Genomic DNA, 144,179 nt, shown 5'->3' with positions numbered 1-144,179 from the left:
GTTCTTTTAGGAAGGAGTCGAGGAGGAATTTCTTTAGTCAGAGGGTGGTGAATCGGTGGAATTCTTTGCCACAGAAGGCTGTGGATATATTTGTGGCTTAGCCATTAGTCAGTGGATATATCTAAGGCAGAGATAGATATTCTTGATTAGTACGGGTGTCGGAGGTTATGGGGAGAAGGCAGGAGAATGGAGTTAGGAGAGAGAGATAGATCAGCCATGATTGAATGGCGGAGTAGACTTGATAGGCCGAATGACCTAATTCTTCTCCTATCACTTATGATCTTATGAACAGAGGCTGATATATGATGGATGGAACCAGGCGAAGTGGGAGATGGTGTGCAGTTGGAGTCAGGTGAGAGACTGGGGCCACGAATGGCCTGCTCCAGTTTATTTCTCAGATTCCTTTGCTTCACAATTACTACCAGGTAGCACCAACTTGACAGCATCAATTTGTGGCTGAATTGTTGATAAGGAGTCATTTCAAGAGCATAGCCTGATTAAAACAACTCTAAGTCTGAAGAAGGATCCAAAACGTCATCCGTCATGTTCTCCAGGGATGCTGCCTGACCCACTGAGTTACTCCAGCACAGGCTGTGCGGTGGCACAGAAGTAGAGTTGCTGCCTTACAGTGTCAAAGACCTGGGTTTGAGGTTCCATCCATTCTCTCACTGGGCCATCATTAACACAGCAGACAGGAAACACAAAGATTTATTCAGGTATTTTTCACTTTATTCCTGTTCATCAACAGTTGTACATATTTACATATTTACATTTCTAGTGTTTAGTATTCTTTAGCAGGACATTGCTGCCAGTATAGTTTTGCATTCGCCAGTAGTATTATTATTAAAAGCTGTATCACAGATACCATAAGCTGAGCAACCATGAGAATATCAGAGCAACAGAAATATTCCAATGTCCGTTCAACCTCTAACCTCATGATTATTATTATCTGACGAGTATTGCTTGCAAAGATTCACATTTATACTGCTTTTTTACACATCAACAGAATATTTTCTGACAATATAGAACAGGAATGACAAGACATAGATTCCATGGACACTGTACATGAGGTATAAACAAAATATAAACAGTTAATGAAAAATGCAGTATCCAACTCCAGCATGATCTTCCCACTGTTATCTTTGATTTCACCCCTGCAGTTGGTAACCTCATTTTATGAGCTAATTAATGAGCACTTTAACGGATGCACATTTAACAAAAAACTTTCTTCATAATTACTCTACAAACACGATGGGGTCAAGGCAGAAACTAATGATGGTCATCTTTGAACTGCGGATCACTGCGGATCCGTGTAACATTTTAAAGTTCAACGCAAGCATCTTTGGTGATGTTTCACAATGATAAAAACTAAAGCTGAGATATGTTTACAGTTTGTCTAAGGTCTCAAGAGGTTATTAAGTAATGAGTGCAGGAATAACATCAGTGCTTTTTAATGCAAATTTTCTAATATATGTGGCTTTGTAACTGTATTAACACATGTATCCTTCCACAAACTTGCTTTCAAGTTCTGTTGGGAAAAGGTACGGGGAGAAAAAAATAATTCAGGAAAATAGTTTGCACAAGTACTCCGTAATCCCCCGACATCTGTGCCACATTTTGAAATGGTCACTATCAAAGGGTCCAATGACAATGCCGTATTTTGGCTGTTTTCAAAAATATTTGCTTCATTCACTGTACATTTAAAGCTTACATTTTATGAGTGATACAGACCTCTTCCACTCGAACTTTGTTTTAAACTCAAGCTGTATCTTAAAATAATGGCACCATTATACAACTCAAAGTCTGAAAGCAGATCTTGTAGATCAGAAAAGGATTTTCTCATCTACCTCCAGCAGGCTTTCAATCCTGGTACAGGATTCTGGTACAATCTGGTACCATTCTAATTTTAACAAGAAAGTAACTGAAAAGATGGAGTGTGTTACACATTATGCCTCATTTGTTCAAAAACTCCAAGCCTTTTGGGAAATTAGGTACTCAAGTACACCACCTAAAAAGTTTTAACTCATTTTAACAAGCTGCAGTCGTTTATTCCCGCTGGTAAATATTAGAGACATTCTGAGATATTCCAAAATCATCTTGAGCAGCAAGATCATTTCTGACACACAATGGAAAGGATTATAGGATTGTGCCATTATTCTGAGTTGATTAGGAAGAATGCTCTCCTAATAATATAATTCACTCTTTGACTGGCTTACAACAATCTTAGATGTAACGTGATGGTTGATCACGTCGGCTGTGGAATGATGGGAGCCAAACAACTACACAAGTATAGGAAGGAAAGTGCAAGTGCTGGGTTGAAACAAGAATGTTGACAGCTGGAGGTTCTGCCAGCAGTTCTTGGCTTAGCTCACCTCAGACCACCACACAAGTCCTGCCACGGGCAGATGCCTACAACGAGCAGGTCAGCTGTTCGAGTCACAGTTAACCCAAACATGCCCTAGATAGATTCCACTTGTGTTTTGCAGTAAAGTATTAATGTTCATAATTATTTGTTAGTATTCTAAGATGTTTTTAAGTAAATATGGTTAGAAATTTTTATTTTTGTGAATCTATTTCAATTGTTTTTAAATGCCTGTCAGACCTCAGCGATTACTCGCTCTCAAATCTCCATCCAATTCACAGGAGACTTCCCAGGAAGGTCAACACATGCAGTCTTCGGTCTCTGGAATAGTTAAGTACAGATGATCCCACAGGCTGTGCTCTAAAATCCTTACATCGCGGGAGGCCCTTGGAGACTACGCCAGTTCTCCCATGTATTACTTATTACCTAGTAATCTTTTCTCTCTTGCAAGCTGTTTATCGATTTTCCTACCACTCATCCCTACCAGACATCATGTACAGTCAACAATTAATGTACGAACCAGTGCGAGCAGCATTCTCAGTTCAGCACGATCTCCCCAAACTACTTCATCTGATCCCTGGTTTTTAACAGTGAAGTAACTTCTACATATTAGAAGGCGCACAAAAATATAAAAATTGGGCACTGTATAGTGAGTGCACGGCTAAAATTCAGGCCACAGTTACCACTTTACATTACTAAGTTTTAATGCCCGCAGTGGCTTGGCACGAGAGGTGTTTCCAGATGGTCAAGGGTGGGACATTAAGATGCACGCTACATGCTGGTTGGGTGCTGCACCAATTTCAGCACTATCGCCGGCAACGTCTGGTCAGTGGAACCAAACGGCTCATGCAGATTAGAAAATGGCACCGCTCTGAACTGCTATTAAACCCCCTCAATAGTCTTACACATGGGAAGGCTCTTAGGAAACAGCCGTGAATAAGTCTGCCCACCTTCTCAAACAGAAGGCCTGTCCGCAATGAGGAAAGGACATTTAAAAAAGACAATTACACAGAATTAACAAAATTCACAGCCTTCTCAATGTTACACAGGTAATAAGTTAAAATGGCTGCACTGGTTGTCTTTTAAATATATCTCTAAATGAATAAATAGTTTAGGCATTGATGTGAGTTTATGGTGAACATCAGCTGCACCATAGGCCAAGGCTTTCAACAGGATTCTATCAAAAGTCATCAACTTGAAAGGGTAACTTAGTTGTTTCTCCACAGTTTCCGCCTGGTCTGCTGAGATTTTCTGATTTGACGTTAATCTAAACTGGTTTTAAATTGGGATTCACTGAACAATTGAAATTGCAAATATTCTATTATTATGATTGTCTACTGAGAGAGTTAAATGCCCATTTCAGGTCATGTGTAGCTTTATGCGCTCCGTGTACACAAGGATATTTAATAATAAAGGATTGGGATGGGCAACTTTGCTTCCTGTCTCTTTTCCTGTCAATAGTCTGTAAAAAAAGTTCCTTGCTTCAGTGTCAACGGGTGAGGGAACTGTCTTCCTGCTGGTCGTACTCAGGCTCAGGGACCGTCTGGTCGGAGCTGGGACTGTCTTGTTCAGTGTGGACTTGCTGAGAGGCAGCCTGAAACCACGGATGTAGAAGGATCTCACCAGCTGTCAGTCGCTCTGGAGGGTCACGTCTCAGCAGGCTATGGATCAGACACTTGGCTTTAGGCGAGACGCTGTCCGGGATGCAGAAGTGTCCGCGCCGGATTTTACTGAAGAGGGCACTGGGATCGGAATCGTGGAATGGGTAGCGTCCTACCAGGAGGGTGTAAAGCATGACGCCCAGACTCCAGATGTCTGCTGCTTTCCCGGAATAACATCCACTCGTGTTCAGTATCTCTGGGCTCACGTAAGCCGGACATCCATGCTTATCAGAGAGGGAGTCATCCTTTCCATTCAGGATATGAGCATCCTCCAAGCTCTCTAGCCTTAGCCGGCTCCTGTGGGAATCACAGAAAAATAATCAGGTACTGTGTGTGAAAAACATTACCATGCAAGAACAGAAATGGAATACCGCTACTCCGAGTAAATAAAGAATGCCTCCTTACCCACACACCCTGTCTAAAGACTGCTCCTCACCTTAACGACCAAAGTAATAACCAAAATATTTCATACCCTTGCATTTACCCAGTGAATGATCAGGACAGAATCTCCTGTGGACATTTTTCCAAATTATTGGGATTTATTATTGTCACATGTACCGAGAAGAACTTTGAATATAGTGTTACACCCACAGAGAATATGGAGATTAAAATAATGTGCAAGGGTCACAACTAAATAGATTGGGAGGTCAGAAACACATCCTTATCTTATGAAACACCCATTCAAGAGTCTGATAATAGCGGGAAAGAAGCTGTTCTTGAATCAATTCTGCACGCAATTATTTTTCTTCAAAACTGAAGAGCAGCTGAAATTATTTTTTTTAAAGCTTTTTTTAAAGTTTGGATGCATGAAGCACTTAAATAAAGCACTGTTTAGTGCAATGAAAGTTATATATTTCCAATCGAGTGAAAGCTTACTTTGGAGCTAAAAGCCATATAGTTACAAAAGTACAATTAGTTTGATCCTATGTTTAGCATCTGGAGCTATTCAGCGCTGCGCTTTGAAGAGGCCAGATCAATTCAGTGATTGGAGAGATGTGTCCTACAACTGAACCCTGCATCTTGTAAAAGGCAGAACCGTCAGCTCTCTGTTTTGTAAACGGAAAACATGACTCATGCAGCCTTCTGCGTGTGTGTATTATGGTCCCTTACGACATTGAATCAATCAACACCTGCTTTGACACCGAGAGTACCTTACATTGCAACACCGCCCTGTTGCCAAATCCTGCAGCACATTATGAAGGAAAAAAAACAGCATGCATAATGCCTACTGCAGAAATTGGCACCAGCACGCACCACTCAAATTCACATCTTTCTAACTAATGTACTAATTAAGTACTGTTACAGCCTTGACAACTGTTGCACAATGATTCTCACTGGTGAATTAAATAGAACCTGCAGCACTAAAACAGTCCAACCTGGCATCGCTGGGAGAATCATGAACATGGGAACGTAGTTACAAAATGGGGCCTGTCATTTAAAACTGAGGTGTGTAAAAATCTGAGCAAAAATGAACTGCCGGGGGAACTCGGTGGGCCAGGCAGCATTTTGTGGAAGTAAATGGTGAGATGACGTTCTGGGTCAGGACCCTTCTTAAGAATGAATGTCGAAATTTCTTCTCTCAGATGACGGGGATCTCTGCAATTCTCAGCCACCAAGGGTGGTGGAGGCCAGATCTTAGATATATTTAAAGTGCAGACAGATAAATATTTGAAAGATCAGGGAATTGAGGGCTACAGAAGAGGAGTTTCAGCACATAAGAAATCAGCCATGATCTTCTTGAATGGCAGGCAGGCCTGAAGGGCTGAGTGACCTGTTCTTGCTCCTTTTTTCTTGTTGTGTTCTTATGCTCCATGTGAGCTCTCTCTCATCATACTTCCTCAAAATCTGTCAGTAATTTGGACCCTTGTATGTTATTCAGAATCCCCTAAAATGCACTGTGCAATTCACCCTAACTACTGCGTGTAGCAGCATGTTACACATTATAACCATGACTGTGAAATAAACACACTAAATAGAATTGGAGCTTTCTTATCTCATTTTACAGTAATTATATCTCAGGCCAAATCATTTTGTTTGGCACAGAAGGACGAGTCCTTTTGCTTAAATATTTAGTTAAGCAAGGCCTATTTTTTAGTTCAAGTAACATTGTCCTTATTCATAAATGAAAGGGAAAGGAAAGATCACAAGAACTGAAATGGGGACTAACAATCACCCTTTAATTGCTCGAGCTGATGAAATGGTCCTCTTTCGATGGTTTGCTGCAATCCTATGCTTAAGCAGCTATCAAAACTGCATGCGTCATTAACCCCAATTTTTAAAGTTTATTATTTCTATTAATAATTTACTCATTTAAAAAGACTGTAGATAATAGCATTTCGGTAAACCTGCACTTGCCCAACTCTAGTCTATAAATGTTTGATAACCTTGTGCAATACATTTTATTCATCTGCAATAAACAACAGTTTTGAAATGAGTACAGACTCATTAATTAAATGACATTTACTCTCCATAATTGCAAGTATGCAGAGTGCATTTTTCATTCCCTACAAAGAAGCTTTTTAAAATAAATTAATCTATGGGTAAATCATTGCAAGATGTTTCTAGTTTGTTGTTTGGTGTCACACAGCAACACAAGGAAAATAAAAATCAATCCACATATTCTGCTTTGAATATATCGTCAAGTCCCTCTATTTCACCTAACTAGTACACAAAAGCATCGGCTAAACATCTGGAGATTATTTGAAGCATTTGCACCTTTACTGAATGGGCTAATTACCATTCTGGAATTGTATATTTTTGTTAAACTGGTGATTCAATAAATGTCTTCTAACCATGCTTATTAAATAATTGTAATAATAATAATTTATAAAACTCCAAACAATATTTGAAGCATAAGATCCAATGCTTAAATAGCCAATTAGAGTCATAGAGTCATAGTGTGGAAACAGGCCCTTCAGCCTAACTTGCCCAACATGTCCAATCTACACTAGTTCCACCCGTCTGCATTTGGCTCCTATCCCTCTAAACCTGTCCTATCCATGTACCTGTCTAATTGTTTCTTAAACATTGCAATAGTCCCTGCCTCAACTACCTCCTCTGGCAGCTCGTTCCATACACCCACCCTTTGTGTGAAAAAGAGTTCAGACAACCACGTCAGTAAACTTATAAAAGGGAATTAGACTAACTAACTTCAGGTAAACATGTGGGTTACCGTACGGACGTAGTAGCATAGTCCATCAAAAGAAATCAGATTCTGCTTATTTTAGCATTCAAAATAAATGCAACCTGAGAATCAATTCAAGTTTGTTCACTGTGTGTATAAGACTATATTTGCTTGCAAGAGACTTTAAATTAATTTACATAAAATGTGGCAACCTCTGGGAAGTCCAGCCTTGATGGTCCACCCCTCTGTCCTTGGTTGTTTGCTAGGCTATTTCAGAAGGCAGTTAAGGGTTAACCACATTACTGTGGGCCAGGCAAGGATGAATGATTTGATGCTCTAAAGGACATTGGGTTTTATTGGTAGCAACTTGCACTTTCATGACATCACTGCTAAAAGCCTGTTTTACAAAATCCGTTTTGTATTTAATTAAATGAATTTAAACACGTCATCTGAGTCAATGGGTTATAAACATGTTTGAATGATCAAATATTGTCTGATTACTACTCCAAAGCACCCTGGACAAATGGATTGAGATGAATGCAATCACTCGGTGATTGTTGCATGGGAAATGTACAGTCCCTGTTTTGAACTCACCTCTGTTCATCAGCAAAGACGAATTTCCTGAGTTTGAGGTCCCGCAGGACGATACCCGAATCGTGACAGTGAGCTACTGCCGAGACTATCTGGTGAAAGAGGCGCGCTGCTTCCTCCTCGCCCAGGCGTTTGCGGTTCCGCATGTACAAGTGCATATCACCGTAGCCCTTCTCCAGGAACACATAGCACCTCCGCTCGCCGAGGATAATCTCCTCGATCGCAGTGATGTTCTCGTGGACTGGGATCTGCACATATGGCCCGATCTCATCCCGGTATTGCTTAATGTCAAAAACCTGGGGGTGAGAAAAAAGTTGGGGTTTTTAACACATATTCTACACTTTGCTAGTTATGAGCATTGGGCGTTTTATTAAAACCAATAACTTGCCGACTGCCGAATTTAGGGAAATTAATAGTGAAACACAAAAGCAAAATAATGCTTTTTTTTGAAATTTGAAGCAAGAACTGAAAAATGTTGTTTGCGCAGAACTTGTAACCGATGCGAAAGGTCATATCATCCACACACAGTCAGATATTGCCTGACCTGCACACTATTTCCAGCATATTGCGTACTGACTGACTGGCGGAGAAACTCAAAAGAGAAGAATGCTCCCGTTGAAATAGCAACATTTGCAAATGCTAACTAAGCAAACCAGGCAATGATGCAAACCAAAATGCCGTTTTAAAATCGCGATCGTGCTGGCAATTCTGGAAATCTAATTCCCGCTACTGTTCGCTGCCCTCCAGATGGCAGTACCAGCTTGCTCTTGCTCTGCTCCACCTGACCACGAGCAAACTGCATTAATTCTGCCAGAAATTAAAAGGCTGCAAGTTCGACACAAACTCCCACCTAATTTTATGCAACGCCCGGGGGGAGTCAAGCACACGAGCAAAAGGCAAGCGTGGTAGGGGAGGGGGGGATATTGCATCCAGACTTAAATATAAAATAGTCGTGATTTCCAACAATCTGTTTGTATTAGGGAGGGTGTTATTTTTTTGATACCTTGCACACGAACTCTTTCCCAGTGTGGCTCCCAATTGCTCTGAAGACGTTGTCCCTCTCCAGGTTTTGCAAGAGGAGGTAGTTCCCGATCTGAGTCCACGTCTGGGCGCCGGACGGGCTGGTTTGGGTCGGGTTAGGAGATCCCGGAGCAGAGAAGTAAGCGGTGTCCGTCGGAGAGTCGCTGAGCCGCGGGCACTTTGGAGCCGGCTCGTCGGCCTCCAGCCGCTTCGGTCTCCATCTGCCACTGCGGACGATCGGGATGGGGCTCGCCCTGTGTACGTTTAAACTCATCAAGTCCGGAGCAAAGAAGCTGAAGCCGAGAGGAGCGGACAGAAGTTTTATTTTCCTGGAGCTCAGTGCAACAAGGCTGCACGCCGTGATGTACAACTTGCGGGACTGCCTCTTTCATTCCTCGGTGGCGAACCCTTCCTCCTGGGTGGTTGTTGCAGGAAGGAGTGGAGGGAGGTGCGATCCCCAAGAGTCCGATCTGCAAAAATTAAACGAAAGTGCACGAAATCTTGCTCCCCGGGACCGGGGTGAAATGCTTCGGTTGTCCCTTCGGCTGCTCGGACGCGCCAGGCGACGGTGCTGGTTTCTGGAAACAAGGTCGTGGCTGCAAAAAGGGGGAAAAGCAAACAATCCCAATCTGCGTGCAGGTGGTTCACGGGAGGATGGCTGCAAGGTAACCGAACAGGGCGAAGGAGCGCATTGCAAACGTTAAAAGGTCTCCCGGTTTGCAATCGGCTGCAGGTTGCAACTTGATTAACAGTTGCCCTGTTCAGCAAAAGTTACAGTCAGTGGGAGAGAGAGAGGAAGAGAGAGAGAGAGAGAGAGAGAGAACGAGAGAGAATGTCTCTATGGAATGCAAGCTGGCTCACAGAGTGTCTGAATATAACAGTCTGCGAGATTGCAACATCACCTCCCGGACGAGAGTCACCCAGCAAGAGCGCGGCAAGAACACACAGTAGTTTCGATGCCTTTACCTGTTTTACGCAGTCTGGCACCGCCCTCGGCAGATTCTTTGTGAAAGCAGATTGTTGAGGCTACGTATCGATAGCTTTGCTTCGTGTCTCTTATCACACTAGAAAACTAATTTCGAAATAAAGCATAGATGCAGCATTCTCTTTGGCCCAATTGAAAAATAAACTTTTCTTTTAATTGCACGGTCCAATCTATTTAGTGTCGACTTTCATTGCACAAAAACGTGAAAAATAAAGGATGCATTTTAAAGTCATGAGTCATATTAAACAGAGTGATTTGTAAGTTTGCACTTTCTTGTGGCTGTGTGCAAGCTTAAGCTTACATATATTACGGTAAATGAATTCGATCCTTTCCAAACACAATTCATGACCATCACATGGGCTGTTTTGAATGACGCAAGCTTCCAATCTCGGCAACTCGCTTGACGTTGGGGCACGTAAAATGACACTCCATCAGCACCTACACCAGGTCATTTCAACGGGCAAATGTATTTTCCTCATTTGAGCAAACAGCATGTCAAAATAACCACCTCGGTTTTTTTTTACCCAGGAGAAAGCAAAGCAGGCTAGTGCAAAACTGGTTTGAATTCACATTCGATGACATTTAAACCCTTTAAATTTTGCATTGTTCATCAAACATTGTTCATCAAACAAGATCTGACACCGAACCAGATATCAGGAGAGGTGATCAAAAGCAAAGGTAATCTAGGAAGCATCTAAAGGGAGTGGCAAGGTCTGGCGAGTGCAGGTCAAAACCCATTAAATTCATGCCGTTTATAGTTTAAACAAGATAGACAAAACATACTGGAATAACTCAGCGGGACAGGCAGCATCTCTGGAGAGAAGGAATGGGTGATGTTTCGGGTCGAGACCCTTCTTCAGACCCGAAACGTCACCCATTCCTTCTCTCCAGAGATGCTGCCTGTCCCGCTGAGTTACTCCAGCATTTTGTGTCTATCTTCGGTTTAAACCAGCATCTGCAGTTCCTTCCTACACATAGATTAAAGTGTGGAAAAAATAGTATTTCAAGAAAATTTAAGTACGTACAATTACGATCAAATTATTTAAAAATGCACTGAGAAATTAAAATAAATGCGAAGTTTGAAGTTAATTTGTAAAACAAGTTGTTTGAATAATTATTAAAGTAATCGTACAGGTTGCATCCTTAAATATTGGTCACGTAAATTTAAATATCTGGAAACCACCCTCCATACATAAACACGCTTTAAAAGAGCTTGAAAGAGGGAAAACACCATCCTCAGTTAATTCTTCATAGAGCACGTGAACATTTTGGAGGAAATGTTTACCTTTCTGGTCATTACAGTATTTGGTTTGCAAAATCGGTTGCAGATGCCCCTTCTGTCAGTTGATTGTATGATTTAATGCACTCTAACATTTTCCCAGCAAGTTATTTCATGACGAGTTATTCCTGCTCCTGTAAAACAAATGTACAGGCATAACCATGCTCCTTGTTCTGTCAAATGATTCAAATCTTTACAAGAATTGATGAAGCAGAACCAATGTTCCATTTTGTCTTGCGAAGAGCAACGTAGTAGCAGGATGCGGCGCTTCCAGGCTGCGTGGAACTCATAGTTTCTTTGGTTTGCGTGCAGATTAGGTCATAAACGTGAACAACAGGCTGAATAATAGCTAATGCTAGAGATCTACCAGGAAGATCAAATACCTCACATCCCTAAATATATTTGCTTGCAATTTTCATGGGGATTTTGAATTTCTGCAGAAGTAGTATAAATAACTTTAAAAAATGTAATTCACAAGTTTTGACTCCCACTGGTCCAAAAATGGTCTGATAATGTTGTGATAGATGTATGAGCAGAAATTTAAATTTGGCTGCGTTTGAAAGGATGAGGGGGGATCTTATTGAAACATATAAGATAATTAGGGGATTGGACACATTAGAGGCAGGAAACATGTTCCCAATGTTGGGGGAGTCCAGAACAAGGGGCCACAGTTTAAGAATAAGGGGTAGGCCATTTAGAACGGAGATGAGGAAGAACTTTTTCAGTCAGAGAGTGGTGAAGGTGTGGAATTCTCTGCCTCAGAAGGCAGTGGAGGCCAGTTCGTTGGATGCTTTCAAGAGAGAGCTGGATAGAGCTCTTAAGGATAGCGGAGTGAGGGGGTATGGGGAGAAGGCAGGAACGGGGTACTGATTGAGAGTGATCAGCCATGATCGCATTGAATGGTGGTGCTGGCTCGAAGGGCTGAATGGCCTACTCCTGCACCTATTGTCTATTGAAAGAGAAGTTTAATGGGCGCTTATGATAGTGCAACACACTGCATGCTTAAAGGTGATGGGGTGAGGGGAGGATGAGGCATGTGCTGCTACCCATTCCCTGTACATACTCTAGTACTCTCCACATCATCTGCACCCCAACGGGTTCCCTCTTTAGCTCCCTTTATCCCACATGTTACCCACAATATCTCTGGGCAACAGGTCAGATTCAGAAGATGGTCTGACAATGTTAAGCTTTACTTCTCCATCGAGTTCTGAGTTATAACATCGTTAAGTTTGAGTTTAGTATATTGTCACGTGTACCGAGGTGCAGTGAAAAGCTTTTGTTGCCTGACCATTGATGAACCACAATTATTTTTTACAGTAACATCAATGTGACCAAAACCATACCTTTGGATGTTGTCATCTTCACACTAAACCTACCCACCACCAACCCAATCCCATTCCACCCCCATAACAATTGTTCATTCAGACTGAATATAATGCTACACAATTACAGACATAACAGTGGCGCAGATAGAGTTACTGCCTTACAGTCGATCCTGACTACGGGGGCTGTCTATGGAGTTTGTACGTTCTCCCCGTAACCTGCATGGGTTTTCTCCGGGTGCTCCGGTTTCCTCCCGCACTCCAAAGATGTTCAGGATTGTAGGTTAATTGGCTTATAAATGTTTTATTTTAATTGTCCCTAGTGTATGTAGTGTACTGTTAATGTGCGAGGATCGCTGGTCGGTGCGGACTCGATGGGCCTATTTCCGCACTGTATCTCTAACCTAGGGACAGGTGTTATGTCTCCTATGGTTGCAGGGGAAACTACCTGGGGATGGGGTGGTTTGGGTGGGAAGGGATGAGTGAAGCAAAGAGTTGTGGAGGGAGTGGTCTCCGCTGAAGGCAGAAAGAGTTGGGGATGTGTAGGAAGGAAGTGCAGATGCTGGTTTACACTAAAGAGAGACAAAATGCTGGAGTAACACAGTGGGACAGGCAGCATTTCTAGATAGAAGGAATGAGTGATGTTTTGGGTTGAGACCCTTCTTCAGAAGCCTCCCTCTCCCCCGATGCTCAGTCTGAAAAGGGTCTTGACCCAAAACGTCACCCATTCCTATCCAGAGATGCTGCCTGTCCCGCTGAGTTACTCCAGCATTTAGTGTCTATCTTAAGAGTTGGGGATGGGAAGATGAGACCAATGGTGGGGATCACATTGAAGATGGCAGTAATTTTGGAGAATGATGTGTTGGATGCAGAGGCTGGTGGGTTGAAAGTAAGGACGAGGGGAATATCTTTATTCCGCTGAGGGAGGGGGAAGCGAGAGTAAAACTACGGGGAGGATAGGCAGGTGTGGGATCCCTCTATGACAGCAGGGAAGAAGTAATGTTTACTAAAGAAAGAATTTTGGATGTCCTGGAATGGAAAGCCTCATCCTGGGAATAGATGTGCCATAGACAGAGAGTCGGGGATAGCGTCTTTGCAAGAGGCAGCATGGGAGGAGATGTAGTCCAGATAACTGTGGGAGTTGGTAGATTTGTAGTAGACGTCCTCTTCCTCTGTGATGGAGACAAGGATATGAGGAAAGGGGTGTGAGTTGTCAGAGACAGTCTAAGTGAATTTGCTGATAGGGTGGAAGTTAGTAGTAAAGTTAATCAAATCAACAAGGTCTGCGTGGGTGCAGGAGGCAGCTTGATGCAATCCTTGTGGCGGAGAAAGAGTTGGGGGAATGGTGTACATTGTATGTTTGGAACAAGGACTGTTCGATGTAGCCATCAAAAAGGCAGGCATAGCTGGGGCCTGCAAGTGCCCACAGCTACACCTTTAACTTGGAGAGGATGAAAGAGAAGAAAGTGGAGAAAGGAATTAGAAGAGTAGTTTACAGGTAGTGTGGGTAAAGGGACATAAAGTATCCTCTGACTGATGTACAAAATATACTAAGGCAGCCTTTAAATTTGTATATTATAATTTAGCAGGAAAATACAAATTAATCAAACTATGTATCAATGTAGCCAAACATCAATTGGCAGTGCCAGAACTAATATCAAGTAGAGGTCAAAATTATGTCATTTTGTTATGTTTTACAAGGGAATAAAACAGACTACATTCAAAACTGTGACTGACAATTTACCCAGTGCCTGTGATTTCAAATTAGTATGTTCAGAGAAAACCACAAAATCTCTGGCTCAACATCCTGTCTTGGAAAATCATTAACATTGTACACTAAAGTACGTTGTTCCCTGACCGTGGCGTCATGGGTAGATGGGGTGCTGATGAAGGCTTTTGACATACTGGTTTTCATCAGTCAGGACACTGGGTAGAGCAGTTGGGACGTTCTGTTACAGTTGTACAAGATGGTGGTGGGACCACCATTGGAGCATTTTATTCAGTTTTGATCACCTTGCAATAGGAAAGACGCCATTAGGCTGAAAAGGGTGCAGAAAAGATTGTGGATGATGGTGCCTGGACTTGAGGGCCTGAACTGCAGGGAAAGGTTCGGCAGGCTAGGACTTTATTTCTTGGGAGCGCAGGAGACTGATGAGTGATCTTGTAGAGGTTACTAAATCATTAGGGGAATAGATACAGTGAATGTACAGAGCCTTTTTCACAGGATAGGAATCAAGAACTAATGGGCAAAGATTAATGTGAGAGGGGAAAGATTTTATAGAACCCAGGGGACAACTTTTTCACAGAGATTGGTAGGTATGTGGAACGAGCTGCCAGAGGAAGTAGGTGAGGCAGGTACAATAATAATATTTAAAAGACATTTGGTCACTACATAGATAGGAAAGGTTTAGAGGGATAAGGGTCAAATGCCAGGTGGCACCAGCAATGGCAAATAGTCTGTCTGTCCCTTCCTTCTTTGTGTTTTAACAGTATGTGTTAAATGTATGCTATTAGTGTTCTTTAGCTTGTTTTATGTGGGAGGTGGGGGCCGGGGTTGGGTGAAACTTTTTCTAATCTCATGCTTTGACAGCGATGCGATTTTTTTCCGTATCATATCTCCATCCACACTGCGGCCTAACTTCGAGGTGTTGCCGGCCTTTGCTGGAGACCGACTTTTAAGAGCTCCACCACCGACTGGAACCTGTGGGACTTTAACATTGCAGAGCCCGCGATCCCTTTGCCATGGATCGACCTCGGAACTCCAACCTTGGGTGCTTCCTGACTTAACATCATGGCGCCCGCGGTCTCTAGTCAGAGACCGACTTCGAGAACTCCAAGCCGCAGGAGGTTTGCCCGCCCCAACGCGGGAGTTTCAATCGTCCCGTCACGGGAGCTTCGATCGCCCCAATAAACAATGTAAGAAAATAACTGCAGATGCTGGTACCAATCGACGGTATTTATTTCACCAAATGCTGGAGTAACTCAGCAGGTCAGGCAGCATCTCAGGAGAGAAGGAATGGGTGACGTTTCAGGTCGAGACCTTCTTCAGCCCCAATAGACAATAGGTGCAGGAGTAGGCCATTCAGCCCTTCGAGCCAGCACCGCCATTCAATGTGATCATGGCTGATCATTCACAATCAGTACCCCGTTCCTGCCTTCTCCCCATACCCACCTCTTTAAGAGCTCTATCTTGCTCTCTCTTGAAAGCATCCAGAGAATTGGCCTCCACTGCCTTCTGAGGCAGAGAATTCCACAGATTTACAACTCACTGACTGAAAAAGTTTTCCTCATCTCCGTTCTAAATGGGCTACCCTTTATTCTTAAACTGTGGCCCCTGGTTCTGGACTCCCCCAACATTGGGAACATGTTTCCTGCCTCTAATGTGTCCAATCCCTTAATAATCTTATATGTTTCAATAAGATCCCCTCTCATCCTTCTAAATTCCTGTGTATACAAGCCCAGTCGCTCCAGTCTTTCAACATACGACAGTCCCGCCATTCCAGGAATTAACCTAGTGAACCTACACTGCACTCCCTCAATAGCAAGAATGTCCTTCCTCAAATTTGGAGACCAAAACTGCACACAGTACTCCAGGTGTGGTCTCACTAGGGCCCTGTACAACTGCAGAAGAACCTTTTTGCTCCTATACTCAACTCCTCTTGTCATAAAGGCCAACATGCCATTAGCTTTTTTTCACTGCCTGCTGTAACTGCATGCTAACTTTAAGTGACTGATGAACAAGGACACCCAGATCTCTTTGTACTTCCCCATTTCCTAACTTGACAGCATTCAGATAATAATCTGCCTTCCTGTTCTTACCACCAAAGTGGATAACCTCACATTTATCCACATTAAACTGCATCTGCCATGCATCTGCTCACTCACCCAACCTGGTCAAGTTACCCTGCATCCTCATAGCATCCTCCTCACAATTCACACTGCCACCCAGCTTTGTGTCATCCGCAAATTTGCTAATGTTGCGGGGGCTTTGACCGCTGGCTGCGGGAGCTTCAATCGCCCCAATGGATGGTTCGACTGCCCCAACCGCGGGAGAATAAAGAGGAAGAAGACTGGACTTTTTTGCCTTCCATCACAGTGAGGAATGTGGACCGCTGTGGTGGATGTTTATGTTAAGTTTTATGTAGTTGTGTGTCTTGTTGCTTTTTTTCTAATGGCTGTATGGTAATTCACAAATCACTGTCCCTTAATTGGTACACGTGACAATAAAAGACCTTTGAAACTTTTGAAATGTGGGAAATGGAACTGGCTAAGATGGAGAATCTTGGTCGGCATGGATGATTTGGGCTGAAGGGCTTGTTACCGTGCGGTATGACTCTCTGTCTATGATTCCATGCTTATAACTCTATTAAAGACAGAACATTTTGATGATAAAGTTCAAAATAGGAATGTACATCTAGGAGTGCACTAATTCCTGTGAGAAACTATAATGGTTCATTAAAAAACAGCAATAAAGGCTTATCTGAAAACATAATGCTCACAAAAAGTAGAAAGAATTTACCTTTCAAGCGTAATGGATTGAGCTATGTTAACTCAATACTATGTAGATGGTTTAATCACTTTCACATCTTACATTAAAATTAATACATGAAAGCTGTACGGTATTTCTGGGATTTGAACAAAAATCAAATATTATTAAAACAAATGCGCAATTTGGTGTGGCGGTCTACAAATGACTGCTCTAATAATATGAGATTCAGAGCAGTGCTTACATATTTTAATAAACAGTGTTCAATCAACATGCGGGAAAAGATGTAACCGCTCAAAAATAGTCAGGGTTTACATACAATGTAGGAATGGACCGACATCAAAAGAGTCAAGAAAAATAGTCCCATGTATGTTATTGTTGGGAATGTGTCCCAGTCTCTGCTCACTTCACGGGTATGTGGAAGACTTCAGAATGAAGAATTATGTTCAATGCTAGTTGATCGCCATTCATAACACAGATGTTTATTCTTATTTCAGTTGAGGAAAGGTTTGATGATTAACAGGTTTGTGTCGAATAGTTCCAGCAATGAGTCATTTGAACTGCAGCGTAACCTTTCCAGTTACTAAATAATATGTGAAAGATCTAGACATTTAAAGAGGTACCATTCAATTTGCCCAACATGTCCATGGGCAAATATGCACCAAATGTGGTATTACGTCACCAGAAGATTTCAGGTTCCCTTCCCCATTTATGTTGGATTACTCAATTTCAGGCTCCGGTGTCCCAAATTACTATCCTCAGCTCCCAGGATTTCAAAGATTGAAGTCAAGAATCCGGCTCCTCATTAGTACCCTAGGGACAGAATGCAGCACAGAAACAAGCCCTTCACCCAACTCATCCATACCGACCAAAGTGCCTTCCTGAGCTGGTCCCATTTGCTTGCATTGGGCCGATACCCATCTGAATCTTCCTTATCAATGTTCAAAAGCCTTTTAAATGTTTAATTGTACTGCCTCCACCTGTTGCTCTGGTAGCTTATTCCAAATAGCCACCAGCCTCGGTGAAAAACTTGCTCCTTGGGTCCCTTTTAAATCTCCCATCACTGTAAATCTCTGTCCTCTGGTTTTAAACCCCCAGCCTGAAAAAAAGATTGTCCCTCGTCTATATACTAAAACTCTCGTTTGTTTGTTTGTTTGTTTGTTCCTGAACTACAGCCAAAATGATACACGATGGTGCAACAATTTTAGGCCCACCTTAATCACCGTCGTCCCTTTGGTGCTAATGGAAGAAGTTTCATTGAAATTGGTGTTATATTTTTAAGTTATTCACATTTTAAAGAGTAAATCTATCTCCTAGGGAGGGAGGGAGGGAGGGGGCGAGGGAGGGGGGTTGGAGGGAGGGAGGGGGAAGGGAGGGAGGGAAGGTGGGAGGGAGGGGGGAGTGAAGGAGGGAGGGGAGAAGGGAGGTGGGATAAGGGGAGTTGAGAAGGATGGAGTGGGAGAGTGGAAGGGGAGGGGAGGAGGGGAGGGGAGGGGAGGGAGGGAGGGAGGGGGGGGAGTGGGGGAGGAGAGGGTGCTGCACCAATGCAGGAGAGGTTTGGCCCCAACAGGTCCACTTGGTCTAGTAATTTTATAAATCTCTCAACCTCAACCTCCTATGTTCCAGTAAAAACAATCCCAGTCCATCCAGCCTCTCCTTGTAACTCAAGCTGTCTAGTCCAGCAACATCCTTGTGAATATGTTATGCACTATGTCTAGTATAATCAAAACCTTCCTGTGTTATGGCAAACAGAATTGCACATAATACTCCAGGTACAGTCTCTCTAACGTCCTATACAATTGTAACATGATGTTCTGACCCTTGTACTCAATGTCCCATTCAATGAAAGCACGTGACATGCATTCTTCACCACCTTGTCTACCTATGCTGCCAATTTCAGGGAAATCTGCACTTGTACTCCTAAGCCTCTCTATTCAGCAATACTCCCCAGGGACTGTCATTTACTGTGTAAGTTTCTGGTTTAATTTCCCAAAATGCATCATTTCACACTCGCTTGATGTAAATTTTACCTGCCATTTTTTTTACCTACTTCCCGTTGATCCAGATCCTGTTGTAACCTTAGACAACTTTCTTCACTGTCTACCACACCACCAATTTTGTGTTACCCACAAACTTTCTAATCTTTCCACCTACATTCGCATCCAAATTATTAATATATATGACACACAGCAGTGGACCCAGTACCAATCATAGTGGCACACCACTGGTCATTGGTCTTCCATCTGAAAAATAACTCACTACTACCACCCTCTAACCCTTTCCACCAAGCGGTTTGCATCCAAATTGGCTAACTCACCTTGGATTCCATATAATATAACTTGCAGACTAGTTTATCATGCAAGATCTCATCAAAAACCTTTTACTAAAGTCCACATAGACAGCCTCTTGCACCCTACCTTTAGCAATCCTCTTGAACTTAATTAAGTTAATGACACACAAGTTCCCACGCACAAAATCATGCTGGCGATCCCTGATCCGCCCAAATGCAGATAGATCCCATCTTTCAAAGTCCCCTTTAGTTACTTGGTGTTGGTCTCACCGGCCTGCAGTTTCCTGACTTTAACTTGCAGCCCTTCTTGCAGAATGGGTTTTGCAATGAATGGAAGATAAGCAGAGACCAGAATCACCTTTTATGTTAAAACCTCCAGTATCATATTGCTGGTGCACATTATTAATTCTTAATGTTTTAAAAATTGTAGATTATCAAAATGAGTCCCTTCAAGAGACAGAAAATTAAGATTAAGGGAAAACAAATCATTATGGGCGTGGCTGTGTTCTGCAGCTGCGGCTCACCGGCAGTCTCTCTGTTTTTTTTTGTGTTTTTTTGTCATTGTCGTTGTTAAATGTACGTTTTGTTTTATTTTTAATTCTGTGTATGTAGGGGGGTGGTGGGGGGGTTGGGGGAAACCTTTTTTCAAATCTCCTCCTCAACGGAGATGCGACCTTTACCGTGTCGTATCTCCGTTCGCGCTACGGCCTAACATCGTGGAGTCGGCGGCCTCCAGCTGGGATCGACCTCAAAGACTCCGGTCGCAGGGCCTGGACTTACCATCTCGGAGGCTTCGGCCGTGGGCCCTGCAGATCGCAACATCGGGAGTTCGCAGGTCCCTGGCTGGCGACCTGCTTTTGGGAGCTCCAGCCGTAGCAGCTTCGACCGCCCCGAAGCGCGAGGTACGATCGACCCGCTCGCAGGCCCTTCATCGGCCTGCGTGGCTTGGCCGCAGCACTTTCCATCGCCCGGTGGGGGCTCAGGACTTTCATCGGCCTGCTCGGCTCGGCCCTGGGACTTTCCATCGCCCGGTGGGGGCTTCAAAAAGTTGGGAACCTCGATCACCTCGTGGCACCACGGGAGAAGAATGAGGAGGAGATAAGACTTTGCCTTCCATCACAGTGAGGGTGTGCCTGGAGCAATCACTGTGATGGCTGTTTTGTGTAAAAAATTATATCTGTGTGTCTTGTGCTTTTTAATGTCTACTGCCGGACCCTGACGTGAGAGGACGCTGGCGTTGTGTATTCGCCGCTTTTCCGTCAGGATAGTTTGTCTGTTTGTTTCTATGTTAATTGTTTTTGTAAAGCGCTTTGAGCATGTGATAAGGCGCTATATAAAATAAATGGATTATTATTATTATTATTATTACTTGCTACAAATCCATTATCATTTGTCCTGTGACAGATTGTTGAAGGTCAGATCTTTTGCAGATTTAATGCTACTAATATGCACCTTTTAGCTGAGATATTTGAACAAAGGTGAATGCAGCATGACATTATGTCAAGTGAGGTTAGGGACATTAGTCAAAACATATCAGGGATACAATTTATCACTAAATCAACATAATTGGAAAATCCAGATCACCTCGTTATTATTTGTTGACATAGGAGAGCAGGAGACCATTCTAGAATTGTGTTAAAGATTAGTTATGCCACATAAGAGGGAAGATGTGATAGCACATGAGAGGATTTAGAGATTTACAAGGATGTTGCTGATGACAACTTTTTTTGCAAGGAAAGATTGGTTTGGGTAGGATTGTCTAGAACAAAAGGGAATTGATCGAGTTTCATGGGATTATGGCATGTATAGGGCAAACATAAAGGAAATATTTCATTATCAGAGAGGTCAATCAGCAGGGGTGAAGATTTAAGGTATTTGGAAGAAAGATGAGTTCAAGAACAAGTTATTTACCCAAAGAGGGGCAGCAGCTTGAAAGTCATTGTTCACAGATGGTAGAAGAGTAAATCCTCATCATATTGACAAAAAATGTTTGTATGTGCAGAGGCAGGAAGTGGGATGAAGCTCGATGCCTCTTTTGTCAATTATGGAGCCAATGAGCTGAACAGCTGGCAAATTTGTTGGGAATTTCTGTGATTATATTTTCTACGATCATATTAATATTAGTGGGACTTACTGTGCACAATCTGGTTGTTGTAATTACTACAAAGACAACTGTGAGACAACAAAACAACAGACCTACTTTGTTGGGTTTGAAAGATAAACAAAACAAAGATTTTTTTTTCCATAAGATCAAAATCCATTTTGAAAGTATTTTAATGCTGAACTAAATATGAATTATAATGGCTTTTTGTGGAAGTATTTCTGAAATCAATTTTGATCACTGGATCAGTACATCTATAAACTGTACATTTAATTGGATTCAAGCTTTATTCTCCAGTAGTTGCGATTTATAATTGGTTTTGCCATAATTTGGAAGAAACACAACCCTATAGAAATAGCTATACTAATTTAAGACCGGTTTGTCAACTTTGTCATCTTGATTATTTAAGACAGCTGGCCCAATTAGCAAAAATCAAATACATTTCCACATTTGATTCATCAAGTTATTTTCTTTCTCTTACGATACAGGTGTTAACCCACCCACAAATGTGTTGCTTGGAGACTCAATTAATAGTTGTAAGTGAGACCTAATGAATTAAGGATTTTAACAATAAATGTTTTTTATTGCACATTATTTCCTACCTGACTAAAATGACATATCTGAATTTTATGGGTGGGAGTGGGAGGGTGATATGAAAGTAAGCCTTTAGATTGGGGCATTGAGAAATAAAAATTAGTTTCATGTTAGGAGCAATTTAAATGTTTATTAATTATGAACATTGCTTACCCTTCCGACAGTTTTGGGAGTACATCCCAAACTGAAGACAAATATGTGCATGGCCAGTTAAAAACACAAAGCTTCTGTCGTCATCTCATCGGTGAAATTGCGTTGCAAAATATAGCAGTACGACTGGAAGAGTAGGTTGCCAACTGCTTGGAAATGGTTCACAAAGACTGGAATATGATGAGGGGATTGACCTGTGAAGGGGTGGGCATGCACTTCAAATTGAAGGGCCTGCTACTCTACTGCCAGCTGCAAAAATTCAAGACATACAAGGTCACAGTTAAAGATGATAGAGGACAAGGTAATTTAATGCAAACATTGGAAAAAAGTGCACTTTACGCTTGTCACAAAAAAACCTGACTTACCCTACAGACTGACAACAGTAGGCCAATACCTTATTAAAAGCACAGCTGGAAATCTGCTATGCAATTGAGATAAAAAGCTAACATTGGAGGAAAAGCAAGAGTTGAAAGCAACTAGCTTATAATGAGTCTTATTCTCGATGGAACCTTTGGGGATTGATAATACTTGGTTCAATCCATTTCCAGCCTTTAAAAATATTTGGTAATCATGAATTTTGGGTGCTTTTCATCAAAACAAGGAAAATTCAATGGCTTTTGAGGTAGAAGGCGGGAACTAGTGAAACTGAGCTCACCTGCAACCTAAACTTGGGGATGAAAACATTCTGGCCATCATGGGGAGGGTAGTGTTTTGGCCATGTCTATTCTCTTACTCATCCCACGGACATCTAGGTTGGTAGGTCATAGAAACATAAAATAGGTGCAGGAGGAGGCCATTTGGCCCTTCGAGCCAGCACGACCATTTATTGTGATCATGGTTGATCATCCACAATCAGTAACCCATGCCTGCCTTCTCTCCATATCTCTTGATTCTGCTAGCCTCCAGAGCTCTAACAATTGACTATTGTAAATTTTACCTAGTTTGTAGCTGAGTGGTAGAATCTGGAGGTAGTTAATGAGAATGCGGGGGAATTCTGTTCTGTGGAATTCATAGCCACAGATGGCTGTGGAGGCCATGTCATTAGGTATTTTTGAAGCGGTGATTGATAGGTTCTTGATTGGTAAGGGTGTCAAAGGTTATGTGGCAGGAAAATGGGGTTGAGGGAGGGATAAAATAGATCAGCCATGTTCAAATGGCAGAGCAAACTCAATGGCTCAATGGTGCTTTATTGTCACGGGTGGTGCACTGCACAGTGATTCTTTTTGCATAGACCACACGAGTCGCCATATTTTGGTGCCATTTACAAAAATTCCAAAGTCTGGTCCAGATGCTCAGTCTACAGTAGTTTCTGATCCAAGAAAGTGCCAGACTGCTTCAGGGCCTCTTCCGTCGTCCTCAACGGGCTCAGTCCGCAAACTGACATCCCTCTCCTCGTCAAACGCCTTTGTGTCCCGGGGGCGCCTCCTGCAGCTGATCTCAAAGGCGTTGAAGGCAATACCTTGGTCCCTCTCTTCCCAGCCCACTCATGTCCATCGTTGCCATCCTGATCAGCTCTCCAGTCTTCGGGGCCGAGCACAGCAGCTTCCTTGTTTCCCCTCTGCAGGCCATGGCCCGCCTGGTCTTTCTACACACATGGGTTAATTCTGCTCCTATGTCTTATGAACTTATTAGTGTGAATTGGTGGTGGTCAGTCAGCATGGACTGTTGAAAATATGGGCATACCTTTGCTATTTGTGAAATAGCTTATGTTCCTGAAAATGACCATAGCAAACAGCGGCTTATAAATTTGCACCAAATGTATTTCACGGGGGTGGCTAGAGAATTGGTTTTCAAGTGATGCATCACCAAGTACAAATATGCAGCAGCTAGAGCAGAACTATCGGTTGCCATAGGTGACAGAGGAGAGTTTGCAAATCAGGTTTACCATTGATGAAAATGAAGGCCCAGGTGAACTATCGGGTTGATTGACATACACCTGGAAACATGCAGTGCTTTGGGCAAGCTGCCAATGAGTGAGCAATTGCACAATGTCACAGTGCAGAGAGGTGCAGGATTTCAATTATGCTCAAGGAATCTTGGGGAGCCTGGACACGCAAGGCAGAGACAGAAGAGGCTGCAGATCCAAAGGAAGGCTTCCAACCCAAAACATTATCTGCCCTTTTCCTTCCACAGATGGCCTGCCAAGTTTCTCGAGCTGTTGTTTTTTTTTTGTACAAGTCAGAAACAGCTGACAATTTTTATAAATAGCTGACATTCTTGGTAAGGGGATTGGGGATGGTCGGTTGGTGACAAGGGAATATCATTTGTCACTTTAATCAGCTTTCAAAATGTTAGGGGGATCTGACAGGGCAAACTATTTTCATTAGCTGGTGAATCCGGATTAAGTAACATAGCAAAAACACAAATTAGAGTTTTTGCAAAGTTATAAAACACAGCTGCGTATAAAGGTTACTAGAAATTTCATTTTTCCTCCATAAATGGCAGCTAATCGTGGGTCAAGTTTTCATTTTAAGCCTGACATCAAAAGATTTATGTTAACTTGTAAGGGATAACAGGGATTTCTGTTAACGTAAGATCTTATGGAGCTCGTTCACAGATCACCCACAATGTAACTAGATGTCAGCAGAACAGGCTCAAGGGGCTAGATGGCCTACTTCTTGTTGCTAGGGCTGTTTCTTAGATACATAAAAATATCAGAGCAATTGCTTTCCTGTGGGAAGTGCTTGACCTCCTGTTAACTTTCTAAATTAGTAGAAAGATTGGAATGGGAAATAAACTGTCTGGGATTGGAGACCAGTACTGAATTACAGTATATCCTCCTTGAAGATATATATTTTTTCATCTAATAAAAAAAATTCAATCAGATTTTAAGGTTAAATCAAATTATTCCTCGCTTTCCCTAAAAAATGTCAGAATTAAGAAGCAGAAAAGCAGCAAAAAGTAACACAACCATTTTTGCAACTCTGCTGTGACGGAGGCAGCTGTTTTCCTCCCTGCCACAGAGATAATTTAATCTTTTCTCTAGCCCTATGAGGGATACTGACAGTGCACCTTCAGTGGCCCGCATTATGTAGAGACAGCTGAACAAAATTCTGGGGAGGGATGATACAGCAGCTGATTATTTACATCAGCACCTTGTTATATTAATTTGAAAGGAGCTGTAGTTATTTATTGCTTATCGAACATGTTTGAAATTTGTTCTATTTAGTACTGAATATTAGCTCAATTTTCAGGTAAACTTAAGGACACCTGCAAAGTTTTGACTGCTTATATATTTTGCAATATTATTATTTTCTATATTATCGTATTGACTATGCGTTTGCAACAGATTTGACAATTCCTGTGATCACAATTCAGGAAAATGTAAAACCGGAAAATCAAAATGCCCAGGTCTCACTCAGCCTTGCACTCTGCTTACAGCGGAAGAAAAAATCTGAAATCACTGGTTTTACTTAATATTAGACTAACATAATTTAAAACCAAATAAGGGAGTATTGTTTAATGCTCCTCAGCCAATGAATTGCTTTATAATAAATTGTCTGCAAAAAATCCTACAGGTTAGTTTTTATAATCCAATATAATCTTGGAGCTTCAAATTCAGAATAGATCTACATTAATTTGTCTCGGTGTTGTTTAAGGACATTGCTAAATTTTTTTTAAATGACATGCAGAATATATACATATATGCAACCAAATGACAATGGCATTAATCCAAGAGTCAAAATGACTCTTACAACCCACAAGAGTGATGTAATTTAAACTAAGCTTAGATTACTGTTGTGCACCAGATTTATTCACCACCTAAGAATTTCTCTATTGAATATCCCACCACCCAAATAGTTCTCCAATAGATTATCTCAGGCTTGTATGTGCTTCACTCTGCTCATCTTGGCTTCATCTTTCCGAGCAGTGAGTCATACAGTTAAGTAATGCATGAAGATACACACAAAAAGCTGCAGTAACTCAGCGGGACAGGCAGCATCTCTGGAGAAACGAATGGGTGATGTTTCGGGTCGAGACCCATCTTCAGACTGGTTAGGGATAAGGGAAACGAGAGATATAGACGGTGATGTGGAGAGACAAAGAACAATGAATGAAAGATATGCAAAAAAGTAACAATGATAAAGGAAACAGGCCATTCATTGTAAGCTGTTTGTGGGGTGAAATTGAGAAGCTAGTGTGTCTTGGGTGGGGGAGGGATAAGAGAGAGGGAATGCCGGGGCTACCTGAAGTGAGAGAAATCAATATTACTTGAAGTGAAAGACTTTAATGCTCAATTTCCAACCTAAAGGTGTGCACATTCAAATTCTTTAAACAACTGTTTGCAATGCTTTTGCAGATGTTTGAATTTTGGTGTGTGTATTCCATGTTTGTTAAATCAAATGCACATGTTCCCCCTTCAGCCCTTACCATCTCATGTAAATTGGAAAACAAAACTGGGTTGAAAATTTCAAGAGCATTAGGAGTCAATGAGGAAAACCACAATGTTCATGAGCATGAAAAATACTACTTGCGAGTAGAAAATCTTTTGCTTTCATAGAACCTGTGAGGATAACATTTAATTCCTGAATTGCTGTCAATTCAAGAAATACCTCATAGGATCATTGACTAACGGATCATGTGTGAAGAAACAAAATCCTCTGTTAAAATAGTATCTGTACAGCAATAAAATAAAAACAAATTCACATTTTACTTTCTGGATAAATGCCCTCATGCAGTTTAAATTACTCCTTGCAGGATAATCAGTATGTTTTGTCCCAACAAAGGATGCAGTTCTAGCGAATGATGTTGAACAAGTTACCATGTCAGTAGAAGATGCGGAAGCAATGCTCATCAAATTACTAGTTTTATATTAATATTGGAGATGAGGAGAAATCTAAAGCAGGACATACTTGGCTGCGAGAATATGGAACCAAATATTGAAAAGTAAATCTGAATGGAACAAAAGATGATCTTTTAGGATTAAAGTACATTTTCACAAAATCACATTTCCTTTAAGTGAAAAAAGGGCATGCATGGCATGTTTGAATGAATAACAAGAAATAAGGAGCAATGAGGCTGAATATAGTAAATTGAGAGGGAAGTAAACAGAAAGAGCATAAAGTATATGCTAAAAATAACAGTCAACAGAAAGTGGAATCCATATAAACAGGCCACCTGACTGAGATGGAACACATTCTTAATTAATAAGGAGGTAGGGGTGTCAGCTGCTGGATGGATTGCTATAATTGTCTGATTGTTACTGGATAGAGGGAAAGTGCCATAAGATTGATAAATGGAAAATGTAGCAACTCGGTGCTGATCAGCAGGATTAGCCAAATCCTACTGTAGTGTATATAATGGTAACTGTAACTTTAAGTACTGAGTACTGGAATGGTATGATTTGTGTCATGTGATATATTCAATAACTTACCAGTCTCGTGAATATGTACGAGTATGCGCAGTGTATTATTGTGAAATAAAGACCCAAACTGGCAACAACGTGTACCTGAAAACCTGTGCTTGTTTTTATCTACATGCTGAAGCCGTAACATCTTACAATGGCGACGAAGATGAATTGAATTTCTTTATTTGTCATTCAAAAACAGGTTTGAACAAAATTTAGTTACCATGCAGTCACAAGCAACAAAAACATACAATTACATAATTCAACACAAACGCCCATCACAGTGACTCTCCTCCAGGCACCTCCTCACTGTGATGGAAGGTAAGAAGAAAGTATTATCTCTTTCTTGCTTCTTCACCCACGGCCACGCAGTCAAAACTGCTGCGTCGAAGTTATCAAGGCGCCCGACTCTGAAGCCCCCACCGGGCGATGGAAGATCCCGCGGCCGAATTTAAGCCGCGCCGGATGATAAAAGGTCCTGCAACGGGCCGACCCAAGCCCCACGATTCTGGGTGGACAAAGATGCTGTTGCTGGAGGCCCCGAAAATCGGTCGCCAACCAGGGACCTGCGAGCTCCCGATGTCACAGTCCAAAGGGCCCGCGGCCAAAGCCTCCGCAGTCCAGCCACAGCCGCAAACGCAGCGCCACCACATCCTCCGAAGTCAGCCAGCTCCGCGATGGTAAGTAAGTCCACGTGCTCTGTGACCGGAGCCCTCGAGGTCGATTCCAGTTGGAGGCCGCCAGCTCCCTGATGCTAGGCTGCAACCCGAACGGAGATACGATCCAAAAAAACAAGTCGCATCTCCGTTGAAGAGATAAGAAAAAAGTTTTCCCCACCCCCACATAATACACAACTAAAAGTAAACTATAACATACATTTAACATTAAAAATAAGACGAGGAAGAAAAATACAAATGGACACAAATGATTTGTGTCATGTGATATATTCAATATCTTACCAGTCTCGTGAATATGTGTGAGTACGCGTAGTATGCTTTTGTGAAATAAAGACCCTCATTGGAACAGCGTGTACTGAAAACCTGTGCTTGTTTCTATCTACATGCTGAAGCTGTAATATCTTACACCTACCAACAGCTAGAGAGCAGTCCTGAGCTACATTCTACCTCATTAGAGACCCTCGGACTTTACTGGACTTTATCTTGCATTAAATGTTATTCATATTATTCCCTTTATCATGCATCTGTACACTGTGAATGGCCTGATTGTAATCATTTCTGCTGACTGGTTAGCAGGCACTGAAAACTTTACACTGTACCTCGGTACACGTGACAATGAACTAAACTCATAACCGAGTAAAGGATTACCAACTAATAGAGCATCATTGCACAAGTAGTAGAAACAAAGAACTGCTGGAGACACAAAACACTGGAGTAATTCACCGTGTCAGGCAGCATCTCTGGAGAAAATGGGTAGGTGACATTTCGGATCGGGGCCGTCCTTCAAACTGTCGGTCTGGAACAGGACCTGGAATCCAGGAGAGTTGACAGCCGGGGGCGAAGCGAAGTTCGGCTGAGATATTGGTCGTTGCTCATGAGCAGGTACGGGTAGGAGGTGGCTGTGGCAGGCATGGGCTGGTTGTGGCTGAGAATGTTGTGTGGACCGGCTGTGGCAGCATGCGGTCCAGGGCACTGGGTTTGTGGTGTGGCAGGGTGAGGAAACCCTGTCCCGCTCTAAGTGAGATTCCTTGTCAATTTCTATGCCCTCCATAGTTTAACTAGCAGCCTGCATTTTTAACGAGACAGTGGTGTCTGATTACTGTGGTAAAGGCTATAGCTCCATCCGCTATAGCCTTAATAGTTCAATGTTCAATAGACAATAGGTGCAGGAGTAGGCCATTCGGCCCTTCGAGCCAGCACCACCATTCATTGTGATCATGGCTAATCATTCACAATCAATACCCTGCTCCTGCCTTCTCCACATACCCCCTGACTACACTATCTTTAAGAGCTCTATCTAGCTCCCTCTTGAAAGCATCCAGAGAATTGGCCTCCACTGCCTTCTGAGGCAGAGAATTCCACAGATTTACAACTCTCTGACTGAAAAAGGTTTTCCTCATCTCCGTTCTAAGTGGCCTACCCCTTGTTCTTAAACTGTGCCCCCTTGTTCTGGACTCCCCCAACATTGGGAACATGTTTCCTGCCTCTAACGTGTCCAATCCCTTAATAATCTTTCATGTTTCAATAAGATACCCTCTCATCCTTCTAAATTCCAGTCTTTCAACATACGACAGTCCCGCCATTCCGGGAATTAACCTAGTGAACCAACGCTGCACGCCCTCAATAGCAAGAATATCCTTCCTCAAATTTGGAGACCAAAACTGCACACATTACTCCAGGTGCGGTCTCACTAGGGCCCTGTACAAGTGCAGGACCTCTTTGCTCCTATACTCGACTCCTCTTGTTATGAAGGCCAACATTCCATTGGCTTTATTCACTGCCTGCTGTACCTGCATGCTTCCTTTCAGTGACTGATGCACTAGGACACCCAGATCTCGTTGTACGTCCCCTTTAACTTGACATCATTCAGATAATAATCTGCCTTCCTATTCTTAGGAACCTCACGTTTATCCACATTAAACTGCATCTGCCATGCATCTGCCCACTCACACAACCTGTCCAAGTCACCCTGCAACCTCATGGCATCTTCCTCACAGTTCACACTGCCACCCAGCTTTGTGTCATCTGCAAATTTGCTAATGTCATAGTCATAATCATACTTTATTAACCTGGTATGTTTTGCAACGTACAAAGAATTTATTTGTCACATAGGCAACTGCACAGTGAAATTGTTTTTGCATATTACACATGCAGGTGCCAGCATTTTTAGCACCATTATTCAAAGCCCAAAATCCGGTCAACCTCACGCATTCGGTGCACTGGAGCAGTTCCCGTGAACCCACATCCCACTCCTATCTTCGACCGATCATCTTTGTGTCCCAGGCTCCTCACATGCTACATCTCCAGCTTCTTCCCGGTCCCGCCTTCCAGTGACTTCGGGCACATTACCAGTCCTGCCAACCGACGAGCCTTCAGGCGGGTACCCGGTCCTGCTGCCCGACGAGCCTTCGGGTGGGCCTGTCGACCACCAAGCCTTTGGGTGAGGTCCCGCCGAACGATGAACTTTCCAGGCAGGTATTGCAGGAAGGCCTCCGCCACGAAGCATCTCGGGAAGCCGGAAATCCTTTATGAAGAGGCCCGTAATAATAAGGTTTACTGTATTCCTAGTAGCGGATGGCCATCAGCACACAGATTACAAATTTTAGACAATAGGAAAGAGAAAGCAGCTATCGAGTCGCTGCCTTACAGCGCTTGCAGCACCGGAGACCTGGGTTCGATCCCGACTGCGGGTGCTGTCTGTATGGAGTTTGTAAGTTCTCCCCGTGACCTGCGTGGGTTTTCTCCAAGATCTTCGGTTTCCTCCCACACTCCAAAGACGTACAGGTTTGTAGGTTAATTGGCGTGGTATAAATGAAAATTGTCCTCAGTGTGTGTAGGGTAGTGTTAGTATGGGGGGGGGGGAGGAATCGCTGGGCGGTGCGGAATTGGTGGGCCGAAGGGCCTGTTTCTGCACTGTATCTCTAAACTAAAAAATAGTTAATGCCTGGAAGTCACTGGAAATTTAATGGAAACAGAATCCATCAGTATCTTCAAAAATGAACTGGAAAGATGCCACAGAAAGAATGTTCATTTGCAGGGAAATGAAACTGATAGGATTGCTGTACGACAACTGACATTGATGGTGGGATGAATAGCCTCCATCTGCATTAATGAAGGATACAGTGTGGAAACAGGCCCATTGTATCACTGAATCCATGCTGACCAACACACAGTTCACACTAGATCTATGTCAGTCCACTTTCACATCCACTCTCTACATGCTAGGGACAAATTATAGAGGCCAATTAACCAACAAGCTCACACATCCTTGGGTTGTGGGAGGAAACCAAAGCATTCGGAGGAAACCCCTGCAGTCACAGGAAGATCATGCAATGTTCACACGGACAGCACCCGGGGTGAGGATCGAAGCTGGGTCTCTGGTGCTGGGGTGGTTCTAACCAGGGCCGTCTTAACGCATGGGCCTGATGGGCACTTGCCCGGGGGCCCACGAGCATAGGGGCCCCATGCTGATCTGTGTATGTTAAGTGACTTGCAATAAATAAATATACTACTTTAAAAATGTATGTTCAATAAGTGCTTTTTTCGCAACATTTTCGGTCACTAAGTGCTTCTCACAGCAATCTGTAAGTGCTTTTTGCAACAATGTAGCACCCTAAGTCCATCGCTAAGTGCTTTTCGGTAAGTGCTTTTCGCCGGCACGACGGGGGGGGGGGGGGGCTGGTAGGGAAAGGGGGGTGGGGGAGAGTAACGGTGGGGGCCCCAGTACACTGCTTTGCCCGGGGGCGCATAATGCTGTAAAAACGGCCCTGGTTCTAACAGCAATGCCATTGTACTTTTATATTTCAATAATTCACCAATCATGGATAATATGATATTATATGGAGCTTAAAGTCATTTGTAATATGACTAAATTAATTTGTAAAGTGTAAAAATTACCTTAATACAAAATGAAATCTACAAATAACCATCAACTTTCCGATATCCCCGAGGATTGGCATATGTGGAATAATCTCAAAGATTGCAGATAGTACAAACTTGGACATTTAGTAAACAATACAGATGAAAACAAATGACTTCAAGGAGTATATGAACAAGAGAAATTGGGAGACAAAATCCAATGCAGAAGAATGTGAAATGATGCAAAAATAAATGGTGGAAATATAAAATAAATGCACAGTTTTGAAGAGGGTGCATGAACAGATCCAATGATTCACATACACAGATCTGTATGGGTGATGGTGTAATACCTTTAAAAGAAAAATCAAGGATCCTAAGCTTAAGAAGTAAAACCCTCCATATACAATAATTATGTTAAGCTATTATAAATGTTTGGTATAGCCCCAGCTAATGCATGTGTTTAATTTTGGCCACTGGAAAGAAGGCTTTGAAGAGTGTGTAAAGGAGATATACTGGAATGGTACCAACTATAACGCACTGCGCACTATATGGAAAGATTAAGAAGGCAGGATTATTTAGCAGAAGCACTTGAAATGAAGCTTTCTGATAAGATAGGTAGCTGAAAATTATTTCCAGAGGCAAAAGAGTTTCTAGCAAGAGGATACCAATTTACAATAATGGGATAAATCGGTAGGCGTGATGTGGAGAAATGCTTATGTCGCATGAATACATTACTTCAAATGACAGATGCATTCAGATTCAACAATAATTTAAAAAGAAAATGCGGTATTTGCTGAGCCAGAAATATACTGCTGTTTTATTGGTAAAAGAGCAGGTGAGGAGGCACTAATTGGATAACATTTTGAAATGGCCGGCACAAAAATTATGAGACACAGAGACTCCTTTTGGTTTCTCCCCGTGACCTGCGTGGGTTTTCTCCGAGATCTTCGGTTTCCTCCCACACTCCAAAGACGTACAGGTATGTAGGTTAATTGGCTGGGTAAATGTAAAAATTGTCCCTAGTGGGTGTAGGATAGTGTTAATGTACGGGGATCACTGGGCGGCACGGACTTGGAGGGCCGAAAAGGCCTGTTTCCGGCTGTATATATATGATATGATATGATATTATGATTCCATTCAAAATAAATGACACTGTGCACAGGAAGCCGATTAAGAAATAAATATATTTTGTTTCTTTTTCCTTTAATCACTGGACTTCAGTTTACTAAGCCACCCACTACCACTCTGAAAAACCTCAGGTAGACATAAAATACATCTCATTTTTGGCAGAAGCTCAGCTTTAAATTCTTCTTGAGTATTTACATCACTTACCATGGAGACAAATCTAAATAGAAATGAAATTTAAAACAATTACAGCAATACTGTATCTTGTAAAGTGAATACAAACGGATATAAAGCATTATCCTACAAGTTGAAAGCATGACTGAACAAATGAAACAATTCCGAAAGCTATTTGCTTTATGCAACTAAAACACTCACAAGCATAACTATTGGAAATGCATGAAAAATTCTCCAGCTCCTTTAAAACATATTTGCATCTCTCTCCAACAGTTAGTGCAAAACCAAGACATATAGATCAGGAATGTCCCCAAACTCTGGTAGATTGCCAATCTCAGCCAAAATTGGTAGTGGTCCATAACAGATTACTAACCAGTTCCGCAATTTATTATACGAAGCTTAAACTGTGAAGGACCAAAATGAGCTGTGATGCATTGCATTTGGAATAGCCAACAAACTACAAACCACATGTCCAGACATGTGGTTTAAGAATGGGGCAGGGTTTGAAAAAGCTGGAACTATGATAAGCAATTGTGCTCAAAATATTTTCAGGCTACAGGGAAATTTGCCAGTGAAGGCAAAATGGAATGAATGGCTGTTTTCTGTGTTTGATCGTACAAAGCTTCTAAGTGAAAAGCAAAAAACGAATTTCCAACATTCTATTTCACATTTCCAGCAAATGCTGTGTTCTGCATCGCATACTTCCAACATTGTTTTTGTTTCCAACTCTTCTCATCTTCTATTTACAATTCTCCAGACAGATCCCTCCTTTCGACAGTACCCAAAGCAATTGTGACACCTGAATCCCTTTATCACACGCTTTCTTTAATTTCTCCACTTCTCTGCAAGTTAAAACTCTAATGATGACAAGTCACTGACCTGAAATGACAATTTAGTTTCTGTCTCCACATGCCCCCTAGCCTGTGGGATATTTTCAGCAGTTCATTTTGATTTATGGTTTTCAGTTGCTACTTTGCAAAGAGTGGAGAGCAGTAGATTGACACAAAAGGAAATTTGTAAGGAACTGATTTTCAAATATATTTAATTTTAGAAAATCAACAGATGCCAGTCCTTTAGGGCCACATTGCCAGTTTGGAGTTAGTTATCTTGTGGATACCACTTTCACCTCAAGTTCAGAAAGCTGGCCATTCCAGACCACTCCAGACTCAAGATGCAATTGAGATTGATATTTCACAGCAATTATTCAACATGTCAATTATTTCATTCCTGGTCTAGTGATTCAAAATATTTACACGATTCATCTCAATCAACTCAAATAATCAAAAATTATGTGGAACATGTTTAAAAGAGCAATGCAAATCTTCTCGTACATTGCTCATTTAACGTGCTCTTTTGGCCGCTTTTCACTGTTCAACATTGTGTATTGTGATAGCAACTACTCACACTTTTGCTAATTTGTGTAATATTTTCTGAGGCCATTCTAAAGCTTTTTCCATGTAATTAAATCAGAGGAAAAAAAACCTTATTCCAGATACATCAAACAAGGAAAAAAATAATTGGGAAGTCCCAAAACATCAGTGGCGATAAATGATATTACAATCTACTCAGAGAACATTGTGCTGCATAAAAATGACAGAGACATTTTCCAGACATCATAGGGAACTACAAAGAAATCATCAATTTTAAACTTAAAGAGAAATTACATGTTAAACAGAACTACTCTCAGTTAATGCCTTTACCTTACAAGGAAATACAGTTAATTCAAGAAATACTATCCTCCTTTTCCCTAGCTGGCTTTCAGTTACACATTTAGATTCGCAAAAACAACACCTTATGCTGCTAGCAAAAACAACACCTTATGCTGCTAGCCTGAATTTTTGTCTGTACCTTCGGTGCAATATTCTACTTAAATCAGTATATGTCTGTGCAACGTGCTTTAAATGAAACAAATATAATCCAAATGGAATGCAGCATACATTTTGGGAAAATTGTCTAACTGTCTGCAATTAATTAGAATTTTTTTCATCTTACAGCAAAACCCTTCAAGTAGATCTGATATACTCTCCTTCATTGCCTACTATTTGTGTGTCAAGTAATCGCCGTGTTTGAAATCTTCTATGATTTTCAATTGCTCTCCTCAGGGTAGAGTCCGTTGAAAGATCAGACTGGTTCAAATCTCCATTATCACATCCAACAACTGGGCACCTATTCCAGAAACAAGTGTATTAACAAAAGAAAAAATAAATTCAATGAAGATTTACAGTTCTTGAGAAAGTATCTCTCACTTAATAACTACCAAACTCAAATAATCAGGAACATTTTAACAACACTAAATTTGAGTCTAAGAATTTTTTTGTGCCTGATGCAGATAATTTTACACTTTATTTTTAAATAACGTATTGCAGATGCTGGAAATCTGAAATAAGGAAACCAAAACAATTTCAGCAGTTCTGCAGGAAGAGAAACAGTTCATATTTCAAGTTAATGATCTTTCATTAGAAATTAAGAAAATCTAAATTTAGTTTTAAGTTCAAGATCCCTTCTGGTCTCTAATACAGACATCCCCTTTTGTTCCCTCCACACCTCCCAGCTTTCTCTGCAATTTCATTTCAAACATTTCCCAGTTCTGACAAAAAATATATCAACTTGTGAAGCAGTACAGATTATAAATTTTACATTTTCCATGCTCTTTTGTAATATATGTAACACTTTCTTTCAACAGTTGTGTCAGTATTCGTTATTATTGTACTTTAAGTAAACTTCCTTTCGACATAGTAATATAAATGTTCCATTATAAAACACTCCTTCTTCCACAATTGTATGACTGAAAATTAAATTTACCCTGAATAAGGACATATGTGATCGGAGCAGAATTAGTTCATTCGGCCCATCGTCTACTCCGTCATTCAATCATGGCTGATCTATCTCTCCGTCCTAACCCCATTCTCCTGCCTTCTCCCCATAACCCCTGGCACCCGTACTCATCAAGAATCAAGTAAACAAAAAATATATCAACTTGTGAAGCAGTACAGATTATAAATTTTACATTTTCCATGCTCTTTTGTAATATATGTAACTAGGTTAATTCCCGGAATGGCGGGACTGTCATATGTTGAAAGACTGGAGCGACTAGGCTTGTATACACTGGAATTAAGAAGGATGAGAGGAGATCTTATCGAAACGTATAAGATTATTAAGGGGTTGGACAAGTTAGAGGCAGGAAACATGTTCCCAATGTTGGGGGAGTCCAGAACAAGGGGCCACAGTTTAAGAATAAGGGGTAGGCCATTTAGAACTGAGATGAGGAAAAACTTTTTCAGTCAGAGAGTTGTGAATCTGTGGAATTCTCTGCCTCAGATGGCAGTGGAGGCCAATTCTCTGAATGCATTCAAGAGAGAGCTAGATACAGCTCTTAAGGATAGCGGAGTCAGGGGGTATGGGAAGAAGGCAGGAACGGGGTACTGATTGAGAATGATCAGCCATGATCACATTGAATGGCGGTGCTGGCTCGAAGGGCCGAATGGCCTCCTCCTGCACCTATTGTCTATAATCTATCTATTTCTGCCTTAAAAATATCCAGACTTGGCCTCTACATCCTTCTTGGGCAAATAATTCCACAGATTCAGCACCCTCTGACTAAAGAAATTCCCCCTCATCTCCTTCCTAAACGAACATCCTTTAATTCTGAGGCTGTTACCTCCAGTCCTAGACTCTCCCACTAGTGGAACCATCCTCTCCACATCCACTCTATCCAAGTCTTTCACAATTCGGTAAGTTTCAATGAGGTCCCCCCTCATCCTTCTACACTGAATAAACCCATAACATCCATCACATGGTCATTTTATCCATCTCCAAAGATCTAATTGGTCATTTACTCTTCATTGTTGGTCACAACCGTGATGACGTCATGATCTACTGCCCCTGATCTCCCTACTTTACCAAACCTGATGTTTGAATCTTTTCCACTCCCAACTCTACAGAAATATTTGAGTCAGATGTTCACTCAACAATGACAACCATTTGCACCCCTGATCACATCACAGCCCTAGCTACTGAAATTTGCACAACTAAAATTAACGCAAGTACATCTGTCCCACTGCCATCAGCACATCTAATGGGTATGCTGAATTTCTAGGCAAGAACTGTAATTGATAACATACATATCCCTCGCCTGCTCATTAAAATAGTACGTAACTTCACTGTATTTTCTTTCAGATTTTTGATGATGATGATGATTGCTTAGAAATGGTGAATACATGCAAAGGGATTGATGATGAAAGTCAGTGATGCACTCTTCCATTCATGGTGTAGTCAATCCAATTGTTAGAAATCTTAAACATACTGAAAGTCAGACTGTTTTGGATGAAGTAAATACTCTGATGTACCTCATTAGGATGAACAGCTTAACTTTGCTGTTTCCAATTTAAACATAATATTGCTAAAATGTTCATTAGCTCAGTGTCATTGTGTCAGAGTGATACAGCATGGAAACAGACCCTCCTGCCCAACTTACTCAAGCTGTCCAAGAACTGCCCCATCTTGTGGGCAGTTCTTGCCTACCTGCTCGCGTTTGGTCCATATCCCTCCAAACCTTTCCTATCCATGCACCTGCCCAAATGTCTTTTAAAATTTGTGGGTGAGAAGAAAATAGGTTGCCTGAGTTTATAACGGTCAAACTTAAAAAAACCTTTTCCATGTGCTAAAATCATTTTATGAATGTGGGGATTTTTTAAGCACATTGATCAAATGTGGTTTTATCCCTGGAGACATACGATTCACCTTCACAATATTGTATTAGCACTTTAAGTAAAATTCTGTGAAATGGCAAAACATTTAAATACATTAGCCATGCTAAGATTACACTGATCTACCATCCACTTTCCAGACAGAGTCATAGAGTGATACAGTGTGGAAACAAGCCCTTCAGCCCAAATTGCCCACACCAGCCAACAATGTCCTGGCAACACTAGTCCCAAATCCCTCCAAACCTGTCCTATCCAAGTACCTAACTGTCTCTTAAACGATGGGATAGTCCCAAGTACCTAACTGTCTCTTAAACGATGGGATAGTCCCAGCCTCCTCTGGAGGTAGTTGAAGCTGTTCCATACACCCGCCACCCTTTGTGTGAAAAAGTTACCCCTCGGATTCCTATTAAATCTTTTCCCCTTCACCTTGAACCTGTGTCCTCTGGTCCTCGATTCCCTTACTCTGGGCAAGAGACTCTGTGCGTCCACCCAATCTATTCCTCTCATGATTTTGTACAGCTCTATAAGATCCCCCCTCATACTCCTGCGCTCCATGGAATAGAAACCCAGGCTACTCAACCTCTTCCTATACCTCACACCCTCTAGTCCTGGTAACATCCTCGTAAATCTTTTCTGAACCCTCTCAAGCTTGACAATATCTTTCCTATAACATGGTGCCCAGAATTGAACACAATATTCTAAATGCGGTCTCACCAACGTCTTATACAACTGCAACATGACCTCCCAACTTCTATACTCAATACTCTGACTGATGAATGCCATTGTGCCAAAAGCCTTTTTGACCACCTTATCTACCTGCGACTCGACCTTCAAGGAACCATGCACCTGCACTCCCAGATCCCTCTGCTCTACAATACTACCCAGAGGCCTACCATTTACTATGTAGGTCCTGCCCTTGTTAGACGTCCCAAAATGTAACATCTTGCACTTCCCTGTATTAAATTCCATCAACCATTCTCCGCCCACCTGGCCAATCGATCCAGATCCTGCTGCAATCTTTCACAACCATCTTCACTATCTGCAAAACCCTTTCACTCTGCACAACCATCTTCACTATCTGCAAACTCACTTTTATATCATCACTCAGCAAACTTGCTAATCTTGCCCTGTATGTTCTCATTCAAATCATTGATGTAGAAGACAAATAGTAACGGGCCCAGCACTGAACCCTAAGGAACACCCCTAGTCACAGGCCTCCAGTCTGAGAAGCAATCTTCCACCATCACCCTCTGCTTCCTTCCATGAAGCCAATTTGCTATCCATTCAGCTATCTCTCCTTGCATCCCATGCAATCTAACCTTCCAGAGCAGCCTACCATGCGGCACCTTGTCGAACACCTTACTGAAATCCATGTACACAACATCTACAGCTCTGCCTTCATCGACCGTTCTGGTCACGTCTTCAAAAAAATCAATCTGATTTGTGAGACATGACCTCCCACGTACAAAACCATGCTGACTATCCCGAATCAGACCTTGCCCAAATAAATGCCTGTATAACCTATCCATCAGAATACTCTCCAGTAACTTTCCAACTACAGATGTTAAGCTCGCCAGCCTATAGTTCCCAGCATTTTCCCTGCAGCCCTTCGTGAAAAGAGGCACAACATTTGCCACCCTCCAGTCTTCCGTCACCTCTGCTGTATTTAAGAACGACTAGTAAATTTCAAGTTAGAATCGTACAGCGATACAGGAGATGAAAACAAGTCCTGTGTCCCATCAAGTCCACAATGACCATCGTTTCTACACTTTTCGTATCTGATCCAGTTTTATTCCTATTTCCCCAACAATTCCTTCCTAGGTCCTTTCGCTCTTCTATAAATTAGGGGCAGTTTACAATGGGCAATTAGCCAAATAACCTGTACATTTTGGGGGCATGGGAGGAAACACGCAATTACAGGGAGAATGTGTGATCTCCAACCAGACAGCACCAATGGTCAGGATTGAACATGGGACACTGGAGCTGTGAGGCAACAACTTCATCAGCTGCGCCACTGTACTACTTTCTGGATGAAATAAACCTGAGATTAATTTATGCACAGGTGCTAATTTACTGCAACTAGTATAAAAAGGCAGGGACACAAGGGTTCACTGAAATCTGGAGTCAATGTTTTAGAGAAATTTGTTCGCGCTCCGTGATGTTCTGAATAAAGATGCAGTTGAGACATGTTCCATTGCCAACTCACCGAGCCTTCTTCTTTTGTTTGTGCTTGGTTTGGATTATTTTTATTATGGCTTCTTCTTCATAGCTGTGACCACAAACTTTATTCTTCACAGGACATTCCAATTCTCTCTGCAAAAAAACACAAATTTAAAAGCAAATGATTCATTCCTCCTTTCATTCTTTACATGACATATTGGCAGGCTTTTCAACAATTGTTTAACCAATGCTGATTGCAAAGCCAATGTAGATGGAGTCAGTTTTTTCTGAGAAGAGCATTGAGAATAAAATTACAATTCCTGTTTCTTATCCAGCGCCTGCATTTTTATATTTAAATATGTCAACATACTTCCCCCTGCGGGCATTGTATCTATAACTGTTTGCCAAGATGTGCGGATCTGGATTTTTCCTCATTAGATTGCAGTAGCTCTATCTGATTATTTGCACGCATCCTAGACTGACCAGTTTTCCTGGGCTGTCAATCACTGCAAATCCATGATAAGCTCTTGGTTTCCTGTCATCAAGTGAAAGCCTGCCACTACCAACCAGGAACATGCCCAAGTGAAACAGCATACAAAGATCTAGCAAGATCTTTAATGCTGTACATTGGATTGAAGCTTGCAATAAAGTCTATTTATTGAAAACAATACGTTCAGTGAAAGGAACTCTTGAATCCAGATTAAAATTCTCCCACTACTGTGGAACAAACAACACCTTGTAGTTAGATCAGTTCCTTTAAGAAAGCAAACTGTCCCAAAACACATTCCAAAGATTGATCACACAAAAATAAAAACATTAAATACTGGAACATTAAAAGGAAATGATAATTAATGTTCCAGGTGGAAGGCAATTCCCGAGAATACATGTGTAGGAAGGAACTACAGATGCTGGTTTAAACCAAAGATAGACACAAAATGCTGGAGTAACTCAGCGGGACAGTCAGCATCACTGGAGAAAAGGAATGGGTGATGTTTCGAGTCGAGACCCTATTCCAATCGGAAGAAGGGTCTCGACTTGAAACGTCACTCATTCCTTTTCTCCAGCGATGCTGTGTGTCCTGCTGAGGTTACTCCAGCATTTTGTGTCTATCCCTAGAATAGATGATCCACAACATATTTTGGTATCCATTAAGAAACCAGGTTCTCGTTAAATTTCAGGCCATATCCCAATGAGAGGAATGATGTTTGTGGCCATGGAACAGTCTCTGAAAGAAACCAAGCTTTGGTGTTCACAATATTCATGTAAGAAATCAGAACAGTGGAAAGGTATGACATAAGTATGACATAAAAGTATGACATAAATTCTTATATAAATTAAGTGTAATCTATGTAATAATTTATGTTTTAAATCACTTAGGAAGCTATAATTAGTACGTCGAAAAACTGGAAAGCTGCTAAAAGTACATGCCTTCCCCCCACTTACAAATGTAGGATTGGGAGGAACAAGGTGTGGTGTCGACATGGGAAGAAAGGAATACATTTGCAACCATTACTACAGGTAACGTTACAAAATTTAACATGAATTTCAGGCAAAAACAATGTTTAAAATTGCCTCTTAAAAATACACAAAAAAAAAGAATTGCTTTAACATAAATGAACTTCATCAACACTTCTGTCTTGAAAATGCAAATATCTCCCAATCCCTCTTAATAATACCTGAAAGCAACCCTCTGAATTATTTTCAAAGTGAACCTAAACAGCAGCAATATTCAAAAAAAAGGTTGTCTGACATCTTAATCCTACTCTTACTAGTGTATCGAGAATGTTAATGACAAGTCAGTTTCAGATTACTTTCCTCGTCAGCTGTCTCCTTTTACAGAATCAAGGTTAATTTCTTTGTGAACAAGTAAAATAAAAAAACAGTTTTAAGAATGGGAAAGGAAATACGAGGAAGACATCTGAACTACGATGAGGCATCTCATTTGTTGCTTGGCAGTAGATTTTAATGTGTCCTATCAGAAACCACCTTTCAAACTCCTAAAGCACATTTAAAATGGAACAGAGATGAACTTAAGGCAAAGGCATCATAAGGGGCCAGTCCCAGTTTTAAGGCGACTGCCGGCGACTATTGAGATGCCATGATAAAGTACTTAGAAACACAATACCGAAGATCTCGGAGAAAACACACGCAGGTCATGGAGAGAACGTACAAACTCCGGCGCCCGTAGTCAGGATCGAACCTGAGTCTCCAGCGCTGCATTCGCTGTAAGGCAGCAACTCTACTGCTGTGCCACCGTGCCACCGAACTCATTTATTTTGATCAATGAAGCAAACACATACATAAACATTTCACTACATTTAAAGGCAAACGCTCACACAAAGACAGACACTACTAACACAAAGACAAACAGAGTTACTGCGATGCTGTTAAAGGGGGTATGGACACCTGACCATAAGGACAGCCAGGTCAGCCAGACCATTACCACGTCACTGGCTCCTCCGTGCCTGACACCTATGGTCAAAACCCGTCCACTATAAAGCTGCTGCAACAGCCAGGTGTGGAATGGGGGCGGAGACCGCGATGCTGTCAAAAGTGAGCGGACAACTGAACCGGACTGCAGCAAGTTACAAGGAATCGGATCTCCCAACAGTGGGAGGAAGAGTGGGCGTGGGATTTTCAGCAGGACTGGATAAGTAAAAGAGGTTGACACCGGGGAGGCTGATACAAAGACAGTAGGGACAACAGTATTGGCAGTCGGGTTCTCGCTGTCTTTCGGAAAAGTCCCGGACATCATGTTAAAACCAGATTCCAAGTCTCCCACGGGAACGCATTGGTTCTGCTGGAGGTTCACTGAAAAACCCTTGTGGCAGATGCATTTAGAAGCACGTAATACTAAAATTAAGAAAAGGCATTTGAAGATACCAGATAATAGTTTTGTTTAACCAATTTATTTACCGTCAGGACATTTGACAGGTAGATTGGAGGCGACAGCTTGACGGTCAGGTAAGCGTGGGAATTTTGCGATGTTTTCAAAGACGGTGTAATCTCTTAGCCAGGTGCTAGTTTCACAAAAGAAGTAACTTGTATCGACCTGACTCGGCATTGTCGTGGTCATTGTCGAAGACATTGTCGTAGGTTAAAAAAAAATTTGCGATCTGCTACGACTTTGACAGACGCCGGCAGTCGCCTTAAAAATCGCACAACTGGGACAGGCCCTTAAGGCAAAGCCATAAAACTAAGATCTGTATTCATTATATTTCACACCCAAGGAATGTAATAATAGAATAATATCAAGCCCCAATAAAAATTGCTTGTTGGAACTTGGAATGCAATGTCACTTGGGGGGGTGGGAAAGAGGGCAGGTATACCCACTACATTAAAGATGTATTTGCGCAAGCACTCGAGTTGCCAAAGCATGAAAGCCATGGTCCTAGTGATGGAAGTAGAACTTTAGCACCATGCGCAGAGTTTGTCAGAGGCCTCATTTGACTTTGACTCCAGTCCATAGCTGAAATGTTCTTCAATAGAATAAGGGGGAGGCCATTTGGGACTGAGATAAGGAAAAACTTTTTCACCCAGAGAGTTATGAATCTGTGGAATTCTCTGCCACAGAAGGCAGTGGAGACCAATTCACTGGATGTTTTCAAGATAGAGTTAATAAACATAGCTCTTCGGGCTAACGGAATCAAGGGGTATGGGGAGAAAGAAGGAATGGGGTACTGATTTAGGATGATCAGCCATGATCATATTGAATGGTGGTGCTGGCTTGGGGACAAATGGCCTCCTCCAACACCTATTTTCTATGTTTCTAGAATAGTGGGGGAAAGTACGAAGCCTGGTAAGTCATGAACGATATTGGACTAAATTAAAAACGTCATGCTGTGGTAGTTTTGCTGCAGCAATACCACAATTCCTCACATTCTAATCATCCAAATTATTATAGCGTTATGGTAGACTGAGACACTTCTCTCACCCCCAAGGAGAGCCGGAAAAAATAATTAGATGGTAGTCTTTGCCCACCGTACAGATCCTCTTGTTTATTGGCGAAGAGCAGGACTACAAGATAATCCCTCTTTCGAACCGCAATCTCCTGGCATTTCAAAACCCAGTCCTCATTTTATGGAATCAAATTAAAGTCATAGCTCTCAAGTTAATTTAAATGCACAGAAATAACTCAAAATACATTCAATTACTAACAATGATGGTTAACTGCAAAGAAAAATGTACTAGAACACACAGTTCTCAGAAGATGCTGTTCTGTACCTGTGTAATGGGGCAAATGAAATTCCTTTGGCTCTGGGTCACTGCAATGTCTTCGTCAATCTCATTGGCTGAAGTGCTCTCATTCTGTGATCCTGCACCAACTGGAAATCCAAGAACATTCTGAATAAGCCAGGTTTCCCAATTAGATACATCTTAGTTCAAATATTTGTTTATTGTTCAGAGCTTTACTTTGAACATTAAAACAACACACTGTTGCTACAATCAGCTTCACTGTTATGACTGCAATACATGAATCTATCTATTCATTCGCGTCTGCTTAGTCAAAATTATTTAAGGAAACACATGCAGATATTTAATTCATCTAACCAACATTCATAAAGCAAGTATAAAGTGTAATAGTGCATAAAACAAAATCAAAAGTCATGCAAATCTCTTTATATAAACAATTACGTGGGTTCTAATTCAGCTACAAAGTACAAAACCTTTAATGGGATATTTTACAGTCACACTCAAGCAAATGGCAATAAAATACAGCTATAAAAAGTAACATTCAGATAGTTATTCAACACAGTATGCCTAACTATCATAAAATAAATGTAGTTAATTTATAAAAAGGCAATACCATACCAAAAAAATTGGAATTAAACGAAGATATAATCTAGGATGGTGGGGAAGAAATAATGTATGTTCAGCTGTTAAGACGGAATAGCAAACAAAATAAAATATAAATTTAGAGTGTAAACCAGATTTCATATCCTGGAAAAGGACTGTCATCTCTCAGGCATTGTTCATCTAAGTTCTTAGTTTTCTCCATCCACTGCTGAGTGACACACATTGGTGATGTAGTCACTGAACAAATTACTTTTTTTGACTACAACAGCACCAGATTATGCACTTTGAAAAATGTCTGTTTTACACTCAAGTATTTGTTATTTTGCATGCATTAAAAAAAAAGAAAGCTAATAATCAACAATAAAATGAACACCCCACATGATGTAATCCTAATGTACCAAGTACGCACAGCACCAAAATACAAGGCAGGTAAATGACGATAGCAACACATCCGTGTTCCAGTTGAAACCTTTTGATTCATGTCTCCTTGTTGACAAACCCATTGCTTACTTTGAGTAATAAATTAGTCATAAATTCAATATGAGACAGGAAAAATTATTCTCACAATAAGGTGAATTGCCCCAGGAAGTGCCCTATCCAATTTCCAAATGAGTTAGATTTCCACAAAAAACAGGCACTATTACATTAATACACTAACAAAATGACTTTTATGCATGATTTTCTAAAACAAAACGGGCAAAATTAATCCAATTCCTAGGCTATTATACCACTGTCAGGGTGACAATCAGGTTATTTGAGTCAGAGGGACATGGAGCTGTACAACAGAAAAACAGGCCCTTTGGATCACCTTGCCTATGCCGATCAAGTTGATGTATTGGCTAGTCCTATTTAGCTGCACTTGGCCCATAGCCCTCTAAACCCTTCCTATCCATATAACTGCCCAAATGCCTTTTAAATGTTGTAATTTTATCTGCTTCTTTTGCTTCCTCTGACAGCTCATTCGAGATACAGACAATTTTTTCATACTGCTGGCATAATAGCGTAACTGGACAGGCTGGACAGAAAAAGATAAAAAAACAATTTTCACAAAAAGAAAAGAAAATTAGAAATATGATGGAAATTTGCAAGATTGAAAGTTTTTTCTTTCAGGGGCGAATTGCATTTTGAATCAATGCTATATGGTGAAACCCGGGCTTTAGCATTCAGATGACAAAAGCAATGGATATCAGAAATTGTTTCTCCCAAAAACTGTTGTAGCGAGATCATAAGTAATAGAATTTTATTCGGTTTTCAACATAGGTTTTAATGTTTGGGGAACCAACAAAAGTTTTGTCCACTAGCTATGACCTAGTTGAATGGCCTACTCCTGTGTTACCTCTCTGTGGACCAATTTGCAAATGAGAACAGGGAATTGATGCACACTTCCTGCCTCTTCACTTTTATCAGGGACTCTGAAAATCTTCAACCCCAAAACACATTACCTCTTCCCTGCTTCACCCAGAGCCAGACTTCGGTAAGACTGGAGTATGCATTCAGTTCACTTTCGTTTACATAGGTAGTGTGCGGAATTAATTGCACTTAAAAGCATACATGGTGCAAAGCTTGATTACAGGAATGGCCAATGAAAATATCTAGTGTAAAAACCCCAAAAATGGCAATACAAGTTTTAACTTTGTAGTTATGAACCAATTGTATCAATCAACCCCACACCATGAATGATACGTTGATTTATTTTTTGCCCGTGCAATGTAGGAGACAATACATTTTTTCCCATTCCTAATTGCCCCAAGACATTGAGCTCTCTGCCTGATTATTGAAGATAGCCCTATGATGATATGTTAACCAGGGAAGTCTGGGTGTTTTGTCCATCAGCCATGATAGAAGTCAATTGAAAAACTGTGGCTTTTCATGATATTGTCCATCTATGCAAGTCATAGAACGAGGCAATGGTATCAAAGTACATTGATGGATATCAATATTCTGTATGTATTATTTAATACAGATACAGTACGTTTCTGACCATAATCTCGTCGCAAAAGTCGCAATCAAAGTAGGACTGTGCCATGCCAGCTGTTGTAGCTTCACCCATGCAGGCAAACAATAGCTATTTTAATCAGACCCCGAATTCGATGTCCTGGCATCTTACCTGACATCTATCTAGTAGATAAATGCAAAGTCAAATAGTCTGGGATATTTTTGCTACTTTAAAGGGGCACTGTAAATAGGTTTGTTATGTCTTGCGATGGGTCCACATTTGGCTTTAACACATTAGAATGGAGAAACATTCACAGTTTAATCTCCAAAAGGTAGGTAAATTAGACTATAAGAAAATTGAATTTTGTTTATGGAGGCGCTGCAAAAAAAAAAGCCACCACAAAATTAATATTCTAAAGCAAAGTTATAAAGCAAATTTTACCCCGCTACATACAACAGTTTATTCATCTTTGTTTTACATTCCTTTGTATTCTAGTGATCCGATGCAATAAGACCATTTGAACAATTTATTCCATAACCAGGACAACAGCTGTTAAAGTTGCATGAAATACAAAGAGTTCTCTCTTTGTGAAGGCAAGACAGGTGCCCACTTACACTACCTGCAGCTTGTAAATAAGAAATACAAAGATGCTCATGAATTTTAACGTGCGACATAATGATTGGCAGAAATTGCTGGACCATAGATGGTGGGGAAAGGCAAGTTAACTAGTTTCAATGGTTAGTGGTGCTGTTTGTACGAAATGGCATTTAAAGACCAATAATAACCATGACCACTTATCTGAGATCATTTAATAACTTGTGGAACTGCACTAGATTTCAAGGATTCAACTCCTGATATTAATCACGGGGAGAATCTGTTGCCAATCCCTTCCGAATATGATTGGAAGGGGCCCTGGTCTCTGACTGAGGCAGGTTATGATCCATAATACAAATTGGAATAACACAAGTAATAAATTAGAGAACACTATTCGCAAGATGCAAGCAAATTGATTATGAAGTGTTTTCAATCTGAATCTATTGAACCATTTAAAAGTTACTTTGGAAATTGACAAGCAGAAAAAAAAAGTTGTCTTTGATTTTAAAAAATAGGGGAATAAAAAACCTGCTTCAATATAATCTCCCCACAGTATCCAGGCATCGATGTCTCTTGAGAACAGAACTTCTACTTAAATCATGGGTAATTTCACACCAGGTCATACCAAACCACTGGAGGTGTCAGGCAGGCTGCTGAAGGATTATCTGAGGTTTTCTGAAGGGAGATTTGGGGATATCTGGTCTTGGCCATAAGCAATACAGCCATTGGGATAGTGGCATAGTGGAGAGAGCAGTCAGCTCTGAAAGGGAAAGGAGCTACAGTAGGCAGATGGTTACACAGACAGTGAATACGTGTCTGGCAACTAGACTGCACTGTTTTATAGAGGGGAAAAGAAAGATGAAGGGGAGGAGGCAGCTGAAAAAGAGCTGACAAGAAGGGCAGAGTCTCGATGAGGAAGCTGATCTGAAAGGTAAAATAAATTGAGTGCAAAACACTATGGGAGGATGTTGGAGAGGAGGAACCCTGGAAGATGTTTTGGGGAGGCTGTGCAGATAAAGATAGGATTGGGGAAGAGGAGATTAAAGGACCAAGAGGATGAGTGAAGGGACAGTGAAGGATGTGGGCAACATACATAAGCATATGTACGGGAGTGTGCACATGGTCAGAGTGCATCTGCTAAGAGTGTGTATAACATCTCTGTGAGCACATGTACACGTGTAGATGCAAAGTCCACACAGCAGTGCCTGGTTTCCAATCAACTCAGACTGTGCCATCACCCAATGGGTTACGACATCAAGAACATGCATCAGTTCTTGCGCAACTGCCAGTCCATTTTAAAATAAATCATGCACGCATTCTTCAATACTCAGAAATGAAGTGGAAGCCAGTCAACTCCCAAGGGACTGCCTAAGAAGAGTCACTGAAATAAGATAGCAGCAGTAAATTAGCTTAAAGCCTGTAATTCAACAAACGTAAGTTAATCCTGCATCACAATGTCCATCCCATTTTTAAGGCATATCAAAATTAGCCCATACAAAAATGGAGACACAAAAGGCAGCAGATGCTGCAATCTGGAGCAACAAACTATTTGTGTAGGAAGAACAACAAACGATTTGCTGCATGAAGTCAGCGCGTCAAGCAGCACCTGCAGAGAGGAAAAGAATGCCCACGCTTCAGATCAAAACCTTGCATCAGTGCACGAGTGGAAGGGGGAGATTGCCTGCAAAAGGAGTGGAGGAGTGCTGAGACAGAAACAAGAAGTAATTGGTATGGCAGTAGAGAGATGAAGGATGACTAGCAGATGCAGCCTGAAATAGGAGGGGGAGTGATGGAGTGGGCCCACTCCACGACCCCCCTTTCCCAGCCCCTCCACAACCCAACTCCATCTGTCCTTCACCCTTCATCCATCCACCTCTCACTTTTGCGTCACCACCCACCTCCCCTCTCCTCTTCTACTGGCAATCTCCCCTCTCAAGGTCCCGACGCAAAGTCCCCTCTCAAGGTCCCAACCATTCCTTTCTACCCACAGAAGTACTCGACTTGCCTTCTCCAGCCATTCAATTTGTTTGTAGCATATTTGTAGCTACATAAATCTTTCTAGCTTAGCTGAATACAAGGTTTTTCTTTGAAAAATGCAGGAATCTAGTCTAATCAAAGTAAAATATAATGCTTGTGTGTTTAAGGATGGAAATGGAAGCAAAACTATTCAAATACATCTGTATATATTTATGTTCATTTTTGTAAAGTAAGTTTTGTGACAACAGAGACAAAGTAACAATGTTATTGTAACATTATACATATTCAAAATGTATCCAAACATTTACCAAGTAATATTCCTCAGAGAAATTAGCTCAGAAAGGGTTCTCCACATTATATGTCTCTTAATTGAACTGAAGCCATTCCTGTGATCTATCTGTTCTTATTTTATAATGCTGAAAAATGGTTAGTGGAGGTAATAACTATACTAACTTCTGCATTTTGTTGTGTGAAGCAAACGTTTAGAAAGTCCCCAAGTAACCAAATTCCATACCCAACCTCAAATCTGGTACAGCTCTGTGTTCAACGTAGGTTATTTGATAGAGATTAGAGGCTATTTTCGGTAGTATGAATGTGCCAAGACCTGTTTTTCTGCCCTATGTGGCAATGTTTATGAAATTTCAAAGAGTAAATGAATGTAGATTGTCATTTGAAAGGAATGCTGTGTTGCAAATTCTGTTGACTGATATTTCATGATTTCATGATATTTTGTCTTTTTAATACTGTAAGGGTTTACAAAACAGATTTAATGAAAGGGCGTTTATTTGAAAAGAACATTTACACACCAATATAGACTTATTTGATCCATTGTTGATTATTGGGAATGTCATTCACAACAGAAACTGTATTAAATGGGTAGTTATACCAGATTTACAAAAACTATTATGACAGTATTCATCTTATCCACTTAAAAGCTCTCTGGTCTACTTATAATTCTAGCTAAGCGATAATGCAAGGGAATCAAGTGAAACATGAAAATTGACACAAAATGCTGGAGTAACTCAGGCAGCATTTCTGGAGAAAAGGAATAGGTAACATTTCAGGTCGAGACCCTTTTTCAGACTCAGTGTCAAGTGAAACAAGTGAAACATTATGTTATTTCTTAGCTGTTCTGGCTCGGAAATACCATATTAAACTTTTTTTTGTGAAGGATTTTGAACAAAACTTCAAAAAAAGAAAAAGAATACAAATATGAAGAGGGGAAATCCTCTTGTTAAATTGTGCATTTTGCTTATGGTTGTTGCATACAGGATGAAAGCTCACTGCTGACTTGCAGTTTCCATCTTGTGTTAGAAGTACAGGAAATATGACAAAATGAAGTTATCATTTCAATTAATTTCACCAAGAATCAAAGTTCACAAGGTTAATTCCCGGGATGGCGGGACTGTCATATGTTGAAAGAATGGAGCGACTGGGCTTGTATACACTGGAATTTAGAAAGATGAGAGGGGATCTTATTGAAACATATAAGATTATTAAGGGATTGGATACGCAAGAGGCAGGAAACATGTTCCGAATGTTGGGGGGTCCAGAACCAGAGCCCACAGTTTAAGAATAAGCAGTAGGCCATTTAGAACGGAGATGAGGAAGAACTTTTTCACCCAGAGAGTTGTGAATCTGTGGAATTCTCTGCCTCAGAAGGCAGTGGAGGCCAATTCTCCAGATGCTTTCAAGAGAGAGTTAGATAGAGCTCTTAAAGATAGCGGAGTCAAGGGATAAGGGGAAAAGCCAGGAACAGGGTACAGATTGTGGATGATCAGCCATGATGACAGTGAATGGCGGTGCAAGCGTGAACGGCCGAATGGCGTACTCGTGCACCTATATTCTATTCACACCATAAAGCTCATGAAGGCTTCTCCCCGACATACAATTTCTCAGGTGTATTCAGCAAAATCACTTGCCTCGCTGAAAAGCACATCTTTTTGCAATGAATTTTTTTAAATGTTTATAACCCTCGGATCAAAACACTGGAGATGCTGCAAAACTGATATAAACAAAAAAAATCTGGAAATTCTCAGCGGAATTTTGGAGAACAAAACAGAGTAGCATATCAGGTCAGTTATCTTCCACAAATGTAACATATCCAAGTCTGATGTGTTAATTGTTTCTCTCTCCCAACACTGCTCGACTTGCTGATTATTTATCAATTTTGGAAGGCTTATTATTTAGATATCATCTTGCTTCCATTACCAGAACTTGCTTTTGCATTGTTTGTTGAAGGGCTCAAGCCAGAGTCCATACATGTTAATGCAGACATGAAAGAGTTAGCATCTTTCAGTCAAGACTTTAAACTGAGACATTATTGTCTGCCTGCCTTGTCTTCAATCCCCCAATTTTAGTCTTTTGAATATCTTCCACTACTTTCTTCCTACCAATGGTGACAATTAATTTATCGGCCTTGATATCAAATTCTGGAATGGTCTCTGAATCCTTTCAGCTTCTTCTCTATTAAAATGCCCTTTTCCATCCATCTGTTTGACTAAGCACTCTTTCAGCTCAGCATTGCTTTTTTGCATACTTTTTTGTATACCACTTTGTAATCTTTTTGCCATTATTACAAGTAGAAACATGTTATTCTGGCATTCTGTGTCCAGCAACTCTCAAAATCCAGCTTGTTTTGAATCTGTAAAGTTATCGAATTCTAACTAAGAACTAACATCTGATCTAAGATCTGTACTAATCTGTAGTTAATTAATCTAAAAGTGCAACTTTTACATTCTCCACCAGTGGCATTTCTGACTTAAGGAAACTTCAGGTTACGGATAGTTCTCAGAACACTTATGTAACCTGGTGGGTGTCTAAAAATAACAGCTCTCTTGCTCAAAAGAAAATGATTGAGGTCAATATCTATGGTTTTGCACTAGTCACGTACTAAGGGTACAAAACTCGAGTGTTTCAACCTGTAGCAGGTTACATTAATGTATTAAATACATTAGTGCTGTAACCTCCATACTCAGACAATATCCAGGTCACAATCTGAAGCACAGGACAGTTTCCTTCAACCAATATCACCAAAGCTGAATACATATTTAGTTCTTTCATTTACTGTGATGGAATCCTGCTTTGTATAAATTGGATGTCATATTTGTGTTCAAACAGCAACATATGAGCACATGCACGAGGAACAGGAGACCACTTTGTTCCTCATTTGTGTTGTCATTCAATAAGATCATGGCTAATCTTATTGTAACTTCAACTCCATTCCTGTCTGCCCATAGTAATTTTTCAAAAAGTATCTATATACCTCCACCTTAAAAATAATCAAAGATTCTGCTTCTGCTGCCCTTTGACAAAGCGTTCCAAAGAAACATATTCCTTTGAGAGAAACAATTTCAGCAACGAAATCAGCAACTTAAAGGGGCATCCCCTCATTTTTAAACAGTGACCTTACCAGACTATACTTCAGTAATTAATTGCTTGCAAAAGAATTAAGATCACTTCAGAATTTGCAAATAACCACATAAAATAAATGTGCTGTTTTTAAAGTTAAATCGTATAAAATGTGAGAGCTCTCTTGCTCAAAAGAAAATGATTGAGGTCAATATCTATGGTTTTGCACTAGTCATGCACTAAAGGTACAAAACTCGAGTGTTTCAACCTGTGGCAGGTTACATTAATGTATTAAATACATTAGTGCTGTAACCTCCATACTCAGACAATATCCAGGTCACAATCTGAAGCGCAGGACAGTTTACACAGGACAGGACACATCATTATCTATATCAAATAATTTAGATGGAATAATACACGTAATCATTAAATATATTGTGTGTCAAAATAGACTTCCTTAGAAGGATAACCTTAGAAGGACAAGATTATAGGTAGTTTTCTTTCATATCTTTTGAGAACATATGACTATTCCAAAGTTATTCATGAGACTAAATTAATGAATGATTCATATTCTCAACAGCCGCAGAGCAGACTAATCAATAAGGCACAGAGAAAATGTTATTACATCCTGCTAAAGAAATGAACTAGCGCCTTTGTGATCTGCTATGACAACTACTAAAATGTTTCTACACACGCTCAAATTAGAAAACATTACACAAAATTTAATTTTCCAAGCTTACATCGGTAATCTTTTCAGATTTCATGTTAAGCATGTTATTGTGTCTGACTAAAAGCCTAACTAACACTTCTGCTTCTCAAGAGATAGCAAACCAATCTCACTTCCTCCATGCATCGTAAACTGAGAATATGAATCATTCTATTTTCTCCAAAATTTATTATTTTGACCTTTCTACTTCACCTGCTGCCTCAAGTCATTGATCTTCCATTGCTGCTCTGAGCTGGCTGGTGGAAATGTGTAAACAACTTAGGTAAGACTCAGATTCTTATTTTTCCCCATTCATCTTTTTGTTCTGTCTTATTCTGCCCCAAACAGTAGCCTCGACATAGGGTGCAAGTCGAATCAGGAGCTAAAATTGGCATGTCGCAAATGTGATGCTAAGGTGGTTATGGGAGATTTCAACATGCAGATAGATTGGGAAAATCAGGTTGGTAATGGACCCCAGGAATGAGAGTTTATGGAGTGCCTCCGAGATAGATTCTTAGAACAGCTTGTACTGGAGCCAACCAGGGAGAAGGCAATTCTGGATTTAGTGTTGTGTAATGAACCTGATCTGATAAGGGGACTCGAGGTAAAAGAGCCATTAGGAGGCAGTGACCACAATATGATAAGTTTTACTCCACAAATTGAGAGGGAGAAGGAAAAATCGGAAGTGTTAGTATTACAGTATAGCAAAGGGGATTACAGAGGCATGGGGCAGGAGCTGGCCAGAATTGACTAGAAGGAGGCCCTAGCAGGGAAGACGGTGGAACAGCAATGGCAGGTATTCCTGGGAATAATGCAGAAGTTGCAGGATCAATTTATCCCAAAGAGGAGGAAAGATTCTAAGGGGAGTAAGAGGCACCCGTGGCTGACAAGGGAAGTCAAGGACAGCATAAAAATAAAAGAGAAGTATAACATAACAAGGAAAAGTGGGAAGCCAGAGGATTGGGACTCTTTTAAAGAGCAACAGAAGATAACTAAAAAGGCAATACGGGGAGAAAAGATGAGGTACGAGGGTAAACTAGCCAATAATATAAAGGAGGATAGTAAAAGCTTTTTTAGGTATGTGAAGAGGAAAAAAATAGTCACAGCAAATGTGAGTCCCTTGAAGACAGAAGCAGGGGAATTTATTATGGGGAACAAGGAAATGGCAGACGAGTTGAACCGGTACTTTGGATCTGTCTTCACTAAGGTGGATACAAACAATCTCCCAGATGTTCTAGTGGCCAGAGATCCTAGGGTGACGGAGGAACTGGAGGAAATCCACATTAGGCAGGAAAAAGTTTTGGGTAGACTGATGGGACTGATGGCTGATTAAATCCCCAGGGCCCCCTGATGGTCTGCATCCCAGGGTACTTAAGGAGGTGGCTCTAGAAATTGTGGACACATTGGTGATCATTTTCCAGTGTTCTATAGATTCAGGGTCAGTTCCTGTGGATTGGAGGGTAGCTAATGTTATCCCACTTTTTAAGAAAGGAGGGAGAGAGAAAACGGGAAATTATAGACCAGTTAGTCTGACATCAGTGGTGAGGAAGATGCTGGAGTCAATTACAAAAGACGAAATTGCGGAGCATTTGGATAGCAGTAACAGGATCGTTCCGAGTCAGCATGGATTTACGAAGGGGAAATCATGCTTGACTAATCTACTGGAATTTTTTGAGGATGAAACTAGGAAAATTGACAGGGGAGAGCCGGTGGATGTGGTGTACCTCGACTTTCAGAAAGCCTTCGACAAGGTCCCACATAGGAGATTGGTGGGCAAAATTAGAGCACATGGTATTAGAGGTAAGGTACTGACATGGATAGAAAATTGGTTGACAGACAGAAAGCAAAGAGTGGGGATAAATGGGTCCCTTTCAGAATGGCAGACAGTGACTAGTGGGGTACCGCAAGGTTCGGTGCTGGGACCGCAGCTATTTACAATATACATCAATGGCTTGGATGAAGGGATTAAAAGTACCATTAGCAAATTTGCAGATGATACAAAGCTGGGTGACAGTGTGAACTGTGAGGAAGATGCTATGAGGTTGCAGGGTGACTTGGACAGGTTGTGTGAGTGGGCGGATGCATGGCAGATGCAGTTTCATGTGAATAAGTGTGAGGTTATCCACTTTGGTGGTAAGAATAGGAAGGCAGATTATTATCTGAATGGTGTCAAGTTAGGAAAAGGGGATGTACAACGAGATCTGGGTGTCCGAGTGCATCAGTCACTGAAAGGAAGCATGCAGGTACAGCAGGCAGTGAAGAAAGCCAATGGAATGTTGGCCTTCATAACAAGAGGAGTTGAGTATAGGAGCAAAGAGGTCCTTCTGCAGTTGTACATGGCCCTAGTGAGACCGCACCTGGAGTACTGTGTGCAGTTTTGGTCTCCAAATTTGAGGAAGGATATTCTTGCTATTGAGGGCGTGCAGCATAGGTTTACAAGGTTAATTCCCGGAATGGCGGGACTGTCGTATGTTGAAACACGGGAGCGACTAGGCTTGTATACACTGGAATTTAGAAGGATGAGAGGGGATCTTATCGAAACGTATAAGATTATTAAGGGGTTGGACACGTTAGAGGCAGGAAACATGTTCCCAATGTTGGGGGAGTCTAGAACTAGGGGCCACAGTTTAAGAATAAGGGGTAGGATCACTTAGAACGGAGATGAGGAAAAACTTTTTCAGTCAGAGAGTTGTGAATCTGTGGAATTCTCTGCCTCAGAAGGCAGTGGAGGCCAATTCTCTGAATGCATTCAAGAGAGACATAGATGGAGGTCTTAAGGATAGCGGAGTCAGGGGGTATGGGGAGAAGGCAGGAACGGGGTACTGATTGAGAATGATCAGCCATGATCACATTGAATGGCGGTGCTGGCTCGAAGGGCCGAGTGGCCTCCTCCTGCACCTATTGTCTATTGTCTATTATTCTTTGTGTAAAAGATTGTGTAATATGTACCATGCAGGACATATGTGGCACAACGTGTTGCATTTGCTTTCATGCACAAAAACTTCAAGATAATGGAACTGTGTATATAAAGAAATCGAAAATAGTGATGATGTGCAGAAAGTTGCTCAGAGCTAGTTCAGACAGCAATACAATCATGTGGGACCATATTATATTGACTATGATTAACTGATCATTCTTGCAGATTAGCTTAGGAAGTTCGGCATGTTTCCATCAACTTCTACAGATGCACGGTAGAAAGCATTTAATCGGGATCCATCACAGCATGGTTTGGGAACAGCTCCATCCAAGACCACAAGAAATTGCAGAGAATTGTGGACGCAGCCCATACCATCACACAAACCAATCCATTGAGTCCATTATCCTCACGATGCCTCGGCAAGGCCACCACCATAATCAAAGATAAGTCGCAAACTGGCCACACTCTTCTCCCCTCTCCCATCGGGCAAAAGGTACAGAAAACACACACCTCCAGATTCAGGGACAGTTTCTTCCCAGCTGTTATCAGGAAACTGAACCTCCTACCAAAACTAGAGAGCAGTCTTGAACTACAATCCACCACATTGGAGACCCTCGGATTATCTTTGATCGGACTTTACCGGCTTTATCTAGCACTGAACGTTACACATGTATTCTCTTTATCATGTACACTGTGAATATCTCGATTGTAATCATGTATAGTCATTCCGCTGTCTAGTTAGCGCACAACAAAATCTTTTCACTGTGCCTCAGTACATGTGACAATAAACTAAACTCAAACTCAAATGGTACTACTCCATGCAAGGTCTTTAATTTCCTTCAGTTTCTTTCATAGATAACTGTTTATTGAGCAATTAACTTGATGTTACTGCCAACGCTTAAATTGGTATTTGGAGCAGAATCCCATAAATCCAATTGTGAAATAACCTTATTACATATTTTGCAATATGCAGTATTGTTTTTCACATTAACTTATTCATTTTAATTTCAGCGAGTGAATACCTTTATCTTTCAATCGTTCTTCCCACTGTTTTATAAAAATCAAGTCACAGTCCGGCTTTTCAGAAGTCTACAGTAATACAAGTGAGTTATTATTACAATGTTTATGGTCAGGAGGCATTGCTCTTTAAAGTTGAGATATGGTTCCGATAGTTTTGATGCAATTTGCTATGGAAGTGCAAGGGTCCGTGGGTGCATAGGCTGCAAGTCATAAACAGATAGGTCATTGTTCTTTGAGAACAGAGGCTATTGCTTGCTTATTCCTTTTTGAAAATAATTTAAGGTGGCAACAGAGTGATTTTATTCAAGATTCAAGATAGCTTTATTTGTCATCCAATATTGGACGAAATTCAGTCACCCACAGTCCAACAATAAAAGCATTAAATAGGCATTAAAATTACATAACCCCAAAAACACACAAAAAAAGAAACATCCATCAAAGAAACATCCATCACAGTGAGTCTCCTCCAGTCCTCTCCTCACTGTGATGGAAGGCCACAATGTATTTTCCCTTCTCCTGCTGTCCTCTCCCGCGGTCAGGTTGTTGTGGTTGCAGGCCGCGCCGGACGGTCCGCAGCTGCCCGAGCCTAAGGCGAGTCGCAGCCGCTCCCGCAGCCTCCGAAGACGGCCGGCTCCGCTGATGATAAGTCCGATCCGGGCGGGCGAACACGCTGCCGCTGTTGCTGCACGTCGGGGCGGTCGTGGCTCCCGACATTGAAGCCCCCGCCCAGCAGAGAAACATCCCGCGGCATATTTTAGGCCGCGCCGGACGGTGAAATGTCCGCGATCCAAGCCCCGCGATCCGGGGCGGGCGAACACGCTGCCGCTGCCGGAGCTCCCAATGTCGGCATCCACGCGGCCCGAGCCTAAGGCGAGTCGCAGCCGCTCCCGCAGCCTCCGAGGACGGCCGGCTCCGGTGATGGTAAGTCCGATCCGCGGGCTCTGCGAACCAGAGCCCTGGAGGCCGCCAGCTCCAGGAGTTGGGCCGATGGTAGGCCGCAGCACGAACGGAGACAACACCCAGAAAACAAAGGTCGGGTCTCCGTTCGGAAGGGACACCTATTTACAATTTTACAGTTCCCCCCCTCCCCACCCCACATACACACATAGTACACAAACTCAAAAACACCACATCACAACTACAATTAAGACAAGAAAACAACAAAAACACAAAGACAAATGGACCGCAGGTAAGCCGCAGCTGCTAGGGCAGCGCCGCCATTGTGCTTCTTTCACATTTATTGCCCAAAGAAAGAGAACTTACATGAACAGTTGGAGTATTGATATCTGAGGGGCTGTCATTATTCATTCTTATTTTGGAAAGAGCGCATCACTAATCTATCTACTAATTCCAAGCATTACATTTTAAATGGAGATGGTACAGAGCATACAGATCAGTCAGACAATGGATTTATTGTTCCGAGTCAGGAGAAAGGTCAACTGGACTTTAGGTTTAACAAAAATGCTGGATCCTGGTTAAATCACATACTTATGTTCAGAAAAGGCCATTCAGCCATTCTAGATTCATCTCATCAGAATATCAAAATGCCCCACCTACACTTAAGTAACTCCATGATACATACCTTTGTTGATCTATTCAAAAGTCATGGATCGTCATGTTCAAAACCTGATGAGAAATTTGAATCTGATAGAAGTACTAAGTATGCCTTTTACTAGCTTGAGCCCATGCATCCTGGACATATATCTCAATTTAATATGCAGTTACCTGGAATCATTTTGTTTTTCACAATTGAAATTAAAATATTATAATTCTCTTCATCTGAAGTACAAAGAATGTGTGTTCCTGGAGACTTTAATCATACATTTACAGTGCCCTCCATAATATTTGGGACAAAGACCCATCATTTATTTATTTGCCTCTGTACTCCACAATTTGAGATTTGTAATAGAAAAAAATCACATGTGGTTATAGTGCACATTGTCAGATTTTAATAAAGGCAATTTTAATACATTTTGGTTTCACCATGTAGAAATTACAGCAGTGTTTATACATAGTCCAGGGCACCATAATGTTTGGGGCACAGCAATGTCATGTAAATGAAAGGATTCATGTTTACTATTTTGTTGCATATCCTTTGCATGCAATGACTGCTTGAGATCTGCGATTCAGACATCACCAGTTGCTCGGTGTCTTCTCTGATGATGCTCTGCCAGGCCTGTATTGCAGCCATCTTTAGCTTATGCTTGTTTTAGGGGCTAGTCCCCTTCAGTTTTCTCTTGAGCATATAAAAGGCATGCTCAATTGGGTTCAAATCGGGTGATTGATGTGGCCACTCAAGAATTGAGCATTTTTTAGCTTTGCAAAACTCCTTTGTTGCTTTAGCAGTATGTTTGGGATCATTGACTTGCTGTCAAATGAACCGCCGGCCAATGAGTTTTGAGGCATTTGTTTGAACTTGAGCAGATAGGATGTATCTATACACTTCAGAATTCATTATACTACTACCATCAGCAGTTGTATCATCAATGAAGATACGTGAGCCAGTACCTTCAACAGCCATACATGCCCAGGCCATAACACCCCCATCACTGTGTTTCAACGATGAGGTGGTGTGCTTTGGATTTTGGCAAGTTCCTTCTCTCCTCCATACTTTGCTCTGGTCATCATTCTGACATGTTAATCTTCGTCTCATCTGTCCACAAGACCTTTTTCCAGAACTGTGGTTGCTCTTTTAAGTACTTCTTGGCCAACTGTAACGCGGCCATCCTATTTTTGCGGCTAACCAGTGGTTTGCACCTTGCAGTGTAGCCTCTGTATTTCTGATCATGAAGTCTTCCGCGGACAATGGTCATTGACAATTCCACACCTGACTCCTGAAGAGTGTTTCTGATCTGTTGGGCAGGTGTTTGGGGATTTTTCTTTATTACAGAGAGAATTCTTCCGTCATCAGCTGTGGAGGTCTTCCTTGGCCTGCCAGTCTCTATGCGATTAGTAAGCTCACCAGTGATCTCTTTCTTCTTAATGATGTTCCAAACTGTTCATTTTGGTAAGCCTAAGGCTTGGCTGATGTCTCTAACAGTTTTATTCTTGTTTCTCAGTCTCATAATGGCTTCTTTGACTTCCATAGGCACAACTTTGGTCCTCGTGTTAATAAACAGCAATATAAGTTTCCAAAGGTGATGGAAAGACTGGAGGAAAGACTGGGTGTTGAGAGCTCTCTTATACCTGCATTAAGGAGGCAATTAAACACACCTGAGCAATTACAAACGCCTGTAAAGCCTTGTGTCCCAAACATTATGGTGCCCTGAAATCGGGGGACTATGTATAAACACAGCTGTAATTTCTACATGGTGAAACTAAAATGTATAAAAATGGCGTTTAATAAAATCTGACAATGTGCACTTTAACCACATGTGATTTTTTTCTATTACAAATCTCAAATTGTGGAGTACAGAGGCAAATAAATAAATAAATGATGGGTCTTTTTCCAAACATTATAGAGGGCACTGTAGTTCTGAAATGCTATCCCTGTTTTGAAACCTTGAAAGTCAGTTTCCTGGCATGATAACTCGACACACTATTCAACGTGTGGTTTTATCAAACCACTGAAGGGGGAGAAAATTATTAAATGTTCTATTTCTAGGCAGCTTTTTTTAGCAGTCTCTGCTGGAAATAGTATTTGGCTTGACTGTGATGTCCATGCCTCGGACACTTGATATTTAGTTTAGTTTAGAGATAGAGTGCTGAAACAGGCCCTTTGGCCCACCGTGTCCGCACCGACCAATGATCCCCATACACCATCCTACACACACTCGGGACACTTGGAAGGAGTTTAAATCATACTTTAAGCTCTTGCTTTTTGGAGCATTATAAATGAATTCTGTAAGTGGGAACAGTTACATCATTGTTACCTATATTCAACGAGGTGATTCAGTAATTCAAAAGCAAAATAATGCAGTTAACAGAAGTCCAAAACAATCTTAAAATTACGTACATATTCAACAAGTAAAACAAGATCAGACTTGATATTTGCAGACTCTTGAGACCTGATAGATGCAAGATGGCACCGGAGTGTGGCGACTCTTTGCGTGCTGTCCCAGAAGAGGATCTGTTCGCTAGAAATTGTTCGAGTCTTATGCTTGTTTATGATTGTACTCATTTATGGTATGATTTGACTGGATAGCATGCACAACAGAATTTTTCACTGTTTCTTAGTACATGATAGGATAATAAAGAAACTAAACTAAAAATGAATATAAATAATTTGTAATTAGTTTAGTACTGACACATGTACTGAAATACAGTGAAAATTTATTGAATCAATACATTTTCTGGAGGTTGGGGAAGAGAATAGAAATCAACTTTAGTAGCAGCATAATAGTTATCAGCCTTTCGATATATTCTCTATCTGATTTTTCTTTAGTTTTTTTGAGGTCAATGGAAAGGAAAATAGTGCAAAGTGCAGAATGGACAAACAATTCACTACCCTTGGTAAGGTGCCTCCATTTTAAGGTGAATTACCTTGCGTCTCTACATCTAAAAAAAATACCTTCATTGGAATATGGAGTTATTCACAATCACTATACCGGTGGCATAGACAATTAATAGAACATCAATAGTTTCTTCTGATCCACTTACAGTAGCTCAACCCTGTGAGCTGCAATGGCCACTACCTGGGCAATTAAATGCAAATTTAATTGACATTAGTTTCCTGCTCTGTCACTGCATTTGCTGGTATTCAACCTTTTTCCAATATCCTTGTCATAACTCAATGATTTATCAAGAAATTCAGGTATTTCTGGACCATGTTTATGAGGAATACCTTTGAAAATGTTACGCTTCATTGCAAGTATTTGGAGATTTTAAATGGCATGGAGTCATTATTTCACCCTAGCTTTATTTTTGTGGATATCATTCTGTCATGTAATTATTTCAATATTGTGCATTTTTATGGATATTTATTTTTTGTTCCTTTTAAAAATATATACCTATATTTCATGATCAACATATCTGACATAGATTGCTTTCTTTGATTTACTCCCTTTAAAATGTGCACATGTTCTGCATTTTACATGCAGTCATTCTCTTTGTTAAATAACTGTAAGATAATTGGTTGCTTGGCTTGCTTAATAACATCAGTGTTGGGAGATGCCAGTTTTGCAAAATTCACATTTGACAGCAACCAGCATTGGGAAAATATGAAACCCATGCCACAAACATCACTTGAACTTCTCTTTGTCATTAACCGCAAAATCTACATGACTGCATTGCATGCTTCCATAGAACTGCCATTTAGTCATTTTACGTGAAATACATATTGCAGAGCATGTGGTCTAAAGCCCTGGAGCTTCAACAGAGTTCTATTCCAACCTTGCCTTTAAGTCCAGTTAAACATACATAAAATAGATGACAGACAATATTTATGAACTTATGAGGGATTACAAAAGGTTAACAAACTCTGAGACCCCTCCTTGAATCCCTGATGCAATGGCGGGAGCATTTAGGAGAAAATCAAGAGGTTATTCGCTCTGAAAAGGTAAACAGAAAGGCCCTTCTTCAATCGATAAGGGCAGATGAAGAAGAGGAGTTCCAAGCAACTCAGGGGAGCTCTTGGACCTCAAAATCCCCAAATCATCTTTTGATCCTGAATAAGATGTATTTGCACTTAAGCTTCAAGATTCCGTGATTAGTAGCCTTAGAGAATGATTCTATAAAATAATCACAGCATAGCTGATTGTGATATGAAGGCCATAGAGAGCACAGCCTTCCAGGAGTTCACAGAGGCTTCAGATTAGAGCAAGTGGCCAAGTTCAGACCATCAATTAACTTTGGATGAGTTGAAAAGCTTTTTCCATTCCTTTGAAGTAAAACACCTGGCAGCAATGGTTTGCCAGTTGAGTTGTAACCAAATCAGTGGGATAGAATGGCCAGAACTGTGCAGGGATGCAGTATGATGATTCCAACATGTCAGGGTGCATAACACACATGGCCACCTGTATTTACAAACAAAAATGATCAGAAAATAATGAGCCATATCACTGCTTAATAGGGACTACATAATGCAAATGCAAATAAAAGGCATATATTCTATGCCTTAATGAATTTATGCCTTCAATGAATTAAAAAATATGAATTAACTAATACTTCCTCTTTTTGCATCTAGCTGTTCATTGAAATGAATGGGCTTGCTGTTCCTTCACCAGTTCCAACTTGGCACAGATTCAATCGGCATACTTCCTAGTGTAACTGCTGAGGAACTGCAGCATTCACATCCTGCTACCGAACTCCACAAGAGTTGTGCTGGCTCAATGTAGAGCAGTCTGTGAGTTTGGAAACTTCATAATTTGTGCAGAAATCCTAAAAGGTGTTAACTGGGGAAGGGAAGAGTAAAAAATTGCTATAATTGTTTAAAATCAAGTGATCATTCATTCACCTGGGAGGACTGACGTATTTTGCAATTGTCCATCTCTCAGTGAACCCTCAAGAAGTTGGATTGTGATGGATGTCAGAATTGTCACACAATATTAATTGATGACATTTTTGCAAATCATTGAACATTCTGGGAGTAACCCACCAATCACAAAACTCATATTTTTATCCCCCCCCAGAAATACACTTTGCAAGTGCACATTACCTTCTTTTGTGCAGCCTCAACCAACTGAAAGATAAAGAGATTATGCATTTTCTTGGGCCCGAGTTTGGCCACTGCTTTTAATGTCATCACATTATTTATTCTTAATGACATAGCATACAGTATGTAACTCCCAACTAAGGTTGGGGAAAAAATGATTGAAGTGAAAAATTGCAAGGAAGACATTTTGATATTTAAAAACTCAGTGGAATATATATTATCCGACCAATAAATCAATATATCAACCAATAAATCAATATTTTATACATAAAACATTTATTGGTCATTTTGGTTCTGATTATACTCTTAAATGAAGATTAATGGAGTCAAATCCTGCTCTTTTATTTGTTCTTTGTCTTAGTTTCAATGCTTTATTATTTAGCAATCTGTAAATTTGAACTTGTGCCTGATTTTTCAGGTTTATTTAATTTTAGAGTATCTTAAGTAATTTTTGCTTAGATATTTCAATGTAGCAATGTTTATTATGTAAATGAATGGCAATGCTGGGTAATGTGTGAAAACCTTCATTACTTTTGTCAGTCATTGTTATTTTCAGATATGCTTAAGGTGGTAACAGACCTAGCAGTCATGTAAAATATCTGAGGAGCATACGTGACTGTTCAAAATGCTATTTAAGATTATTTTCTTCTACAGTAAAAACAAAAAGTACTGCCACAGTATTTGGTTGATCACAGAGCATCTTGGTAGGGAGAAAGGTTGATCAAACGGGAAATGTTCGAGGTGCTACAGGCTTGAAGGTAAGAGGGCCAGGGAAAGATGAACTAAATGCACCAAAGAATAAAGGACAAAATTGCTTTGCATGGAGCAGAGGATAATGGTGGTCAGAATACCCCATTTTGCAAACCTGAATTATCATGCCAAATAATCTTCTGTTTTAGAAAATGCTTCAACACAACTACCAGCATGAAATTAGGAAACCAGCTAAGTCAGATAGCCATTGTGATAAAGCAGCTGTTGCTTGGTAATTTGAAGCATTTAATCTTGCAATCAAAACAAATGCACATAACACCATGACAAATATCAACCTACGTCATTTCATTTAAAGGTATCACACCTCTTTGGTCAAACTTCTTATATCCTGAAAACTGTTAAGGAAAAAATACTTGAATTCTTAATATTCAAAAGTTACACACCATAAATGATTAAACTACCCATTAACTAAAAGTAGTGTAACAGCAAAGGACCAACAGTTAAACCGCACAAAGTCACATCTTCCCATCCTCAAGCGAATACATTTACAACTGGTTCTATGGGGATGCCACTTGTGGACATGCACTCATGCAATGTATCCATAGCATTCAATAAGCAGTTAATCATTCTGATATGATTTTAGAACAGATACAGGATGTCCCCAGCTTACAACTGCCCAAATTATATGATCAAGCATTTAAGAGACCAGCAACATAGATTTACTGGCTACTATGGGATTGTCGGCATCCATGCCGTGCTGGAACTCAATTCAGAGCCACATTACCGACTTGCAAGCTGCTCATAACCTGGGAAGATCCTGGAGTCACAATTCATCCACAATCTTAAAGGTACTATGTGAGACCGCGTCAAGATCTGCTGTTTTTGCAGAGGTGTGACTTATCACATCTGAGTAACTATTCGCAATGGACTTATTGATGGTCCCACAGGCAATCAACTTGCTCAGTAGGCAATGATAAAAATTACTCTGACCTTTGTTTCTGTTGTAGCAAGACAAATTCACCATTACTAAAATCAAAGAACTGGTTGGCAGCCAACCTCTTGTTGTAAATATAATGTACCTATACACTCTGCTCCATTTTATTAATGGCTATTGCCTGGCATTTAAGATTGATCACCAAGCAGCTCATCGACAGCTCTTGTTGCTATAACCAATCATTTGCAGAATGCTTCACCATCAGTGCTTTCAAACAAGCATTAAGATCTTGCTCGGCTAGGTGCAAGAAGTATCGTCCTTGTCAGATTCTTCGCGTATAACTGGAATTTCAGTGACGCTGCATGCTGCCTTCAGAGCAGCTATGCCGGAGAGAATCTTCTATCTACTTTTGGAATGTGCATTTGCCAAGGAGCTGTGGACGGGGATACACTGGTCTTTGTTGAGGTACATCCTGAACAGTTGTGCAACACCTGTTACACTGCTTTACAGATGACTTCCAGGAATGCCTAACAACACTAACTGCTGCTGGAAGATTATCAGCTCAGGGAAAGACATCATCTGGTCTGCCTAAAACTAACTGGTCTTGATGCAAGGAGCTATCCACAAAAGAATGTTGCAGACTGGCTCATTCCATGTCTCAGTATGACATGCAGAGGGCACCTTAACCTTGTGCAGCTGGTGGAAGACCTTCTCACAATTGTAGACCAAAGGGATGGAACATGTGTTAAAAATAACTCTTGGTCTGTTGCTGAAGGAATGTAGGTAATAGGAAACTGATGTCATGCAGATTAGATTGAAAATATTAACATGTGAATGCACTATATTAGATACTAGATATATGAATAAAATAATATTTTGAAATAAAGAAGTCTTTTATTGTCTGATCTCTGATATTTGATGACCCCGTGTTTGATACTTAAATTGGGTAGATTACTTACTTGTTCCGATGCAAGTTAAAAAGCAGAATAAACTGCAGACACTAGATCCATTTTCTTCGTCTTCGGCAGTCATAGAGCTATACACAATGCAGCAAGGCTCCTTGCTGACGAAGTTGCAGAACCTCATAGCATCTAGTCTCTCTTGCCTGCACCAGGCCTTCAGGATAGAGAATGATCTGCTTCTGCTCTGGTCTTGGGAATTTTAAGATAGCAGATGAGGCCATAGTGGAATAGGAGACTCTTTCGCAGATGGGACAGGAGGTGGGTTGTTTGCGAGATGCCACTTACGCAAGGCTTCTGTGTATTCTCAATGTGTATACTCAAGGTTCTCAATAGACAATAAGTGCAGGAGTAGGCCATTTGGCCCTTCGAGCCAGCATCACTATTCAATGTGATCATGGCTGATTATTCTCAATCAGTACCCCGATCCTGCCTTCTCCCCATACCCCCTGACTCAGCTATCTTTAAGAGCTCTATCTAGCTCTCTCTTGAAAGCATCCAGGGAATTGGCCTCCACTGCCTTCTGAGGCAGAATTCCACAGATTTACAACTCTCTGACTGAAAAAGTTTGTCCTCATCTCTGTTCTAAACGGCCTACCCCTTATTCTTAAACTGTGGCCCCTGGTTCTGAACTCCCCCAACATTGGGAACATGTCTCCTGCCTCTAATGTGTCCAATCCCTTAATAATCTTTTATGTTTCAATACGATCCTCTCTCATCCTTCTAAATTCCAGTGTATACAAGCCTAGTCGCTCCAGTCTTTCAACATACGACAGTCCCGCCATTCCAGGAATTAACCTAATGATCCTATTGAATGGCGGTGCAGGCTCGAAGGGCCGAATGGCCTACTCCTGCACCTATTTTCTATGTTTCTATGTTTCTATGAACCTACGCTGCACACCCTCAATAGCAAGAATATCCTTTCTCAAATTTGGAGACCAAAACTGCACACAGTACTCTAGGTGCGGTCTCACTAGGGCCCTGTACAACTGCAGAAGGACCTCTTTGCTCCTATACTCAACTCCTCTTGTTATGAAGGCCAACATTCCATTGGCTTTCTTCACTGCCTGCTGTCCCTGCATGCTTCCTTTCAGTTGCTGATGCACTAGGACACCCAGATCTCACTGTACGTCCCCTTTTCCTAATTTGACACCATTCAGATAATAATCTGCCTTCCTATTCTTACCATCAAAGTGGATAATCTCAAATTTATCCACATTAAACTGCATCTGCCATGCATCTGCCCACTTACACAACCTGTCCAAGTCACCCTGCAGGGGAGGGGGAGGGGAAGGGGGGAGGGGAGGGGGGTAGAAGAGGGTGCTGCACCAATGCAGGAGAAGTTTGGGCCCAACGGGTCTACTTGGTCTAGTAAGTATTAACAAAGTATTTAATGTGCAAAGTGTGAATAATCAGTATTCCCTCAAAATCTCTTGCGTACTACACAAAAGCTAACATTCAATAAATTTATATTTGTATATCTAAACAAAGTTAACAGAATAATTTATAGCAACATATTCTTCTGAATAAATCTATGCATTTTAACATATTTCTAAAGGTACCAGTGATTATGACCTCTTTTGCTTCTGTACTGATGTGTTCACTAGCAATCATTGACAATAAATATTTTTTTTAATTTTGAAAAATAACTGGTTTGCTTTTTCAAGTATTCCCAATGACAAACTTCAGTCACATTTTTGGGGGGGAAAAGCTTAGCCTTTTTATTTTCCTACACTAAAATATGACCAACAATCTGATGATGTTACCTATGTTGTTCCTCTGCTGCACATTGCATCAGAATTACAAAGAATTTACAGCACAGAAAAAAACCTGTCATGCTATTTATGTTCAGTGTGAGCTTCCTCTCATCCTATTTATTTCACTTTAGTCTTTCACATTAATTATCCAATCCTTTATCCCTTCTACTATTTAATTTTCTCTTGACACATATACACTTTGATTAAAACTGATCCTTTGGATACATTTCTGACTGTTGAGTAATGAAAATGAGTGAAACTAATGTTGGAATGTTTTTCTAAACCATCGCCTGACAATCTTTAGGAGTCACGTGGAGGCCCGCCTGAAGCAAATGACCCAAAAACATTCAGGAAACTGTCAACATTTAAACGGTCTGAACAAAATTCCACCCATACGTAAGTTTACACATAATTATCCTCACTTCAATTCTTTTTTAGGATGTAAATTCAAAAGCACTATTAAATACACATTTTCAAGGATACAAATTGAGTTTTAAATTAAAAGCTTCTGTGGCATTATCCTTCTGATTTATACAGACTAAACAGCGCATTTTTGCAGAAAATGATGAGTGGCAATATGATATAAAGGAAACTGTACTCTAAGGGGCAGAGAAGCAGAAGGACATGGGAGTGTATACAAATCAGTGAAAGTGCTAGGCAGATTTAGAAAGCAATTGATAAAGCATTCACAGTTTTAGGTCTTATTAGCAGAAGCATAGAGTATAAAGCAGGGAACATTGAAACTTCATAAAGCACTGGTGCACTTTCAGATGTAGTATGGTGTTCATTTCTGGCCACCACATTAGAAGGATGTGAAGGCTTTACAGGATCTGCAAAAGATTTATGAGACCAGTTCCTGGGATGAGGGACTAACAATACAAAGTCAGATTAGAAAGGTGGGACTGGCTTCTTCAAAGAGAGCTGAGGGTAGATTTGATAGTGGTGTATGAAAATGATGAGGGGTTTGTGTAATGAAAAGTGGAAGACTATTCCCTTTGGAGGCATGGTCAAGATCCAGAGACTAAATGTATACAAAAGGGAAGAGAATCAAGTATGATGTGAGGAAAATTTGCTTTTTAAAAGCAGCATGTGATTGGAATCTGGAATGCCCATCCAGATGCACTGGAGGCAGGTTCCATTGCGGTCTTCAAGAGAGAATTGAGTAAATATATAATGGATAAATATTTTCAGGGTATTGCGACAAGGCCAGTGGGTAAAACTATTGAGTGGCTGTGGCAGAGAATTGGTGCACATACAATGGGCCTAAAGGCTTCCTTCTATGTTGCAAACATTCTACGATTCCATGAAATGAGCAACCAAAAAAAGTATCCAGAATTTTCAAACATAGCCAAAAGTCAGAATAAGAATAATAAGCATTAACTTACATTTTGATATTTAAAGGCATTCACGGATGCATCACAGAGGTAAAAATAGAAAGATTGATCTCACTTTTCTATCAATGAAAGAGTGTATATGTATGGCTTGAAGAAGGGGATTTCAGAATCAGCAAGGCAGAGGTTTGTACCAGAAACCCAGGTGAACAGCAACAGGGCAGACAGCAGCTTGAGGCAGGTTATGATCAGATCAGGTTAGTTTATTGTCCTATACATCCATGGAAATCTTAACACACACAATAATGATAAATACAACAATAAAATGACAGGTGCAAAACAACAGAATGGCACAAGATTGTAATGGCAATCCAAGTAATGTAAAAAAAAGTACAGTAACAGAATAGGATGTATGAATGAGGCAACCGGCTCAGATAGGAATGGGACAGAAGCTGTTCTTAAGACTGTACATCTGAGCTTACAAGCTCTTGTATCTTCTTCCTGAAGCTAGAAGACAGTAAAGAGAATGATCGAGTAGCAGGAATCTTTAACTCTACAGTCTTTCTGATGCAACGCACTGTGAAGATGGACTGGATGGAAAGAGGTGAAGAGTCTATGAAGTGGACTGTGTTCATCACTCACTGCAGGTTCAGCCAGTCAAGAACAGAGCAGTTTTCATAACAGGCTAAGATGTATCCCACCAGAATATTTTCTATAGCACATCTGTAGAAGCTTGAGAGAATCCTTGAGACATGTGAATGTTTTCAGGCGCCTAAAAATGTAAATCCTCTGATGCACGTGTACATCATCGCATCACTATGAAGGGACCAGGTTAGGATCTGGGTGATAAGTATGCCTAGGAACCTAAAGCTGTCAACCGCAGCTCTGTTGATGAGGACAGGGTGGTGGTCAGCTCTTTCCTTCTTTGGTAACAAACTCGTGTTGTGCTGATGTAAAGGGAGAGGTTGTTATCCTGACAGCATGACACGAGATTCTCAATCACTTTCCTCTAATTTGTCTCATCATTGGCAGTGTCGTAGAGAGGGCTGGGGTCAAGGTCCGATCCCATCAAAGCAGCATGCATCGGTTAGAATGGAAGGGGAGTTCCCATCTGCAGTGCTGTCCGCAATGCATCCCTCTATAAACATGGCTGTAATTGACCTCTTTTCGCACCGATTCCATTCGTTCTCTTCACAAAATGCTGGAGTAACTCAGCAGGTCAGGCAGCATCCCGGGGAAGAAGGAATGGGCGACTTTTCGGGTCGAGACCATTCTTCAGACTGATGTCAGGGGGGTGGGACAAAGGAAGGATATAGGTGGAGACAGGAAGATAGAGGGAGATCTGGGAAGGGGGAGGGGAAGAGAGGGACAGAGGAACTATCTAAAGTTGGAGAAGTCGATGTTCATACCACTGGGCTGCAAGCTGCCCAGGCGAAATATGAGGTGCTGTTCCTCCAATTTCCGGTGGACCTCACTATGGCACCGGAGGAGGCCCATGACAGAAAGGTCAGACTGGGAATGGGAGAGGGAGTTAAAGGGCTCGGCCACCGGGAGATCAGATTGGTTAACGCGGACTGCTTCGCTCAACACCTGCACTCGGCCCTTTGTCCCGCCCCCCTGACATCAGTCTGAAGAAGGGTCTCGACCCGAAACGTCGCCCATTCCTTCTCTCCCGAGATGCTGCCTGACCTGCTGAGTTACTCCAGCATTTTGTGAATAAATACCTTCGATTTGTACCAGCATCTGCAGTTATTTTCTTATACCATTCGTTCTCTTGTTCCTTGGTTTACATTCTCTGCGCCAAGATACCAGTGTCTACCTGAGATACCAATATTTCTGATATCCCTATGGCATAGTCTATAGATGAGGAAGACACCCTGGGATAGTCAGTAGAGCATTCCTGAGTTGGCTGTGTTACATGGCTAATTATATGTAAATAATGTGATAAATAACAGTGAATTGTACTATTTTCCAGGTCCAAAGCAACAGGAACAACACTGAAAGATATAACCTAATATCAAAAACACCCATAATATCATCATCTCGTATCCAGCTTAAGCTCCAATCCTTCAGCAACTGCAGCATCGAAGGTTGTACTGTTATTTTACCTAATGCAATTCATGTTTTCATTCATTATGTGGCATCAACATGTGGTATAAACCAATAGCCCTTCTTTTAATTAACGTGAATAGCAGTTGCACAAGAGGCAGCAGTTACAATGCAAACTAGTATTTGCTTTAGCTACTGTAAATAGCTTGAACTTATATTATATTAACTCAGTATTTACATTATAAGTTTTGGACCATTATCTAAATTTGTGCCATCATTATTTTCCATTGAAAATAAAAATTTACATCGAACGATCATCCTTTTTAATTTTTTACTCCAAATACACAACTATTTTTTCCACCTCGTCATTTTTTATGTGTCAATATATATAATTTATCAAACCATGGACTTATACAGACAAAAAAGCTGGAGTAACTCAGCAGGTCAGGCAGCACCTCTGCAGAAAGGTAATAGGTGACGTTTTGGGTCGAGACCCTTCTTCAGATCTGAAGGAGGGTCTTGCCCCAAAACGTTACCTATTCTGTTTCTCCAGAGATACTGTCTGACCCACTGAGTTACTCCAGCCTTTTGTATCTGTCTTCGGTGTAAACCAGCATCTGCAGGTCCTCCCTACACATGGACTTATACACCCAGGCCGCTTAACATTTCTTCAAGCATTCAGTATTAAGCATTAGCAGCAAATTGTCAATGAAGCGATTTGTAGGAAGGAACCGCAGATGCTGGTTTAAACCGAAGATTGACACAAAAATCTGGAGTAACTCAGCTGGTCAGACAGCATCTCTGGAGAAAAAGAATAGGTGACATTTCGGGTAGAGACCCTTCTTCAGACTGGGGAAGAATTTATCGCCTGAAGAAGGGTCTCGGCCTGAAACGTCACCTATTCCTTTTCTCCAGAGATGCTGTCTGACACACTGAGTTACTCCAACTTTTTGTGTTTATCTTCAGAGAATGTGATTTTTGTTTAGTACGACAGCGAAAAACACATTTTTGATCACTCTTGGAACCCGATGAGGCTACTTGATAAGGTAACAATTAATAATCTCTTAATTAATTTGATTTTGTTTCAGGAATAAACACTGGCCAGAGGCTAGGGAGAACTCTCCCTCTTTCTATCCCCCTGTATTGTGCCACAAGGTGTTTTACATCTATTCACTAGGCCAGATGAGGCTTTGGTCTCAGTTTCACCCAATAGACAGAACTTCCTCAGTGTTTTTCTGAATTATCAATCTGGGTTAATGCTTAATTATCTGGGGATCAGACTTGGAACTATAGCCTACTGTTCCAAATTAGACAATCACCATCAAGACCAAGCTGATATTAATATTGTGTCAATTAATCCTCAATCTGAAAATTATTATTCTGTGATTTAAGTGTTGGTCTGTCGGCTTCCAGATTGATAACTTGTGTAAATACTGCACATCCTGGACAGAAACAAAACAGAAAAATAAACAGCTCATTATCATGTGCATATTGATCTTCTAAAGATTATTTACAAGCTATCTTTGTAAAGCTCACTATGTCACAGCTAGGTCCAATCCTGTTCTCATCTCAGTAAATACAATGAAGGTAGACACAAAATGCTGAAGTAACTCAGCGGGTCGGGCAGCATCTCTGGAGAGAATCGGGTGACGTTTCGATCGAGACCCTTCTTCACACTGATGTCAGGGGAGGGGGCGGGACAAAGATAGGATGTAGTCGGAGACAGGAAGACGAGTGAGAGAACTGGGAAGGCGATAGAGAGGGAAAGCAGGGACTATCTGAAGTTAGATCAGTCAATGTTCAAACTACCCAAGCAAAATATGAAGCACTGTTCCTCCAATTTGCTCTGGGCCTCAGTAAATACAATAATGCGATTCATATAGAACGGAAACAGGCCCTACGGCCCAATTAGCCCATACCAACCAAGATGCCTCATCTTCGTTAGTTCCACCTGTCCATGTTTGGGCCAGATCACTTTAAAACTTTCCTATCAATGTATCAGTCTTAATGTCTTTTAAAGTTTTTATAGTACGTGTCTCAACTACCTCTTGGACTCAGAGTCATGGAGTGAAACAGCATGGAAACAGGCCCTTCGGCCCAACTTACCCACACTGGCCAACATGTCCCAACCACCCTAGTCCCACCTACCCGTGCTTAGTCCATATCCCTCCAAACCTGTCCCATCAATGTACCTGTCTAACTGTTTCTTAAATATTGGGATAATCCCTGCCTCAACTGCCTCCTCTGACCGTTTGTTCCATACACCCACCACCCTTTGTGTGAAAAAGTTACCCCTCAGATCCCTATTAAATCTTTTCCCCTTCACAAACCTATGTCCTCTGGTCCTTGATTCACCTACTCTAGGCAAGAGATTGTGTATCTACTCCAACCTATTCCCCTCATGACCTTATACACCTGCATAAGATCATGAGGGGAATAGATCGGGTAGATACACCTGTATAAGATCACCCCTCAGCCTCCTGCGCTCCAAGGAATAAAGTGTTAGCCTACCCAACCTCTTCCTCTAGCTCATCATGCCTTCAAGTCCTGGCAGCATCTTCATAAATTTTCGCAGTACACTTCTGAGCTTAACAACATCCTTCCTATTGTAGTACTTCAAATGATACCAACAAATGATGTAGTATTGTAGTACTACATATTGTAGTACTTCAAATGATACCAACAAAAATCAGAATGTTCTAGTCGTGAATCTATATGACAATGGACCAACAACATATGTAATCATCACAGGGATATGTGACATCACAGATATCATGGAGCACATCAACATTCCATAGGTGTGGTTGGAGGTCTTGAAATAGCTAAAAATGGGTAAATCCCAGAGGCCTGGCCAGATGTATGAAGGAATTTTGGGAGGCAAGGGAGGAAATTACTCAAGCAGACATTTTCTGTATCTATTAGCCCCAGCTGAGATAGACTGAAGGATAGCTGATGTCATGTATTTCTTTAAAAGGGCACCAAGGATAAGCCGGGAATTACATGCCAATGAACCTATTGTTAGTTGTGCGAAAGTTCTAGATGCTCCTACCAAGGGAAACACCCTCTCAACATCAACCCTATCAGAACCTCAATGTTTCAATATGATCACCTCTCATTCTTGCAAATTCCACTGAGTATAGTTTTAAATTGTCAAACTTCTCTTCAGATGTCAACCCCTTCACCTCAGGAATCAGTCTAAATGAACCTAATCCACCTCCAATGGAAGTATACCTTTCCTTTGAAATGGAGTTACAGATTTGGTTGCCACCAGCATGCTGTAAAGATGATCAAAATTATCCAATTTTATAATGACAGGAAAGGGAAATGCCGCATTATTCGTAAAACAGAGATTATATATATTACATTACCGAATAATAAGATCACTAAACATAACTGATGAGCAAAATCTGGAATTTTAGTTAACCAAAATGGATCCTACATATTAAATTTGGTACTGTAAACACCCTGTAAAATAACTAACTATTGAATCAGCATTGTATCATAATCAAAGGTTTCTGGGATAGAGTTGTTTCATCATGAATGCTACATTAAACATTTCAATGAACAAACTTGAAATTTTATCAATTTTAGGTTGTCAATCAACTTTTCTAATGTCACTGGTGGTTTAGATATTGATCCTTCTTATTCTTAAAAGCATTTTGACCAAAATAATTAATGATATCAGCATCTTCAACAAACTATTTTCCGAATACATTAACAATGAGCTTGCAAGATATTCTTTCAAACATTCCATTCAATGTAACTGTGTTTCCTGTCAGAAATCATTGTTTTCTCATTTGTATTTTTCTGCTGAAATCCAAGTTTGATTGTCTTTATTTTCATTAACTACTACTCTGCTTTAAGAGTTACCAACTTCTGAGCAAGCTTTTCATAACACAGGCATGTACAAAATCTGCGTATTCATCCTTAACAAGGTGATTTGAAAATTTCATACGGTCAAACAATTCCAGGTTTCCTCTAAAGATATACAAATGTGCTCGTCTATAATGTTATCGATTGAGAGAATTTGCTACAAATGCTGAGAAAAGGGTAAACACAAATGAAGTTTAAAGCGGAATGCAGAATCTTCTGGCTTTGGAGTATTTAAAACAAAGAACAGATGCCAAAGCTATTTAGCCTGTAAATCTTACTGATCTGTAGAGTTAATACTTCTCTGATATTTTGGTTTAAGGTTAAGATTTTTCTAACCATGCTGGAAATTTAAAAGATCCATTAATATTTAAAAAAGACTAAAAATCAAACCTCTAGTTGGAGTGGTCTATTTAAACCTGCCTGCCATATTCCATGTAGAAAAATGAGCCCACCTTCAACCTGATTGGTATTTTTAAGAACTTGCTGGAACTGTACATTAAAGTGGAATTAAGCCCACAACAGAATAATACAGTTGATACTAAACAATGCAATTGCCTACCAACACAATAAAGGATTATGCAATGCAAAACAAACTTTCCATTCCAGAAAGAATTATTAACTGTTCAGACTTGGTCCAGCAAGTAACAAAATTCTTAAAGATTTAAAGTACCAAATCATCTTTACTTTTGCTGACTTTATTTACACTCTGTTAATCTAATATTTCCTTCCCCTCCATTTATTTCAGCATTTGATTTGACACTCATTCACTATTTTTCTCAAGTTCCTGTTTATTTTTATTCTTGAATCTCGTTGGTTAGGGAGATAGCCTGCAGTTTGTTGAGGTTCCTGTGGCATCATTTGCATTCTTTATCAATTCACATTTCTAGAAATTTACAAGGAAGTAATTTTTGCGTTGAAAGAAGCAGAAGCAAAAACTAAAATGTCATATATTATGATACACATTTCCTCAGCAAAAATTCAGGCTATTCTAACAAGGCTCCTTTTGTTAACCTGAGGGACTGGATTAATGATCACTTGGAAAGACATGGACTAATCAGAGAAAACCAGCTTGACTTTGTCACGGGCTGATTCTGCCTGACCAACATGATTGAATGTTTTGAAGAGGTACAGTGCCCTCCATAATGTTTGGGACAAAGACCCATCATTAATTTATTTGCCTCTGTTCTCCACAATTTGAGATTTGTAACAGAAAAAAAATCACATGTGGTTAAAGTGCACATTGTCAGATTTTAATAAATGCCATTTTATACATTTTGGTTTCACCATGTAGAAATTACAGCTGCGTTTACACATAGTCCCCCCATTTCAGGGCACCATAATGCTTGGGACACATGGCTTCACAAGGAGTCTGTAATTGCACAGGTGTGTTTAATTGCCTCCTTAATGCAGGTATAAGAGAACTCTCAGCACCTAGTCTTTCCTCCAGTCTTTCTGTCACCTTTGGAAACTTTTATTGTTGTTTATCAAGATGAGGAGCAAAGTTGTGCCAATGAAAGTTAAAGAAGCCATTATGAGACTGAGAAACAACAATAAAACTGTTAGAGACATCAGCCAAACCTTAGACTTGCAAAATCAAGTTTGGAACATCATTAAGAAGAAAGAGAGCACTGGTGAGCTTCTTAATCACAAAGGGACTGGCAGGCCAAGGAAGACCTCCACAGCTGATGACAGAATAATTCTCTCTATAATAAAGAAAAATCCCCAAACACCTGTCCAACAGATCAGAAACATTCTTCAGAAGTCAGGTGTGGAATTGTCAATGACTACTGTCCACTGAAGAACAGAAATACAGAGGCTACACTGCAAGATGCAAACCACTGGTTGGCCGCAAAAATAGGATGGCCAGGTTACAGTTTGCCAAGAAGTACTTAAAAGAGCAACCACAGTTCTGGAAAAAGGTCTTGTGGACAGATGAGACGAAGATTAACATATCAGAGTGATGGCAAGAGCAAAGTATGGAGGACCGAAGGAACTGCCCTAAATCCAAAGCATACCACCTCATCTGGGAAACACGATGGTGAGGGTGTTATGGCCTGGGCATGTATGGCTGCTGAAGGTACTGGCTCACTTATCTTCATTGATGATACAATTGCTGATGGGAGTAGTTTAATGAATTCTGAAGTGTATAGACACATCCTATCTGCTCAAGTTCAAACAAATGCCTCAAAACTCATTCAACAGCAAGACAATGATCCTAGACATGCTGCTAAAGCAACAAAGGAGTTTATCAAAGCTAAAAAATGGTCATTTCTTGAGTGGCCAAGTCAATCACCCGATCTGAACCCATTGAGCATGCCTTTTATATGCTGAAGAGAAAACTGGAGGGGACTAGCCCCCAAAACAAGCATAAGCTAAAGATGGCTGCAATACAAGCAGAGCGTCACCAGGGAAGACACCCAGCAACTGGTGATGTCCATGAATCGCAGACTTCAAGCAGTCATTGCATGCAAAGGATATGCAACAAAATACTAAACATGACTACTTTCATTTACATGACATTGCTGTGTCCCAAACATTACAGTGCCCTAAAATGGGGGGACTATGTATAAACACAGCTGTAATTTCTACATGGTGAAACCAAAATGTATAAAAATGGTGTTTAATAAAATCTGACAATGTGCACTTTAACCACGTGATTTTTTTCTCTTACAAATCTCAAATTGTGGAGTACAGAGGCAAACAAATAAATGATGGGTCTTTGTCCCAAACATCAGGGAGGGCACTGTAACAAAGTTTGATGGAGCCAGTGCAATATATGTGGTTTGCATGGACTCCAGTAAGACCTCTGACAAGATCTCACAAGAGAGACTGGTCCAAAAGGTTAGGGCCAATGGGATCCAGAGCAATTTGGTAAATTGGACACCAAATCACTGACAGGTGATGGTTGCTTTTTGTGATTGGATGGCTGTGACCAACGGTGATCCACAGGAATCAGTGATGGCTACTGTTTGTAATACACCTGAATGATGTAGATGTGGAAGAAGGAGGCATGGTCAATGAGCTCACAAATGACAAATATTAGTGCAGATGGTGTAGTGGGGCAAGGGCCGAGAGCGATAGCAGATGTTGAAAGTCCTCTGCACGAGTGCTGCATTAAAATTAATTGCTATTAGCAAAATTGCTCACTCATGTTACTCACCGTCAGAATTCTGAACAAAGTTGGTGATCAGAAATGCTCTTACATTCCCAGTATTCACTGCCCTGCAAAGGGGATTAAATATCTCAAGGAATGTTAGCCCAATGAATTTAGGAGGCACAAGGAAAACCAGAATAATGTAGTGCGTAAGAGGGAACTGCAGATGCTGATTTAAACCGAAGATAGACACAAAAAGTAACTCAGCGAGACAGGCAGCATCTCTGGAGAGAAGGAATGGGTGACATTTTGGGTCGAGACCCTTCTTCAGACTGGTTAGGGATAAAGGAAACGAGAGATATAGATGGTGATGTGGAGAGGTAAAGAACAATGAATGAAAGATATGCAAAAAAGTAATGATGATAAAGGAAGCAGGCCATTGTTAGCTGTTTGAAGGGTGAAAACGAGAAGCGAGTGTGACTTGGGTGGGGGGATAGAAAGAAAGGAAATGCCAGGGCTACCTGAAGTGAGAGATATCAATTATCATACCACTGGGCTGTAAGCTGCCCAAGCGAAATATGAGATGATGTTCCTCCAATTTGCGTTTAGCCTCACTCTGACAATGGAGGAGACCTAGGACAGAAAGGTCTGTGTAGGAATGGGAAGGAGAATTAAAGTGTCCAGCAACTGGGAGATCAGGTAGGTTCAGGCTGAAAGGACTGTCAGGGTCCCTGGACAGAGTTGAGCGAGGAGGTATAGGGACAGGTGTTGCATCTTCTGCGGTTGCAGGAGAAGGTAACTGGGAGGGGGTGGTTTGAGTGGGAAGGGACGAGTTAAGCAGGGAGTTGCAGCAGGGGCGGTCTCTGCGGAAGGCGGAAAGGGGTGGAAATGGGAAAATTTGGCCAGTGGTGGGATCCCATTGGAGGTGGCAGAAATTTCAGAGGAATTTGCAGTAACGTTGTAGTAATATTGTAGTGACATTATAGTACCATTGAATAATGTAGTAATAGTTTAAAACTACAAGAAACAATAGCAGAAATATGCCATATGGTCCTTTGAGATGGCTCTACCAATTAGTTGCTCTGCTCTCAAATTTTAGCTCGATTTTTCTGTCTTGTATCTCCAACATCTGATTCCTCAAGAGTCTAAAAATCTTGCTCAGGTTTGAGTGTACTTGATGACATATGTTATCAATTCAATCAGTGTTATTTTCTCAGAAGACAATTCCTTTCTGCCCAGAATGAACCAATTAAGCTAATTACTTTTGCACTTTCCCCAAGGCAACATTATTCACCCTCTAAATAGAGGCCAAAACTGTACATAGTCCTCCAGGTGTGGTCTCAATAAAACCCTGGATATTTGCCAAGTCAGAGTTCTTTAATTCCATTTGCCTTACTAATTATGCTGCATTTACATGCTAACATCCTGTGTCTCTTTTCAAATGGTTCTGAACACAAGTGGGCTTGCACCATTTAATTAATGTTCTATTTATCTATTCTTTCTACTGCAGTGATTTATCTTATATTTCCCTACATTATACTGCAAACTGCAATAATTTTATCCACTCATTTCTCTAGCTGCAGACTTTTTATGTTCTGCTCAGAATTTATTTTCCCATCCATCTTTGCATTGTCAGTAAATTTGGATATAACCAATCTATATCATTAATTGTAAACAGATCAAACCCACCTCCAACCCAGGAGCACCCAATCATCCATGGACTACAATTTTATCCCCTCTGTTTATGACAATCATTGCTAATTCCACAGGCCTTTACTTCTAGAATAATACATTATCTGATGTCAATGAATCTTTTAGAAATTCAAGTACACAATATCCACAGGTTCCAATTCATCCATTGCTGGGTACATCCTCAAACAAAGCTGCAATAAATTTGTCAAATATGATTTCCTTTTCAAAAAACTACACTGACCTAGCCCAATCAATCAATAATCTTCTAACTCTCCAGATACTAGTTAATAAATGGATTCTGTTTCTTTTTGGAAGATAGCTGTTAAGGCACTCTCTGCATTACATCTGCAGTTTTCCAAAGCATTGAGACCTTTGCAGAACTTAAATTAACTGCTGTCATCGAGGTGCAGACCATCTAAAATAATGCTTGTGGTTAAGTCCTAGAGTTATGGTGCTAGAGCGGACAAGTGTTTCCACAAAATAGACCTTTGGTAGGGTGGATACGGTGAATAAGTACACACAAGTCACATACTCCTGTAATTGAACGCAAGGTTTCTAAGCAAGAATACAACTTATCATATCATCTCATATCATATATATACAGCCGGAAACAGGCCTTTTCGGCCCACCAAGTCCGTGCCGCCCAGCGATCCCCGTACATTAACACTATCCTACACCCACTAGGGACAATTTTTACATTTACCCAGCCAATTAACCTACATACCTGTACGTCTTTGGAGTGTGGGAGGAAACCGAAGATCTCGGAGAAAACCCACGCAGGTCACGGGGAGAACGTACAAACTCCTTACAGTGCAGCACCCGTAGTCAGGATCGAACCTGAGTCTCCGGCGCTGCATTCGCTGTAAAGCAGCAACTCTACCGCTGCGCTACCGTCAGCTGACAGATTACAGCATCCCAATAAGGCTGTAAATTTTAGAATAAACTGCAAGTGCAACAAATTAATAAAGGAAGCAAAAATACTGGTCGGATTCAAGGTGGCTGCAGTGCGCATGCAATGGTCATCTATCTCCTTCTGGCTTTTGTGTCTGCCAAGAATGTCTTGAAAGATGTAGCTGTCACTGTCAATGTTCATCACAAAGTGCTGTGAAATACAGGTCTCTGCTCTACAGTCTGTCCCCAGTGATGGAATTTGAGACAAACATCGAGGGTTGCTTGAAGATCACTGACTCCATGAAAAGTTCACTTTAGTCATTCCAAAACCTGTTGGTCTTCCAATGCAAGGAATGTCCATAACTGAATGATTTTGACTGGCATATTGAAAGGTGCAGATATGCACTGAAGCTTGATGCAGCCACTGCCAAGTCTCTGTGGGCAAAGAATAGACTTGTGTCCTACTGCCATTCGACAAAGATGCACATTGTCTACCAGAATGCCAAATGTTCCATGGATGCAGTGCTTAAGGATGAACATTTGTAACATTGACCTATTGTGAGTGTATGTATTGATTTGCTTGTTGCGGTGAATTAATAAAATGACACATCGAGATTGTATTTCTGTACAGGTGCTCCTCAACTTACGATGGGGTTACGTTCCGAGAAACCCATAGGAAACCGAAAATATCGTAAGTCGAAATGCATTTAATACACCTGATCACATGGCCGGAAGAGAGCTGTAGCTCGCTACGGGTTCGCTGCCGTTTGCACCATCGTAAAGTCGAAATATCTTAAGTCGTAAGGCGGGGAGCGTCTGTATATATTATCAATAAAGTATACTTTTGGAAAGATAGATTCCAAGCTGAGTAATGAACATATAGTGCCCTGTCAGAAGTTCTGGTTGAGATCTAATTTGCTCTAAAAAAATGAAGTGGTGCTATTTGAAGGGAGCAGCTGTTATACCCAGCTTCTTGACTAATAGTTATTATTCAACTAATATCTATGAAAGGAAACTTGGTCCATTATTACTTTGATTTTTGGAAGAGCTGCTGTGCACACTTCACGAGCACTTAATTGAAGTACTTGGGGACAACTCTCGGTCAAGGCAGACAATATATTAATGCAAGTATTTGTACATAACTATTATGCACTAAAGATTATTCTTATTTTTATCTGTGTGTATAGGCTGGTAAGAATTTCATTGCTCTACAGTCGGTACCTATGACAAATAAACACTCTTAACTCTTGAGATATCACAAATATGCATTCCAGAAAGATGCAATATGCATTTACTTATGTGAAATACATTTTTAATTAATAACATATTAATGGCAATAAGAGTTTAACTCCTGTAAGAGTTTAAAAGCATGGTCAAAAAGGAGAAATAACCCGCAGTAATAATGTGACTCACAGCAAAATTTGCATAGCACACTTCAGAATGGTTCATGAGTCATGTAGACCTCCCTGATTCTGTCATCAGTCTGATCTATGTTGGCAACGCAGATGTTGGATCATTTAAGTACAGTTTTAATTAACGGTTTGAAGATCACATCCTTGACTTAAAGGAATACATCTGCTCAAACTTGTTACACGTAAAGTAGGCTCGAAGCAATTTATGCAAGAGCTGCAAAATGCATCACCTCTTCTACTCAGCCACTTCGGTCTGATCTAATAATGAAGCCATAAATCCATATTGGGAAATGTGTTTCATCCAACCTAAAACTGAAGAAATTACTTTGCAATAAATATACCTTCCATTACCTCAGGAGCGATAATCAATCTTGTAATCTGAAATCTACAATTAATAATTGTTTTCTTCTGCAATTAATTCATAGATACTACTGACCTGCTGGCCATTTTCAACAATTTGCACATTTATTGCAGATTTACAGTATCAAAGGTGTTTTGCTTTTCAAGATATTTTGCTATTTTATACATGTCACTGGCGCACGATTGCGGCAACCATTTCTAAAGTTTGATATTTTGGGGGGAAAGAACATTCAATTATAAGAATATTTGCACTTCTTAAAACATGGTATATAAATCAGGTAATCTGGATTCTTGAACCTAGTATCACTTGCCTTTCTGAGTCACAACCCTGTGACTTAATCTCTGAGAATACCAGCATATAAATTTATACAAAGGAACTGATAAATTACTGAGGAGTCTCCTGTTACCCTCCCTACATTGCAAACAAAGGTAACATGTGATTTTTTTTCTATTACAAATTTCGGTAACAGTGGCCTCAGAATACCTTACAAGCAAAGAAATACAAGAATGTGGAATAGTTATTTCTCACTACTCAGGATAGAATGTCACAGTGAGTATTTTAAACTCTCAGTTAAGTCCCAAGTCTTGAGATGAGGTAACTGATTCCAATGTTGCTACAATTATCATAGAGACAATAAAACTTGATCTGTGTTCTTTCTGTTAAGAATCATAGTCCAACTGTAAATACACATACAAAAAGAAAAATAATGGATTAAACTAGATTTCATGTCAATTGGAAAGGAAGGAGGAGGAGGGGGGTGGTGTGGTGTGGTGTGTGTGTGTGGTGTGTGTGTGTGTGTGTGTGTGTGTGTGTGTGTGTGTGTGTGTGTGTGTGTGTGTGTGTGTGTGTGTGTGTGTGTGTGTGTGTGTGTGTGTGTGTGTGTGTGTGTGTGTGTGTTGTGTGTGTGTGTGTGTGGTGTTTAATTACTCTACATTATTTTAATGTTTTAACAATGTGTTTCCATTGCCTAATTAAATATTTCATACAAATAGTCATTTTAAAAATCCTGATGTAATATCTCTGCGCATGCCATTCAAGGCAAAGTTTGTGCCAAATATTTTCTGCCAGCTCAAGTGCAGATGGCAGCAAGGTAAGCCTTCACTACTCAACCAAGTGAACGTAGATAAATAGCGCCATTTGGTAGTCACACTAAACAGTGTACAGGTGGAACTTTTGATAGATTAATACCAATGCTATAAAGCATTATCTGAGAATGTATATTCTTGCATTCAACGGCATCGATTGCTTCAGTTAACAATCTAAGCTGTTTATTTTGCACATTGGACTATACTGTCCTAAATCAGACTGCTAGATAAAAGGACTTGGTTGCATAACAATGAAACTGCCTTGAGATTAGGCTGGATCCTTACTCAACCATCCATCTTTTATCTCTCTAAAACCAAAATAATTTCTGCCAAATGCAAAGTTTTGTTTAATTCATAGGTTAGTTGGCAAGGGGTAGAGGGAGACCCAGCTAAATGGATATAAAATTGGCTTCATGATAAGAAGCAGAGTGGGGTGGTGAAAGGTTGTTTTTTGGACTGGAGTCCAGTGGCTAGTGGAGTGCCTCAGGGATCAATGTTAGACTCATTGCTGGCATTCATCAGTCAGGGAATTGAGTATAGAAGTTGGGACGTTATATTACAGTTGGTCAAGTCTTTGGTGAGGCCGCAATTGGAGTATTAAATTCAGTTTTGGACACCCTGCAATAGGAAAGATGCCATTATACTGGAAAGATTGCAGAGAAGATTTACGAGGAAGCTGTCAGGATTTAAGAGCCTGAGCAGAGGGAGAAATTGGGACGGCTAGGATTTTATTCCTTGCAGCACAGGAGGCTGAGGAATGATCTTATAGATTTGGGTTAATTCACATAATCTTTTTCCCAGTGTAGGGAATGAAGAACTAGAAGGCATAGGTTTAAGCTGAGAGGGGAAAGATTTACTTGGAACCTGAGAGGCAACTTTTTCCACACCAAGGGTAGTAGGTATATGAAACCAGCTGCAAGACAAGTAATTGAGGCAGATACGAGAACATCTAAAATACATTTTGACACGTATATATATATAAAAAGTTTTAAAGCATATGCACCAAGCAGGTGCAAATGGGACCAGCTTGGATAGGGCATCTTGGTCGGCATGGACAAGTTGGGCCAAAGGGCCCGTTTCCATACTGCATGACTCATTACTCTTCTTTACTCCAAATGTTTGTTTTAGACACCAAAATTTCAACTGATGATATATGCAGAAAGTTCTGGTGGGTAGAGTTCCTAATTTCTACAACTTGGCAAGTGGCCAAACTGTTTCCTGAACTTATTAATCGTGTCTCCTGTTCATCTGATTTTGCTCACTCATACATTCTTAATTTTTAATTGTTATACCTTGATATTGAATCACTATAATTGTAAAAAATGGCTTGGATCAATTTTGGCACTGTCCTCCAGAATGCTAATAAATATAATTAAATCACCTAAAGTCTGTTCTTGACCAAATCATATCCAAATTTCCATAATCTTTCCTAAGCCATTTAATCTAATTTTCATGTAACTATTCTCCTGAACATAATAATGTAATTATACAAATATTAACATGATTCATTTTTGTAGGAGTATCTGAAATGGGAAATCGCTGTATACTCATGCTTTTGAATCTGAAGATTGAATGTTTGAGAACTGCACTCAGAACTTCAGTTATTTTTGTTACAGTGCCCTCGATAATGTTTGGGGCAAAGACGCATCATTTATTTATTTGCCTCTTTACTCCACACTTTGAGATTTGTAATGGAAAAAAAACATCACATGTGGTTAAAGTGCACATTGCCAAGTTTTAATAAAGGGTAATTTCATACATTTTGGTTTCACCATGTAGAAATTACAGCAATTGCAGAAATTACTATTACGCCAGTGTTTAAACATAGTCCCCCCCATTTCTGGGCACCATAATGTTTGGGACACAGCAAAGTCATGTAAATGAAATTAGTTATGTTTAGTTTTTTGTTGCATATCCTTTGCATGCAATGACTGCTTGAAGTCTGCGATTCATGGACATCACCAGTTGCTGGGTGTCTTCTCTGGTGATGCTCTGCCAGGCCTGTATTGCAGCCATCTTTAGCTTATGCTTATTTTGGGGGCTAGTCCCCTTCAGTTTTCTCTTCAGCATATAAAAGGCATGCTTAATTGGGTCCAGATGGTTGTTTGACTTGGCCAGTCAAGAATTGAGCATTTTTTAGCTTTGAAAAACTCCTTTGTTGCTTTAGCAGTATGTTTGGGATCATTGTCTTGCTGTAGAATGAACCGCCATTCAATGAGTTTTGAGGCATTTGTTTGAACTTGAGATTCTGTTCATGAAGTCTTCTGTGGACTGTGATCATTGATAAATCCACACCTGACTCCTGAAGAGTGTTTCTGATCTGTCGGACAGGTGTTTGGGGATTTTTAATTTAGTTTAAAAAGAAATCTGTTTCAAGTTGGTTGGATTGTATCTCTTATGCTTTTAAGTCCACAAGCACAAAGATCGAATGGGGATACACACAAAAAAACCTGGAGTAACTAAGCAGGACAGGCAGCATGTCTGGAGAGAAGCTGACTTTTTCTTCTCTCCAGCCATGCTGCCTGTCCCGTGAGTTACTCCAGCTTTTTATGTCTATCTTCGGTTTAAACCAGCATCTGCAGCTCATTCTTACAAAGAACGAATGGGGGGGGGGGGGGGGGGGGGGGGGGGGGGGGGGGGGCTGGCACCCCTAAAGGTATTTCACATGCAGGTAGCTGAATCTCTATCTCAGCTTCTTATTTCTGCCCAGCCAAACCTCACGATAACCTTAGAACTCAAATATTTATTAATCGTTGTCTCAAATCTTTCCAATGACCAAATCTCCTTGGCCACTGGGTTAATGAATTTCACCACATGAAGTGAAGAAACTTCCCCTCATTTCATGTTAAATAGCTGACTCTTTATTTGAGACTAATCACAACCCTGGTTCAAGCCTCCTTGATCAGGAAAACCAAGTTTTCAATATCTAACCTGTAAAATCTTTATTGAATTCTAATGCACAAAAAGGACCTATATGATGTAAAGCAAAAAACAGTGATTGGCAGTGGCAAATACTAACAGTCTCCCCTGATTGCGATCAGCTAAATTTGCGTAACCAGGAACTGAATCTGAATCTGCTCTGTTTCATTTGCTAGACTCTGTGTCTTTATCCATTGAGCAATCTGAAAAGCCATTTCTTCTAGTTCTAATGAATTAGCAGGGTAATAAACATTTGTAAATTGGCTAACAGTGACCAGTTAAATTTTAATCCAGATTTGAATTAGTCAATATTTTCAAAGAAAACTACCGTACAGTTAGAGGTTGATTGAAGTTCATGTTCATTGGCGATACAGGACTTGCGCAATTTCTGTTTGTGGAATCAAATTAGCTTGCACTGCTGTTTTTTCAAGCCAACAATACAAAGATTGAATTGGATTTTTGCAACATTTAAAACTTATTTAACCACAATGTGAAAATCAGCTTAACCAACCAAATCTGACAAGGGAACATAAATTATAGCCCTCTTGATTTTGTAAAGGAAAAGGAAGGCTTATGTTGCAACATGTACTAACTAAAGCATGTGTTGGCAAATATCTGAATTAAATTCCAACAGAGCTCCTTTCATTTCTCCAAGGCACTTTCTGACAAAACCTAATTACACAAGATTTCAGTTGTTCAAAAAAAAGAGTTCATCTGAAACTGTGAATTTACTTAAGTAATATTTAATTTTCAACGGTTGTTTTTTTGAGAACTGACTATTAACAAAGAAAATGTTACCTCCAACCTTAATTCCAAGAGCACACAAAAGCTACTTCATCGAGTTGAGAAACTTTCTCAAACATTGCTAGACACACAATTTCAGACAGTCATTTATAAGGTTCTAATCCTTTGTGGGAAGCTAAGGAGTCAGGTAACAGGATGGCTGCATTTAAAAAAATCTAGTTGATCTGCTGCCATTTAGCACATAATCAAGAATAATGAGCTGGATCACATCAGCAGATCCTGTATCTCACCATGACCACCAGGAGCTCACAATGCACTGCTGGCACCACTGCCACACACATTCAGCTCGTTCTGTCAGATGATCAAAGAATTTGGAATCAGTTGAACAAGATAAAATGAAATGTTAAAAAAAAATTAAAAGGACATGAAGCATCTGGTATTTTAAAACATGGATATACATTTTTTTTTAAATAACGATCTAAACCCCAGGGCCATACGAGAACTGAACACTACCTTTGCACTAGGCAACACCGTTAAAAAATCTTGTACTTAATATAATTGTATTTAATTGTATTTATGTATTTATTTGTTTTTGCATTTATTGCATATATGTTTGTACGCACCGTCAGGATTGGCTATTTTTTAATTTCGTTGTACTCGTTGCAATGACAATAAATGAATATTATTATTATTATTATTTCTTAAATGAGAAGCAGTTACCCTGTTCAAATGAATGGGGGGGAGCCAGATGCACCAGCAATGGCTGGCAAAAAAACTGAGAGTTTTTTAATTTTCAAAAGTTTATTAGTCTTTCAACTCTGGTGATTTACAGAAATGACAGTGGATTAAATGGTGACTCCAGTGGCAAAGCAAGAGATGAGATTCTTCCTCATCTGAACACCAGTTCGATTCTGCTTATTCACTGCAATGTTCAGGTATACACATTGCAGTCTTTAGTTGAAGGTAGCGGGGGTGAGAACTAGGGAGTGCAGGGCATTTGGGGGAGACCATAATTTTTATATATTCCCTTCACATTGCAAAATAGAGCAGTCTATGAACAGAACATGGTTGGAGTACATGAGTATTCTGTGGAAGAAGGTTCCAAATTGGAGCACTGCCTTATGAAATTACAAAGTAACAGGTTTGCTTTGTAAATCCCATTGGAATTTATAACTGAAAACAGATGAATGTGATCATCTGCAACTTAATCTAAAAACATGTTACTGGCTATTCTCTCTGAATAATCGACAGACAGAGACAAGATGGAGGACTACCTGTGTCTACTGCTTCTGGTGGTGCAAGTTTGACGGAGAAGGGGAGGGGGGAGAGTCTGAAGAAGGGTCTCGCCCCGAAACATCACCCATTCCTTCTCTCGAGATGCTGCCTGTCCCGCTGAATTACTCCAGCATTTTGTGTCTACCTTCGATTTAAACCAGCATCTGCAGTTCTTTCCTACACGTAAGATATTGAGTGAATGGATGAAAACCTGTAAAGTTTAAATTGGGGAGGTTTGATCTTTGGTAAGAGGAATCAAAAAACAGATTATTATCCAAATGGAGAAAAATTGCAAATGAGTCAAATTCAGAGGGACCTGGGAGTTCTGCGGCATGAATCACAGAATGTTAGCAGGCAGGTCTAACAAGTAGTTAAGGCAAATAGCATGTTGGCCTTTGTGACTGGGGTTGGAGTTTAAAGAATAGGGAATTTTTTTCCCCAGTTGCACACCTGGAATACTTCGCACAAAATTGATCCCCTTATCTGCTAATAAAGGATATAGTATCATTAAAAGCAGTCCAAAAGAGACTCACCAAGCTAATTCTTAAGCCGAGAGGGTTATCCTGACAAAAGTGGCTAGTTTGGGTTTATATTCCATGGAGTTTAGAAAAAATTGGGTGATACAATTTATACAAACATTTAAATTCTTAAGAAGGCTTGACAGAGTAAATGTTGAGATGTTTCCACTAGTGGGAGAATCACAAACAAGGAAACAGTGCGCTAAAAAACAAATGGGCTGGAAATTTAAAACTTAGGTGCAAAGAAATTTATTTTCTCAGATGGTAATGAATCTCTGGAATTATCTGCTTCTGAGTGTGTTGAAGGCAGATCATTAGATGTATTTAATGTAGTGATAGATAGACATTTGAAAGATTGAGGAATTGAGGGTAATGGTGAACTGGCATCGAGGAGGAATTGAGGCCAGCATAGATCAGCAATTAACATTGATTGGAAGGGCAGGATTGACAGGCCTAATGGCCTACTCCTGCTCTTACTTTCTTGTCTTCACATGCTCTTGTGTCTTTAACTTCACTACTTTGCTTTCACTTTGGAGATTATGGATGGTAGGCTATAGAAATGCAGCCACAGTGGTTGATATATAGATTTAAAAGAAACACAGCCATTAGCATTTACATTCTTAGTTTCTTATCCTTTCTCACTCTTATCGTAAGCATCTCATTTTCCTGGCGACATTCCATTTTTTCCTACATTCCTTTACTAATATTGAAACAAACTGGGACACAATGCAAAACAACGACCGTATGAATAATGGGTGAAAAGGATTTGTTGTTAAGCGGCAACATTGAGAATTTCAAGAGTATGAAGGAATAATCATAATAAACTGGGCACGAGGCCATTAGAATTGTTAGGACTAGAGATAGCAAAATGAATGGATCATGGTTACAGAGATGGATATTTTCCTCCTGACATCTTAGTACAGAAATTATTCTTATGTAATGCATAACTCATTGTAGCCAAAGCAATGGATCAATAGTTGTTTGGCATCATATTACTGTGCATAGTATGAATTTTGCAACACACCCTTTTTTGCTAATGTCATTGAAGTCATAATGGAGTACATAAATTTCAATCTTCTGTAACAAGTTAACACAAAACTATTTTTTAAACGTGTCATTCAGAATGTCATTCAACTTGCTGCAGTGTTTTACTCATTGGGAGTGCCAATCTAACTGCAAGAATGACCTTTAAATCATTGAGTAATTTTCAATGCAGGTTGCAGCATTATATAAATATGTGCATGAAAAAGCAAGTCCGTTTGCCCAATGCAAGGCCAAATTATTAAACCTAATTCCCGATATGACAAATAAAAGCTGCTTAACTTCAATATAAACATTATCGACATTTCCTGTGGGCGTCCACAAACTCCATTCTAACAGTTAAAGCTGCATAAAGGAGGATTTTTTTGTGAGAAAATTACAAAACATCAAGTTTAAATATCCATTCTCATGGTGTGACCATTGCCACATATAGCTTTGAATGGGCAATTTGTTTTCTGTACAATACATTTTTTCAGGTTCTCCGCAGGTTACCACAAGGACCAGTGTTTATACACTGTTTGTAACTCAAAGAGATCAAAAATACAGATGTCCAGCCAAATATTTAAATAAAAACATGGGCCACCCAACGGTAACATGCAGTTTGACCAGGGCTCAATATTGTCATAAAACAGGAGATGCCTGCAGCACCTCAGTTTCCAGCAAATCCACACCGCCAGCCTCCCAAATACTCATTACTATATATGAGCTGTACGTAAATTGGGCGTTCATAACCTGGGGAGTTCCTGTAATAATCATATAATCAAAAAACAAGCAGCATATGCACTGACAGGAACAGCCTTTCAAGGTGCTGACATGTCACATGATTTACTCAAATTTTATTTTATACCTCCACCATCTACGATATTTTGAGTTTATATTAATTCAAGTTAAGAATGTTTAATTATCATATGCACTGGGAACAGAACAATAACACTTGCTGCAGCTTTACAGGCCATTGACGTAACAATACAACAAATAAATATACAGCAACAAAATAATACAATAAATTATCAGCTAATTGATCTGCATGTAAATTAATGGACAATGAATTCAGAGATCTATTACATTTCAATAAAAGTGTTATAACAACACTGCCCTCATATAAGCTCCATCCTAAACATTAAAGATTGGACTCAATTCATTACGAATCAAACAAACCCTTAGCATTTTTGAGCCAGCACTAAATTGTAACAACAACCTCTAATAGGACCAGCTTGTACACTTTTTTTTGTTTAAACAGTTGGTACTAGTAACAATGTTTTAAGTATTTGATATAGCTGAAAAACAAATCACTGTGATCCGGTTTACAAAATATCTTTATGCAACTAGGAAATACTGCCCCCTGCTGAAACTGAACTAGAAAACCCATGGTGTTTGGAACAGAGACAGACGTTGACTTAGGTATTAGATCCCCTCACATCATTTCTTCCTCAGGGATCAAATATGATCGGTGGGACAAAATGACAATTGCATTTTTTTTTTTGCACTAACACGGCACTCACCTTCCTGGCAATCATGGGCTTACAGTACTTTGATGATAGCCGGCTAGGCAGATGCAGAGGGGGGTGGTTCTGGGGCGCCAGAATACACCGCTGAGCCTACTGGAGACGTCATGGGCCCAGTCAGCGAAACGTTGATGAAAGTAGAAGCCCACTTGATAACCCCACTGACGTGTCTGCCCACCCTTTCTCAACACCGGAGGAGCGTAGGTAAGTGCTTAAGCCTTCCATCACTACCGGAAGCAAGTTAAGAGTTGGCACTTTGGATTTTAACATCACGTCCTGTGTATTTGAAATCATTGGGTGCAATATTCATTTTGAAATCTGCATGAACAACTGAACATTAATCTGCAGTCAGTGATAACTTTCCAGCCAACCACATTAACACCAGCTGGAAGAGACCATTCTAAAAAGGTTAGAAGGAAAGAGCCTCTACTTACATTTGTGCCTGGACTCATTCTTGCACTGAAACGACCATCTCCAAACACTTCCCAATTATGAATTCCCAAACCCTATCCTCAACTATCAAAGTGGCTCATGCCCCATCTCGCCCCACCCCCCCTTCCTAATCTACTGATCCAAGGTACCAAAGACTCATCGTTCAACTCAACCAACCCCATCTCTTTCACAGCCAAACAAAACCACAATTATCACAACCTGGACATCCCTACCTGTCTACTAGACCTATAAGCAGCAACTTTCACAGCTCAACATAGGGAGCTTCGATACCAATGCCAAATGGGCCCAGGACATCAGCATTTTCCACAAGTCATAGGAGCAGTAAATTTTCCAATGCTTTTGGTGACACATTAGGCAAAATGGTAAAGAATACTATTACCGTACTTTCATCAGTCAGGGCATAGAGTACACGTTGAGACATCAGGTTACAGCTGTACAAGACTTTGGTGAGACTGCACTAGGATATTGGGTGCAGTTCTAGTCAACAGCTGTAGGAAGAAAGTTATTAACTTGGAAAGGATGCAGGAAAGATTCACAGGCATGCTGCTGGGATTAGATGGCTTGGGTTATAAAATAGGAGGCTGAGGAATGTTATAAACGTATATAAAATCAAGTGAGGCATAGATAAGATGAATGGTCACAATCTTTGTCCCAGGATATGGGACTTTAAAACCAGAGGGCATAGGTTTAACATGAGATGGGGAAAGATTTAAAGAGGACCTGAGGAGTAGGTTTTTCGCACACAAAGTTATAAAGAATGAGCTGCCTGAGGAAGTGTTAGATGTGGTTATAATAACAACATTTATCAGACATTTGGGCAGCTAATTTCACAGGAAAGCCTTAGAAGGGTATTGGCCGAACTCAGCCAAATGGGACTAACTCAAGTAGGCACCTTGCCAGCATGGACAAGTTGGGCTAAAGCCCCTGTTTCCATGCTGTATAACTCTAGGATCCATGCCAAAGTCCTGAATCCTTTTGCGCAACCCAGTGTGACGACAATGCATTTATGGTCTATGATCAGAGGGTCACTGCGATACTGTCTGCACATCATTCTGAAGGTACTTTTTAGTATCTATTGTTTTCCACATCTATCATGTGTCTGCTCCCTAAAACACATATATTCAGTATCTCCTTTAAAACAATAATATAATCTGAAAAATGGAGCAAAATGGAGCCTCTTTACAGATTTGTGCGGACACATTATATTTAGATGAGCAGAAAGTTAAATTGACTGGAAATGCTTCCTCGTTGAAAAATAATGAAGTGAGGTAGAATGGCACATTACAATGAAAACAATCTACAATGTAACGTGAAGAGGTTGTGATAGAACGCTGGCAAGAGTTGATTTCCCCACAGCGACATTCCTGCTCCTCATTTCCCAGAACAACTGCCTCCAGTTTAGCTTATGTTTACTTTCTCATTCTAAGGGCTGTTTTGATGTCCTGCATACAGGATATACAAAAATAGAATTGAATCTAGTGGACCTCATGGATCAACACCCAGTCAAAAGTAGCATGGGAAAGCAGTTATTCAGAAATAAATGTTAATTAAAAAGCAAGGCTCAGTACACCCTTTCTGTATGACTTTCATTCTTGCAACAAACAATTTGAACAAACATTTTGGATCATTTCTTCATTGCGTACCAACAACAAATTGCATTTCTGGAACACAAAATCACTGTTAATGCAAGCATTATAGAACCTTGCTTTTCAGACCTTTTTTTCCCACACTGAATGTGCAGCCAGGAGCATAGTTATGCCCTTTTACTTGCAATATTAATAAATTACTTGGGTAGCAATGCATACATGCACCAGGCAGGTGACCAATGCATGGTTTGCTTAAGCTTGTGAATTTATGATCTTTTGGATATACACATGCCTTTCATATTTTCTCCTCATCAAATCCTTTTGAAAAGATGTTACTGCTGTTTTCACTAGGCATGCTATGTTATTGCCACGCATCAACCCTACACAAACAGAAATTTGCAATAAGCAGATCTGTTTTTGTCACAATAATTGAGGGATAAACATTGACCAGGGCAGCATAGATAATCTCCCGACTTCTTTTTGAAACAATGACATGGGATTTATTCACACAATGCTGGAGTAACTCAGCAGGTCAGGCAGCATCTTGAAAAATAGAAGGAATCTTGATTTAATGGGACTACCAACAATTCAATAGCACCTTAATTTTGCAGTGGTGTGTCAATCTCTGAAGAATTTGAACTCATATAAGCCTGAAAAGGAGGCAAATGTGCCACCACCTGATCCAGAGCTCACAAGAACAATTAACATTCGTTGAACAATCAACTCATCTGTGATTTCCAGCAACATAATGCACTTTAGACTTCAACGATTCAGCATGGAAACAGGCCCTTCAGCTCACTGAGTACATGCCGACTATCGATCACCCTGTACATTAGCTTTATCCTACACACCAGGAACAATTTACAATTTACAGAAACCAATTGATCTACCTTTGGCATGTGTGAGGAAACTATAACACCCGGAGAAAACCCATGTGGTTACAGGGAGAACATAAATACTCCATGCAGACAACACCCATAGTCAGGATCAAACACAGGTCTCTGGCACTGTAAGGCAGCAACTCTACCACTGCACCACTGTGCTGCCCTTCATATTTCTATTAAGTTAGTGACAGTATAGCTTTCCCAAGCAAAAAGAAAAGTCAGACATTCTTGGAAGATCAGCACACCCTAGGATGATTGCAGCACACCCCTCCCCAAACTGCTCACAATATTCCAAATATGGTCTGACAAACTCCTTAAAGCCTCAGCAGTATATCCCTTTCTTTATATTCTAGTCCTCTCGAAATGAATGCTAACATTGCATTTGCCTTCCATACTAGCGATTCAACCTGCTGCAAGTTCATCCCTGTATCAAACAAATATGTAACTAATGTATATTTCAGTGTCAGATTTAAGTGGGAATTGTTTCCCTCAGATGTTGATTCTTGGTTTCTCTCATTACAGGTTTACCTGCTGAGTATTTCCAACCTTCTTTTTAAGTATGACTGCTGTCAAGAACTTACACCAATCTCAGAAGGAAGATGAAGTTCCAACAGCAGTTTGTTTTCTAACTCACAGAACAAAAATATATCTTATTGCTTCTCTGTGTGTTGCAGAATTATGTGAATATTTTGCACTTGGTGAGAGAAGCAGCAGAACCTTGCTGTGTGTATAATGACTCATGCCTAACTACAGACTAACAAAGTTGAATTTCGATGTAAATTATTAATTGTAAAGTGCTTTGGGACATCTAGAGTCAGCGAGACGATTTTAAAACACCAACTCTGAGAATATCATGTAATGAATCCATGCAAACTGTTGCATTTAACTAAAACACTGATGCAAAGCATTTCATAAAATGACAATTTCGGTGAAAATGGGAAATCCAAAATGTTTAATCTTTGTGAATGCTCTGTGTAATTAATCCAAGAAGTTTCTCAACTACTGTACTTCAAAAAATTATGAATCTAATTGCTGCTTTACTTTTAAAATTTTGGTAGAATACAGGTGTTTCATTAAATTGTGCTGTTTCTCACTGCTCAGCTGGAATCCAATTGTTGTCCAGTCCTGGCATAAGAGTCTGGATTGATGTCTAGTGCCTCAAAAATCAGACCATGCAAGAATGGCTCTGGGGAGACAGCAGAAAACAGTTCCAGGCCGTAGATCCTAACCAGCAAGACCCAATGAGGTTTTGCCTGGTTCGGCACTCGTGTCTGAACTAGAGAGTAATGCCTTGGAGTTCTACTTGAGAGAGTTAAGCACAAAACTTTGACTAACACCTAGAATGTTTCACACTGCTGGATGGTTGTTAATCCAGTCTGTTCTCTCATGTGTCGATAAAAAATCCTGTGGCATGATCTAAACAGAAGCAGGGGCCTTCCTCCCAACTTTCTAACTAATATGAAGAATCTGAAGAAGGTCGCAACCCAAAACTTGTATATTTCTTCCCAGAAGCTGTCTGACCTGCTAAATTTCTCCAGCACTTTGTGTTTTGGCCAAGATTCCAGCATCTGCTGTTTCTAGAGTGCCATAACCAGTATCTATTCCTTAACCAATGTAGCTGAAACAGAAAGTCTGATTATTTCAGTGCCAATTAATGAGTTCTTGCTCTGAAGAAAATGTCATATTTTTTAAATATTGAGGGTGATTACATTTCTAAATAAAGCACTTAGTTGAGTGAGAAATATTCTGAGACATCGCAAGGTCAAGAGACTATACAAGTGGAATTCTATTAAATTGCAAAAATATCCCAATAATAGTTATCATCAATAATGAACTCCTGTCTTTCTGTACTTTTAATACCATTATTCACATAACCCATCTGCTTTCTTAATCCAAATGGGCACATTTGGAAGGTGATAGGTTATTTCGTACTATTTAGCACTAACAGGCAAACGATTTAGTTCTTTCCTCGAGCAGATCCAGATTATTGCAGGTAAACAAATCAGCTGGAAATAGATGACCTTCTTTCTCTTTCTTGTATTCTTTTGAAGATGTACTGTAGAAAGCATTTTATCAGGATGCATCACAGCATGGTTTGGGAACAGCTCTATGCAAGACTGCAAGAAATTACAGAGAATTGTGGACGCAGCCCAGACCATCACACAAACCAACCTCCATTCCACTGACTCCATGTAAACCTCATGCTGCCTCGGCAAGGCCACCAGCATCATCAAGGTCTCGTCGCACCCTGGCCACTTCCTCTACTATCCGACAAAAGGTATGGATGTGTGAAAACGCACACCGCCAGATTCAGGGAGAGTTTCTTCCCAGCTGTCATCAGGCAACTGAACCATCCTACCAACAACTAGAGAGCGGCCCTGAACTACTATCTACCTCATTGACCACCCTTGGACTGTCTTTGATCGGACGTTACTGGCTTTATCTTGCACTAAATGTTATTCCCTTTATCTTGTATCTGTACACTGTGGATGGTTCGATTGTAATCATGCATTGCATTTCTGCTGACTGGTTAACCCGCAACAAAAGCTTTTCACTGTACCTCGGTACAAGTGACAAAAAGCTAAACTAAATATATGATCCTCAAATGCTGCTAATATACAGCAATTTAAGACCTTTTCACAAAATGCAACTCAAATAGTGTGGCTAATGACTTAAATAAAATATCTTAAAAGGGAGGAACAGAATGGAATTAAAATGTTACTTTTGCAATGAAGTAGAAATGAAATGTTAGAAGCAAGAATAATACCACACATGATTGTGCATGTCTCAGATTCAGCAATGCATGATGGCACATAAATGACATCTGTCTTAGTTCTCCAAATATAGCATTGCTAGCATAATTTATTTTTAAATTATAGGCTTTAAAGCTGAAACCTCTGCAATTCATGATGTGCAGGTACTTATGGAGGACGGAAATTGTTAGGAAGGAAATTGAGTGCAGCATTGTGCACCAGGGAGACAACAAAAAAGGAGATTGTGTCTATCAGGTTGGCAGGCGGCGTGGAAAGAAACATGGAGGAGCTACACTTATCCTTCATGGTGACTGAGATTGCAGGCCTGGGATTGGTAATAATACTCATAAGACAAGCAGCCAGAGTTGTTCCTGACGACCAATCAAAACATATGTAGGTTTAAAAAGTGCCTTAGGGTCAGTCATTTTATATAATCTTTGGAATTAATTTCTTCTGTTCAATAATGCGCCTCGTCCATCTCATATTGTAAGTAAGTAAACTACATTCAATAATTATGGAAACTGCAGAATTTAGTTACCAACTATGTCTCTTTAGAACATGGAGCACTACAGCACTGGAACAAACACTTTGGCCCATAATATCCATGCTGAAAATGATGCCAAGTCCAACTAATCTCTCCTGCCTACATGTGATCCACAAGAGGGGGGGGGGGAGAGGGGGGAGGGAGAGGGGGGAGGGAGAGGGGGGAGGGAGAGGGGGGAGGGAGAGGGGGGAGGGAGAGGGGGGAGGGAGAGGGGGGAGGGAGAGGGGGGAGGGAGAGGGGGGGAGAGAGAGGGGGGGAGAGAGAGGGGGGGAAGGAGAGCACATCCACTGGTAAACCAGGTAAACCACATCCACTGACTCTCCTTTGCCTATCCTGCTATTTACTTCCTCAAAGAATTCCAACAGTTTTGTCAGGCAAGATCTGCCTTTCACAAAACCATGCTGACCGGCCTATTTTATCCTGAGCTTCGAAGTACTCAGAAACATCATCTTTTATAATATGGACTCTAAACGTTTTCATTCTCCTGCCTCACACCGTTCTTGAACAGCAGAGTAATATTTGCAATATTCCAATCATTTGGAACCCCTCCTAACTCTAGTGATTCTTGAAAGATCACAACTAATGCCTGCACAATCTCTAAGGCCACCTCTGTCAGAATCCAGGGGTGCAGTCCATCCAGTCCAGGTGACATCCAGCTTCAGACTTTTCAGATTCCCAAGCACCTTCTCTTTAGTGATACTCACGCCACTAACCTTCAACCCTTGACTCACTCGAATTTCCGGCATGCTGCTGGTGTCTTCCACTGTAAAGACCGGCGCAAAAAACGTATTCAATTCCTCTGCCATTTCTTTATTCCTTATTATCACTTCTCCAGCGTCATTTTCCCGCAGTCCAATATCTACTCTTGCCTCTTTCTTACTCTTTTTATATCTGAATAAGCTTTTGTTATCCTCTTTTATATTACTGGCTAGATTACTTACACAGAAAGAGAGGTAGAGAAAACAAAAGATGGGTGTGAACTAAATTGAAGAAGTGAATGTTCATACCATCAGGTTGTAAGCTACCCAAGTGGAAGCTGGGGTGGTGGAAAATGGAACAGTACAGCACAGGAACAGGCCCTTTGGCCCACAAAGTTTGTGCTGAACATGATGTCGATCTGAACTGATCTCATCTGCCTGTACAATACATATCCCTCTATTCTTTGCCTTTAAATCTGGTGACACTTCAGCATACAGTGTTGCCAGATCACACCTAAGCAAAGGTATTAAAAGGGCCAAAGACACCCATAGGCAACGGGTGGAAGACCACTTCAACACCACGGACACCAGAAGCATGTGGCAGGGTGTCAGGGACATCACTGGCTACAAGAGCAGCCCTGCCTGCCCCCACAGCGATATGGCATTGACCAACGAGCTTAACACCTTCTTTGCCCGCTTTGAAACTGGCAAAACCACCTTGAGTGAAAGAACCCCAGCCGAGGCGGTGGGACAGGTCTTGCAACTGAGCACACAGGAGGTACAACGCGCTCTGCAAAGGGTCAACCCACGCAAGGCTGCAGGACCGGATGGTGTTCAAGGAAGGGTACTGAAGGACTGTGCTGAACAGCTGGCTGAGGTATTCACCAGGATCTTTAACCTGTCATTATCTCTGGCTACGGTCCCCAAGTGCCTGAAGTCGGCTATCATAGTTCCGGTGCCGAAAAAAGCAAAGATCTCCAACCTGAACGACTACCGCCCGGTTGCCCTAACGCCGATTGTCATGAAGTGCTTTGAGAGGCTAGTCCTCTCACACATCAAATCCAGCATCCCTGACTCACTGGACCCACATCAATTTGCATACAGGGCAAATAGATCTACAGAGGACGCCATCTCTCTGGCTCTTCACACTGTCCTGACTCACCTAGAGAGACAGGGCACGTACGTGAGGATGCTATTCATAGACTATAGCTCCGCCTTCAACACGGTCATCCCCACCAAGCTCATCACCAAACTCCACCAGCTAGGCCTTAGCTCGTCATTATGTGACTGGATCCTGGACTTCCTGCTGGAACGACCGCAGGCAGTGAGAATGGGCCCGCACCTGTCCTCCACTATCACCCTGAGTACCGGCACACCACAGGGCTGTGTTCTGAGCCCCATGCTCTACTCCCTCTTCACACACGACTGTGTTCCTGCATTCGACACCAACACCATTGTCAAGTTTGCAGATGACACAACGGTGATCGGGCTGATCACCAACGGGGATGAAACAAACTATAGAGCGGAGGTGCAGAAGCTGGCGGACTGGTGCTCGGATAACAACCTGTCCCTAAATACCACCAAGACCAAGGAGCTGATCATCAACTTCCCTAGGTCACATAACGGGGAATATGCCCCGATCTCTATCAATGGGGTCAGTGTGGAGAGAGTGTCCAGCTTCAAGTTTCTGGGCACTCACATTTCGGAGGACCTAACATGGTCCAATAACACTGCTGCGCTGGTCAAGAAGGCACAACAAAGACTGTTCTACTTAAGAACACTGAAAAAGTCTGGTCTACCCCAACAGCTGCTGACGACCTTCTACCGCTGCACCATAGAGAACATCCTAACGCATGGAATCCCTGTGTGGTACCTCAGCTGCACGGAGGCAGAAAGGAAAGCTCTACAGCGGGTAGTCCATAGAGCTCAGAGGGCCATCGGAACACAGCTACCAGACTTGGAGGGCATCTACAACACACGATGCCTCAGAAAAGCCACCAGCATCCACAAAGACTCTTCACACCCCTGCAACAGTCTGTTCGAACTCCTTCCATCGGGCAGACGATACAAGGCCTTCTATGCCCGCACCTCCAGACTCAGGAACAGCTTCATCCCCAGGGCCATAGCTGCTATGAACCGGTCCTGCTGAGCCGGATGGCCACAACGCATAGATCAACTTGCACTTTACCCTGTCCAAAACTGTTACAACTGTTCGTTTCGTTGGGTTGCTGCTGTCTAAATTACCTAAATTAGTGCATCGTATGGGAGGCGCATTCCCAATCTCGTTGTACCCCTGGGTACAATGACAATAAAGATATATTGTATTGTATTGTATTGTATTGTATTGTATTCCCTGCACTTCCGTGTGCCTATCTAGAAACCATTATTGTGACTGTCTCTCCAACCATCCCTAGAAATACCATTCAGCCCCCCACCACCACCCTGTGTGTTAAAATACTTGCCCCGCACATCTCCATTAAACGATCCCCTTCTCACGTTATAGCTAAGGCATCTTGGGCATTTCCAGCAAGGGAAAAGGATTCTGACTGTCTACGCCACTCATAATTTTAAAGGACACCTTTATAATGGATTTTGCTTATATTGGACGTACCTGCCAATGCACCCCCAGCTCGCACCATCTCCCCATCCACTTACAGCCTTGGGATCCAACACCAATCTCGAATCGCAAGGTGCACCAGCAACCCCTTCTTCACCCACCGCACAGCCCGATGAAACTGGTATTGTTGCGGCTCACATTGTAGCACCTGGGGACAGTGCTTTCTTCAGGCCGCTGCCACTGTTAGGACGTTCGGTCACCATGGAGCTTCCACCTGCTGCTGCAGCTTTCCCCGCTCAACTGTCGCCGTCTCTTCCTCCTCCCATTGCTCTGTTCACTAGACCTCTTCACCCACCCACCCAACCTCCACCGCCGCCTCCTCTTCCACCCCCCAGATTCACCGACTCGGAAGCGGCAGCAGGTGAGAGGGGAGGGAGCCCAACGGTGACTGACTGCGTCCTGTCGATGAAGGTGACCTGAAGAAAATGCTGTCGGCAGGAGCTACTACGTGAACCACACAACAGCCTTATGAGCCAGTGAAGAAGCATTGGTGCCTAGTTTTCAGGTGAAATGACACAAAGTGCCTAGAGTGATTCAGCAGACTGAATCAGTCTGAAGAAGGGTCCCAATGTCATCCAACTATGTTCTCCAGTGATGCTGCCTGACCCACTGAGTCATTCCAGCGCGGTGTCTTTTTGTGTATCAACCACCATCTGCAGTCCTTTGTTTCAACTACATACAATGATAATACCATACCCAGTTACAACAAAATCAGTAATAACGGATACTATCTCCCCCCCCGGCAGCAAACTTACTCACCAACCCATCTGCATTTATGTCTATATGTCATTTATATTTTTCACAAACAGCAGAGGTACCAGCACAGATCCCCGCAGAACTCCACCGGTCACAGACCTCCAGCCAGATAATGTACCTACCACCACAACCCTCTGTCTTCTATGAATAAGCCAGTTCAGCATCCAAACGACCAGGTCATTGTGAATCCCATTCATCCTAATCTTCTGGATCAACCTACCACGAGGAACCTTATCAAAAGCCTTACCAAAATTTATGTATATAGCATCCTCCTCAAAAAACTCAATCAAGTTAGTGAGACATTGTTGCTCTTCCTCCATTTCGTGTGTGGCCTCACTTTGGCAATGTTGGTAGCCCAGGGCAGAAATGTTGATATTGGAGTGGGTAGGGGTTAAAATAGTTACAATTACAACATTTAATTTTTGAAAAATACATGAATTGGAGGCTTAGAGAAAATGGGCTAAATGTAGGCTTAAGGGACCAGCTCAGGTAGACAACATGGACAAGCTGGGCCGAAGGGCCAGTTTCTGAGCTGCATAACGTTGAGTCTAAAACTTGGCAGGCAAAACAGTACTTGAACAATGGGAGGCCTTCAAGGTTGAAATGTTTTAGCTGCAGGCTCAAAATATTCTCATAAGGGGGGAGTGTACAGAAATTTAAAAAAGTCCTCCATGGGTTACTGAAGCGACAGAACAGAAGGTAGAGCAGAAAAAAGATTTAACAGATGCCAGATTGTTAGCACAAGTGAGAACCAGACTGATTACAAAGTTCAGACAGGAATTTTAAAAAGCAGGAGACAAAGAGAGGGCAAGGTGGTAATATGTTTTCGATTGCCCTCACATAGAGTTGGTATGGACTCCTTTGTGATTTGTTTCCAGGATAATAAATTAATAATAAGTCTGCATATTGAGCACTGGAGAAAGAACAAAAATATTTATAAGACGGTTAACAAATTCTGAAAGAGACAAGAGAGGGGCAAAAAAGAGACATGGCAAGTTGATGGAAAAAATAGGAAAGAAGGAGAGACAGATACAAGGGGGGAATGATAGAGAAGGTGGTGCAAGACACTGAGAAAAAGGAAAAAGGGACTGGAGATTAGGGTGAAGGATCCGAGAGAGCGAAGAGGTGTAAGAGAAGTTTTTAAAAAAGTATACCAGAAAGTAAACTGCAAACTGCTGCTGCTGATATACACATTTGTTTTGAAGGAAAAAAGAACCCCAAATGGAATTTTGAATGACTGAACAAATCTAATTGAATCCTAACTATGCCAGATTTTACGATTCCATGCATTCCATACATTCAAGGGTGACAGCCATTGCACATTGATTAATCCTTTAATATCCAACTAAATAATTCCGCAATTCCGCAGAGACCGTTTCCTCCATAACTCCCTGGTCCACTCGTCCCTTCCTACCCAAACCACCCCATCCCCGGACACTTTCCCCTGCAACCGCACGAGATGCAACACCTGTCCCTTTACCTCCCCCCTCAACTCCATCCAAGGACCCAAACAGTCTTTCCAGGTGAGACAGAGGTTCACCTGCACCTCCTCCAACCTCGTCTATTGCATCCGCTGCTCCAGATGTCAACTTATTTACATCGGCGAAACCAAACACAGGCTCGGCAATCGCTTCGCTCAACACCTGCGCTCGGTCCGCGTTAACCAATCTGAGCACTTCAACTAACCCTCCCATTCCCAGTCTGACCTTTCTGTCATGGGCCTCCTCCAGTGCCATAGTGAGGCCCACCGGAAATTGGAGGAACAGCACCTCATATTTCGCCTGGGCAGCTTGCAGCCCAGTGGTATGAACATTGACTTCAACTTTAGATAGTTCCTCTGTTCCCCTCCCCTTCCCAGATCTCCCTCTATCTTCCTGTCTCCACCTTTGTCCCGCCCCCCTGACATCAGTCTAAAGAAGGGTCTCGACCCCAAACGTCGCCCATTCCTTCTCTCCTGAGATGCTGCCTGACCTGCTGAGTTACTCCAGCATTTTGTGAATAAATACCTTCGATTTGTACCAGCATCTGCAGTTATTTTCTTGTACTATTTGAAGTTGATGGTCATTTACAAACAAAGTCTTCAAAGACCTTACTGATAGAAATGTACTACTAATAAAAAAGGAGCTGAAGGTTTTGAGGTCCTGGCCCAGGGAAGTCCAAGATAACTGGACACTGTTCTGCTGCAAGGACTGTACACTGGCAGGTCACTTTTTGCACGTCTCACGCATTCCCACACACTCTCTCTCAATCACACCGTCATCCTTCTTGCCCATTCCCCTTGCCCTCTGTTCACTCATCAGTACCCTTTCTCTAACCTCCTCCCTCGATCTCCCCTTTCTCCCAGTCCCTTCCAACTCCCCCTTTTGGCTTCTCTTATTACTTGCTGTTCTCCCTTTCCCTGAATCAATGTGCCATGAGAATTATTAGACACATGTACATTTTAACTGTAACCAAGCAGTGTACTGCCTGCATTCTGTGTCAGTTTTAAATATGATTCAACTTGCAATCAAACACTGAACGCACAGCGTCACTTTTACCTCATTTTGTTGCAATGGAAAATTCAAAGGAACTAAATGTAGTCATAACTTCCTAGAAAAAAATCTACAGCACAGTAAACAGAATGCCTGCCAAATTATTCAATGTGTACAACTTCTGAATAACTTGAAACAAATGACTCATAGTGAGTCACATCGCTTTTTTTGGCATTTATATGCCGCGATCCAAGGGATCTGTTAATATTCAACTCACTGTAAATTCGGCAATTTGTGAAAATATTGGTTTCCATGACACATTCTAAAGTTTAAGCAGGCTGTTTACACTAAACACCTGCAGAGAGAAGCCAGCTTTACTCAGTACAATATTCGTATTCAGCAGTGGACAGATGCCAGAACAACTCAAGGTTAATGGCTTTCAAAACCATCATATTGCCAACATATCATGGAAAATATACCAAACCTTGCCAAGGTACACAAAGACTCTTAATAACTAAAGTTCATTACTATTTCATCTTCCCGTGTCACCCAGAACACAGTAGGTCAGCATCAAGATCACTACTGTTGGCAAAACACAAAAAAAATGCATAACAAATAGATTTTGACATCCTGAATAGGAGATACTTTTAATTAAGGAATGAACGTCAGCAATGCAACCTGAGTATCGTGTTGCCAGAGCTGATGTTCCACATGCAGTGATTCAACACATCAGGAGGAGCCACTGAAGAGCTGCCAACCTAAAATAATGAACGCAGGAACCTTACTGTACTAAATATTCCGTGTTTCTGACACGAGTGTATTTAATATGATGGAGGAAAAGTCAGCACACAACACATAAACCTGTAAGAGAACTAAACGGGAGAAGAACAATAACCCTTTTAAGAGGGGGGTTACTGGTCAATAACAAAGGCACAACAAACTTCCTGCTGCAGAAGCATGCCTTATTGTGAATGCAGTGCAGTCATGATAACCAGACAAGCATCTGATCTGTTTGGATAGCATACAAAACAAAGTTTTTCACTGTACCTTGGTGTACTTGTGATAATAATAAGCCTAAGCCTAAACCAAATCTCGTTTCAATTGTTCTTTGTAAGTTGATCATTATAGTGTGTATATTAGTATTGTGGAAACTTCCCTTTGTGTGGAAAATGACAAAAAACAGGAGACTTGAGTGGTGAGAATTACTTTTCAGATTTGAATTGCAAAAGTCTGGGAGCTGCCAGGTGGAGGAATAAGATCTTTCCATAGGAAGGCGAGGATGAAAGTAAAACAATGCAATTCATAGATCCTTTTTTATTTGGAAGGAACCTAGGGCCAGCTCATATAATTGGTATGGAGTGCTAGATGAGATGGGCAGCACGGTGGCGCAGCGGTAGAGTTGCTGCCTTACAGCGAATGCAGCGCCGGAGACTCAGGTTCGATCCTGACTACGGGCGCCGTCTGTACGGAGTTTGTACGTTCTCCCCGTGACCTGCATGGGTTTTCTCCGAGATCTTCGGGTTCCTCCCACACTCCAAAGACGTACAGGTATGTAGGTTAATTGGCTGGGCAACTGTAAAAAAATTGTCCCTAGTGGGTGTAGGGGATCGCTGGGCGGCGCGGACCCGGTGGGCCGAAGGGCCTGATTCTGCGCTGTATCTCTAAATCTAAATCTAAAATGAGAGAATACCAAGAACAAAAAATTCTGAATTCAGAAAAAAATTTGGCTCAGATAAATTACTATTCACAAATTAGAATTCTTTCGACATAAAAATATGAATGCATTGTATTAGCTGCCAATCCTGATAACATTTTGTTGCAAACTACAAAACTGTTAACTCCTACATACCCTATAGAACGATGAAGGATACAATACACCCACTTGGACATTTGCATCTCCTTACATCAAGAGTAAATTGGGATTCATACTTGGGACATGTTAGGTAGGAGAAGGCAGACAGAAAATAAAACACACAGACCAAATAGAAAGCCAATAATTTTATTACTGTAATAAGCTTCCTATATAGCACAATATCTTTTGATCCATTTTCTTTATTTCCTGACTCAAATTATATCTAATAGTTTCACCAATTATCACTTCCACTGATGGTAGGATCCTACGATCAGTGGAAGTGATAAATTACACAATTGTCTTTGAGTGAGTCCGTAGGCACAAGTGTACCCAGGTAAGCCAGCTGGGAGCTGCTTAGTTAGACTCTGTGCAATGCCTTTCCGAATGCAAAGAGGGGGGACGGGGAGGCTGAAGAAAAATACCTGTCCAGCAAACTACTTTGACAACCAGTCAAGCTATGCTTATCAAAGACAAAACTTAGATTGATTTTTTTTAAATCTCCAACATAAAAAAAACCATTTAGTTACTTCAAAATAAAGTCAAACCACCTATTACTCAATCTCCTAAATCAGATATTTATTCCCGTTCAAAATGGTTTGTTGCTTTTGTACTAATTAGCTGCTGGGAATTCTGCTGAACTTTACTGCCCCCACTGGAACCCCTGAGGAGTGCGATGCAGGGGTACAGTGTAATGCACTAGGCGGATGACGAGGACTTGCACTCTCACAGGAAAAGTCAACCTACTTTAAAGTTGAGATGACACAATAGATGCAGGTGGTGCAACCTAGAGCAAAAAAAGGAAAGCTGCTGGAGGACTCCACGGGTCAGGCAGCGTCTGTGGTGGGAAATGGATGGTCAACATTTCGGGTCACATCTCTTTGTGATGGAAATCAAATCCAAGTTGGATGTTTCAGATCCAAGTTAATGTTCAGATAAGAATAGAGAAAAAGTCAAAGGATAAATTGGGCTAGGCAATGAAAACATAATTCAATTCCCAGTTTAAATTCATATATTCAAGTTGTTTGTATTTTGTTTTCCATACTATTTTGAACAATTTATCTCTAGAAGGGTAATTTGGAATGGAAAAATAGATTTGTTTGGAGTGACTGAGTTTTTCTTTGCAATGGCAGCAGGAAGTAATATTTTGTAAGGAGGAAATGTACACCATTTCATGATTTTTAATATTAATATGTTTCTGACATGATCAACTTTTTTAGCCATCCACTGGAGGATATAAACAACATTTCTGCATTGCTTGACTGAATAAATATTCGGTTGAACACTTGATATATTTAAAATTGTATTGTTAATAAAACTAAGACCTCATTTACAAATGGTCTTGTGCCATGATCTCCACCCCAATGTCAATTAAAAAACTGCAATTTAACTTAGGGATGAAGTATCAAATCCATTGTACACTGCATTTTAGCAAATAATATGATGAGATGGTTTTGCAACACTTTTCCTTGTCATACATTCAGAATATCTGTATCTGATTTCATGCAAACTTTCGAAAGCTCAATTTTAAATGCCACAATGTTAGTAAAGATCTAATAATGCCAGTCAGACTTTTGCAAACACAAATAACTTACTCAGCATTTGCATGCTGTCACGAGGATTCTGTTTTTAAGCTATGGTACATACACAGCTCGGAATGAAGCATACGTTCAATAATGTTAATCCTGCATCACTCTAAAACAATTTCCATCTCAAACTGGCACCTGTTGCATTATAATAACTGCACTGCAAAATAAAATTATGTAAAACCTTGATGCATTTTCAAATTAAATAATGTTAAAATCATATTAACTCAGTATCCAAGTTGCAGATCAAATTGCTATTTAGAAAAGTACCAAAACTTGCATTTAAATAGTAGCTTTAATCTCTGAAATTAATTTGCAGAGAGGGGTGTGGCCGAATACAAATCAATGACTACACCGTAGATAATCCAGCTTTAACCTTTGGACTCTTTGAGCACCTCATCTTAGCTGTCTGGTAATGACGGAAGATTTTCTCTCCTAACCTTGCTACCCTCCCTCCAAAAATAAAACCTTGAAATACATCTCTTTAACCAAGCTCTAATTTTTAGTTAATTACATTTCTGTGAAATACTCTTGAATGTTTTCTACATTTACGATGTTGCACAAATGAAAGTTGTGAAAGTTACTAAACTGTTGTAAAAGTAGTAAAGAAGCTCTCCAGAGACTTAGAGGGACCAGTAAATCTTGAGACCACCTGCGAGATTACTAAGGTAAGCTTTTGCCTTCCAAGACACATCCAACACCAGCTCGGCGTTTAATAGCACAAATAACTCACATTATTTGCTTGTTGCCATTGGCCAGCTTTTGTACCATCACAAAGTCAAAATATCATGAGTCGGAGCATCGTAAGTCAGGGAGTATCTGTAGTTAGTTTTGACACATATAGTCACCTATTATTCTTAAGAGAGAAAGTTATTATGCTTCATGCTTCGAAATAGAGAAATTCACCTTCAGGGAGAGAAAGACTTCACCTTTGGGGAGGAACAGAGACTAGACTAGACTAGACATAATGAAGGCAGATGTCAAGCAACTCTCTAGAGTTCTCAAGGCCACCCATCGCTGACAGGAGTTTTGCATGTGCAGAGGAATGTGAGACCTGTTGCTTTATTAATAATTTTCTTGTACTTTGTTTTAATAAATATAGTTGTTTGTACTCTAAAAAATGTTCATTCTTTGAAACCTGCTTACATTTCCTTACAGTGGTTGATATTAGTATGGACACTGGGCCAAAGAGGTTGTTTCAATAATAATTCCATGGTCCTCAGTTCTTTGCCCCATTGAAGTATTTATCAGTAACACTGCCAATATTCATAGTTGTCTCTGACTACCAACCTCACTAATTCCCTGGATTCCATATTTATTGTTAACTCTCTTCATTCTAAAACTCAAATTCTTGAACATCCAAAATTCAAATGCATCAGCAAACCTTCCCTTGAGAATACTGATCGTGCTTCCTATGGAAATTGCATTTATATTTATAGAACAGTAGGATCCACAGTTGTAACAATGGCACCCTCTTGTGACGCAAACCTGATTTTTATTACTTTTGCCCAAGTCTTCTTTAATCACGCAGTAAAAAGCAAACAGTTGAATGGAAACTGTTGGGAATGAAATGTTAAGATGATTGATTTTGCATACAGAACATCCACACGTTTTAGCTATCACCCTTAAAGCTTTGCTAATTTCATTGGAAAAAAAACATCTTCCTCTCTGCCATGAAGCATTTCAGAACATTTTAAGGCACTATACAACCCCAACCTGTTGCTATCACTTAGTTATTTTTCTTCATCTATTTTCAAATTGCCTTATTTGCACGATTACCAAAAATCCCACCACCAAATTCCCTCAAATAGGACCATGAGAGTTCATATATGCTTAAAAATAAAATAATATAGCAGAAAATAAATTGCACAATTCCCCATCCACCATCTGTTGTTAATAAAACAACCCCTTTACCAACAGCATAGCAACCTCTTCCAGTAGATAGTTAGGGAGATGATGCCGAAAACGACATTATTCACATGCTTGTTCAACACTCATTGAATACTGCTGAACCGTTTGATATTTTGGTTCTAACAAAATCAGTCGGAATAGTTCAAAACACCGCCCAATGTCCGCAGTCATCAAACGTGGCCATATCCTCAGCTTGTACACGTCTGCAACTTGCACTCCATTCCTATGACTATAGGGGGATTGCACTTAAGGTCGTAAGGTCAAAGTGCAGGGTACACGGAGTCACTCAAGCCGTCTGGAGGACTTTGCAGCTTCTGGCATATACTACCAACACATGCAACAGGTACATTCTTACCTTGAAAAAAACACCAAAAGGCCAATTTATCGGCTGTAAAAAATGAGGAAGAATCTGGAGGATCTGGTGGAGGAAGAGGAACCAGGAGAAGGGCTGCCAAGCCCATGGACGCAAGAAGCAGCTGGGAAGACGTCTGGCCAGCTGCGGGAGAAAGGGTAAACGCGGCCTGGAAGGCAGGCAGGAGAGCAAGGCCAAGAAGCAGAGGGCCCCCGACCGGCCAGCGGGGAGAGAAGATGTGGAGGGGGAGGAGGAGGATGACGAGGAAAGGGAAAGGATGGGGTTGAGCGAGCTGGGAGAGGAGCAGCGGGAAGAACCCGAGCCGAGGGGCCTGGAGGGTCTGCAGGGGCAGAAGCAGCGAGCGCTGGAGGTCGGCGACCCACCGGGACCTCAGGGCGAAGGGCCTAGGGAGGAAGGGCTCGACGGCCTTGGAGGAGGAGGTGGTGGAAGAGGAGGGGCGAAGTGTCGAGCCCGAAGAGGAGGAGGAAGAGGAGTCGGGGAGAGGCCAATCGGCAGCGGAGGCCGAGCAACAGCGAGAGCTGAGCCGGGCACTGGGTGCTGGGAGCCGATGCAGAGGACCAGGCCACGGCTCTGCTTGGTGGCCCCAGCCACGAGGTGTTGAACGCCGGCCAAGTGGAATCGGTGCCCGGCAGCCCAGCGGGCAGAAGGGCTGGAGAGCCAGCAGGAGAGGCGAGGGGCCAAAGAGCCACAGGAAGCGAGGCGCGGAGCAGGGGCGCCGAGCCTAGAGGAGCACAGGAACAGGAGACAATAGACAATTAGGTGCAGGAGTAGGCCATTCGGCCCTTCGAGCTAGCACCACCATTCAATGTGATCATTGCTGATCATTCTCCCAACATTGGGAACATGTTTCCTGCCTCTAACGTGTCCAACCCCTTAATAATCTTATATGTTTCGATAAGATCCCCTCTCATCCTTCTAAATTCCAGTGTATACAAGCCTAGTCGCTCCAGTCTTTCAACATATGACAGTCCCGCCATTTCGGGAGAGGTGTCGGGACACTCGGAGCGCCAGGAGGAAGCCGGAGACACGCTGATGGGTGAAGACGGGTGAAGCCGAGCTGCAGCAAAGTGCAGCCACAACATTCAACTGCCACACCCTCTCATTAGGACTGGCGAATTGTTCCACAACAGAGCATTTGGATAGCAGTAACAGGATCGTTCCGAGTCAGCATGGATTTACGAAGGGGAAATCATGCTTGACTAATCTTCTGGAATTTTTTGAGGATGTAACTTGGAAAATTGACATGGGAGAGCCGGTGGATGTGGTGTACCTCAACTTCGACAAGGTCCCACATAGGAGATTAGTGGGCAAAATTAGAACACATGGTAGGGTAGGGTACTGACATGGATACAAAATTGGTTGGCAGACAGAAAGCAAAGAGTGGGGATAAATGGGCCCCTTTCAGAATGGCAGGCAGTGACCAGTGAGGTACCGCAAGTCTCGGTGCTGGGACTGCAGCTATTTACAATATACATTAATGACTTGGATGAAGGAATTAAAAGTATCATTAGCAAATTTGCAGATGATACAAAGCTGGGTGGTAGTGTGAACTGTGAGGAAGATGCTATGAGGTTGCAGGGTGACTTGAACAGGTTGTGTGAGTGGGCATGGCAGATGCAGTTTAATGTGGATAAGTGTGAGGTTATCCACTTTGGTGGTAAGAATAGGAAGGCAGATTATTATCTGAATGGTGTCAAGTTAGGAAAAGGGGACGTATAACGAGATCTGGGTGTCCTAGTGCATCAGTCACTGAATGGAAGCATGCAGGTACAGCAGGCAGTGAAGAAAGCCAATGGAATGTTGGCCTTCATAACAAGAGGAGTTAAGTATAGGAGCAAAGAGGTCCTTCTGCAGTTGTACAAGCCCCGAGTGAGACCGCACCTGGAGTACTGTGTGCAGTTTTGGTCTCCAAATTTGAGGAAGGATATTCTTGCTATTGAGGGCGTGCAGCGTAGGTTTACTAGGTTAATTCCCGGAATGGCAGGACTGTCATACGTTGAAAGTCTGGTGCGACTAGGCCTGTATACACTGGAATTTAGAATGCCTACTCCTGCACCTATTGTCTATTGTCAAAGAGGGCCCACTGCACTGTAAGTGATTGCTTGCAGTACACGGCGTGCCCCCCTGTAGGCAACAGTACGGGTCAGGGGTCATAACCTCACCTGCCGTGCAATCCCCCTATATAATCAGCTCTCCTTACTACTGCGCATTGTTTTGATTTCCAACATTTGCCCCCTGCAACGCGTTTCCCCCGCAACGCGTTGAGAAGAGGCATACTCCTGTATGTCTCTTCTAAACATAGCACAAAAAGTAAGGAAATTTGTGTTTGGTAGATTATTTCTTTGTTGTAACAATGCTTCTTGGCAATAAATCTTACACCGTTGGAAAGCCTGTTTATTTCCCTTTTAAATGGTGCCACATTTGTAAGGAACATGCATTTGTGGGATGAGCAGCAGAGCTGAGTATATGGGTTGCGCCCATGAAAAATTTGCCAAATCTTCTCTGCCAATGCCAAACAGCTTATTCTGCTGTTGCTATTGACTCTTGTTTTGAGCTTCTGGTACCCCCAGGTGCTGACAAGAATGGGATGCCATCCCACAACAGTGTGTGACCAGGCTGGTGACCAGCATGAGGAGGAGGTGCCAGGCTGTTATGGCTGTGTATGGTTCTTCCACACGCTACTGAGGCTCCTGTTTATTAAATGAATAAATTGTTAAATTGCCAATATGTCCTGTTTCTTCAGACTTCAATCATCCAATCCACCAAACAACACCGAACAAGAGTCAATGGCAGTATAAGCTGTTTGGCATTGGCAGAGAAGATTTGGCAGATTTTTCATGGGCGCAACCCACATACTCAGCTCTGCTGCTCATCCCACAAATGCATGTTCCTTACAAATGTGGCACCATTTAAAAGGGAAATAAACAGGCTTTCCAACGGTATAAGATTTATTGCCAAGAAGCATTGTTACAACAAAGAAATAATCTACCAAACACAAATTTCCTTACTTTTTGTGCTATGTTTTAGTATCATTCGATTATTTGTGGAGAAAATGCAAGATAGTTTTCCACTTATCAGCCCACTATCCCAGTTAACCACGTCACTTCATATCTGAATTGCAAAATCTCTCATGGTATCCCCTTCCTCATTTGACGTCTTTGTTCCCACCTTGACCCCAAATCATTCATGCACCACCACACCGTCACCTCCCACACCTCTTTCCCACCTCCACACTGGTCTCTATCTTCTGAGCCGACTTGAATTCCAAAGCAAAAGTTTAATTCAAATACATAATGACTGCAAAATCCTACCAACAGTGTTGCAGTGCTGTTTTTTTAGGTGCCGGAGCTGTCACTGGTGCCGGAGCGGCCGCTGTTAAATTCCCTGCTAGTTAAAATTCCCCGGTTTAGTTTGGCTTTTTTTTTTTAAACAGAGGTGCTGGAGCGGCGCTCCGGTGAGCTCCGGCAGCACTGCACCCCTGCCCACCAATAGAAGACGGGTTTGACAGTCTTTAAAGGTTCACCTGCAACTATTACAGAAAGAAAGTGTTCATAATTTCAACATTATTTATAAACAGCATCATGGCCCAAAACACCAAAAAATATACAATTTGTTGTCAAATATCCATTTAAAACAATCCTGTTGCACACAATGCAAAATGTGATAACAAATGAAAACATTAATCAAGAAAATTATCAAGTAATATTTCATTTGCTGCATGTTACAAAGTCCACGAACGATCCTTAAAAAAAAGTAACAGCGAATCAACTTTTTTACCTGTTCAATCTTTTTCCACAAATGGACTTTCATCAAGAGAAAAGGTCTAATTCCATTCCACTAAAAACTCAGGAAATTCTGTTCAATGACCAACAAATTGACCTACTCCATCCAACCTCTCACCTAATTTGCCATTTTTCTTAAACCATATAAGTTGTTGCTATCAAAGACCAAAATAAAACTTTTTAATGAACTCTTTCAAAAGAAATTCACTGTAGTTCAGCAATATGGGTATTTTAGTGTTTTTTTTTTGTAAAATGCAATCGTCCATAGAAGAACATGGAATTGGAAATTAAGAAATTATGCACTCAAAAGAGCCAAATAGATCATGGTCTTTTTTTCATTTGGTAATTGCTATGTCCCTTTTTTTCCTACACTCCAAAAAACAGTTCAATTTTTCCAGACGACCATAAATCCGCTTCTTCTTGTCATAAAATAGACAAAACTCACTCCATTGGGTAACCATACACCCACAGGATTGTAATGAATGGCATCAAAAGCACATCAAATTACTGAGAAAGAACAATTACTGCAAGTGATGAGACGAAGAAACTAGTTATACCGTTCACACCAGCAGAGAAGCAGGACCCGCAATGCCCCCTGGCGGCGCAGAGACGAAGCTCCCGCGAGACGCCGCAGAGCCGCACAAGAATGGACCCGACATCATCAACATGAGGTTAAAGATATTGATATTTGAAATAACCATATCAATTACCTTGCTTTTTCATTTCCTTCAGCTGACTTTTAAAGTGTCGATATATATCAGTTTTGAGTAGATCTTCGTCTTTGTTCAGATTTTGCACTTCATCAAACTTTTTAGTTACTAATAACTTCATATCAGGCAATCGTTCCGGTCGTTCTTGCTTGATCTAGAAAAATAGATTTAATTATTACCAATGGACAGTGAAAGTTTAATGAGATCTAGCCGCAGGAATTAACGCAGCTTATAATTTGCACCAACACCTAACCATAGGCAGTGGCATATGCTGCAGCCTCTCAGTATATCAAAAAATAGTTACAGATTTGTAACCAAGGCAGGATGCTATCATTATTTCCAAACAAAATATTGCATTGAGTACAGTGGTTATATAATGTACAAAGTCTACATAAATAAATGTGGTGTGTAGAAAAGGCAATATCACACGAGAGTGCCATTCTTTTGGAATTGAGGAATCCTATGTTGCAGATCTGAAAAACATCAACTTTCAACTAAAAGAAATGGTGGAAGAAGTCTGAATGTTAATCTTTTGGATTAATGCCTCTTTGTAGCTCATTGCACCAAGGACAAAATATTTGCTTTGTAGAAAGCTTCTCATCATAAATGCTTTGATCCCTCTGACTAACGTAGAAATTAAACAGTCACAACAACACTTTTTCATCCGTTAACTCCTGTGCACATTTTAAAATATATTCAAACTTGATTTTAAATTCTACACCCCCTGCTTTCATGTCTTGTATGAGAGCTTGCAAGAACTTTCTTTAGCACAGAAGATTGATTTTTAATACGATATAAAGACGAGATTTTTGATGGCTTTATAATGATCTTTGCCATGCTTCTTTTGAGCTCACTGAGCAAGTGTAGGAAATATCAGGCACTGGATATTTTTAAATGCCTGCACTCCACTGTCCTCAGCCTACCTTGCCCTTTAGATTGTGGCTGGCTACTGGAATAGCTGATCATACATTCAGCTCTCTGATCGTTTAATATTAGAATTTGGATTATATTACCAGGGAACAGAACTTGTTCCAAATATACAACTAAATGTTAGCATAACCGGCTGGAAAATCCATTCACTCTTAAGTAGATTGAGAGAAAATGTCATGCAAACCCTGAAAATTCAATTTACATGGCATAAGATAATTCTTTAGTTATCAAATGCTTTAAGCTCTGACTTGGCTTAAGAAACACCGAGATCTCAAAAATATGTTTCAAGAAGTTGAATTCAGCCAGCATTCATTCTCCACCAAATGCCACACTTTATAGCAAATGTACTTTGTTAAAAAATACAAAATGTGCAGGTATTCCCTCAATACCTAAAACACATGCAAAACAACTGCCTTGCACAGCTACAATTACCAAATTTAGTTAAAAGATCTCAAGAGATTCAGGCTAGGTTAGCAGTTAAATATCATAAATGTCCTGCAGACGAGTCCAAATCTATAAATAGGTAAAATTAGACATACATAATACAGCAGCAAAATACCATTGGAAAGATGGTAGATGCAATAATGAACAAACCACGTGGATTCAAAATCAGTGGTCAGCAAATAACTGCACCATTTTGCTCTTGCATTCAACTGAATATATTGTACATTTTAGATTCGTCCATCTTTTACATGACAATCTCAAATACAAAATTATTAAAGGATGAACTCCTCACCCAAAGTAGTCAGTTCAATATTTTAGCTATTTGGCCTCCTTTGACAATGCACAAAAACAATGTCCAGGTTGTATTTGTATTGCAGACTAGTGAATACATTAAATCTCAAATAATCTGTTATTATGCTATTGAGAAATCCCGATGGTTTGGCATCTGACTAACCAAGCGATGTTTGCCATGCTTTTCAACTCACAGGGTTCCAATGACACATAGCTTTCCAACTGACCAGGGACCTGTTTCCAACACATTCTTTCAACTCTCAGTATCTCCAGAGTGGGGGGAGGGAGAGGGGAGAGAGGAGGCAGGGGGGTGAGGGGGAGGAGGGAGTGGGGAGGAAGGCGTGGGGAGTGGATGCTGCAACCAATGCAGGGGAGGCAACCCTAGGGGGGAGGGGAGAGGGAGAGGGGGAGAAGAGGGAGGAGGGGGGGAGTGGGGGGGAGAGGAGAGAGAGGGGGGGGAGGAAGGGGGGAGAGAGGGGGAGAGAGAGGGGGAGAGAGAGGGGGAGAGAGAGGGGGAGAGAGAGGGGGAGAGAGAGGGGGAGAGAGAGGGGGAGAGAGGGGGAGAGAGGGGGAGAGAGGGGGAGAGAGGGGGAGAGAGGGGGAGAGAGGGGGAGAGAGGGGGAGAGAGGGGGAGAGAGGGGGAGAGAGGGGGAGAGAGGGGGAGAGAGGGGGAGAGAGGGGGAGAGAGGGGGAGAGAGGGGGAGAGAGGGGGAGAGAGGGGGAGAGAGGGGGAGAGAGGGGGAGAGAGGGGGAGAGAGGGGGAGAGAGGGGGAGAGAGGGGGAGAGAGGGGGAGAGAGGGGGAGAGAGGGGGAGAGAGGGGGAGAGAGGGGGAGAGAGGGGGAGAGAGGGGGAGAGAGGGGGAGAGAGGGGGAGAGAGGGGGAGAGAGGGGGAGAGAGGGGGAGAGAGGGGGAGAGAGGGGGAGAGAGGGGGAGAGAGGAGGAGAGAGGAGGAGAGAGGGGGAGAGAGGGGAGAGTGAATAAAGCAAGGACTGAGCACACATATTGGTGGTGCGTCTGTGCAGATGGTTATCGAGGAGGAAGTGTTCATGTTAATTCGTATCGATTGTGCAAAGGGATGTGCAGAGACCCAGTTCCATGAGTTTGGTAACAAATTTGGAGGGGATGAGATATTGAATGCCGAGCTGCAGTCAATGAACAACAGTCTGATGTAAGTGTGTAAGAAGGAACTGCAGATGCAGGTTTAAACCGAAGATAGACACAAAGAGCTGTAGTAACTCAGCAGGGCGGGCAACATCTCTGCAGAGAAGGAATGAGTGACATTTCAGGTTGAGACAAGAAGGGTCTCGACCCAAAACATCATCCATTCCTCCTCTCCAGGGATGCTGCATGTCCCGCGGAGTTACTTCATCTTTTTGTGTCTATCCTCAGTCTGATGTAAGTGTTTTTATTGTTCAAGTGGTCCAGTGCAGAGTGGACAGCCAGGAAAATTGCAGTTCAGTAAAATACCTTACATACATCTATGCTGGCTCTCCAAAAGGGTATTAACTATTTTCTCCAATAATAATGGTTTCTAAAATGTCCTCATTACCAAAGTTAAACAAACCAACTACAAGCCATGCATGCACTTACATCCTAACTTTGAATACATTTGTTATTTTCTAGTCTCCTGGCAGCGATTCCGCATGTTCAAAGGATTGGAAGATTATGACAAGCCACTTTGCTGTCTCCAATCAATTTTCCTTGGCAACCTAGGATGTTTTTAGACTGGGTGATTTTTAGCAGTCTTTCAAGTACTTTCTCAGCAGTTATCACCGCATTCATTAACATTACCACATCCGCTTCCAGTAAGATACTGAATAATGCTGGAGATACACCCATCGAGGCAGATTGAATCTATTCCACCCACACTCCTGACCTGTCTTCAAAACAGTGGAAAGGCTTGTGCAGAATCAGATAGAGAGTAAATTTGCACTGGAACAGCTTGACTAGTCTGAAGAAGGGTCTCGACCCGAAACGTCACCCATTCCTTCTCTCCCGAGATGCTGCCTGACCTGCTGAGTTACTCCAGCATTTTGTGAATAAAAACCTTCGATTTGTACCAGCATCTGCAGTTATCTTCTTATACTGACTAGAGGGGTGGCTTGTTTTGCGGCTCATCTTCAGCACTAGAGCTGAGATACCTCAGGTTCCACAGCCCACTAGATGTTGGAGCATAATTCAAAATTATATTTATATAGGTTAGGTGATAAGTATTAGGCTATTTTCTTCAAACAAATTTCCAAGAAAAAAATCGAATCAGTGATTGTGGTTATTTATGAATTACTAAAACAATGTGTTCACAATGTCAACCTTATGCACGAGATACGATTAGTAGGATTGGCATAATAAATCATCAGTGACAAAGGCATTCACTTGTCCAGCAGGTAATCTTGCATATCTGCAAATTGGTGACAGTAACATAATAAACTAAAAAGTTTGAATCCAACTGTGAACATTAAATAGAAAAGAAATTGATACATAAATTATAATTTGTCCAGCAATATTGTGAAATGGATACTGTGCAAATTGCAAGCAGCTCAGGGTCTGTAATAGAAATGTGGCAGAAACAACTTCCTCAAATAAAGCTCAAGGATCACAAGGTGTGAAAAAGCACAGTTGATGAAACGTTGAAGCTTTGCAGGGACTGTGTCAGATTTTGCCCACACCTTCCCACACATTAAGTGTCAAAGCTAAAATCTAACGTTGTCCACATTCGCAATATTTAACATGAGCAAGCGACATTCCTCTATCGGTTATTGAACTGAAAGTTTTGTCTCGTTTTGCTTTTCTCTCATTTGGTGAATAAGAAATGGGAATGTGTTGGTGTTAGTCACTGCTAAAAATTATACAACTGTAATTCTGTTGTCCTTTGTTACAAAGTAAAACGGAAGGCAATGTAAATTATCAAGACCTCAATAATTCTAATATGATCTATCCCCAAATATTTAAAAATACACAAAATGCTGGAGTAACTTAGCGGGTCAGGCAGCATCTCTGGACAATAGAAATAGATGATGTTTAGGGTCGGAACCAGACTGAAAGATAGAGGTGGGGTGGGGGGGAACTGGATGCAAGGAAGGCCAGAACAAAACAGGGCCAGCAACAGATGATTTGAGGAAGGGTGGAGGTAAAAGGATAGATGTTGCGACCTCCTGCAGTTACAGGGAAAAATCCCTGGGGAGGAGGTTAGTTGAGTGGGGTGGGATGAGTGAACCAGAGCTGCAGAGGGAACAGTCTCTGTGGAATGCCTATAAATATACTTACACCTCCTCCCTCAACTTCATCCAGATCCTACAGCATGGAATCAGGCTCTTCGTTCCAGTTCATCCATGCCAACCAAGATGCCCTATCTACGCTAGACCGATTTACTTGCGTTTGGCCCATATACCTTTTAAACTTTTCCTATCCATGTTCAAATGTCTTTTAAATGTTATTATACCCGCTCCAAAAAATTCCTCTGACAACCCATTCCAAATACATACCAATCTCTGTATGACATTCAAGTTGCCCCTCAGATTCCTATTAAATCTTTTGCTTCTCACTTTAAACCTATGCCCTCCTGGGAAAAAAAGATTCTGTGCATTCATCCTGTCTATGCCCCTCATAATTATATGCACTTCTATAAGATCATCCCCAAGCCTCCTCTGTTCTTGTCTTCCCAACCTCTCCCTATAACTCAATTCCTCGAGTCCTGGCAACATCCTCGTAAATCTCTTTTGCACTCTTTCTAGCTTAATGGCTTATGTTACCAAAGTAAACATAATACTCCAAGTGCAGCCTCACCAATGTCTTGTACAATTGCAATATAACGTCCCAATATTGATACACTACACCCTAACTGATGAAGGCCAGCATGGTAGGTCTCCTTCACCAATCTGTCCACCTGTGATACTACTTTCATAGAAGAATGTATTATACTCCAAGGGCCCTCTGTTCTACAACAATCCCCAGAAAAATGCAGACCTTGGACTCTTGCTAACTCCTTTTCAAAAAGCCTCTTGCGTGCCAAACATCCATTTACTTGCAAACAACTTATTCCAATTATCTTTTTCAATCTCCTCTCTAGTATCATCAAAGTTTGCCTTGCCCCAATTTAACTAAAAGACCAGTTCTGTCCTTTTCCATATCAATCTCCTGGGGTTACCATTGATCATTTTAAAACGAATGGATCTAGGGTCACCGGTCCCAAATGTTCCACCACCTGCACTTCACTCACTTGCTCTGCCCAATTTCCCAAGAGTAGGTCAAGCCTTACCTTCCTAGTAGGGTCATCTATATACTACCCAAGAAATCTTTCCTGAATACAGTCAACACATTCAACCCCATCTAAGCCCTCTAATTCATTTTTGAGTACAGATCCACACTTTGTAAGTAACATGGCAGGCAATTTAAGTAAAACAGGATTTTATAAACCAAGCAGAAATAAATAATCAGTTAATTGGTGTGTTTGATAGCTCCTTGGGTGACTCTAAAGGAAGTAGCGTTGGAGTAGGCATGGTCACTGCAGGTTTTTCTGGCTAGGAATAGATAACTAAGAATGGAACGAGAAAAAAAGCTATTTCCATCTAGGTAGAAAATTCGAAATAGAATAGAGTCTACTGTACCCAGGACTCCATGTAGCAGAGCTACTTGCAAGAGCAGTGCAATGCAAAAGTATCATCAAAGCAGTCTTGATATTTTACCTGATTTGTGACATCTTCTACAACGTGTATAAATTGCTCAAGTTCTCGGTCCATGGACACATAGTCTAGCATCAATTTTTCCATTTTGCTTACTTCTTCTGCACTGCCTGGAAAATAAAACACAACAAAATATTATTCCATAAACTGCTAGTTCAACCAGCTGTTTTGAATGAGGTTCCACTGCAACATCCACAATTTAACAGCCAGCAAAGCCCTGCCCAAATTTTACCAGCAACATAACATAACATAACAACACTTTATTGTCACTCGGCTTTTTACACCGAACGAAATTTCAGCAGTCACACAAAACACAGCAAAAAAGAAAAGAACACAGGACACCCGACCCCAACACAAACATCCATCACAGTGACTCCAAACACCCCCTCACTGTGATGGAGGCAACAAAACTTCCCCTCTCTTCCCCCCGCACCCACGGACAGGCAGCTCGACCCCTACCGAGGCAAACGACACGCACAGCCCCCGCAAGGCCCCGCGGCCGATCCGCCCTGGGCACCGAAACGTCCCGCGGCCGCACCGGGCGATGTTAAGTCCAGCGGCCGAGCCGCACCGGGCACTGAAACGTCCCGCGGCCGAGCCGCACCGGGCGATGTTAAGTCCAGCGGCCGAGCCGCACCGGGCACTGAAACGTCCCGCGGCCGAGCCGCACCGGGCACTGAAACGTCCCGCGGCCGAGCCGCACCGGGCGATGTTAAGTCCAGCGGCCAAGCCGCGCCGGGCACCGAAACGTCCCGCGGCCGAGCCGCGCTGTCGATGTTAAGTCCAGCGGCCGAGCCGCGCCGGGCACCGAAACGTCCCGCGGCCGAGCCGCGCTGTCGATGTTAAGTCCAGCGGCCGAGCCGCACCGGGCACTGAAACGTCCCGCGGCCGAGCCGCGCTGGCGATGTTAAGTCCAGCGGCCAAGCCGCGCCGGGCACCGAAACGTCCCGCGGCCGAGCCGCGCTGTCGATGTTAAGCCCAGCGGCCGAGCCGCACCGGGCACTGAAACGTCCCGCGGCCGAGCCGCACCGGGCACTGAAACGTCCCGCGGCCGAGCCGCACCGGGCACTGAAACGTCCCGCGGCCGAGCCGCGCTGGCGATGTTAAGTCCAGCGGCCGAGCCGCACCGGCGATGGAAGGCCCCGCGGGCGAGCTGCGCCCCGGGGAAGAGACCTAATAAAAGAAAGGTTTCCCCCGCCCCGCCCCACCCCACACCCACACCCCACCCCCCCACCACACATACACAGCCAAAAACAGAAACAAAAACCATCCCAACACCGACACAAACAAAAAAAAAGAAAAAAAGACAAACAGACTGCTAGAGAGCCGCAACCGTTAGGCGCAGCCACTTGCCACTTGTCAAAACTGTCAAGAAGTTTCCATGCCCCCTTCACATTCAAAAGCATGAAACAATCAAAAATGAAACAAACAAAATGAACATTTGAAAGTTACCAAACAAAAAAGAAACATTTCCAGATCCTAGCCAAGAAATCATCCAAGCATGATCAGGATTTTAAAATTCAATATTATGTTGGAGTCCCAAACTTGCCAGTTGTTACAAGGGTAGAAGCAAGTAGTTCCATGTGGAACTGCCAGCCTTTCCTATTGTTCAGCCCATATTTATCCAATGTTGGTATTTTGGGGCATAGAATTCTGATTTCAGAAACTGTCACATTAAATTTTTCACACAAAGGGTGGTGGGTGTATGGAACAAGCTGCCAGAGCATATTGTTGAGGTTGGGACTATCTCAACGTTTAAGAAACATTTAGAAAAGTACATGGATAGGACAGGTTTGGAGAAATATGGACCAAAACGTGGGCAGGTAGGACTAGTGTAGCTGGAACATGTTGGCTGCTGTGGGCAAGTTGGGCCGAAGGGCCTGTTTCCACACTGTATCACTCTATGACTCTGTGACTAAGTGATCTACTTAGATACTTTCCACGGTTCTCTTAAACATTTCTCTCTGATATGAAAAGTTTCTGAGAACAGTTATCATCAATATACAGAAACATTCTGGAGTAACATAAAATACCAGAAAATAATCAGAAGTCTCCAAATAAACAGAACTGGGATTCTGATTATCATTCTAAATAATAATTAGGTCTTTCAACTAATTCAGACTGGCGATCAAATTCTTTGTCAGTTTACTTAAGAATTTTTTAAAAACTTAACATTGATTAATGCCTCCATATTTAGATACAATACACCATGAATAACACCACAAAGATTTGTTTGTCGATATAACAATAGACACAAAGTGTTCGAGTAATTCAGAGGGTCAGACAATATCTCTGGAGAACATGAATAGGTGATACTTCGGGTTGGGACGCTTCGTCAGAGATCCTGCCTGACCTGCTGAGATACTCCTGCACTTTGTAGGGTTTTTTTTTGTAAACTCGCATCTGCATTTCCTCGTTTCTACAGTATAAAAAAGAGGCCATCAAATGTCAATATGTCTGTTCCTTCCAGCAATTCATTAAATATTAAACGTGTCTTCTATACAAATTTTCAAGTATACCCCAGAGATTGGAAAGTGTTCCATTCACAGAGGAAGGAGAGAGTCCAGCCATTTAACATTAACCACACTTAATAAGGTCAAGAAAGCCAATCACAATGCTTTGCCCTTCTGTATCAAAGATGGGCAATTAAATTGCTTTTCCTGGCGAGAATTCATTGGCTCATAAAAAAATTAAAGCGATTTGTCTTAAAACTAATGATTAGATTTTATGGTTTTAAAAGAACATTGCACCAGAATTAATCACATAGAAGTTAATACAGAGACTCCAATAATGAAAAAGGCCACACGCCTAACTCATCCATCCTCATATTAACATAATCCTAATCCCATATCCTTGCCCTCATCCTTTAATTTCACTTTCCTGCAACTACCTGTGTGAATTTTAAATGAACTATCTCATTGCTTCAATCACTAACACTTGCAATACAATTCTCATCTTCACAGCAACCTCTGCCCGGCAACTTACTTCCCACCTCACCATCCATAGTTTTTTTCTGCTCAGTCCAAACCTCACACTTATTCACATACCTTTGTGAATCTAAAAAAAAGGGATAGGTATACACTTACAGGGATAAGGATTGAGTTCACTAAATACAGCTTAACAGGATAAAAAGTTTCACTTGGCAAAAACAGGATTAAATAAAATCTCACTTATAATATTAGATGTTGCAATACAAGTCCTCTCCAGTTTATGATCGCTTATCTAAGTATACCCCGTCGGGAAACCAGAACATGCATTTGCCAGGTGGTGTGGGGTGGCGGGCATCCTATTCCTTGTGGGAACTCAGTTCACAGCCACATTTCCAACTTGTGAACTTAAGAGTTACAAACAATTCACAAGAAATAAACCAATAGTCAAGACAATTCATGTGTTTAGTTGTCATGTGTACTGGGATAACAACAATGAAATTCTTACTTGCTGAAACCCTATTGCAACATGGGGACAATCTGTGCAAGGTTTGCTTAACAGGAGTGCCCTCTGGTGGAGTTAAGCACATCAATCTTTGCTATCCAATCCATGAAAGGTTTCGATTTTCAGTTACAAAAAAAATCCAATATAGAGTACCCTCCAAACTGTTTGAGACAAAGACCCATCATTGATTTATTTGCCTCTGTACTCTGTACTTGAGATTTGTATAGGTAAAATCACATGTGGTTAAAGTTCACATTGTCAGATTTTAATAAAGGCCGTTTTTATACATTTTGATTTCACCATGTAGAAATTACAGCAGTGTTTATACATTGTCCCCCCATTTCAGGACACCGTAATGCTTGGGACACATGGCTTCACAGGCGTTTGTGATTGCTCAGGTGTGTTTAATTGCCTCCTTAATGCAGGTATAAGAGAGCTCTCAACACCTAGTCTTCCCTCCAGTCTTTCCATTACCTTTGGAAACTTTTATTGCTGTTTATCAACATGAGGACCAAAGTTGTGCCAATGAAAGTCAAAGAAGCCATTATGAGACTGAGAAACAAGAATAAAACTGTTAAGACCACACCTGGAGTATTGCGTACAGTTTTGGTCTCCTAATCTGAGGAAAGACATTCTTACCATAGAGGGAGTACAGAGGAGGTTCACCAGATTGATTCCTGGGATGGCAGGACTTTCATATGAAGAAAGACTGGATAGACTCGGCTTGTACTAGCTGGAATTTAGAAGATTGAGGGGGGATCTTATAGAAACTTACAAAATTCTTAAGGGTTTGGACAGGCTAGATGCAGGAAGATTGTTCCCGATGTTGGGGAAGTCCAGAACAAGGGGTCACAGTTCAAGGATAAGAGGGAAGTCTTTTAGGACCGAGATGAGAACGTTTTTTTTCACACAGAGAGTGGTGAATCTGTGGAATTCTCTGCCACAGAAGGTCAAGTCAAGTCAAGTCAATTTTATTTGTATAGCACATTTAAAAACAACCCACGTTGACCAAAGTGCTGCACATCTTGTGGCTAAAGGGATCAGGGGGTATGGAGAGAAGGCAGGTACAGGATACTGAGTTGGATGATCAGCCATGATCATATTGAATGGCGGTGCAGGCTCGAAGGGCCGAATGGCCTACTCCTGCACCTATTTTCTATGTTTCTATGTTTCTAAGAGACATCAGCCAAACCTTAGGCTTACCAACATCAACTGTTTGCAACATCATTAAGAAGAAAGAGAGCACTGGTGAGCTTACTAATTACAAAGGGACTGGCAGGCCAAGGAAGACCTCCACAGCTGGTGATATCTCTCTATAATAAAGAAAAATCCCCAAACACATGTCCAACAGATTAGAAATACTCTTCAGGAGTCAGATGTGTAGTTGTCAATGACCACTGTCCGCAGAAGACTTCATGAACAGAAATACAGAGGCTTCAATGCAAGATGCAAACCACTGGTTAGCCGCAAAAATAGGATGGCCAGGTTACAGTTTGCCAAGAAGTACTTAAAAGAGCAACCACAGTTCTGGAAAAAGGTCTTGTGGACAGATGAGACAAAGATTAACTTATATCAGAGTGATAGCAAAGTATGGAGGAGAGAAGGAACTAACTGCCCAAGATACAAAGCATGCCACCTCATCTGTGAAACACGGTGGTGGGGGTGTTATGGCCTGGGCATGTATGGCTGCTGCAGGTACTGACTCACTTATCGTCATTGATGACAGTAGTAGCATAATGAATTCTGAAGTGTATAGACACATCCTATCTGCTCAAGTTCAAACAAATGCCTCAAAACACATTGGGCGGCGGTTCATTCTACATCAAGACAATGATCCGAAACATACTGCTAAAGCAACAAAGGAGTTTTTCAAAGCTAAAAAAATGGTCAATTCTTGAGTGGCCAAGTCAATCGCCCGATCTGAACCCAATTGAGCATGCCTTTCATATGCTGAAGAGAAAACCGACGAGGACTATCCCCCAAAACAAGCATAAGCTAAAGATGGCTGCAATACAGGCCTGGCAGAGCATTACCAGAGAAGACACCCAGTAACTGGTGATGTTCATGAATCACAGACTTCAAGCAGTCATTGTATGCAAAGGATATGCACCAAAATACTAAACATGACTACTTTCATTTACGACATTGCTGTGTCCCAAACATTATGGTGCCCTGAAATGGGGGGACTATGTATAAACACTATTGTAATTTCTACATGGTGAAGCCAAAAAGTATAAAAATGGCCTTTATTAAAATCTGACAATGTGCACTTTAACCATGTGATTTTTTCTATTACAAATCTCAAATTGTGGAGTACAGAGGCAAATAAATAAATGATGGGTCTTTGTCCCAAACATTGTGGAGGGCACTGTGGCACCTAAACCACTCAAGACGTACTCCAAAGACGTGCGGGTATGTAGGTTAATTTGACTGGGTAAATGTAAAAAAATTGTCCCTAGTGTGTGTAGGATAGTGTTAATGTGCGGGGATCGCTGGGCGGCACGGACTTGGAGGGCCGAAAAGGCCTGTTTCCGGCTGTATATATATGATATGATATGAAGTGAGTAAAGGTTTATATGAAATTTCAACTGTCGTGACAACTTTTAATAACATAAAAAGGCAAGTATGGCCATTTGGGCACATGTTATCAAAGGTTTGAGAGGGAACTGAAAAGTGGGATTAGCTGGCTTTTCGAAACTTGAAAATCTAAAACTGGAGATGTTGGAAATCTGAAATAAAAACAGAGAATGCTGGAAACCCTCTGGAGGTCCATGGAAAAAGAACCAGAAACATGATAACCAACCAGAAACACCGCTGATTCATTCCCTCCACAGATGCTGCCTGGCCCACTGAGATACTCCAGCACTTTGTGTTCTATTCAAGATTCCAGGATCTGCAGTTCCTTGTGTCTCCAATGTATCAGATGGCTACTTTTGTATGGATAGCTGTTTTGTATCAGATGGCTAATTTTGTATGGATAGTGTTTCCTATTTCTAAATCATGACCATGGAAACAAGACTAGTAATATTGGGGAGAAAAGGCGGAATAAAATTCAATTTAAAATCATAATAACCTGCTACAACCTGCATTTCTTTTGAATCATAAAAAGAATTGTTAAGGAAGGTTGCTATTTTAGTCTCGATTGCTTCTATTGTGTGAAAAAATACATAAATAACTTCAGCCACATTTGTATTACAAAGATGTTACACTAATGAAGTTATATGAAGGAAAGTCTTAGCAAGTCAAAATCTCGATAAAAGTGTATATAGACAATCCAGGATATTATTCCCCTTTCTCAAACCTATCCACATGAAGCTAGAGATTGTCAGCCCATTCTGAACTATGCAAATGTTTTCCAGTGTTTGTTTAACCTACAGCTATTTAATTGAAAATGTCCAATTTTAATAAGCAGTCTTTCAATGAGCAGGAAGGCAGTTTTTGCCCAACTAATCCAAGATAAACATGAATTTTGCTGCCAGAGGCAACAGCATCTGTTTTCACACACTATAATTCCTCTGATGGAAATATGAATGTACTTTATTCACAGAACATATCTTGAAAATATCCTATATTCAACACGAGTTGCTTAGCAATTTTTCCCCAATTTGATATTTCAATATTTAGCAAGATGTTATCCATTTTACCCATAACAATTGACAAATACTAAGTTCATCTTTAATATTAGATTTTTAAAACATTTCAAAAATGTCTGTTATATCTTACACGATATCCTGTGTGAAACATTACCTGCTAACAGCAAAGGCTCAATCTGTGTAACTCGAAACAGGCTCCAAAATAGTACACTTCATGCTTTAAAAATATTAATTGATCGGTTCATTGTGTTTTCCAATGAAACAGGGAGGGGTTTACTAAAAATAAAGGAAAGCGGAAAGGAGTGGGGATGGGAAGATGCGACGTAGTGGGATCACATTAAAGATGGTGGAAATGGAGGCTGGTGGGTTGAAAGGCAAGGACTGGGCAACTCTATTCTTTTCTGTCAGGGGGAGGAGCAGCAAGAGCATAACAATGGGACACAGATGAAAGAAAGAGGATATCTCAGATGTCCTAGAATGGAAAACCTTGGGAGATGTGGCAGAGAAGGAGAAATTGTGAGATGCAATGGCGTATTTGCACGAGACAACATGGGAGGAGGTGTAGTCCAGATAACTGTGGGAGTTGGTGGGTTTGTACTTGACATCACTTGATAATCTGTCTCATGTGATGGAGCAGAGAGAACAAGAAAGGGGAGAGTGGAGTCAGAGATTGCTCGTGAATTTGAGAGCAGGTTGGAAGTAAATAAAATGAACACGTTCTGCACGATTGCAGGAGATTGTCCCGGTGCAGTTGTTGATGTAACAGAGAGTTGGGGGATGGTACCAGCGTATGTTTGGATCAAGAACTGTTTGTAAGACGGTGTTGGAGCAATAAATTGAAGGCATTAATAAATTTCATCATTGATGTCTGCATTCGCCGAGAGACAGCTCCTGAAATATGGTAAGTGATCCATATATTCCAGCGCCTTGCCATGAGCCTTTAGTGACAGAGGGAAGCCGTCACACCGGGGAAGGGGTTGCTAGCAGACTTTTGTAGAATGTGAGCTGGGTTCAGGAATGTAGTGTTGCTGAAGTTTTCTCATTAGTTCTAAAAATTAGTTCCCCTTCTGCAAGAGGATTTTTGGAGGTGAGGTGCAATGAGAAAGATTGAGAAATCTGTTGAGGCAAAGACGCAGCCTTTTTTTACTTCACTCTGATTGACTCTCTTGTACACCATGGTCACTAAAATGGCTTGCGTGATGTCATGAAACAACATTAGATGGCAATGATTTTCAGTGGGCAGCCAAATTTGATGTGTGTTTCGCAATTCCTCCTGACTGACGGAGTCAAAAACTTCAGCGAGATTTAAAAAAAACACCTACAAAAGGCTGATGTTAGACCCTGCACTTTTCATGGAGTTGTTGTGCATCACGTTTACTGTGGCTCTGAATAGAAAGATTTCACACTGCAATTGAGTAAGCGCCGCTTTAAGCACTGGGAAGACGTGATTCAGAAGTGGTGACTTGCGTGTGTCGGTCAGCAAAAAATCCGCTCCGTTGTTACTACAGTCAGACCTGTTTCCTTTGATGATTGTCTTGATTTTGGCATATCTGAGCTCCCATGGCCAACCTCTTCCCAGACGTGGACAACGAGATTCTCAATTAATGATAAAAGCTGTTCATTTCTGTGTTTTAGGATTTCATTTGAGATACTATCTGTTCCCAAGGCCCAGTTGCATTTTATCTGGTATTTGGCCTTTTTTAACTTATTTTCAGTCAGGTGTGACAGTAAGGCTGACCTTCAATCACTCCAGAAATTTTAATTCTGTGATTTGTACTAATTGCTGACACAGAAAGTTGTCTCCTACTAGTTTATTGACAAAATACATTTGCTTTTAGCAAATATGCTCCTTAAAGTTTAAAAACAGCAAGCATATTCAAATTCAGTTTGGTTTACATGTGATTACTTTGTATAATCCACACCTACATATTTGCCTTGCCCTCAAGGCTCATCACAACAAACAAAGAATTTATAACACTATACATAAACATAGCTCATGTCTTTTGCAGTGAGACTTGACCAAGTGTGACTGGTTCACACAGACACAAACCATCATGAAAATCTTGCTAAATCTGCCAAACCAAGTCAAGGAAGTTGGAATATCAAAGAACACTGCAACCAAAAAACATTAAAGTTTTTTTCCAGGTTGCCTTGGCACCACAGTCATGCAGACGCTACCGTGATATCAAAGGCCATGACTCTCACCTTATCTTTGGAATTAAGCAATTTTGCATCAGTGAATTGGTTTCCAGTGAGCAAATGTTGCTTATAAACACTGTCAAAGACAGTTTCCATCACTTTATTAATGGCCGAGAGTAGACTGCTTGGGCAAGTCATCAGCCAGAGTAGATATGTCCTGTTTTTTTGTGAACAGGGCAAACCCAGGTAACTTTGGAACAGGTTGTCAGATAAATGCCTGTGTTGTATCTATACTGGAACAGTTTGCCTGCAGATGCAGCTGGTTCTGGACATTAGTTCTTCAGTATTAGTGCTGTAATGTGGTTCAACCCCACAACCTTTGCAATGTAAAACTTCTCATCAATGTGGACTCTTTATCTCCAGACGTTGTCTGACTTGCTGAGTTTCTCCAGCAGCTCGTTTCTTTTTGTTCCAGATTCCAGCATCTGCAAGCTCTCATGTCCCATCTATTCAGCAATGATGGCTTAAATGGGATTCAGGGTGAAAATGCAAAAAAAAATCAACATATTGCATCAGGATTGTTTGTAAACTTTCAATTCCATATAGGACAGCATTATTATTCCAGGGAGGAAGAACTCTTTCTATCTTGGGGCACTTCAGAACTTACACAAAGGCATGCTGGCAAGTCTGACAGAAAGCACTGGTTCCACCAATTCTTCCAGATCGATAAACATTACTGCCAGAAACCAAGGCTTCATTTAAAATTTAATGTTAACATTAGATTCAAGTTTGGAGAGTAAAAAAACATCTCTTATTGCAAGAACTTATATCATTGTCAATACTGCCCTCTGCTGAAAAATACTGAAAGAACCTCATTGAGTCAGAATCAACACAGAAACAGGCCCTTCAGCCCAGAGTCCAATCCAACTATCAGCCATCTATTTGCACTAATCCTGCATTAAACCCCTTTTTATTTAATCCCCCTCACACATTCTCAACAACTCCCTAGATTCTACCATTCACCTACGCACTTGAGCAATTTAGAGTGGCCAAGTAAACTATCAACCCTCACATCTTTGGGATGTGGGAGGAAACCTCTATGGTCACATTATTTTAACATTTCCAATGAAAGACTGATGCAAACAGTAAAATGTTTTATTTAAAAGCCAGTTGAACATATTCAACTACTTCCATAACAGCATTAGAAAGAGAAACAGAAGGCCACTAGGCCTCCGCACTTGCCTGCCAGTCAGTAAGATCATGGCTGAAATTCTGTCTTATGCTCCTTTTGTACCTTCCTCAATTCACTAAGTGTTTGTTAAAAAAAAAACGTTTTCAACTTTGATTACAATTAAATACCTCTCTGATGCAGTGAATTCCATCAGTCTACATCCCTTTGCATGAAGAAATTTATCTTAATTTCAGCCTTAATGGTGATCTTTTACCCCAAGAATATGACCTTTAGTTCTGGACACAGGTTCTGGACTCGCTCGCTGGAGGAAAAGTTTCACAGCATCTTCCAAATCAATTCCTTTCAGAATCTCATATCTCAATGATACTCGTACAAAATCATGAGAGGAATAGATCAGGTAGGTGCACAGAATATCTTGCCCAGAGTAGGGGAATAGTGGACCAGAGGACATAGGTTCAAGGTGAAGGGGAATAGATTTAATAGGAATCCGAGAGGTAACTTTTTCACACAAAGGGTGGTGGGTGTATGGAACAAGCTGCTAGAGGAGGTAGTTGAGGCTGGAACTATCCCATCGTTTAAGAAACAGTTAGACAGGTACATGGATAGGGCAGGTTTGGAGGGATATGGACCAAGCGCAGGCAAGTGGGAGGCTTGCCTGCAGTCCGTCTGTCTTTTGTGTTTTTTGTTGTTTTTGTCTCAATTGTAGTGTTAATATGATGTAGTGTTGTATGTTATGTTTGGGGGGGGGGGGTGGGAGGGAACGGGAACTGTAACTGTAACATTCTCTCTCCAGAACGGAGACGCGACCTTTGTTCTGTATCGTGTCTCCGTTCCCGTTGCGGCCTACCACCGGCCATGCACCTGGGACCACCTGGGTCTCTGGTTCGCAGAGCCCGCGGTCCGGACTCACCACCTGCGGCGCTGGCTGCCTGCGAATGCTGCGGGAACGGCTGCGACTCGTCTCCGGAGGCTCCGGCGCGGGCCGCGTGGACGTCGGAAGCCCGCAGGCCCCTGGATGGGGGCCGACATCGGGAGCTCCGGCAGCGGCAGAGGCAACGTGTCCGCCCGCCCCGAATCGCGGGGCTTGGGTCGGCCCGCCACGGACCTTTCACCATCTGGCGTGGCCTGAAATAGGCCGCGGGATTTTTTTTCACCGCCCAGCGGAGGCTTCAATATCGGGAGCCCCGACCGCCCCGACGTGGCAACTCCAACAGCCTGACCGCGGGACAAGACGGCAGGGAAGAGAAAAAGACATTCTGGCCTTCCATCACAGTGAGGAGGGACTGGAGGAGACTCACTGTGATGGATGTTTCTTTTTGTTTGGTGTTAGTTGTGATTGTATGTGTTATTGCATTTTTATTGATTAATCTTATTGGTCTTATTGTTCAACTGCGGGTAATGTTTCATTTTACTACACATTTATGTGTATGTAACAAATAAACGACTATTGATTGAGAGTAGCTGGGACATTGTTGGCCGGTGTGGGCAAGTTGGGCCAAAGGGCCTGTTTCCACACTGTATCATTCTATGACTCTATCATTTCTCATTCTTCTAAACTTCAGTAAATATAAAACAAATTTGCTCAATCTCCTTTCTTCCCAGCAATTCATCTTATGAATTTATGCTGCATATACTTCAGGCCAAAGATGACTTTCTTTTGGCAGCAAAATTAAAACTAGAGTTCCTCACATAAAATCTCACCTTAGCCTTATCCAGTCTCAGCAAAACTTGTTTACGTACACCAACTCCTTATTAAAAGCACCAATATACAAATTGCTTTCCCAAATAATCCAAATATCTGCATGCTTAAATTCTGTGTTATGAACCAGATTACCCTATGCACCAGTATTTACTTATTTCTTATCATTTAAAAACTATTCATTTTTTCTATTTTTCGTACTGAAGAGCATATCCTCCCGTTTTCCCACATTCCATTCCATCCGACATCTATCTTTATGTCCACTTTCTTAACTGTCTGTATTTCTTTGCATTGCCTCATGGTTCTTTTGCATTGAAAAATCAGCAAATTTGTTTGCCAAATGTCAACTTTTCAAATCATATCATTATTGTGAGTTCATAACAGAGACCCCAGAACTGATCCCTGAGCCACCCCAGATCAACTTATAATAAAATCGGTTCCATCACACTTGCCTTCATGCTCTGTAAGCGCTAGTGCGACGTCAGTTGTAACCTCAATTCCAGTATTGATCGACACGTGACATGTTTTCAGCGAGGACAATGCCGCATCCACAGAGCTGAAGGAAATCACAGGCATGATGGACGAATGCCCAGGCATTTTGTTTAAGTGTCGACCTGTGCACAGCAATATTAGCTAATTAAACAGTGGATTTAACTGAAATTTGTAATTCACATAGTCCTCTTTAATGTAATGATTATTTTCCACAAATGCCATTGGAATATACGTCCAAATAAAGTTACATACAGAAGAACACCCTACAAATTCCTCCAAGTTGCCATTCTGACATAGTCATAGAGTAATAGTATGGAAACAGGCCCTTCGGCCCAACTTGCCCACACGTCCCAGCCACACTAGTCCCAACTGCCCGCGTTTGGTCCCTGTCCCATCAAACCTGTCCTATCCATGTTAGACACAAAAAGCTGGAGTAACTCAGCGGGACGGGCAGCATCTCTGGAGAGAAGAAATGGGTGACATTTCAGTGTCCTATCGATGTACCTGTCTAACTATTTCTTAAATGTTGGGATAATACCTGCCTCAACTACCTCCTCTAGCAGCAAGTTCCATACACCCATCAGCCTTTGTGTGAAAATGTTACCCCTCAGATTCCTATTAAATCATTTCCCTTCCACATTAAACCTATGTCCTCTGGAACTCGATTTTCCTACTATATATATGGGCAAGAGACTGTGTGTCTACCCGATCTATTCCTCTCATGATTTTATACATCTCGATAAGATCACCCCTTATCCTCCTGCGCTCCAAGGAATAGAGTCCCGGCCTACTCAACCTCACCCTATAGCTCAGACCCTCTAGACCTGGCAACATCCTTGTAAATCTTCTCTGTACCCTGTAGACTTGGAAAGATGCCATTCATTCAATGTCAAAGGAACTCCCTGCCCACCAGCACCATGGAAGTATTTACAGATAGAGTGCACTGGTTCAAGGCAGCAGCTCTCCTCCACTTCTCAAGGACAACAAGGATGGGAAATAAACACCGAATCCATTCATGAAAGTAAATCATTTTCTTCACAGCACGTATTACAATCATTGTTAAAAATTGTAAGCGCTGACCTGCAAATTAAAATGAAAATAACATGAAGCCACGCAAATCTATGGTTGCACTCCGCATTGGTGGTTCTCTTGGAATATTTTCCTGGACATCTGACCGCGCTAACCTGTTTCACTCATTCATGGACAGCGCCTTGCTCTGGAATACTGGAGAACATTGGTCATTCCAGACAGTGCCTTTCACCACCTTCATGCTTTACCAGCTACCGCTGATATTTCTGTGTGTGTGTGAGTGTCTGAGAACAGCTCCCACAGGACAAAGTTCTGTGTTATACTGCTGTTCAGAACACATGTCATCATGACCAATGGCAGGCAGTGGCGAGTGGAGTGCAGCAAGACTCGATGTTGGGACCGCAACTATTTATCATATATATTAATGATTTGGATGAGGGAATTAGAAGTAACACTAGCAATTTTGCAGATGACACAAAGCTGGGTGGCAGTGTGAACTGCGAAAAGGATGTTAGGAGGTTGCAGGGTGACCTGGACAAGTTGAGTGAGTGGGCAGATGCATGGCAGATGCAGTATAATGTAGATAAATGTGAGGTTATCCACTTTGGCAGCAAAAACAAGGAGGCAGATTATTATCTCAATGGTGTCAGGTTAGGTAAGGGGAAGTGCAGCGAGACCTGGGTGTCCTTGTACACCAGTCACTAAAAGTTGGCGTGCAGGTACAGCAGGCAGTGAAGAAAGCTAATGGAATGTTGGCCTTCGTAACGAGAGGATTTCAGTATAGGAGTAAAGAGGTTCTTCTGCAGTTGTATAGGGCCCTGGTGAGACCACATCTGGAGTATTGTGTACAGTTTTGGTCTCCTAACTTGAGGAAGGGCATCCTTGTAATTGAGGCAGTGCAGCGTAGGTTCACAAGATTGATCCCTAGGATGGCGGGACTGTCATATGAGGAAAGATTGAAAAGACTAGGCTTGTATTCACTAGAGTTTAGAAGGATGAGAGGGGATCTTATAGACATAAAATTATAAAAGGACTGGACAAGCTAGATGCAGGAAAAAAATTCCCAATGTTGGGCAAGTCCAGAACCAGGGGCCACAGTCTTAGAATAAAGGGGAGGCCATTTAAAACTGAGGTGAGAATGAACTGTTTCACCCAGAGAGTTGGGAATTTGTGGAATTCTCTGCCACAGAGGGCAGTGGAGGCATCATTAAGAAGGAGAGCACTGGTGAGCTTACTAATCGCAAAGGGACTGACAGGCCAAGGAAGACCTCCACAGCTGATGACAGAAGAATTCTCTCTATGATAAAAATCTCCAAACACCTGTCCAACAGAACAGAAAACACTCTTCAGGAGTCAGGTGTGGATTTGTCAATGACCACTGTCTGCAGAAGACGTCATGAACAGAAATACAGAGACTACATTGCAAGATGCAAACCACTGGTTAGCTGCAAAAATAGGATGGCCAGGTTAGAGTTTGCCAAGAAGTACTTAAAAGAGTAACCACAGTTCTGGACAAAGGTCTTGTGGACAGATGAAACAAAGATTAACTTATATCAGAGTGATCACCTAATCTGAACCCAATTGAGCATGCGAGGACTACCCCCCAAAACAAGCATAAGCTAAAGATGGCTGCAATACAGGCCTGGCAGAGCATCATCAGAGAAGACACCTGCAACTGGTGATGTCCATGAATCGCAGACTTCAAGCAATCATTGCATGCAAAGAATATGCAACAAAATACTAAACATGACTACTTCATTTACATGACATTGCTGTGTCCCAAACATTGTGGTGCCCTGACATGGAGGAGGAGGAGGAGGGGGGGGGGGGGAGGGGGGGGGGGGGCAATTACAGTTTTATTCTTGTTTCTCAATCTCATAATGGTTTCTTTGATTTTCATTGGCACAACTTTGGTCCTCATATTGATAAACAGCAATAAAAGTTTCCAAAGGTGATGGAAAGTCTGGAGGAAAAACTAGGTGCTGAGAGCTCTCTTATACCTGCATTAAGCAGGCATTTAAACACACCTGTGAAGCCATGTGTCCCAAACATTATGCATTCAATTATTAAGCATTTTGTTTAACCCAGTATCTGCAGCTCCTCCCTAAACAAATTTATACATTGTTTGCTTCTCTCCCACTGAATGTTGTTGCTTTCATCTCTGTCAACATCCTTTGTGCTTGTAAGATAGACACAAAAAGCTGGAGTAACTCAGCGGGACAGGCAGCATTTCTGGAGAGAAGGGAGTCTGAAGAAGGGTCTCGACCCGAAATGTCACCCAGTCCTTCTCTTCAGAGATGCTGCCGGTCCCGCTGAGTTACTCCAGCTTTTTGTGAATATCTTCAGTTTAAACCAGCATCTGCAGTTTCTTCCTACACATTATGAAAACTGCAACTCGGACCCTCGCTAAAGCCCTGCACATTTATTTGGCATTAGCACAGTGAAACACAGAAACACGGCTCACCCGCCTTCAGGTGCCACACAAATACTCGGCCTCGCCGCCTCTCTGTTCAAATGGCCGTCAGTGCGCCGAGCACCCTGGGACTTGTAGTTTAATACTTCCGCTTTCCCGTTTCCTAACTTCCGACACACGCTTCACGGAACTACAAATCCAGTAGTCTCCGTTTCCGCTTCCGGTGGGCAGTTCGTTCCCCTGGCCAATGGCGGACAGGTGTAAAGTCTTATGAGAGGAGGAGGGGTCATATTTACATAACACCTCTCATGGTTTCAGGACATCCTAAAGTACTTTCCAATTTTTAAATTTTTTTTCTTTTGAAGCGTGGGCACTATTAGAGGTTCAACATGATCGAAGCCAATATGCACATGGCAAGCTCTGACAAACAACATTGTGATTTGGAACATTTAAATAAACTCCAGATGCTCGGAATTCTGACATAAATACAGACAATCAGGCAGAAAAACAGAAAGTGCTGAAACACTCGGCATGTCACGCAGATCTGCGGAAAGAGAAACAGATTTAATGTTTCAGATCTAAGACTCTACTTCAGAATTCAATGTAGTTTTGACACCCACCATTATTCTAACCATTCCAAATGACCTGATTCTATGCTGTAAATTCACAGACCTAAATTCAGAATTCAGAGTGCACAGTGGCAAAGCTAAAAGAACTACTGCTTCACTGGTGAGCGATCTGGGTTCGATCCTCACCTGCGGTGATGTCTGTGTAGAGTGTGAACATTTTCCTTACGACTGAGTTTCCTTCGGGTGTTTGAGTTTCCTCCCACATCCCAAAAAATGTGCAGGCAGGTTAATTGGCGGTAAAGCACTGCTCATGTGTAGGTGAATGGCAGAATCTGGAAAGGAGTTGATGGAAATATGGGGAGAATAAAATGGAGAATGCCTCTTTGAGAATTCCATGCATGGTCTAGTACCAATGCTTTAACATGTGATGTATAAGAAATATTATACTTGTGATAATGGAACTATTGTAAGTGGCAAGCATTTCCAGGCAACAGGAAATAAATGGAGCCAATTGTAGCGACCATAGAGATTAGTCCTGGAAGTCGAACCCTCAGATTGGCCAGCAAGGTCACGTGTGGGTGCGACCGTAGGGATTGGTCCAGGGAGTTGAGCCCGCTGATTGGACAGCGACGTCACTTGTGGTTTTGGCGCCCAAAACCAGTTAGTTAGGAGAGTTCTTCGAAGTGAACAGTTAGAATTAATGGTTGTCTGTAATCTCGTTCGATATACTTTGTAAACGAATGTTGCTGTTGCAATAAACTTCTTTAACAAAGAACGAGCCTCCAGACTCGCCATATTGGTGACCCTGACGTGATCCAGCCGATCACCTACCATGGGTGAACAAGACGCCTCGTCTTCGGTTCCTACGCCCGGCGCACCGCAGCTAAACGCGGTCAGCGTTCAGCTTCCGCCGTTTTGGGCACATCAACCACAATCTTGGTTTGTCCATGCCGAAGCTCAGTTTCACCTAAGAAACATCTCGACGGACGAGACAAAGTAGTATTACCTCGTCAGTGCTCTACCGCCGGAGACGTCCGCGCGGGTGGTGCGGTTCATCATCGCCCCTCCTGCAGACGGCAAGTACGAGGCATTGAACCTTCGGATTCAGTAGGCATGACCGAGCTAAGAGGCTTATGCACCTACCGGATCTCGGAGATCGGCTGCCGTCCGTTCTCATGGCCGAAATGTTGGCGCTAGCAGGTGAACACACGGATTGCCTCATGTTCGAGCAGGCATTCCGAGAGCAGCTTCCCGAAGATGTCCAGCTCATGCTCACGGATTGTTCTTTTAAGGACCCCGTGACATATGCGGAGAAAGCTGATGCGCTCATGGCATCCAAATCAAAAAGAAACAGTTCGATGAACAAGGTCTCGGCATCAGCGGGCAGCCCGCAGCGGCACCAAGATGGCGCCGCGTCTCCTGCCATTTCTCCAAAAGCCCGCCAAAAGGATCCGCACAAGCGCAGCTGGTGTCATTACCCTCTACGATGGGGTGGAGAAGCCCGCAACTGCCGCTCACCTTGCACCTTCTCGGGAAATGCCTCGGCCGATTGTACATAGAGGCGGTCGCGATTGGCCAGAACCGACACCTCTACATCCGAGATCGATTCACGGACACGGAATTTTTGGTTGACACGGGAGCCATAGTCAGCATCGTGCCGCCGACTGACCTCGAAACCCGATCGGGTAAGAAAGGGCCTACCCTCATCGCGGTTAACAGCAGCCCCATCCGCACGTACGGTACACGGACAATGTCTCTGGCTTTCGGCACCCGCACGTACGAATGGCCATTCTTCATCGCGGAAATCGGTCAGGCGATCCTGGGCGCAGATTTCCTCTGGGCCTTTTCACCCCGATGTCCGCGGTAACGGCCTTCGACCCTCCGCCAGCAGTGATGAGCCCGCCGCTCCACCGGCCGCCACCCCGCCCAGCCCAACTGACTAGGCCGTCGTCGCGGCCCCCGACCCGTATGCTGCGGTCCTGGCGGAGTTTCCGGAGCTGCTCGTTCAGCGGTTCGACGCCCCTTCTGCCCGGCACGGCGTGGTCCACCACATCTGCACCGAGGGACCCCCCGTCTTCGCTCGGGCCAGGAGGTTACCGCCCGACAAACTGGTGGTGGCGCGGGCAGAATTCCGGAAGATGGAACAAATGGGCATTGTCCGTCGGTCCGGCAGCCCGTGGGCCTCTCCGTTGCATATGGTCTCCAAAGCATCTGGGGGGTGGAGACCATGCGGCGATTACCGGCGCCTCAATGCCGTCACCACGGCCGACCGCTACCCCATACCGCACCTCCAAGACTTCTCGTCTGGGCTGGAAGGTGCCGTGGTTTTCTCCAAAATCGATTTGGTGCGGGGCTACCACCAGATTCCTGTGCGCCCGGAGGACATACCAAAGACTGCCACGATCACTCCGTTCGGGTTGTTCGAATGGTTGCGTATGCCTTTCAGTTTAAGGAACACAGCACAGGCTTTTCAGCGACTCATGGACCATATTGGTCGAGGTTTGCCTTTTGTGTTCATTTATTTAGATGATATCCTGGTCGCCAGCCGCTCGGAGCAGGAACACCTAGCCCATTTGCGGATCGTGTTCCGGCGGCTCCAAGACCACGGGCTCATCATCCAACCCTCCAAGTGTCAATTTGGCCTCCATTCTATTGATTTCTTAGGACATCGAATCACCCCCACGGGCGCCACCCTTTTGCCCGAGAAGGTGGAGGCTGTCCGTGCATTCCCGCGGCCCACCACAGTGAAGGGGTTGCAGGAGTTCGTGGGCATGGTGAACTTCTACCATAGGTTCGTCCCGGCAGCGGCACGGGTCATGCGTCCGCTCTTCCAGTGTCTCGCGGGCAAACCTGTGGAGTTAGAATGGTCCGCAGCCGCTGAGACGGCCTTTGAGGCTGCTAAAGCGGCTCTGGCAGACGTCACCATGCTCGTCCACCCGAGCGCCTCCGCCCCCACGGCCCTGACGGTCGATGCGTCGAACGTGGCGGTGGGAGGGGTTTTGGAACAGCAGGTGGGTGGCCTTTGGCAGCCCTTGGCGTTTTTCAGCCGACAGCTGAGTTCGGCTGAGCTAAAGTATAGCGCCTTTGACCGAGAGCTTCTGGCTCTCTATTTAGCTGTCCGTCACTTTATGTATTTCCTAGAAGGCCGCCCGTTTGTGGCCTTTACGGACCACAAACCGTTGACTTTTGCTTTTTCAAAATTGTCCGACCCATGGTCGGCCCGCCAGCAGCAGCACCTGACTGCCATCTCAGAGTTTACCACCGATGTCCGTCATGTCGCGGGTAAGCTTAATGCCGTTGCTGACGCCCTGTCCCTGCCAGCCGTTTCCCCCATTTCAGCGGTGGGCTGCGAGGTGGATCTCCAGGAGCTTGCGGAGGCACAGCTCCTGGCAGACACCGCCTCGATATACCAGTCCACCACTTCGGGGTTGAAGTTGGCCCAGGTGGCCTGCGGGCACAAAAGTCTGGTGTGAGGTTTCCCTTCCCTGCCCCAGGCCGGTGGTGCCGGCCTCCCTCCAGCGCCGGGTGTTTGATGCCATTCACGGGCTGGCGCACCCATCCATCCGCTCCACCTCTGCCTTAGTGGCCGCTCGGTTTGTGTGGCATGGCCTGCAAAAGCAGGTAGCCGCTTGGGCCCGTTCCTGCGTTCCCTGCCAGACCGCTAAAGTTCACCACCATGTTCAACCCCCGGTGCAAGAGTTTGCGGTTCCTGCGGTCCGTTTTTTCCATATTCATGTTGATTTAGTTGGGCCTTTACCTTCCTCCCGGGGCTACACTCATCTGCACACGGTGGTTGACCGATTCACCCGGTGGCCGGAGGCTTTCCCGTTGTCCGATACCTCCGCTGTCTCTTGTGCCCGGGCCCTGGCCCTCCATTGGGTGGCCCGTTTCGGTGTTCCGTCCGTCATTACCACAGACAGGGGATCCCAGTTTACCTCTGCCCTTTGGGCCACGCTGGCGGAGCTGTACGGCTCCCGGTTGCAGCAGACCACGGCTTACCACCCACAGGCTAATGGGCTCGTGGAGAGGTTTCACCGGCAACTTAAGGCGGCCCTCAGTGCGCGGATGGAAGGCCCGGACTGGGTAGACCAACTTCCCTGGGTCCTTTTGGGCATCCGGACTGCTCCTAAGCGGAACTGGTATATGGCTCGCCACTTCGAGTGCCAAGGGATTTCCTGCCGGAGTCCTCTGGTCAGCAGCCCTCAGTTCTGTCGGTTTTGGCATCACTCGGGGCGCGAGTGGGTTCCCTGGCTCCGGTTCCTACTTTGCGTCATGGGTGTTTCATGGTGCATGAACCGCCTGCCTTGAAGGACTGTGCATTTGTGTTTCTGCGTAGGGATGCCCATCGTTCCCCGTTGCAGAGGGTCTTTGAAGGCCCGTTCCGCGTGTTGCGTAAAGGGACGGTCACCTTCACCTTGGATGTGGGCGGCAGGAGTGAGCTCGTCTCGGTGTCCAGGCTCAAACCTGCGCACTTGGATCCGGACAGCCCTGTCCTGGTCAGCCAACCGCCTCGGCGGGGCCGTCTTCCTGCAGTTCCACCCGATCTGGGACCCCCTGCTCCTGTGGTTCCGGCAGCCCCACTCCTTACTCGTTCTGGTCGTGAAATCCGGCTCCCTACTCGGTTCCGTACCTCGGGTTCTGGGGGGGGTCATGTAGCGACCATAGAGATTAGTCCTGGGAGTCTAACCCTCAGATTGGCCAGCAAGGTCACGTGTGGGTGCGACCGTAGGGATTGGTCCAGGGAGTTGAGCCCGCTGATTGGACAGCGACGTCACGTGTGGTTTTGGCGCCCAAAACCAGTTAGTTAGGAGAGTTCTTCGAAGTGAACAGTTAGAATTAATGGTTGTCTGTAATCTCGTTTGTTATACTTTGTAATCGAATGTTGCTGTCGCAATAAACTTCTTTAACAAAGAACGAGCCTCCAGACTCGCCATACAATCCCACTTTCCTCCATTTCGCCCAAATCCCTCTATTCCTTTCATATTAATGGAAGGAGGCCATCCACCCCATATAGCTATAGCTCCACCTTCAGCATAATAATAATAATAATAATAATAATAATAATAATACATTTTATTTATATAGCGCTTTTCATATACTCAAAGACGCTTTACAGAGATTTTGAGAACATAGGGAAATGAATAGATAAATAAGTAAATAAATAAATGAACAGAGAAAGGAGACAGAAGGTGAGGTGACCTTCAGTGGTTGAAGGCAGTACTGAACAGGTGAGACTTCAGCGATGTTTTGAATGAGGTGAGTGTGGGGGAGTCTCTAACGGTTTGGGGTAGTGAGTTCCATAGGGTGGGAGCAGCGATGGAGAAAGCCCTGTCCCCCCAGGATCTGAGTTTAGTCCGGATGTGGGGGGATAGGAGATTGGCAGCGGCAGAGCGGAGGGTGCAGGTGGGAGTGTGCCTGTGGAGGAGGTCGGTCAGGTAGGATGGGGCCAGGTTATGGAGGGCTTTGTAGGTTATGAGGAGGATTTTGTATTGGATTCTCTGGGGGATGGGGAGCCAGTGGAGTTTATAAAGGACGGGGGTGATATGGTCACGGATCGAGGTGTGTGTGAGTAGACGGGCAGCGGAGTTTTGAATGTATTGAAGTTTATTGATGATTTTTGAGGGTGCGCCATAGAGGAGGCTGTTGCAGTAGTCCAGACGGGAGGTGATGAAGGCGTGGATGAGGGTTTCTGCAGCTGTGGAGGAGAGGGATGGACGGAGACGGGCAATGTTTTTGAGGTGGAAGAAGGCTGTCTTTGTGATGTGTTTGATGTGTTTGTCGAAGGAGAGGGTTTGATCAAGGATGATTCCAAGATTCCGGATAATAATACCAACAAAACACATCCAAACTCTTGATCCCATGAGTCGGCACTCCTATCGTGGATCCTTGATTTGCTGACCCATTGACCACAATCGTTGAGGATAGACAACAAAACTTCTTCCATGATCGTCCCATAAGTCTGCATTCTCAGACCCTTCCTATATTCACTATAGTCACAACATTGTAGCAAAATTCCACTTTAACTCCATTTACAAGTTAGGAGATGGCACCAATGTTGTGGGCGTACCTCAAACATTGACGAGACAAGACAGAAGGAAATAGGAAATAGAAGGCTTAGAGACATGGTGACAACAACCTCTCCCTCAATGTCATCAAGACAAAGACACTAGTTATTGACTTCAGAAAACGAAATGGTGTACACGTCCCAATCAGCATCAATAATGCAGAAGTGGAGATCGTCAAGAGATTG

The 144,179-nt window shown here is 41.9% G+C and overlaps 2 protein-coding genes across 6 annotated transcripts; both read right to left on the bottom strand.

Moving 5' to 3' along the window:
* Positions 1-722: 722 nt before the first annotated feature.
* Positions 723-11,116, bottom strand: LOC144592766 (tribbles homolog 1-like). 3 transcript variants are annotated; one of them, XM_078397746.1, is made up of 4 exons: positions 9,725-10,012; positions 8,742-9,354; positions 7,742-8,034; positions 723-4,320 (listed from the first exon to the last, which is right to left on the bottom strand). In XM_078397746.1, exons 2-4 carry the CDS (start codon positions 9,030-9,032, stop codon positions 3,852-3,854), a joined length of 1,053 nt encoding a protein of 350 aa, XP_078253872.1. In that variant the 5' UTR covers positions 9,033-9,354; positions 9,725-10,012; the 3' UTR covers positions 723-3,851. The 3 variants fall into 3 exon arrangements, with proteins under 3 accessions (XP_078253872.1, XP_078253873.1, XP_078253871.1); XM_078397747.1 differs by lacking the exons at positions 8,742-9,354; positions 9,725-10,012 and adding an exon at positions 11,029-11,116; XM_078397745.1 differs by having other exon boundaries at positions 8,742-10,012.
* Positions 11,117-33,022: 21,906 nt separating this feature from the next.
* On the bottom strand, positions 33,023-137,560 carry nsmce2 (NSE2 SUMO ligase component of SMC5/6 complex). Of its 3 annotated transcripts, none has more exons than XM_078397741.1 (7): positions 137,412-137,560; positions 133,875-134,040; positions 121,375-121,477; positions 115,027-115,180; positions 44,237-44,337; positions 40,059-40,165; positions 33,023-35,312 (listed from the first exon to the last, which is right to left on the bottom strand). In XM_078397741.1, the coding sequence occupies exons 2-7, from the start codon at positions 134,021-134,023 to the stop codon at positions 35,150-35,152; spliced, it is 777 nt and encodes a 258-aa protein (XP_078253867.1). In that variant the 5' UTR covers positions 134,024-134,040; positions 137,412-137,560; the 3' UTR covers positions 33,023-35,149. The 3 variants fall into 3 exon arrangements, with proteins under 3 accessions (XP_078253867.1, XP_078253868.1, XP_078253870.1); XM_078397742.1 differs by having other exon boundaries at positions 137,416-137,454; XM_078397744.1 differs by lacking the exons at positions 133,875-134,040; positions 137,412-137,560 and adding an exon at positions 124,357-124,385 and having other exon boundaries at positions 121,375-121,481.
* Positions 137,561-144,179: the final 6,619 nt, after the last annotated feature.

This window comes from Rhinoraja longicauda, chromosome 4, assembly GCF_053455715.1.
Source record: "Rhinoraja longicauda isolate Sanriku21f chromosome 4, sRhiLon1.1, whole genome shotgun sequence".
Lineage (NCBI taxonomy): Eukaryota > Metazoa > Chordata > Chondrichthyes > Rajiformes > Arhynchobatidae > Rhinoraja > Rhinoraja longicauda.
The sequence above is the reverse complement of the archived record's forward strand: the minus strand, read 5'-3'. Positions and strand labels throughout refer to the sequence as shown.

What these genes read in the sequence shown, in the direction of transcription:
- nsmce2 (XM_078397741.1), bottom strand. Translation starts at nt 134,023, where the DNA reads ATGCCTGGGCATTCGTCCATCATGCCTGTGATTTCCTTCAGCTCTGTG. An exon ending in GAAGGAAATGAAAAAGCAAG is followed by an intron (nt 44,338 to 115,026) that starts GTAATTGATATG and finishes TTGGATTTCCAG; the next exon opens with TTGGTGCAGGATCACAGAAT. An exon ending in TCATTTGCCCCATTACACAG is followed by an intron (nt 40,166 to 44,236) that starts GTACAGAACAGC and finishes GTTTTTTTGCAG; the next exon opens with AGAGAATTGGAATGTCCTGT.
- LOC144592766 (XM_078397745.1), bottom strand. Translation starts at nt 9,032, where the DNA reads ATGAGTTTAAACGTACACAGGGCGAGCCCCATCCCGATCGTCCGCAGT. An exon ending in GGAAAGAGTTCGTGTGCAAG is followed by an intron (nt 8,035 to 8,741) that starts GTATCAAAAAAA and finishes TCTCACCCCCAG; the next exon opens with GTTTTTGACATTAAGCAATA. An exon ending in GTCTTTGCTGATGAACAGAG is followed by an intron (nt 4,321 to 7,741) that starts GTGAGTTCAAAA and finishes TGATTCCCACAG; the next exon opens with GAGCCGGCTAAGGCTAGAGA.